This window comes from Sinohyriopsis cumingii, chromosome 3 (assembly GCF_028554795.1).
Source record: "Sinohyriopsis cumingii isolate HCF-2022 chromosome 3, ASM2855479v2, whole genome shotgun sequence".
NCBI classification, from domain to species: domain Eukaryota; kingdom Metazoa; phylum Mollusca; class Bivalvia; order Unionida; family Unionidae; genus Sinohyriopsis; species Sinohyriopsis cumingii.
Window position 1 is genome coordinate 75,725,614 of NC_142963.1, and position 141,361 is coordinate 75,866,974.

At 37.0% G+C, this 141,361-nt stretch overlaps 2 protein-coding genes across 5 annotated transcripts; both read left to right on the forward strand.

The window, feature by feature from the left end:
- The first annotated feature begins 58,996 nt into the window (after positions 1 to 58,996).
- Positions 58,997 to 87,653, forward strand: LOC149803134 (uncharacterized). Of its 3 annotated transcripts, none has more exons than XM_089952755.1 (6): positions 58,997 to 59,799; positions 66,787 to 66,901; positions 74,094 to 74,129; positions 75,116 to 75,142; positions 76,622 to 76,668; positions 84,925 to 87,653. In XM_089952755.1, exons 2-6 carry the CDS (start codon positions 66,871 to 66,873, stop codon positions 84,988 to 84,990), a joined length of 207 nt encoding a protein of 68 aa, XP_089808881.1. In that variant the 5' UTR covers positions 58,997 to 59,799; positions 66,787 to 66,870; the 3' UTR covers positions 84,991 to 87,653. The 3 variants fall into 3 exon arrangements, with proteins under 3 accessions (XP_089808881.1, XP_089808879.1, XP_089808878.1); XM_089952753.1 differs by lacking the exon at positions 58,997 to 59,799 and adding an exon at positions 73,528 to 73,781; XM_089952752.1 differs by lacking the exons at positions 58,997 to 59,799; positions 66,787 to 66,901 and adding exons at positions 68,238 to 68,345; positions 73,528 to 73,781.
- A 12,983-nt stretch (positions 87,654 to 100,636) lies between these two features.
- On the forward strand, positions 100,637 to 121,012 carry LOC149803135 (uncharacterized). 2 transcript variants are annotated; one of them, XM_089952757.1, is made up of 6 exons: positions 100,637 to 100,770; positions 112,753 to 113,006; positions 113,341 to 113,376; positions 114,398 to 114,424; positions 116,732 to 116,778; positions 117,537 to 121,012. In XM_089952757.1, exons 2-6 carry the CDS (start codon positions 112,778 to 112,780, stop codon positions 117,600 to 117,602), a joined length of 405 nt encoding a protein of 134 aa, XP_089808883.1. In that variant the 5' UTR covers positions 100,637 to 100,770; positions 112,753 to 112,777; the 3' UTR covers positions 117,603 to 121,012. The 2 variants fall into 2 exon arrangements, with proteins under 2 accessions (XP_089808883.1, XP_089808882.1); XM_089952756.1 differs by lacking the exon at positions 100,637 to 100,770 and adding an exon at positions 106,260 to 106,331.
- The last annotated feature ends 20,349 nt before the right edge of the window (positions 121,013 to 141,361 follow it).

Genomic DNA, 141,361 nt, shown 5'->3' on the forward strand with positions numbered 1-141,361 from the left:
CCTGGTTCATGGGGGAAGTGCATAATTCTGGAATGTATCGCTGTGGGAAGGGATATTGTCGCTGAAATGCACCAAAGAAGACTTATTAATAACTTCGTCCACTTGGTGCCCAGTCTCCTTTTCAGCGGTTGCCAAATAGCGTAGTATTTGTCACAAGTCATCGCTACCAGTAACAAGGATCTTTGGAGAACAATTACTAATTGGAGATACATAATTAAAGGACAAAATATCGGTCCAAAAGGCCAGTAGTAGAGTATAAGGTTTGTTATGACAGTGAACGGTACGCATATCGTAATCACGAGAATGTCACAGCATGACAAGTTAAAGATGTAAATATTCGTCACAATGCTAAGTCTTTTGCTTATTAGAAGAATACTGCAAATAATGAAATTGCCCCCTAAAGATGTTACAATGGTCAACGCGTACATACAGATTAAAGAAGCCTTCACTACCCCATTAAGCTCATAATTCGTATTATTGGATAATATCAATGAAATTTTGTCCAGACCCGTAGTGTTTGTTTGATCCATGTTAAACTTAGTTTCTCCAAACTTTCTCTAAAATCGAATGTCACAGGCTTGAGAACTTTGTTCCATTTTCTTTAGAAAATGTTTCGGCATACGCCATCAACATCAGTTACTCACACAGATGTTTAATTCCTAAGTCTTCAGCAGAGTTCTAACACCATATGATTGGCTCCAGCGTCTATGGCAGTAAGGAATTTCTTCAACTGGCAGACAGTCGATTCAGACGCGTCTTTTATTAGAACTCCACTCTGGAGCAGCAGCTTACGCTAATCAACAAAACACAGATAATGTTATTTTATAGGAAATCTAGGAGATGGCATAAAACATTACCTTCATTTCTTCCCATTTTACTTCCCTTACATTCATATCTGAATGCATGATCCTTAATACATACAGTCAAAATTAATTATGTAAACCGCACTCCCTCAAATAGTCCAAGAGTTTCTCTAGTAACAGATTATCATATCGTTTCTTCATAGAGCTCTCATCAAAATACTTAGGGTGGACACACTTGAAATGCACCCAAAAAAAGAGTGCCAAGTTCGTTTGGCCTGTTGGACTTTTAAGCATATGGAGTAAATGTAATCTACCAATTCTATAGTTTTATTACATTAAAATAAAAATTAAAAACCAAGTAAAATATAAATAACGGCTATCTGAGAAGATAACTCGTATTTACTCGATAATTCAGTAGATGCTTATAACTCCAAATAGAGACTCTTCTGCGTCTATGCGATGTCTGATGACACATGCCACTTCCGATTCCCAAACTCAACATATGTGGGTATTTGGATGCCTGGAAGTCACCAGACGCTGAACAACCAAACACAGCCAAGGGAAAAAAGAACCATTGCAAAGAAATACGTCTCTAACAAACGAAATTGATGTTGGGTTACAGAACTCGATTAAAATATGGAAACAGGATGCGTGCTAAGACCATGGACGTGCTGTAATTGTTCGCTCATCTCAGCATCGCGAATGATATCCATGACGACTTCATTGAATTTCACTTGAAGCTCTCATAATTTAACTAAAATTACAGGATTCGTTTCGCGCTTGAATGATTTCAACATCATTCGTATCAACATAGAAAACGACACCACTTTTTCGATAATCCAGAAGAAAGGTGGTATGTGTGCATGTAATTAGTCATGTTTGCCCTGGGGATATGACAGTGTTAATTTTGATGCAGAATTAAGCAGTTATGGGAGACGTAGCGTGCCATAGGTACACAAACATAGTCTACTCATTAGAAAAATTATGTCAGAATCATACATTAAGTTAAAATGCAAATTATTTTATTAAAAACTAGATGATGCAGATGATATTTAAATTATATAAATTTGTCTACAATTCATTAGCTATAAACACGGTAACATTCCCGATGCTGAGCTGAACGAACTATAACCGTTAAGCTGTATTTTGTTGGTGTGGATGTATTTGATCCAGTCCCATTTTCAGCATTCCACTGCTGAAATTCATTTTTCCGCAGATCTTATTACATGAACATAATGTACGCTGTAGACGACAGACTAACCGTTGGAGGATGGGCCTAGATCCAATATTATCATTGACGATGATTCAATCCTGATTCTTATTCTGACTGTAATTCAGACTGGTCAGTGCTTATATTATGCTGTCCAGCATCTCGAGCAACTATGTATGGATCTGGATCAGCTGCTGGACAGTAATCATCATTGCAATGGTCTGTAAATAGTTTCCATTTTAATTAATAAATATTCAAGTCAAGATAAACGGTTGTACGCAGTTTTTGTTGACATTACAAATGCATTTGATAATGTTTCTAGAAATGATTTGTAGTTGAAGGCTTTTAAATTTATTGTAAATGGTAAATATTAAATTTTCTTCCTTGGTGCAGAGAAACTGGACAAACTCACTCGTAGTATCTCTTTTAGTATGGATCAGGTTGATACAGAGGGAAATTCTGTCACCGATAATACATTCGTTATTTACTGAAGATCAGGAAATATCATTACAATCCACGGGATTTATTTTTAATTCACTTTGACTAGTTGCCATTATGGGTTCTTTTTACCGTTTGCTGTCGATTTGGTTTTGTTTTCAGAAAACACTGAGGTTTCAAAACAACTGAAACAAGAATTACATGATTATTGTTATCTAATGGAATCTGAATATTAACTATAATAAAACAAACGTTAGGGTCTTTATACAACTGGGAAACCATTGACTCAAGACGAAGTATGGAACATGGCCGGAAATAATACTGAAATGGTTTAAAATTGTAATTATCTTTGTCATTATCTCCAGAGTAAAAAAACAATTTCAAAAACTCAACAAATTACTAGCTGATGTGGCTCTAAATGCAATGCATAATACTTTCTTGGAGTTTGAAGAATAGTTTCTTAAATTACAATTACACATTTCTTAAATTACAATGAATGTTTGAAACTTTATGTGGATATGTTTTTTAAGTTTTGCATAATGTAGGGATGTATGGAGTCTTTACCAGGCTGAAGACATTGAACGTGTAAAATAAAAGTATTTAAAACATTTGTTAAATTCAAAATATACTGACGTAGCTGTATACCGTGAACGAAGAACGATTACTTTCTACATATTAATAGAACTGCAGTAGACACTAAAACGGCATATTCCTATTTTAACAGTTTCAAAGGGAAGATTCGAATTAATGAGCGAAATGTGATAACCAAACAAATAATAGAATTCACATGCCTAAACGTTTGAAGATTTTGTTTCCAGCCATGTAATATTTCAAATGTCCAACATAATATTCCCAAGAAAAACAGGATGCCGTTCTTGTAGAAATGATGATTGTAATTTCTATATTATTTACAATGCTTTTCTATCCTGATATTTACTATTAAGACATATATTCTTCCTTTAGACTGTTTTCAGATCTGCCAAAATAAAGTAAAGAGCAAAAAGAAGCAAAATTTGCACAGTCAAACCAATAGAAAAACATTTATGTTTAAATATAGCATTTTCCCCCAAAAAAGCGATTTCTTTAAAACAAATCAGGAAAGGTAATATGGCAGAAATTCTTCAACAGGAATATTTTATACTTTTTTATCAATGTATATATTTATTTTATGTATTTATTTTATTTAAGCCCTAAATCTTTTACTTTGTCCAATGAACGATTAGAAAAATAAAATAATTTTACAAATTAGTTCAAGAAGTAAAGCTAGGCATCTTAGAATTGTTTGAGACTGATAACGATGACTTATATTTGCAAAACATCATTTTATAGTTTGGCCCCGCAATACCTTTCCCATCTTGAGCTCTGAATAAACAAACATTCATGAAAGGCTTGATGCTTTGGTATATAAACAAACCTATTCGACCCTTCCTTGAAAGGCCTACTGCTTTCTATTGAGAACTAAATTATAAAAATTGACAGGAATGTTTTCTTTTTTACATAATTAGATACAAGAAATATGGCCTACTAAGGTAAGAAAAGGGATTAAGATAAAAAGAAACAAAAACACGGGATAAAAGCGTTTAAAAATTGATGTCGCGTCATGTATTGAAATTATCCAGTGTAGTAAGAGTGTGAGGTTATAATAAACATACAATTAAGATCTATAGATCCAATCACATTCACATAATTTCCTATTTCTTTTTTATGTGAATCATGTGTCTTGTGCGGTTTTCCTTGATCGAAACAGCAAATAAACATCTGACTGAAAACTTGCGTACTAGTGGATACAGAGAAGTGAATACTATTTGGAATCCTGTTTATACTGAATGAAAAGAATGCATAGCTAAGTATACTAACGTCTAGGCGTTTTACTAAAACTATCATCTACGATAGCGATGAAAACCTTAAAGAGAACAGAACAAACACAGACTTTATGTACCGTTAAATTGCAATAGCAACTTATACATTCAGACGTAACGATGCAAACGTGTATTAAAACAGATCATAGGTAACATAACTATCTTGCGTATGCAATATTACATGGATTCTAGTTAGTGAAAAAAATGCAATTAAATTTACATAAAATGTACAGACCCAAATAGAATTAATTCTACTAGTCTTAAAATGTTATATAATCATAATTACTTTTCCACAATTAGTTTTTTCTGATTTTTTCTCTTTCTCAAAAAAAAATCTACACAATTGAATTAAGACTTCTTTTTAATTTGAAGACATAATGGCGTTCAGTTTTTCTAATCAATCCATTTCTATATTCAGGTTATTTGATGTTGCTCTGGAACTACTTTGTTCAAATTTAACACAAGCTTGATTTATTATATCTAAGTACTACTCAAATGCTAAATATTATTTTTACAATACCAATATTATTGTTTGTTCGATACCCTCACAGAGGATATCCAGTTTTGCTTGTACTGACCTAAAACAAATTTGATCTGGCCATTGATCAACAAAGACGATAGCTTTAAGTTTCGTAAACTTCCAAATCACCTTTAGTACATGATAATTTAAGTACTCGTGTACCATCTAACATGTAAAGAAGGCACAACGATACCGAGTTGATAAATTGCGTTCTTAATTATTTAGTTAACTGATAGAACACAAAAGATATTATAAATATTGCATGTCTCAAGACATTTCATACGGGTTATGTTAAATGAACGAAAAAATTTGGTCTGGTTTTTGATATAAATAAAAACGATAGCTTTATGTTATTGATCACTTGCAGCATTTTCTCGTTCCAATAAAATCAGGAAAGTTTCATTTGTGTCTAGTAGATTATTAATCTAAAAATTGTTGATAAGACAGTTTATATTGTACAAAGTCAAATTGTCCAGAAGAGTTTCTTTCTGAGTCAATAAATTCTGTCTATAATTATTAAAAGATCCATGCATGGAGACTTGCATAGCACTCGAACAAGAATGTTTTGCTATAGGGATCTTAGTTCTTGCTAATACATAAATAGAAAATGAAGGTGATTTTATAATTGATGTCATTCGTGGTAAGAAAATATTAATGACGCTCGTCTGAGACGATGTATAATGATAAAGTAATTATCTGGTTTGGCGTAATATAATGGAAAGCAGATGTTGCATCAGCTTTGTCATTTATTCTTGTATAGATGTAATGGACAATGGAAACCTGCGAATATATGAATGTAACATAATATAGCTAAATGACAGTGACTTAAAAGAACTGTGCCACCGGCCAAAGGTTATGCTTGAAAAACCATGCTCAGTTAGCATACTCCAGGCTTGATGACAAGGCCGACTTTGATATATTTAACGTTTGTAATTATCTATTATAAATTACAATTATGAAGTGGTTTCGTCATTTTAAATATGGTCGTGAATATATGGAAGACGAACCACGTTCTGAAAGACTTTCTGAAGGAGCACATCATCCTAACTTTGCCACATCCTGTATATAACCCTGACTAAGGTCCAAGTTAGTTTTGGCTGAATGTCGATATCAGTGTTACGCAGAGAGGCAGACGATTTTGAAAGCAGTAATGTGGATGGAAGTGCGATTTCGCAGTGTATGAACAACATCTCAAAACTGAATTCGAAAGGTAATTTACTAATTGCATAATCAGACTAAGAAAGTATGTGTAGAGCTGCGTAAAGAGTAATTTGAGGTGATGCAATGACATTAAGGTTAACTAGCAAAGAATGTATTGTACACTGCAATGCTATTCAGAACTTATGAAATAACACTTGTATGTGTCTGTAACTTTTAAAACATTTCCTTTTTAAAGAAGCAAGCTATGTAAACACATATACAGCTTTAGCGTTCTGTTTTGCAGCAGTAAAATGTAAATTAAATTATGCATTACATGCACTCACATCGTTTCTACCAGTTGATTACCAGTAAACGAACGTATGACCATTTTATTTTCAATATCATATGCCGGTGCATTAACAAAAGATTATAAATTGGGTGTTCTTATGATCAGAAGTTGTCATCCACGATGTTTAAAGAGGAATTCATTTTTTGAATAACGTTACTGCTCATATGATTAGATTCTAATAAGATTACGGCTTTTCATGGTACCTCATATTCGCAAAAAATGTTCAAATATTATTAGGACGTCAAGAGACACTATGTTTTGCACAAAGTATCAATGAAGCGAACCTATCGATGTTTTGGCATTTTACGATTGACACATAAAATTATATTTCAAGTACTTAAGTAAAAACGGGAGAGACGTACATAAGCTATAACATCCGTTAGGACCAGTCGGGGTTGGCTACCCCAATGTGTCCTTGGATAGGTACTTATCCCCATTTTTCCTCAAACAAATATAGAAAACAATGCCAAGATATCAAACGTCACGTTAAGTTCATGTTAAACCCCCTTCCGAAAATAAATAAACAATACACACAACCATTAAAAACAGGGCAAACTCTTATATACGTCTCTCAAGCCCTGAAACGTCAACTGCACATCTACGTGTTAATTTAGGATAACAGTCTAAATTCTAATTATCAATCTAAATGATCTAATTTTTTTACTGACATCGTATCAATACGGGTCTCAGTTATAATATATGTAATAGTGAAACAATCCTGACTACCTGTCAACTTTTTATAAAGTGCATTTGCATATGTCATTAATGTTGGAGATAATTAATGATCTCCATTTATTGTTTACATTCCCTTCATGTTGGAAAGTCGTACCTCTGTTTCCAATGCAAATAATAGTAACTGTAGTAACACTTTTTGATATACGACGCTTGCACAAACGAAAAGTAATTTGATACAAAATATAAAAATGAATTGTTTAAATATTTTTCATATGGGTAAAGATTTTTGAAGCCCAGTGTGTACATGATACGATTGTAAACTGTTATCACTTACTCTCTATTCTGCGAGAGAAATAGGCAATTGCATTCATTTTTCTCCAGAATTAAGGTATTGATGTTCATCATCAATATGGAATCTTGGTAAAATTTATCGTGAATTAATTGCTATTTTTGTCGTTTGAAATCGGGCGCCATTTTTTCTATTGTGTGCATTGTGCACTAGGCTTTCCACTAGGAGGCGCTCAGGTTAATCTTTTTTTAATTCTTCCATATTTAGTCATATTCGTGAAAACTTTGTCATGAATTTCCCGAGTATGTTCCCAACAAGCAGCAGGGGGGGCGAATCGGACATTTTGTCCAATCGTTATTTTGCTTAATTATTACTTCTGCACTCAGCGGATCCGGTGTAGTCAGCGCTGGTAAAAAAAAAAACGACGTCGGTCCATCCTACACGATGGTGACGTCATTTGGTTTAATGCGCGCCGATCCCAGTTTTGTCAGCGTCCGGTAAACACAGCGACGACCGCGTCGATGTCATTCCCCCCCCCCCCCGCTGCTTACAATGATCTTACAAACAGAGTGATTACTAACTCCTCCTCTTGTAGATCAATTAGGTTATTTGACTGATCGGTAAGTCTAAAATTAATTCTCGTTAAAAACTGATTATGGCATCGCATATAGACCGGATTAATCGGGCTCTCAACGATTAAGAATCCGGGAGGGGCTGTTGGTGAAAATGAATAAAGGATATACCCTTGTTGAGCTTGATTTGATTGCTTGGTATCTACCTGGTAACTCCCTTCGATAACATCACACACTAGATTGATTGCTATCACCGATGCGATATTTACGTTGTATGGAGCAATATGCCTACCACCATCTCCGTTATCGTGTTTGAGGATAATTAATGGACCGAGAAAATCATTAAGAGACTCTCTTAGTTCTGGCGCGTTGTATCCTGGAAACTTGAAATCGGGTAAATCGGCTTCTGTGATATTATACTCGGTTAGGGATTTTTGTTTATTATCATCGTTGTTAGCAGATGTTGTCTTAACGATTCGTTCATTGATATATTCCATGTCTGATATAAGTTGATTTAACACCTCAACGTGTTTTCGTGCTTTTGTTTTCCGTAGCTGTTCTAGTTGTAATTGGTAATTACGATTAATCTCGGCAAACGCACCAGTGATATCATTTAAACGAACTGTGACCCTGGCGGACGATTCAGGAGTTTTCTTATACGGAAAAAACCATTGCATGGTATTCCTGTCTTGAAATATAAACCCGCTGGGTAATAACGTGTTTCTTATAATAGACAATTCATCTTGATAACTGGGATTAATCTCATGATACGATTGCACATTTGTGTGCAAATACGCGGGGATTTCATTAGGTGGATTCTCGGGCCAACCTAGTATGGTTCTTATTGAACTGTTATAAATATCAACCATATACCCCGGTGTGCTTATTTCAATCGTCGACGATAACGTCGGTTCATGAACCGTAATATCGATTTTTGATTCTTTTCCTGTGATCGATTTTATCCTGCGTTGAAATTCTTTATTGATTTGTTCTACTTGGTATGACCCAGTTGGTATTGTAACCTCATTCCAGTCTGGGGTCCCATCGGGTTTATTTGTCCATGCAAAAACCAGCGAGTTATTAGGTTGTTGTCCGTTAAATGCTTCCGCTCGGATATTAGGCCAACTGTGATATATTCGCAATTTTGCCAGCGCTATTTCCTTTACTGGAATCGGAGAAGGGAAGTTTACACTGAATTCTGGCTTCGTTGACGTTATCGATATCATACTTGTTTGTACCGGAGTGGTGTTCTCCGCGATCCGTTGAAGCAATTGAAACCCTTCGGGGTTCAGCGACATTATTATTATTCGTCGTTTCTAGTGTTTAATTTCAACACCGAATATTAACAACCTGCTTGTTTTAAGCCCATTGAAGTTGTTTCAGGAGTATGTTTTAAGCCCATTGAAGTTGTTTCAGCCACGTGGTTTCCAGCTTCCAGTTGAAAATCCTCGATTTTTGACATCGCGGAGTCATACAACTGGACCATCGTGGAGAATTCAGCATCGGATATAAACGAATTATCTATCGCCAACGAGATAAACCCGGATAATTTCGAGTACGCGTCGGATACTATTTGATGTTTTACTGTATACTCGTTGAGTTTTTTTTGAGAACACGATGATATCTTTCTAGTGATTGCGTTGGCGACTCCAGCAATTGTTGTCGCCGCGGAGATAGCGATTGGAACAGCGATCGGGGCCATCATGGTCACCGTGGATAAAATAACACCGGTACCGGCTACTATACCCGACACCGAGTACACGACCGCGTCGATGGTGGTTATTTTTCGGCGGTATTTTTTTATTTTTACACGGTATTGTTCGGAAAGCGTTTTCAAATTCGCGGAGAATTCTTTTACGGTATTGAATCGATATTGATGTGACGTCGGTGATGCCTCTGATTCAATTACCTTGGTGGTCATTTTTATTTTAAAAGAGCTAGTGTTTTTAATTACTTAGATCCGTTACAAATTCCGCATACCATGTAATGTTTGCCTCGGTTAAATGTCTATCGGCGGCATAAATTGTAAACTGTTCAGTTGCGCCCTTGTCTATAATTGTTGATATTATATTGTTAAACCCGGATGAACTCGACGATAATATATTAAAATGCATAATTGAAACCAGTGTCAATCGATAAATACCCTTAACAGTTGCGATGATTTTTACTGTATTCTGTGTAGGAGTCCAAACGAATGATCCATGATGAATCGTGTATACTGTGTTGATGGTGTTTTCATGAGGGATTTTTATTTTTGTCACCTCCGGTAGTCTGTCTTTAATCGCTGTAACATCAGTTTTGATTGTTCCTATTTCCTGTGTATGCGCGTCTACACTCCTTTTGTTCGCTGCAACATTAACGCTGAATGCTTTTATGAGAACTTCATGCGCGTTTACACTCTTTTTGATCGTTTCAACATCAGTTTTGATTGTTTCTATTTCCTGTGTATGCGCGTTTATATTATTTTTGTTCGCTGCAACATTAGTTTTGACTGTTCCTATTTCCTGTATATGAACGTGTAACCCCGCGTTGTTCGCTGCAACATCAGTTTTGATTGTTTCTATTTCCTGTCCATACGCAGTGATATCATTTATAGTTATTGTAATTTCTTCCGGTCTGGTATTTTTTTTACCAAAGAATTTATCAATGGTGTTATCAGCCCTGTTAAAATTTTTTCGTAACGTGTAAAATTGGCCCGACAGCGTTGTAAACTACGAACTAGTATTTTTTATCCCCACAAGATTCGGTTCGGTTACCGTCGGGGTTCCAAAAAAACTAGCAGTAGTGAGTTGTATACCGATGACGGACTTTTGTATCCCCTCGAACTGATTTGCTTGCGCGTTAAATTTATCATACAAATTTTTTAACGAATCCGACACGGATATATAATTGTTGCCAAGTGTACTTATTTTTCCATTTATCGTCAAGATGGATTCACCTGATTTAAGTCGTCCGTCATCGGTATACAACGCGATGGTGTTCTCGGCGGCATCATTATTTCGTGTTAAAACATCATTCAGCGACACATTACTGGATTTCAGTTTACCCTGGCGGTCTTGAAATACAACTATTTCGCCCGGGTCAACACTGGTTAAATTTAACGTATCAGCGATTTCATCCTCAATTAGTTTTTTTATGTCATCGGTGGCGAGCGTTTCCGTGGATTTTTTCAGCGCCGAAACCGGTAGTCCCCAGATATCAATCATTATTATTGTAAAAAAAAACAGTGTTTTTAATTAACCCGCCGGGCCTCTACGACCCCACTAGTGTATTCGTTTACAACCACATGAGGTGGTTTCCGCGATGATGAAATCGCCGCGAGTACGTTCAATACCTCACGGCCGCATATCGGTGGGTCACTTAATTGTTGTGTTGGCAGCGTGGAATAAAAAACCGGGGCTGAACACGCCCGGATATACCGCATGAACTCGTTTGGCGGGGCTAACCCGTATGAATCAAAATAGACGATCGCACGCGGATCAATTGCGTATGCAACCCAATGAGTTCCCGCTCCGGAGGATTTATCGAGGTTAATTATACCGGTTTCAATATTCCTTGGTTGTGTCGGTAATTGATCCCTCATGAAAACACCTCTGAAGTTTTTTATCGCTAACGCGTTTGCGGCATCTATTAAATCAAAATTAGACATTGGAGTCATTGACTCTTGCGTTAATAAACGGTTCCCGGTAGTCTTAGACCCTTCCCCGAGTACCATGAATACGGGGTTCCCGGTAGTCTTAGACCCTTTCCTGCTATGGGTCGTTTTTTTTTATAGCCTTTCCCGGTTGCTTTCTTCAATGCCATTCCCGCTGCGGTACCAACGGCTCCTAACGCCGCCGCCTTCGCCACTGCTGGGGCCGCCGCGGCAATCAACGCTGGAATCGCAGCTAACAACGGAAATATCCTACCGGTCTTTTCCATGTTTTTAATCGCTGCGGCTGAAAAATCTATTTGAACACCCTTTTTATTCTTCATCGCATCATTGAAATGTTTTATTTGACGCGCCGTCAACGATATCTTATGATTACCACCTGCCATCTGTGACGGCTTTAACGTTATTGTGGTTCCACATTGTTTAGCCGACTTTGATCGTAATTTCTTGACTTGACCATCGGTCAACTCTACACCGACAACATTATACGACATTTTTATTGTAAACGCGTTTATGTTTTCAATTACATGTTTTCCACTGGCGCATCAACGATTCTCATTCGTCCACCAGCGCCTTCTAGCAGCATTGATTTATCGCTGAGAATGACAGCAACCGCTCTATAATCGGCAATAACGCCGCGAGTTACATTAGCTCTGAAGTGTATATCAACGACGGATTGTCTTGTTAAATCAAGATGTTCCAGCGAAAAGTAATAGATCGGATATAGTTCTTTGAAATCATGTTGTGATATTTGCAAACCAGTGTCGACGTTTTGATCACGACTCATATACGACAGCAACCGATGGTACACGCGTGCAATATGGTTTTGACCGTAATTAAGTTGTATGTCCTCAGATGGTTCCTGCTGGCCGTTTATTCTCAGCGAGACGTCAGTAACGCCTAATCGATCAAATATCATATGGCTGGATAGTTGGTTATCAACTCTCGTCATATCCTGCAACGCAACAAATATATGACGCGGAGCCGAAATGCCTTGTTGTGATGCCAGGTTCCATGTGAATATACCATTGATATTTGATTGCTTAGTATCTGTTGTTGTTGTTAGCCAACTTAGTAATGATTTTCCTCCCTGCTCCATAAAGGATAGCAATCGTGCCTCTGTGGTAATGGATGGAGTCATTACTGGCATCCACAATAATATTTTAGTTAAAACGACTTTACCAGAGTCATTATTTGGATTCGCAAGATCCGCTGGAATTCTCCAAATTGCATTTCTATCATCACCTTTTCGCACAAGCACCACGGTATGCTTTGCTCCGTAGATAACTTTTCGCACGTTCCTACAAAATCCAAATATATGATGCAGTGGAATCGCGCATGAGAAAGATCTACGCGGCCCTGTTAACATTGATATGCGTGTTGCAGCTCCGATGTTAAAATTAGGATCGCTGTTTATAATCATATTCTCAACATCAGCGTTAGCGCTATCAGCATTATTTCTTGGTCGTCTTACCACAAATTGCGAGTTTCCAGCAGTGTTTCTAGTATCCTTTGCAAACATCATAGATGGACCCGCTGATCTTGTATAATCGTCGGAATATCTTGCTAGCCCGATTATTGTTGTAGCAACATCAACATCACGTTCTATTGATTCAATTTCTCGCCCGTCAATGAGATATTTTGCGCTCTCAAATAGCGCCATTACGCCGTTATTGACTAAGCCAACTTTGGTACCATCTGGATACGGTGCTGGTACAGCAGGAGTATCGGCCTCTGTTACAAGTTCTCCTTCGATTTCAATAAACGCTTCACACGGTAAAAAATATTTACTGGTATCATGGACTTGAAGTTCAATTCGCGATCGTATGTTGGGTTGTACTGCATGATAGGAATAAAATTGATAATTACGGACAGAATCATCCTTGTGCACTGGTGCGTCCATATCAAACGCCGGGTCGGCTGTTCGTTTAAACATTTTATTTAATAATACGCTGATGCATCTAAATCATCGTCGTCGTTTTAAACCACTTCCCGCTATTATGTTTGCGATGTCATCTTGATTATTGTTTACCAACGACGCTAGTTTTTCTTCCACGGCGTTATTTATTACTTTACTGACATTTGCAGGCATCACTGTCGTTGATGGCATCACCGGTGGTTTCTGTTTTCTTTTTCGTGAAAATCCTTTGGATTTTACCAACGACATTAGTTTGTCCTTTGCTGCAGAAACCACCCTTCCGGCAACATCTCCAATAGCACTAATACCCTTATCACGAATAACATCAATAGCCTTCATTCCTAATTGTTTGGCTAACGGCGCTACTTTTGGAGCCATTCTTGTAAATAACCCCGCAATGGTGCTACCGAGACCGTCTCCGTACCACGCGCGGTATACGGGCAATCTTGAGTTTACCACGTAGACGCTGACTGGTTTATCATGGTTATAGTGTATAATCATCTTTATTATAAAAAACACCAGTGTTTTCCAATTAGTGATTGATCACCAGTGGTTGGTCACCAGTGATTGATCACCAGTGGTTGGTCAATCGCTGTAATGACCGTGGTCCACGAGTTCGTCTATGAGCGTTCGATATGCATTAATGTCCATGATACCACCGGCAAATAACCGCCTGCAAATATCGGCGGCCTCATTGATTATTTCCGGAGAGTTATTTCCGGCTCGTTTTCCTCCGATTAGTATTTCTAGCCGTGATATATCACTGAGAACACTACCAGGACAAGTAACGTCTTTACCAATAGAGTATCCTTTTCCGTGTTTCGGTCTTTCACTTTTTACTTTATTGTGGAATATTATATAATTATTATCACGCGGTGGTAATTCATTTTTATGTTTATTTGCCAAATACACTATTCTTGTCCAGTCCTTTAACGACCTTATATTTTTCTCGTAGCCGCTATTGATATGCTCATCTCGTGTGTCCTTATCAAAATTTGTAACAGTAAAATCGACTAATTCTTCGTAGCCGAGATTTCTAATTGTGTCTATTGTGCTCTTTTTAAGAACATTACGGGGTATATTCCCCTCTTTCCGTATTTCTTCCGGTATTTCTTCCGGTATTTCCTCCGGTATTTCTTCTTCTGGTTCTCTTGCGGTGGCGCCTAGTTCTTCCTCGTCGGCCATTGTAACATATGGTTCTTGTGGGTCCGTTATAGCGAGTGGTGGCGGCCTCCGTGTTGTAGCGAATGCTATTTTCGCAGGGAGTGTTTCCAGAGACTTTTTTGTTTGCTCGGTCTGAGCCGCTATCTTTTCAAGCGCACCGAGGACGGGCACAGTTGCCGCCGTAACATCTTTGGTCGCTTTAGTTACCGGAGCAAAGAGTTGTTCGCTTCCAACAGCAAAATCAGTTTGTAGTTGTTGCCGCGTTTGAAGTTGTTTTCGAACCCTGTCTCGTAACGGTATGAACTTTTTAAGCGCTACTAGCCGCTCTCTGGCTAGCCGAGTAGTAAGTGATTCGCCTACCATTATTGCAATTGCTCCGTAATTTCTAATTTCCCGCCGAGTGTGGCGGGGATATGTCCCAGGGGCTCCAGGGAGTTTTCGTCTATAATCCTTCTAATGTTTTTAATTTTATTAGAGATTTCTCGACGTCGTTCAAAAGCCTGTCCGAGTTTTTTTCGTACTGTCTCAACGGCAGTAAATAGTCCAATAAATGCATTTACGTCATTGCCATACAAGTTTTCATTGATCGTATATTGTAATCGCTTTATAAAAGAATACTCGCGTGGCAAGGTATATCGACCTTTCTTTGATTGCTCATTAATAATTTCATAATCGGACAATATTTTTTGGTTATCAAGCTTATCAGATAATTCAATTCCTTGATTTTTTAATTTTAAAATCTCGGTTAATATATTATTGATGTCTTCGATATTCATATTCTTATAAAACATCTTATTTTTAAATAAAAAAAAAATTATTTTACAAAATGAACCCCGCGTATCAATCCCGAGGTGTGTTAACATTCGATGAAACCGTAGGATAATTCGTTTTCTTCCGGAAGAGACAATTTATTGTAGCGTTCGCACTGTCATGGTGACTTCGTCACGGTGACCTTGTCACTCGCTGATTTCTGTTATATATGAAAATCGAATTCTGTGACCCGTCTTTTTTGAGATCGCTGTTTGATATACTCGCTCTGCAACAAATCGTATTGAGGCGATACAAATATCGAAATATCTACTGGCTTCATTCATCGACTGAAATATTTTTTCTTCGTGCGTTGTTGTATCAAATGACTTTACGGGTTTTGCTTTCTTTGAGTATTTACCGGTTCCGCCTTTTTTGATATTCTGACTTTGCGAGATAGCTTGCAAGTTTATAAGAGAATTATCAGTCTTATTATTATTAATATGATCAATCACAAGCCCATTTTCGATTAATCCGTTGAATGCTTCAAATACAATCCTGTGAACATAATACTTCGTCTTTCCGGCACCAAACACCAAATACCCGTGATTATTTACGGTGCCAACTGGTTTCTTCAGTCTACAATTTCTAACAACGCCATCGCGAGATGCCTCGTAATTAACGAGCACAGGATGCGGCTGAAATTCTTGGTTCATTTGTATAATAATACTACTTGTCTAATTCATTATTTGGTTTAATTATAAACCTTGCAATGTAGTCCTGAGGAGTTTTGATGACGAAGTCTGCGGTGGGGTCAATGACGGCATTTTTTATTCGTTTATCATAATAGCGTTTTAACTCTCTGTATCGCTTTCCGCCACAATTGATACACAACTGTGATTTTCCTCTTACACCAACGTGACAAACCAAACACGGTAGGGGGCCAAGAGAACCATTACGAACGCTTTGTAAATGATACCCGCAGAATTCACCTCTACATGATTTATTGCACGGGGTTATCGACCCAATCATCAACCATTTGCAGTGATTCATTATACTATATTCTTTCATTTAAATACTTGTTTTAATTATATGGAGGAGTTCGAGAGATTAGCAGCAATTAAGCCCTGGAAAAATATTAAGTTCAATCTCGATAGAGTCCTCAAGGACGCACCAAAAGCGTTAATAAACGATAGAACCCTGTTGAATAAAATACGCGATTGTATCAATGAATTCAAGCGTGATGGTGCATCTCATAGTTGGTCAACATTTCGAATTGATGGTGTTGTTGATGCTACCATGAACGACAAACGCGCGGCAACGATAATATCACAACTTGACGGTAAAAGGTATTTCTTCAGAGTAAAATTCATTGTCCGGGTGGAATCAGGTAATTGGATCATACGTGATAAATTTGAACCGGTTCTCAGCGATAAGAAAACAGTCATTGTTAGCCGCGACTCCAAGCCGGGGCTGTTAACCGGAGTTGACAGACCATACTATGAACGAGCGTATCCTGAAACAGCAGTTGTCTATGGAATATACCCGTTAAATAAGAAACCTGATATCCGAAAACTAGCGCCGATGAAACAGTCAACGGGGATAAATTGTGTAGCAGAACGAGTAATAGAGCATTTTACAAATGCGTGTCGAGGAAACAAATTGACTGATTTACGACGTAGCAAAATAAACCAATGGGAGGAGACAGTGCGTGAGCGAGGAGCAACCATCAGCGACATAGCGAGATTAGAAACGTCGTTGAGATTTCCAATAACCGTTACAACAATAACCGGTGAAGTATTATATGAATCAAAGTATAAATCAAAGGGAGCCCCAATCAAAATTATTGATCATAACGAACACGCGTGGACGCCCGCGGTCACAATATTTCCACGGGATAGAACAGTAAAGTATATCCCGGGGGAATTCCTGGAAGATGGCGGTTTTCTCGCGGAGAGGAAACTATTTGATGCTATTGCCTGCTTGTGTAAAAACGACCCTGTATCAGTGTGGTTACTTCGCAGTGCTGAAAACGATGTGGATACCTTTGATCAGTTTGTAAGACCAAACGGTGAATTATATCGCACTGAAGCGTTTCACAACAAGATGAAAAAAACCGCCATGGAATTTGAAGAGCATGATGAACAACTGCTAACAAATTGTTTTACGATTCCATCGGTTGCGGCTCATGTTTCAGCAAGGAAAAATGCGTGGAGACCAACGCGCAAGGAATTTCTACCGGATGTACAATCCAGTTGTTTGGAATATTATCACGGTGGACTATGGAACACTGAATACAACCGCGACGCTATGATTTCCGTTGATATGGTTGCCTGTTATCCAGCGAGTTTTCTCGGGTATGGATCCGCCGCTGAGTATTTCAAACGATTTGGACACCCCAGACATGAAATGACTCGTGTTGCTATTAATGGACCACTGCCTGATTTTGATTTAACCGGATTCGCTCGCATAGTATCATTTGAATTCGCGGCAGGACTTCATCGCTGTTGTTATATTTGGATCGGTAGACACATGGCTGAAAAGAAGTGGTTGCCAATAGCGCTGCTACGGTATATGATTGATTGTAGCATGCTTGTATCGTTGATTGTCAGTGACGCGATTATATCATATCGGGCGCAGACTGAAGTCTGGTTACCAGAACCAGAGCGTCTAGATAGCATAATTGACGAATCCAGAAAACACATTGATGCCGACGAGGAATATATCATCGAATGGTCCAAAAAGATATTCACCCAAGGAAACCGCGAGGCAAAAGATCTCGGTAGAAGAATAATCGGTAAGTTCACACAAGGTGGAAAAAACTATGACTACAAACGATATTGCTCACGGCTGATTATAGATGACGCAGAATATGATTTCGTAATCAAGGACGCAGTGGCAAAAAATAGATACGTGAACTGCAAAACAGCTTTCTTGTCCAATGGAACAAAGTTGGGTACAGTTGTTTCCTACAGCGATGGAGACAGCCCGGCATATCCGCATTTGAGGGCGTCTATGCTGGGTTACGCCGCTATCAATTTATTCTCGATGATAAATAGATTTCCCGACACCGCGGTTAGAGTAGCCGTTGATTCATTTTATATAGACGTAAAGTACAAGGGAAACTTAGCCGAGTTTACTAGTCCGGACGAGAGTTGGGGTATATGGAGAATTAAAAATGAAATACGACGCGATTATTCCCCGTCAGCAAATGTCACCGTTGAAAATAATTACTTACGCGGTGATAAATTGTCAGAATGGTCTAATGCACCACCGTGTTCTGATCCAATTTGTAGACACAAAACAGTTTATTTAAGCGGCTGTGGCGGGTCAGGAAAGACGACTCGGGCAATTGAATTATTTCGAACGCGGGCAAGTATAATCGTGCTTACACCGACCCATAGACTAGCGCGAGAGATAAAACAACGAAATGTTGACGCCGTTACTTATCATAGCTTTTTTCGATACAGCGGCGGTGAGTGGACTCCTGATCGAATGGGGGAAAAATTTATTCCTGAGGTTATCATCTGGGATGAGATATGTACTGTTTCGTTAGATACTTTACAAATGTTTCTTGAGTGGTTGCTGCGCGCGAATACAGCGGTAATCATGTGTGGCGACCATGGCCAACCACCACCATTTGTCGGCGAGGGTCCACATGATTGGTTAAAGGGTTTTGTGGACTATTATGAAGAAACCGATACTGATTACCGGGCACTTGATGAACAACTGCGCGAGGTTAAAAAATTAATCAGATTACAGCCGGATAGAGTTCAATGTGAAATAATCCGCGAGGTGATTCCGGAAACGCCGTTAAATGAATTCTGGGAAACATGGAGACCAAACGATTTGATTGTAGCGAGTAGAAAGATAGTCAGAGACACACTTCAGCGGAAGTTGTTTGCGTTGCATAAGGAAAAGTTTCCAACGCGCCCAGTGCCGTTATGTTATAGACCCGCGGACACACGGCGGCAGAACATTGAAGTTGAAATCCCGGGCCCGACAGCGTCAAGGACAAAAAAACAAATTCTCGTGCTGAATGATATCGTGCTCGTTGATATCAGCGTCGTCGAGGACGCGCTACGTGCTGATAAATCCCCGTGGACGCTAGGATACGCAACGACAATACATTCCTCGCAGAGATTGACTATCACGGATACAATTGTTTGGATGGTTGATAATCGCATCGAATGGTCGAATCTAGTCTATCTCGCAGTGTCCCGAGTACGGAGAATGAATCAGCTTCGAAGAATTGTTATTGACGAAGCCACCGACGAAGCCGGCGACAACGATGACATTATTGATGCTAGCGTCATTGATAGAAAACTCTCGGGTTACCGCCAACAGGATAAAAAAAAACAGCGGCGTTTTGATATTGATGCCGAATTAATAATTGCGTTACGACAACAACAGAATAATCACTGCGCGAGTTGCAATTGTGTAATGCGCTGGCGTTATTCGGATAAAGACGCTCGCCAATTTACCGTGGACAGGATCGATAACAGTCTCGGTCATGTCAAAAACAATGTAAGGTTGACCTGTCTTGAGTGCAATAGACGCAACGGCGCTAGTTAAGACCACGCGGGGGCAATTGAGTATCGTCAGGTATCACTTGTAGTTGCTCGCGTGTAAACCCCCGCTGTGGGGCAGTTGAATCCAGTCTATAGATCGGTGGTCTACCAGTTGATCGTGTTATCGTTGATATGTTATGTGTGGTAACACTCCAAATAGGATCAGTAGCTCTTTTTTTACCGCCTTCAAGCTCTCCTGGTTCATACAGATATCTAACAGTGACATCGCCGAGAATCGGCTTGGAAACGCTATCTATTTTTGATCTTCCGGGTATGTACTCGTATTTAATCGCGTCGCTGGGCTTCATGTTGATTGCTCGGGTAATCTCGTTATTTAACGCTGCAATTACGCCTGGCAACCTTTTGACCCATTCACGAGATCGTTTTTCTTGGATGAATTCCTTCGCGTATTGATACCCAAATAACCGTTCAGCAAGAGTCCGATTGAATCGTTCAACAATTGCTTGATCACGATGTAGCGCAGTATGACCTCGTCGTATCGCGACGCTATGATGTTTCAGCGTTGATAAAACAGCGCCGCGAAATTCATTGCCAGGATCAACTTGTAATAGATTTGGCCAGCGCAGAGGACCCCTTCGGTAAATCCGCTCAAACGCATCGGCTACTTCAGTTGCTGACTTTGTTTTTAACGGCTCCGCTTGTTTGTATCGACTCGCAACATCAACTACGGTTAGCGCGTATTTGTAACCGTTGTCATGCAGCAGAAATAATATGTCAGCTTGATGAACTTCATTGGGTACGGTAACATCAAAGCGCGAAAAGTTGATTTGTTTAGGCGGTGGTAGATAAATTTGCCATATAGCCTGTTTGGATAACCAATTAGCCGCAACGGCCTTTGTTACCTTTGCAGCGCTTGCGAGTTTACCAATTGCGGCCTTCCCCTTCCAGTATCCTCTCGGAGAATAATAGATGGATTCCATGTTGTTATTATAAACGCTAGCGTTTTCAATTACCAGCGCGAGAAGCTCCGCTTCCAATCATTAATTTACCTTTCATAGCCGATTTTACCAACCATGAAGCCAATTTTTCTTTGAATGATTTATCAGGAATAGCATTTAACGCGTGAATTAATTTTACATCCGCGATATGACGCTGTTGCAGATCACCGCTACGATAAGCTATATCATGTATTCGACATGCTTCGTCGATAGCGTTTATTGGATACTCACCGGGTTTGGGCTGATTTTGATCATCGAGTCTGATATCTAATCGTGTTCCGGGGCCACAGTAGCTATATCCTGGGAGGTGCTTTTCTCCTGGATACTTTGCCCACGGGGTTCCGGGGAGTTTTGATAACTTGGCTGCAATATCACCTCCTCGCTTTTTTTTAAAGCATCCCCGAGTCTAGCAGAAATAAATCTAAATTTCTTTGTACCGCATTGTACACACTTACCAGTAAGCGCCGATCTGTTATTTCTCGTTGTAACGTTTGTCATATCATTTGTGCCAGTACGCACTCTACACTTCACACAATATAGATCCATAATTTATGTATAGAGATATGAATATAATTGATTTTTCGGCGACTAAAACGAGAGAACCAGTTAAGCATGTTGCAGCGTTACCAAACTCGATCCGGATGATTATCATCGGACCATCTGGATCCGGCAAGACGCAATTATTACTTAATTTAATAATGAGATGGATGAAGTGGGATAAGTTGTATTTAATCGCCCCTAGCGTAGATGATCAACGATGCTACGAGGTGTTGAAAGATTTTAACGAGAATGCATCAGCGATCGCTGAAAAAAATGTTATTGAGTTTATTACAGATATCAATGATGCACCAGGTATTGATGATATTGATGGCGACGTTAACAATCTAGTCGTGTACGATGACGTTATGTTAGACAATCAAAAAAACCCAGCTAGGATATTTTCCAGAGGCAGGCATAAAAACACCGACGTGATATATGTCACTCAACGATACACTCAGATTCCAAAAGTAATCAGAGACAACTGTAATATTCTTGCTGTATTCAACGGCGTTGATACACACACGCTACGAAATATTTGGCAGACATGGTGCGGCGGTGACATGGACTTTAATGGTTTTCGAAACTTTTTTAGTCATGCTCAGTCGACCCCACATGGATCTGTAACGATAAATTTACATGATCCTCGGACACGATATCGTATCGGACTTGACCAAATATTCGGTTAAATTGTAAATAGCCCTTTAGCAGCGGGGGGGGGGGGGGGGAAATGACATCGACGCGGTCGTCGCTGTGTTTACCGGACGCTGACAAAACTGGGATCGGCGCGCATTAAACCAAATGACGTCACCATCGTGTAGGATGGACCGACGTCGTTTTTTTTTTACCAGCGCTGACTACACCGGATCCGCTGAGTGCAGAAGTAATAATTAAGCAAAATAACGATTGGACAAAATGTCCGATTCGCCCCCCCTGCTGCTCAACACCTATAAATAAGGGCAAGATCCGCCGTTTTGGCAGTTGTAGTTCTACTGGACTCCACATTAAATTTAGTACTCATAATAACTACTATAATGTTTCTCTGAAAATGTTTCAACGTTTATTTCCTCGTGATATCAGATAAAAACTCCCTTAGAGAGATTGAGCTGACGACACTGTCACCGTGTCGTCATCAACACAGCCGTCTGATATCCATTGTAAATTTAGTATTCCGATTGGCATTATCGAATTTCCTACTCAGTTTCATGTATCATTTTGAAATTACAAATTTCCATCCATTTTGTAGTGGTTGTGTCATTTAGCTGTCGAAATAATATACCCGACACAACGACACACTCTGTTGCTACAAAACGACACACATTGTCGCATTCAACTCAAGCGACACACTATCGACATCCGGTTTCAGACTGTGTCGCTCAAAACGACACACTGTGTCTCAGCCAACAAACGCGACACACTATTAACATCCGGTTCCAGATTGTGCCTCTAACATATTTATCATTGAACTCTAAAACACAAACCTGGGCCTGGTTCCGAACCTTGATTGGGTGCACAAAATCATTACCACTTCGGTACGTTATATGAACAAATTTTGAGAACTATTAACTTCTTTTTCTGTATAAGATTAGTTTGGGAATTGAGATTATCTGAGTTAGAGATCATGTGAATTAGGACAAATGGAACATTTATGCTGATTTTTACATGCAATTTAACACTGAAATTATTGTTGTTATTTCAACATGATTTATGAAATATCTGTTCTGAAAATTGGCAAATATTATAATTCACTATTCTGAGCTCTAGATTTTGTGAGAAAACACATTGAACCCTGGAAGACATATACTAAACTGTGTTGACTATTTATATTTGTTTTGTTTTGTGCTGTTATGATCTATATAAGAACTTTTGTAGTGAACACATTTCTTGACACTACAATACACTGGAAAGGTCTAGTAACTGAAAAGGCGTGAGTTGTCCGTCTATTTCATTTTATTTGACCATGACCCTTGACACGTTACAAATATTGTATGATATTACACTTATTCGTTAAAAAAATTGCCACAATCGCCTAGTTTGCATCGGTTTTCTTTTTATCGCAGGAGAAGTTCAGGTGTAGTCCGGGGCCGGAGAATGTAACGAAATAGAGTCGCCGCAAGATTAAGGGTGCTAGATAGCGCGTCGAGCGAGTAGACGGAAGAATGGCTCGTATTATTACTGAAGACTCGTGTACTGAAGTGGTGAAAATATTTAATAATATATTTTTCAGAGAAAAAATGTCATGGCATTTTATTTGTAGATTTTATTTATAGAGATGTGAATACGCTGACATCATGAATTTGATATTTTAATATTTTCATGACTCTAACTTTTGGCTAGGTCATAACAATTAAATTTGTCGATATTGATTAAAGTCAATTTGTTGTTAGATATTTAATCGAGAGGCTTTCTGACTGCAACAAACTGGCATTGCGTACAACAATATAATGTTTCATTCTGCAGGGAAGCTACTTGCAAACTTTGTCACAAACCCAAGTCGTGACACGAACTCACGCTCACAAAACGGGAAATGTTTGAGATCTACAAAGACATGTACCTTAGACCACTCGGCCCTTTATCTGAATAAAGCTTTCTTGGGTTGGTTGGCGTATTACTGTGTGCATAAATAGTCATGATCACTAATATCGTTCATATCACACTAGGTTAACTAATATTTCGTAAGTGAAAGAATGTACATGGCCCGGTGGTTTGGTAGAAAGTATAAATGGACGTAGATATATAAGTAGTGTAGTGGGACGATATAGGGACAATGGGAAAATACATTACAGACCCCCCTAGGATGATATAGGGACAAGATTTATAGGGACAATGGGAAACTACGTTACAGACCACCCATGCAGGAACGATATAGGGACAATGGGGAATTTAACATGGGAAATTTTAACATGAGTGGGACTATACAGGGACAAAAAGTATTGGACCTGTATAAGGACAAGGGAAAGATAGCGTCTGACGTCACGGTATAGGGGATTGGTAACAATGTGGCAACTAGGGGAGGTGACGTCACAGGACTGAGCAAAGCGCGGGGTATGCATTGAGAACACAGACAAGAGACAAACACTTATACAACATTTTAAAGAAAAGTTTGTGGGGAGGCAAGAAAGCAATCTTTTTTCGAGGCCTATGAGTGGCCCTGAAAAGGGCCTTTGGCTTCTTCTGCTTATTCTTCTTCTACTTTCTCCATTTCTTCATCCATCTCCTAAATTTTTTCCAATATTCCTTCCTTCTTCCCTTCCGACTCTGGAATCCAGTCTTGATGACCTATTGCTCTACATTTCCCCTGGACTTTCTTCCAGTTGTTGTTCAGTCTCTCAAATGCTTCTTTTTTCTTTCTGTTCTCTTGTTCTTTCATATCTTTTGATCATGTGTCTTTAATATTCTTGACTTCTTTTTGCAAGAACTTTTTCATAATTTCTTCGGCTTTATTGAGTTGGTCCCGTCCCTTTTTGACAAATGCCCACTCTGCCAAATTGAAGATATCATCCAAAAAACACATCACAATGTTCCGACTCTGACATATTCAGGATTCATGAAACCTCTCAACTTCTTTACCTCTTCTTCTATCATCCCTTCTATGTTCTCCGTGGCTATTTTCAGGTTGTTTGCAAAGTTCAAGCTGCCTGGGAACTTCCATTCTCTTTCAAGTCTTTCAACTACATACTCCGCATCTATCATCCAATACCAACTCTCCTTCAAGTTGTTAAACAAGTCTGAGACTGCTACCATCTTCCTTTCGCTTATTCCGTAGAATGGCGCGAATGATTGAATTATTAGATGGAGTATAGTGGTGTGCGCACATTGTGCATGTACCACTGTTAATGATCCCACAGTGACCTGATAATTGATCCTGGGGGAAGGAAAAAGAGCATCATCCCCCAGGCGTTTGTGTGTAAAAGGTACACTGGTAATTATAGCCTTCAGCCGCGGGTCCTTTTGGTTCCCATTGTGGTCTGATTGGAGGGCTGTTTCATGAGTGGGAATAGACCCACGCACTACCAATCACTGTGGTGTAAACCAGTGTAGTTGTAACTTCAGTCGCGATTGGTTGGTGATAATGACGTCACACTGGGACACCAATTTTAGGCGGGTGGAAATCGTTCCACATCTCCACCCTTTGCACAAATGTCCGGACGTGGGAAGTGGAGGGGAGTTCCGGCATCAGACAACCAGCCCGTACTTAGCCAAATTATGTCCAGTTGTTTGTAAATGGACCCTAACAACCAATACTGTGTGAGCCACCTGTGCAATTGAGTCAAATTCAAATGAGTCTGATAATGTTCCTAACTCATAACAATTGAAAAAGTACTAGTACATAGTGTACATAGTGAGATGCCCTAACAAGTTTGCTTTTCTAATTGTCTAAGCGACAATTAAAAGTTTAGTCACTGTTATGTAATTGGGTTTAAATTTTGATGCAGGCAACCGGAACTATCAAGTCAGTTTTGTGTGGTTTTATCGAATTGGGAAACCAAGCCAAACTGGTCCCCTTAAATGTCAATTTGTAGCCCTAAGAAGGGCTGTTATTTCTTCCTAGGCGGGAAGGTGCCTCTGCTAACTTCTTCCTCGCATATTGCTTCCGCTGTCCGTGTTTCCCTTCGCTTTCTGGCTGGAAAACCTTCGAATCCATGGAACCCGCTTAAAACTTCGGCTGCTTCTATCAGTGTATTCACGGGATGTTGAGTGTAGGCAACGTTGAACCTTTTCTTGAGGATGTGACGTCCTGTGTGTCACTGCTACAACGTGTGTTTTCTGTCCTTAATTGAACTCCAGGCTATAAATATAGTTGCTTTCATAAAATCGTGCGCTAACATGATGTCAGCTGGAGCCATTTGAAGTCCCAGTGCGTTTAGTCGCTTTATGTTTGGGTCGCTTTCATCCTGTGTTGTTGCTACCTCTGCTTATTGTACGGTGACTTTGAAGGTTTTGTCCGGTGTTGGGTCTAGTGACACCTGTGGTGATAGCATGATTTTTCTGATATCAGCTAGAATTTGTTCTGGTAGCACCTGTTGTATTCTAGAAACTGCAATTATTGGAGTGCTTGTTCTAGGAGTGGTCCTGCTCTTCACTGGCAGAGGTGATTGTGGTGGTGGTAGTGGAGGTTTAGAGACAATCTTGGCAAATGTCTCTTTACCTTTTTTTTGCTGGGCTGGAGCGTGGTCCGTTTTCTCCTGGGCATTCTTAGATTTAGTCCTATCCCTTGTTGCTGGTAGTTGCTGGTAGTGGTGGTCTATGCGTCTGTTGTAGTTTATTCACTTTAGTGAGTGTAGTGGGTTGGGTGCTAACTGGCTGGGTCTGCATATATGTATTACGCTCCCTCTGCTGCTGAGTTCTTCCACGGCGACCTGGAAATTGTTCCTGGCAGAAGGAATGAGAGCCTCATCCCCCAGGCGTTTATGTGCACACGGTGCACTGATAATTTTAGCCTTCAGCCGCGGAACCTTTTTTTTTTTTTGACCCATTGCAGTCTGACTGGAGGGTTGATTCATGAGAGGGAATGGACCCACGCACTCATGATATTACTAAAATATTTCCGCTTACCTGTTTGGTTGAGTGGGAATTTACCTGCACTCACTCAGTTTTAGGTTAATATATCGGAAATTTATTTTTGGTGTCCGGACGTGGCAAGGGAGGAAAAGCGCAGGGAGGCTATCATCTGCTATCCTTGGCGGTGTCCACTGGATCCAGGTTGATGATTGCGTCGAATTTTGAATTTAGATAATTATTGTTGCCAGAGATGGAAAGGATAATATCCTGTGCTGTTTTTTATTAATGATTAGGAGAGATATATAATTGGGTTAAGAGAGTGTGAATTATAGAATTTTTTTATTATTATTTTTATAAATAAATTTTTAACTTATTTATTATTATTTATTTATTTTTATTTATTTATTTACTTATTTATTTGTTTAGTTTCTTCTTCCTAAATTTGAATTTTATTTTTAGCGGTTTGTTTTAATTGATTGTTTTGAGTGGGCGATTTCAATGAACCCATGTGAAGTGGAGTGCTCTTCAATGAACTCTTGTGAAGAGCAGTGTCCGTGTGATGTGAACGGCTGAATCACTCTGTAAACCCAAGAGACCTAGTCGGCCGTCATAATTATTTACCTGAGTTTGATATTGGGTTTGAATGATTATTTAATTAAGCTGTTGATTATTGATTATATCTTATCTTTGAGTCCTGTCATTCCTAGAAATCTTAATATATTTTGAGTAAAGTGCTTATTTGGATTAGATGTATGTAGGAAGTCTGTGTCTTTATAGGGTGATGTGATTTCCTTTTGAACTTTCTAAAAGTTGTTCCTTGCTTTCCTGTATTTTGGGCAATCATTGAATATATATGGTTTAGGTTTTCTACAGTGTGACAGTTATAACAGTTTATGTTAGCTGGTTTGGGTCCTATAAATCTGCCAAAGCTCCCTGCTAACCTAGTTTTTCCTGTGATTATTCTGTTAATGAGTTTTTGGTCTACTATGGAGTCCTTAGGTGGTCTGATGGAACGGTCAACTTCTGATAGGAGAGTGTATAGTTTCCTACCTTTGGTGGAGGTATTCCAATGCTCCTGCCATTTTTGGTTTATATAGTTTATAGCGAAGCTCTGTGCTTCGGTTGTGCTACATTTTAATGGGATAGGGTTGGGGTCTCCTAATTTGGTTTTTGCGATTTTGTCGGCTTGTTCGTTTCCAGGGATTCCTAATTTCTTGTGGATAGTTCTTGAGCATACAGAAGGCCCTGTCAAGGAAATGCTCTCTGGTCCTAGTGTGGCGATTTTCGATTGATGTGATTACACTAAGAGAATCGTTTATTATGACCGTATTTGGTATGTTATCTTTTATCCATTTGAGTGTTTCAATGATTACCCATAATTCAGTGGTGAAGATTGAGCAATAATCTGGCAATCGGGATCCCATTTGAATGTTGTATTCTTGGATAACTATTGCAGCAGCCGTTCTTGGTGGTTCAGCTGTTTTGGATCCTTCTGTATAAACTTTAGTGAATCCTTCATATGACTGTCGGATGTCATTTGCTGTTATTGTTTTAATGCGCGAATGACGTACGCTTTGAGTTTTTATTTCTAAAACACGGACGTGAATGAAAATATCCCCTACTTTTCTCTTCTCATATTATCTACTATCCACACACGGAAATGTGCCATAACTAACCCCATTATCTACTATCCACACACGCGAAGAAGCAAAATCTAACCCATAATATACTATCAACACACGAGAAGGAGCAGAAACTAACCACAAATATACTATCCACATACGGGCAGGAGCAAAAGCATAACCAAAATCTACTATCCATACAAGTGAAGAAGCAAAATCTAACCCAAAATATACTATCCACACATGCGAAGAAGCAAAATTATAAACATAATTTACTATCCACACATGCCAAGAAGCAAAAATCAAAACCCAAAACTCGAGCCACAATACAACGGACATTGTAATATGTTTGTAACAGATACGTCTTTGGTCCCAGAAACGTTATATGTGCACTTATTATGAAATCTTAACAAATTTGGGAAAATATCCATCATATGGAATTAAATACAATTTTTGTTGCTCTGGGTGACTTTTAATGGATAAAAGCCAGTGAAGATTGTGCTGAGACAGATCCGCATTTCTGATAACAGATGAATGAGGAACATTTCAATCACATGGATTCGTGGGACATTAAAGAAAATTTTTTTCTGGTTCTTGCAACATGCGTGAAAGGAAACGTTTCTCTAACGCGTGCATCTAGTTATTATCTCTCTTAAATAGAACACAAATAGTCCAGTAACTTAACATAACATTCTTTAGACTCTTCATTTCCACTTCGGTAAAATTCCTAGGCTACTGTAGAAACTTAATTGATTTCTTATATGATATATAATCAAATGTCTAAACAGCACGGACATACATCAAAATTAATTTTGCAGGATGCCTACTCATCATTATTGATTGATATGCAGAACACGAATCCAAAAGCCATAATACGTTTTTCTGAGATCGGTCACCAACGCTTTTTTCTATAAGGCGTTTTGACCTACTCTTATTTTCTTGCTGAATTGCTGATGAGTAATAATGGATGCACATGTATAAATTCCTCGTCATGAAACCTACTTCCGAGATCTTAACTAGCAAACTTATAAAAACCAATCAAAGATGGAATTGATAGATGCAAATCTTTCCGAAGTAGCTTGATTATAAAGGTGCAACTGCAATGCATGTACAATTAGAAGGTGTAATGTAACTTTTGCTATTGTGTTACACTATGGAATAGGCGAAAAACGTTAGCATTATGGTTCTTAAGATGAATAATGTGTTTTACGTGATTATCGTTCATATTGTGTACTTAGAAACAATCATACTAGAAAATGCCACTGGAAAGGAACTGATTTCTTTTCTATCTGTTGTAAATCTTGCATCACGAAACTAACTTTTATTGGTAAGCTTTTAATATCTGGAAACAGTTTATGTAACAAGAAAGCTATTATACAATTAATGATTGAATATTTATCAGTTTCAGAATTTTTGTTGTGAGTGATTAGGTAAAACTTTACATTTCGATCAATACCCAACTCCGTTAACAAATGATTTGATTTTAGTGTGCACGTAGTTCCTTTCATTAGCCTCTTCGCACTGCCAGGGAATACATAGTCTCATTTTAGCTAGCAAGGTCGTCTACTCTTAAATGTCATTATACATAAGGTAATTTAAAATGTCTGAATAATCATGATTAAACTTATATTTATCAGTACAGGCACATTCTTGAAGACAGCTTCTGTGCAGAGAAAATCATATGACCTGCAGAATTTTCTGGATCGTCATGTGTTTGAAACATGTGCTCTCAATTCCACACCAAAGAGTCAGGTGCCATTTTCATTAAAGTGTCTGTGTTTATAATGTGGCATGTTGTTTATATATTTGTATTGTAGATTGCTTATTATTCCCATTTTAGAATTTAATTAATGTACATGAAGAACAGGGACTGCCCTAATAATCTGTCATGATAATTTGGTTATGTACATGAATAAATCGGTGGAGAGGAGCTTATTAAAAGTGTTGAGTTTGAACATAATTGCTATTTCGTGAGTTTGTTTAGTCTCTCTCTCTCTCTCTCTCTCTCTCTCTCTCATAAGATGTTTTTAGTTCGTTCGGGATACTGGTCATACATCGTGTGTCTGAAAACGTTGCATAAACAATGACAATGTGTAAATTCCAATCATCTACATAATTAAAATCTTGTCTCAACTCATAGATGCCCCACCCCAAATATAATTAGACAATTATCAAAATATTACTCTCTGGATGTGCCAGTTCATTTACTTATCATCAGATTCTTCCTGGCATACAGGGAATGTGGGATAATTATATGCCAATGACAAATTGTAGAAGATCAATGATCAAGAAAGGCTAATTTTCCAGTAATGATGCTCGTTGATGTTAGTAGATATGTGTTTTAGCGAAATATTGATGTTTGATGCATTATATATATATATATATATATATATATATATATATATATATATATATATATATATATATATATATATATATATATATATATATGTTATTCAGCATTTCATGCGTCATTTTGTCAAAATCTAGATAGGATGCAGTATGAACAGATATATATTGAAGTTTCGTGAATTTCTAAGAAAAATTGTTACCTATAGGTTGCATAGTTAAGATAAATATGTGTCGCTATGATTTGGCACGTATTCTTTATAACTGATTTAATGCATTTTAAGACAGGGATTTTCCACTAGAATGTGTAAATATGTTCTTTTCAAGCAAATAAAATGTGTATGACATCTGATCTCAGTCAGCGCAATGTATGTAACGTCTTCAACAACTGGTTTTATTAGCGCAAATGAAGTTCATTTTCAGAGTCGTAAATATTAGGACAAAACCGCATCTACGGGCGCATATGTCGGACGCAAGCTGCAAACACAACATATAATCTGATCTGTGGTCGCATTATGCGTCATTGCTATTTGCAGTTGGATTCGATATTTACTGAAATCTGTTCAGTGTTTAGATCAAACTGGTTTGAGTATCGAGTACGGTAAATATGGGTTGCCTATTAGGTTTTTCAATAATAAACAAGGTTATATTATACGTTATCTTGGACAGACCTTGATAGTAGTGAATGGGATACTATACGGACAAAGGGACTTGAATCTTACAAAAGTGAGTTTGTACTATACGGACAAAGGGACTTTAATCTTACAAAAGTGAGTTTGTACTATACGGACAAAGGGACTTTAATCTTACAAAAGTGAGTTTGTACTATACGGACAAAGGGACTTTAATCTTACAAAAGTGAGTTTGTACTGTATGGACAAAGGGACTTTAATCTTACAAAAGTGAGTTTGTACTATACGGACAAAGGGACTTTAACATGGGTGAGATACTATATAGTCTAGCGAAATATATCATAGGGAAGGTATAATAACTCGGTAATGGGTATGTCTAGGGACAATAGGAATTTAACATGGGTTGGATACTCCACGGACAAGGGAAATTTAACATATGGCATGTATAGTGACAATGTATTGGGACTGTCTAGGGAATTTAACATGGGTAACGTCACGGTACTGGACACTGGGGAAACAATGCCAACAATGTTGCAAGGGGATGACTTCAATCGGGAATAAGAGCGTTACAATGGGGCTGACCTGATTACGCGCTACTGTAGAGACAAACACAATACAGATATAGATACAGAGACATGGTTAGAGACATATCATTTTTACACATACAAACATAGATTTATCTGCATAAATCTATCGCACAAACAACGATACAATCGAATATTATAAAAAATTGCCAAGAGAGAAGAGATATCTTTTCCAGACAGATGAGTGGCCCTGAAAAGGGACTTTGGGTTTCTATTATCTCCCTTCCCATATTATTCTCAACCTACACCTAATATGTAGAGGACATTTTTCGTCTTCTTCTCCTTTTTGTCTTTTTTGTCCTCCTCCTCCTTCTCCTTAATCATTTCCATCAATTATTCATTGGCCTTCCGTAAATTATTTATTTCCATGTTTAATATGTGGGGGCTGTAACATCCATACTGCATCATTACTAGCCTTTCCTTCATCAATTCAAGACCATCCACCACCTCCTGCAACTTAAACATCTTGTCCATATTGTTACTCGTCACTTTGGTTTATTTAATGTTGAATGGCGCTAATGACGTACGCTCAGCTTATATATACTTCAAACACGGACGTGAAGGAAAACATATCCTTTCACTAACTACCCATATCACTTACCAAACAATCAACAGAGATAGTAGTGTTGCCCTAAAATATCAACACATAGTGGAGAAGAAAAGTTTGTATTTAAAAAACACACCACCACCTACAATGACAATAGTCAATTGAGTTAGTGTTTATAGTTACACTACTTCACTTTCATACAAATCAAACACTCATTAGAGTAGGTACAAATGTCTTGTTATTTGGGAAAACACACACACAATTACATCAGCATGAAAGTTAGTGTTCATGGTTACACTTCTTCACTTTCATAAAAACACTCATTAGAATAGGGGCAATGGTTTTCTTAGGGAAAAAAGACACAAACATGCACACACACTATTACATTAGCAAAAGAGTCAGTGTTTATAGTCACACTACTCTATATTCACATATAACATTCTTTTGAGTAGGGACAAGGGTTTTATTAGGGGGGAAAAGACACACACACACACACACTATCATATCAGCAAAGGAGTCAATGTTTATGGTCACACTACTCTACATTCACACATAACAAACATTCTTTAGTGTAGTGTAGGGACAAGGGTTTTGTTAAGGGAAAGACGCACACACACACACACACACACACACACACACACACACACACACAATACCATCAAACACTAAAATACGTTTGGCAAATTGATCCGCCTCTCTTTTTTAGAGATCTGGTTAGCCCTTAGCAGGGCTGTTTTTTTTTTAAACTCAAGTAGCAAATGGTTAATAGTGGCACCACTAAGGCCGAGCACCACACACGCAACGGTGGCTCCAGTCATTATTCCAATCTACCCTTATAGTTGGGAGCGCAGAAGGTGTTTGAGTTGCTTTACTCTCGCAATTTTTGGTGTGAACGATTGTGAAGAATGCATCCAATACCTGTACTGCTGTTACTGCTGATGTAGTCGCAGCGGTTCACACTCTTAGTGTTGTAGCTCCAGCTCCAAGTCCCAATCTTCGCTAGGAGCCACCGTGAACGCATGTTGTGGTTTCTGTAATAGTGTCCTCACCACAGGCTTTACATGGCAAATTTGGCGCATCAGAAGGAGCATGCCCTTTTCTTTCTTCTCCTCCTCATCTAAGGCAAATTCTTCTTCTCCTTTCAAAGTGTCCATAGCTAGTTCGTCTAGGAGGCTATGAACATTTTCCAGGAGCATCTGGACTTCTAACAGTTTGCCTAATCTTCTCATGTTTCTTCTTGATCAGTGAACGCTGGGTAGCCGGCACCCATGATCATCGTCATAGAGTCTGCAGCCACTGCTCCGCTTATTAAGGAATTATACCCCATTTATAGTGGTATCCCGGTACCCTGCTGACACACTCATCGGAGTAGTAGGATTAGTGTGTGCATAGCACACATTTTCATTTAATGTCCGGACGAGGGTAGGTGGTAAAGATACAGTTATGAATGGACTCGCTTGTAACATCCAGAGATAATTTAGATCCCAGTTTCCAAACCATAAATAGCGTCTGGCAAAATTTGAAATGGTTTTATATGTGCTGTTGAGAGTAGGAAAGAAAAAAAATAAGAATTTTGTTATTTGTTATTTTTTTGTGTTTGCGTGAAGTATGTAATAAGTCCTATTTTATTTTTGTTTGATTCTTTCTATTTTCATATAACGTTTGATAATTTGTGATTCTATCTAAGTAGGTAAAGTTATTTCCCGCCTTGTTGGTGGGGGGGGGCTGATGACTTGGGAGTTTAGACACTGTATATATTTAATTTGAGGCCTTTATTCCTCAATATAATTTGGGCACCGCATTGTGCGGCAGGGCCTGTTGGCCATTGAATTTTTTGACTACCTTATAATTCTATTTTGGAGAATCCTGCAAAAAGTAATTAAACTTTTCATTTCTCAATCATTGCCACTTTGTGCGGCTGGACCTGATGGCTTGGATGAAGCCACCTTATCGTTCCGAATATTTATGGTCCAAGTAAATGTAATGAATATTTGGTATTTATTACTCCAATTCACTTAGTGCTGAAAGATGCGAGAAAGATAACGTGAGACAGAAGTTGTTAGTACTGAAATAAATTAAATCTCTATAATAATTGGAAATTAGGATAATTTGCCTATTAATCAATTGCATTGCCGGAGTTGGTATGGTATTATTGTATATTGCTAGTAATGATATGTATATAGATAGTATATAAGAGCTATTACTAAGTGCATTGCTTAGTGTTTTTTAGTTAGGCACTGTCATTACCTCCATTGCTTGGTCGAATGAATGCCGTTACTGCATGGCGCAGGGGAGCAGGTCTGTCTCATTTATTATGGATTGCACCGTATGCGCACCAGCATTACCCACCGTAAGCAGTAGGTCTACAGCTTTACCCATACCTTTTGATACATTTGTCCTCTTACAAGGCCTCTGTGCTGCCACTACTCGCCTATTTGAAGTGTGCCTAATGGATATTTTGTTACAACTGCATTGATTGGTAAATGGAAAGATAGATGGTTATATGGGGTAGAGTGATAAAGATCCTTTATCACTGTATAGATGTTAGGGTAATTAATACTCGTCTTGTCACTACTGCCATTGCATATCTAGCCTCAGATAAATATATATGTCTGAATCTACATAGGGTCTGGAACTCTTATAATTTACCACTACATTGCTTGATGGTTGTCTAAATGAAATAAATTGGGATTAAATATTTTCTTGTTTTCCAATTTCTTTCAGAAAATATGTTATTATCTGTCGAACTGATGTTAGGATTACTAGGCGACACGAATTTTGGGTAGGTCGTTTGAGATCCCATCTTTTCCTGTTTTGTCCAAAACAATTTCGCTTGGGCACGATATTTGTTGCAAATGTTAAATACATGATATTTTCCAAAACTGCTGGCTGATGATATGTTTCCAGTTTTGATTCTATTTTAGATTTTCTGGTCATGTTTATTAGCCATGGTAGGTGCTTGTATAATCCTGGATACTGCCTTGTTGCCATTTCCCTATAATTTTATTTCTTATTATGCTATGGAGTTCTTTAGTGCTGTACCAGAGTGTGATAGGTAGGGCTTGTGTCTTGGAGTTTATGTTTTGCTGCTTGGTCCGCTTTTTCGTTTCCTGGGATACAGATGTAGGATGGTACCCACATATATTCGATTTTCCTATTATTGTTTTCAATTTGTCTCAGTAACAGGTAGGTCTCTTTTACGAAGTTTTCAAGACAGTTAGAGATGCCCTATTTCAGTGACTTGAAGACACTAAGTGAGTCACTGATAATTATTGATTTGCGGACATTTTTGTATTGCACCCAATTAAATGCTTCAATTATGGCCCAAAAATATGCTATGTAGATAAACCAATTATCTGGGAGTCTGGCTCCAAGTTGTTTTTTTTCCTTCTGTATTACTATAGCTGCTGCAGTTCTACTAGGGATGTTTGATTTTGATCCATCAGTATAGATCTCAGTATAATCGTGATATATGTTTTCAATGGTAGAGAGTATTGTGGATCTTGTCTCAAAAGATTTTCATTTTTGGGTCCAAGAATAGTTACCGTGAAATTGATATGCGGTATATTACAGGTCCATGGGATGGGATCCGGATATTCAATTTGTTAAGCTTCTGTGTTTGGAATTGCCAGGTTTTTCATTAAGTCACGGTTGAAGGGGATGATACATCTTGCTATACAAATCTTAGTTGGATGTGAATCTTCATGGATCGATTTTCTTGCCGCATATTTTAATAATAGTTCCTCCCTTAGTAATTGAAGGGGGTTTCCTGTTATGATCTGTATTTCCTGTATTGATGAATTCTTGTGTGCTCCTGTACATATGCGTAAGGCATTTGATTGAATATTATCTAGTTTATTCAAGAGGTATGTCTCAACGAAGCATACACCTGGCACCCATAGGCTATCTTATCTTAGATCGTATTAGTGATCTATATAGAGTAAGGAGGGTGTCCTGGTCCTCTCCGCAATTTAGTCCTTTAATGTTTTTAAGGAGATTTAAATACAGGTTGCATCTTCGAAGAAGCTCCTGGATATGATGTTTCCAGGTGGAATGTTCGTCAAAACACATACCCAAAAATTTGGTGACGTTCAAATTTGATTTAAATATCTTGAATGTACAGGATCGGGTATTCTATTTGGATATTGTTACTGGGGATGAATAATAATCCTACCGATTTCCCTTTTGAGAATTTAAAATCACATTTATCAGCCCATTTTCCAATCCGATTTAAGCTCGATTGGATTTTGCTGATAATTTTGTTGCTGGTGGGGTTGACTGTCTTCCATATTTTGCTGTCGTCTGCATATTGAACTAAATCCATTTTTGTTCGATCGAGAGCGTGCCCTGGTCATTAATCATGATGTTAAAAGGGATGGGACTTAGGACACTGCCTTGGTGATTGCTATTTTTAAGGACATAGGTGTCCGAATATTGGTCCCGATTTCTTGTCCTAATCTGTCGCCCAGTGGGAAATGACGATATCCACTGGTGCAAGTGGACTTTGATACCATAGTGGTTTCGTTTCGCAAGAAGACCCTTTTTCCACAGTAGATCGAAAGCTTTCTCTAAGTCAAGGAAGAACGCTATGCGATCACATTGTCTTTTAGCGTTAAATGCTAATTTAATGCTCGATTTTAGCCATAATAGTTGATCTAATGTGGACCTTTTATTGCGGAAGCCGCTTTGGCTTTTAAAGATTAGGTTATTGCGATCCAGGTGGTGTTTAAGCCTGTTGCTGATCATAGTTTTCCTCACTTTGCAGATATAGTAGGTGAGGGAGATTGGCCCATAGGAATTTATTTCTGTTTGGGTTTTTTCTCCCGCTTTTGGTATTGGAACAACTATTGCTTGCTTCCACTTGTTGGGGATTTTTCCGTTTTCCAGGACGTGTTGATTAGATCCAGCATGATGGTCTCCATGTTATCAGCTTGGTTCTTGTAAATCTCGTGTCCTAGATTGTTTTCTTCTGGTGAGGTTTCTTTTTCTTTCTCAGGGCAGTTCTCCACTCGTGTATAGTAAAATCCATGTTTAGTGGACTTTAGTCGATTCCCAAATCGGTGAAAAGTTCGGAGTATTTCTTTTATACAAGTTTCTGATGGGTTTGGAACCTGGTAGTATGGCGTTTGTTACTGATCATCCCAGCAAAATGCTCAGCTAGCAGATTGGCTTTATCCTTGTTTTATATTGCTCTGGTTATATTAGGCGTAGGATGAGTAGCTTTTCCTTTCCTTGCCTTTAATTTGGTCCATACCTGTTTTGCATTGCTTCTATCGCCAAGGTCGAGCAGTAATCTTGACAGGGGTTCGTCTTCGCGGTGCGGATAGCAATTTTAGCTGATTGTTCCTTATATATGTAATTTATGAAATCCGAGTAATGTCCGGCGTATTTGAACATATTCATTGCCTTTTTTATTAAGGGCTTGTTTACATTCTTCGTTCCAACATGGTACAAGATTTTTTTAATATGTAACTATCGCCTCCTCCCGTTTTGGGGATGCTTAAGGCAGCCGCTGATGAGAGCGCGTCTATTACGTTCTGGTTATATTTGTTGATATCCCCATCTTGACGTTGTTCTAATTTTATGTCTTCAAGTGGTGACCTGAATTTTAACCAGTCTGTCTTATCTAATTTCCATGTAACTAGCTGCGTAATCTGTGATTTTTGGTGAGAAACTAGTACTAGATAATTGTGTCTCTTGCAGGCATATGATGTCGGGTTTATTTATTCCTTATTTGATTCGATTATTAATTCCGCATTATTCTTAATTAATCCGGGGAAATTCCATTAGAGATAATTAATGATTGTTTGTTGTCCTTACTACCTTTTAAGCCTAAATATTTATAACTAGTTTTGGGAGACTGGGATACAATATGTAAGGTACATGGAGATGATAGTTTATTTTAATTACATTTACTGATATATTTTTCAAGTAATTTAGATAAGAGTCTAAAAGAAGGTTGGGTTGGAGTTAGATTATTATGGGTTATGTTTATGATACCTACTACAAATTCTCCGATATACTTCAGCATATCGCTTAGCGGTAAATGGTATATTAATCTGATATCAACATTGTCGTTGACCTTGTTACCGTCAACGTTGTTTGCCGTGCGATTTGGTGCAATAGTTACTTTAGGTAACAAGGGGATGGGTCCCTGTACTATATTGGCATTGCTAGCGCTTGTTATTGGTTCTTGGCTAGGGGCAGGTATTAAAACCTGTTTTCTACTTTCATCACCTGTTCTGTTGATTGCATTCTTATGTTTGTTTGCCTGCTATTTATCCATATCATTGTATTACGGGGTGGGGCGATGGTGTTCTTTTCTGGGTCGCGTTGATATCGGCGTGAATGCTACTGCAGTTTTTTTGTTATTGTCCTGCCTTACGTCATTCGAAGGTTTAGTGGCCTTGGTTATTTTTCTTTGGTTGAGTTTCCTAAATGTGGATTGATCCTTTTGTTTTGGTACATGTTCCGTGTCCATGAGGTGGAGGATTTTTTCCCCTCGTGATATAGATGCACGCATCTGAATCAAGGCGGGGAGGTTCTCGGCAGTTTTCGCAAAGTATTCCTTGATAGTAACACATGTTTGCCGCCACAGGTGTTACACCATGTTTTGTAAGAGCATGTTTGGTGTGGTGTCCCCATGCCTTACAGTTACTACAAAAGTTTGGCTTATTAATGTTATCCTACAGCATGTAATATTGCCCATTATTGCTTGCCAAATCTAACAAGGAACGGTGGGGTCGATAGGAATTCTACGAGTATTGTTGACGTTTCTTGTCCATACTTGTTCTTTAACCTAATTGAATTTTTGATGTTTTCTCTTTGCTGTATCAGTTTTTCCGTGATTTCAGCATTAGTATTCTGAAGGTATTTTCTTCTTAAATACCTTTTCATAGGTGTAAGTTGGTGTACATTCCTTCAGGGACGTCGCTGGAGCTCTTCAGGTTGTTTTAGGATTGTTCTTATTGCTCTGGCTGTTGATGAGTGGCCTGGTGTTGCAAGCGGTGTCCGAGAAAGACAAGAAATATCCATGATGGTCAAAAAACCATCTATCCACTTTATGATCGTTTCTAGAGGAGTGTCGATAAAAATAAGCCACTAAATGTTATAAAGAATAACAAGACTGCGTTGATGAATAAATACACACAATATTGTCATATTATTCAATGGTGTCGTCTGGGCATTTCTTCTCATACAGTCTTCCAAAGGTGATAATCCATACGAATCAAGATACTCCAAATGGTCATCGTGGGGAAAGTAGACGGCTACGCAATGGGTTCCTGGTACTTGACTGTCGTCCGTGCTAATGACACAAGCTTGATGGTATTTGGGTTTGCGATGAGGCAGTTCATCTTTAGCGACAGGATTCCAAGAAGCGGTGTACGAACCGTTTCTCAAAAGATAATAAAATTCCCAGGTATCCATTCTTTCTTATTTCACAGTAATGGTAAGTCATCAATTCAATCCTGACTTTTTCCTGAAAACCTGTCTCCTTACTCTGAACCAAGAGATTCGATGAGACGAATCTCTAAAGAACTCAATGCATGGGATGAATGATCAAGCAAGACTATTCCATTATTGCAACATTGCTTCTTCCGAGATGAAACCCCAAGTTTCATCCAGATACTCGTCCAACTTTTCTTGGCTCATCTTCAGACATTTATTGTGTTAAATTTGACTAAGATGATCGTTTTGACATCTATAGCAATCTTTCTTAGTTAACACTGTAATATTTTCTGCCAGGTGTTTTGTAAAGCAGGAGAATAAATGTTCTTTTTATTCAAGCCATCGTGACATTATGATGTTCTCTTAGTCTTTGTCTTGTCTGGTGGGTGGTTCTGCTTCCAAGAATTCATTGGTCCCCATTTCCAAAGAGTCACCACCCTTCAAAGTGGGATAAAGTCTTCCATACCTTCTAATAGTCTAGAATTACTTATCTCAAACTGTTGATTTATAGAGTATTGTCGAATCCGGCATACAAAATGACGTTCACCGTCTCGGTTAGAGATTCTTCAAACTGAAGTTCCACTCTCAGGTGACCGGATATTATAGGGTGGAATTGTCCCTTGACGCTACCTTGGTCTGGAGCAAAATTAAAGGCACGCAAAACGTAGCCTCCTGCATAATCGTCGTACGAAATGCAGTGACGCGTGTTGGTCCCTAACTGTCCCGTGGCTTCGTACAAAGAAAAGTACGATCTCAAGTGAGTCTTCTCGGTAAAATGGTACACAACATCTTGTCATCGCGACTGACTTCGATATTTGACACTCTGTAGTGTTTAAACTCGAAAGACTTGACAGTGATGGCTCCGTTGAGGGCTTCGTTGCAGACGATACCAACGATTAAACGTTTGGGTAACTATTCTTGGAACAGATGATCTTTGATATTGGATCGGAGTCCATCAGCAATAGTAAAGGTTTTCACTTCCACGCGTCGTATCGGATACTTGGCGATCGTTCGGCTCAAAGTGTGGCTGATGTTGTTTCCTACTTTAGGTAAAACTTCCATGCGTCGCACGTAGAGTCTGGCTTCTTTGGTTGATGGTTTTATACTCGTTGGCATTGGCCATAGAATGAAAAACGGTTTCAGTTTCAGTCGGATATCCACTCCGTTCAGCAAATACTGTTCTTCCAACCATATGTCCAAATGTAAAAGATCCATCCCTTCTAAACTACGATCTTGCAGGATTTTCTTTGTGAGGATCGTCAGCTGTAGTCAGGACTATGTCGTTGAACTTTTCGTCGCCCGCTATGTCAGGTTTCCATACTACGCAAGCATCCATACGCGTGTTCTTTGCGTCTTTCCTGTGCGTTCGAGGTACACTCGGTAAGGGTAAGTATCCATGCTGCTGCTGGCTAGTTTGTTATTTAAGTACAAATCCACTTCGCGGAAGAAGTAATGCATGAAATTGTTGACGGATGCTACTCTGGCATCAGCTCCCGGAGCGGTGTCGTCCGTTTTGTCACCTTGACTTTAAGGTACAAGTAACTGCTATTCACATCGATATAATCTTCGGGCTGTCCTTTGATTTAAATTAAGATGGGGGGGATGAGGTTGTCAAAAAGGAGATGGGATAAAATTCTGCCCATTGGGATTGTTGCATCGTCATCATGATAGGAGTCATGGCAAACGGATACAGTTCCGATTTCAGCATATCTCCTAAATCATGTCATCGTTGTTGAGAGACTCCTCGGTACATATGCTACATGGCTTACAAGAGGTTAGATAATCTTTTTCTAAAATGGAGTTTCACCATGACTTTTTCCTTGGAGATCACATTATTTTGTCCCAGATCTCCTTTTATAGCAATGTTGACACTGTCTAAATATGACTTCTTGACAGGCAAATAATGAGGATGTACAAATTTGCAGTGAACTTGATAGGTGTTTTTTCACCTTCATCGTCATTAGTACGGATGTGTGTCTCACCAAGTTGTACTGCACCACATCAAAGTACACAAAGATCAAATTTAATCCTTGGTTCAGGTCTACAGGATGACGATGGGTGGTATGGGACCACCCAAAATGTCAAACAATTCAGGACAAAATGTAATGGACAACGTTTTAGCATCCAAACCTTTCATCCGCAGGCTACGAATCATTTTATGGTACTCGATCATGACACTTCCTTTCGTTTTTTCCAAGGCTTTGCCAAATAACGCATTGAATTTGGAAGCAAACGTGTTCACTAGATGTTGACCACTAAAATAATAGCCTGCAGGAATTTTTAGCATATAGATATACCGTGGTGTATTGGGTGACACTGATCGCTTCATAGAAGGATCTACAATTTCGTTTTCATTTAAATATTCTTGAACATGGTTATTCAGAACATCGACATCGAAAGTGTTTTGATTTTCAGTGATATTTTTGGGTGAATCATTTTGGCCAAAGCCACACCCCAATGGGTTTCGTGATCCAGTAGGATGGCCTGAGGCAATTTGGTCATGAAACGGCCAAAATATTGGGTTGAAACAATTAAATTAGTTATTCATAGTTCAGAGTTCTGCTGTCCGAGTGGTCAGTGAAAGTCAGAGAAGTGTCTAAAAGAGGGTTGTTGTTGTGGTGGTGTTGTTGGGGGACTGGCTGCGATTGGCCGCAACGCTCTTCTTTATACCGTTAGAATAAAATATTCCACAATTGTTTGGTTTTGCCAATTCGCACCCAATCTCCCGTCGTCAACGCTCCACCTTTCTTGGGAATAGCAGTAGCCAGGCACGCACGAAACAGACGCTCAAAGACAGGCACTTCGTTGTCGGGAGTCACTTCTTAGGGATTGCGTACGATACGTCGATGGTAAGATTGACTGTACGCTTTGACCAGGTGCGGTAAGACGTCAATGTACTTGAGAGTGTGTTAATGCGTACAATATTTCCACATGCGTTCTTTTGAGGTACGTTGGAAATGTTCCACGTTGTTGGCTTTGGTTTCGGGATTCTCAGTGGCAAAATATTGAATGTTTCGTTTCTTAAATTCTTTTTGGAAAGCTTGGTTTAGAAATGTGGTGCCTTTGCCGGTTTGCCTTCGAAGAGGGTGACGACCACGTTGTTTCAACACCAGTGTTAAGGCTCGCACTAACTCAGTGCTCGATTTGGAAGTCAATGGTACGACCCAAGCACATTTGGAAAAGACGATGACACAAAACAGATATTTGTATCCACGATTATAGGTGGCCAAATGAAAGACATCGGGTAAATCGGCCTGCTATTGATGATCGATGCCTTCCACTCAGGTGCGACTTCTGGAAAGGTTTCGTTGAATAGGCTTATGTAAGGTGTACGTGGACTATTCTTGTAACCATCTTTGCAGTTGAGGTAACAGGAGACTTTTCAGGCGGGTGTTAGCAGCCCGAATTTCTAAACTCCTGCGAATCTCGCAGGATGGGATGGATCATAGTAAATGCTGCCTAACAAATTCTCCATTAGGACTCTTTCTCTCTTCAATAAGTAACTCACTCTTCACTGATACTACTAAAGCTTGATTGAGGTAGTGGTTTGGAAACGGCTTTAAGTGTCCGACGTGTTACGGGAGTAGCGAGCAGTTGTGGTAGTAATGGGATGGCTTTGATCTTCCTTTCTTTTTTCACTTCTGTCAAAGCAGGAGTGGGCGTCATCTTTTTGGTGATGAGTTGGGGAAGGGGTCAACAAGGCCGCTGAAATCTTACTAAGAATGGCAGGCTGACGGCGTTTGAAAGACTTCTCGCACTTCTTCTTTCTGTAGCCTCCGTGGGATTGAGGCTGTGATGGCCACTAAGGGTGGTGGCGGTGATGGTCTTTTCATCAGAGCCTTTAAATAGTTCAGAGTAGCTGCAGCTGTTTTGTCAAAAGCTTTCTGGTGAAAGAGTTGAAATCATTAAAACACTTGACCGTATCGTTAAGATTGTTTCTGACAAGTCGTCCTGATCCATCAACGATTGCAATTTGTGATGTGACCGTGAGATCTCGGTCAACTCAGGATTGGGAGGTAAATGCGGGGTGCGTTGTTCTTGCCAACGATAGAATTCCGTCCATCGTTTGTGAGGGACTAAAATCAGCTTTTCTCCTTCCATTAGATTCCAAAGTACACGTCTGAGATCTTTTCAACCCAGAGGTCCCATTTATCATTTTTGTCCTTTTTATCTGGGACTCCAGGGTAAAACACCTCCTAGGAGTCCTCCCAACATTTCTCCCTCTATTCATTTAACCAAGGGTCCTAGAAAAAACAATAATCCTCCACTGATAACACTGATAAATACTTATAACCTTCATTCTGGCACAGGTCTTTTTTATAGTGGAATGCGTAAGCACGGATTGTCGGGACGTCGTATCAACTTTATGACAGGCATCACGCGACGTGGAGGGGTTCGCAATGGACTAAATCGGGACAGGTCTTGCTTAGATAAATCCAGTAAACTCTGTTACATGCCCGATCTCTCTTGGACTTTGATTTTCGGGGCAGCTACTTTGTTCTCAGCTTCAGCTACAACTAAAGAGGAGGAGGGTGTCACCGTCGGAGGAGAAGTTTCTGGAGACACGGGTTTTATTTTTTCATCAAACAAGAAAGAGAGGTGTCAAATTGGGTTTGGCTGGCATCATTAGCAACGCTGAAGTGAAAGAACCTGAGGCTACTTAAGACATGGTCACCGCCACAGTACCTCTTGTGTGAGTAGAAGCTGTTTTCTTTGGTCTTTTCTGGGGATTTTCTTTTACTGGGGGGGGGGGCTTTTCTTCTTCTGGAGCTGTGACCTGGTCTTGACACCAGTACTCTTTTTCTTCTGGGTAAGTTAGGATTTGGAGAGGGTTTTTTCTTGGGACGACCTTTTGGGCATTTGGATCCCATTTTAAGTGGGAGCTAATGATGGCAACTCCTAGAGAACCACTACCTTCCTGCGTCAAAATTATTTTCTTTTCGGTTTGAGTATCGATGCGGGTTGCGTCTAGGCTACTTTGTGTCTGTCAAAAAAGCGTTTGATTTGATAAAGAATGTGAAGGATGCCTTGAAGTAATTTACGTGCTGTCACCGTAAACCATCGTAAGACTTCTCTGAAACTGGTTTCTAAGACACGAGCGCGTATTTGTGGATTTTTATCGCGACTGATGCCGTACAAGGCACGAATCAATTTGATGTGAAGTACAGACTGAAGGAATTTTACGTTGACAATGTGTGAGACAGACCAAAAGTGTCTGACTTTTTTTTAAGAGATTCTTTTAAGCCGACAGGGACGTGTACTCAACAGGCCATTCGTCTTGGCACCAGGGGTGAAACAGATCATTACGAAATCACAGATAATCGGGAATAGTGGGTTTTAAATCGACGAGTACATAGCCGTGAGGGGTTTGACTGTCATCGTCGTACGCATGAGTCAGCCAAGGAGATTCTAACTGTTTGGCTAACACTTGCACGTGTGATTTATCACTAGGACTTTTAAACAAGACCACGTAATGATCATTGAGACTTATGGTACGATGGACTTTACTTTGTTGCAACAAAGTTTGTGTGATGTAAATGACAGTAACATTATGGTGATGCCACAGTTTAATTTCTTCTTCGTCTTCTCTTAATATATCGTCGAATATGACCTGATGGGTTTGACTGTGCTCAGACACGATCGCTTCCTCTTCGGGAAAAATGAAAATTCGGTTTTGACTGAACCGCTGAATCTAGCAATTAACATGTTAAAGGGATGACGAAGATACAAGGCCTCCCAACTAGTACGATCTAAGTTTTGAAAGTCGAGAAAGAAGTAGTCATAATGTAGCTTTTTAGAATTTTGAAAAGAACAGAAAGAAGAAGAGTTTTATACTTTATCAGGACACGTTTATTCACAAGGTTTTAACATTGAACACGAAAGGCAAAAATACATAAAAGCCAAACGGTTAGGTACATCGATAAAATAAATATCAAAACGTTCAAAGAGGAATATAAACAAGTGACTGTACAACATTTTTGTGACAAAGGTGTGGTATCCAATGGACACGGGGTAATATTCTTAGTCTCTACACTACTTGGCACAGTCAACATGTGTCCTCCCAGAATGACTTTTCGGGGACGTCCATGTCAATGACAGTCCTGTCCTGAATGGGGAAGATTTCCTTGGTGTCTGGTTCTTCTGACACTGTGGTTAACACGGGTTTAAAAGTTACCTATTTCACTGGATACTTTAAGTTCACTTTTTTCTTTGAATGCATAACACAAATCTTTGTCAATGTAAGCCACTTCTTTCCTCCAAGGTTCGAAACCAAAACCTTTCTAGTCACGTACATCTTTCCATTGAGAGTGTAACCAACAAGCTATGCACACATCTTCGTAAACATCTGGATTGGTTAAAATTTCACAAAGAAACTTTTCTTCAAACATTGGTCAATAAGTTTGGAGATGAAAGCGCAAGGTTTTTAACAGACTGAAATTCCCGTGCGCATTTAAAGGAAACACCATCATGATTCGGCGGTAAGTGCTGTTTATAAAGTGTCCACAATGAATTGGCTGATAAACCAAATAACTGAAAGTTAGTCACCAAAACGCACACCACACGTCGTCCCCAATTCGAAGGACTCATTTCTCGTAACAAGTGTTGGTAATCCTCCACAATCTGAATAGTGTCATTGATTTCCTTCCATGAAATCTGTTGTATCACGACTGATGAAGGTGGTGTCATGGTATCAGGTTTTTAATCCCTCTTTTGTTCACAGAAATTAATGTACTTTGTTTCAAATGCTGATCGTACTCCAGTGGCGAATCTAAATTGCTTAGTCACTGACTTGCACACCACACACTGTACAGAAGTTCCCTCTTGAACCAAGATGAAATTGTGTAAAAGATTTTTGTAACCCTCTAACTTTCCTCTGAAATCCGTTGCAGTCAGTCTATCTTGTAGTAAATATAATCAGTAGCAAACCAATCATTCTGGTCCTTGGGTAGCTGATCAATGTCTGACCAATGGAACACTTTCATCAAAATCAGTGCTTGTAACATTGGTGACGTAAAGGAATCAATTGTTCTTTGCGTTTCACTTGCATTTTGACGAATTCTAGGTAAATGCGTTCTCTCAACTCCATATGTAAACTACAAATATCCTCTTGTAAAGTATCCATAAAGAGATTAATGAGGTCGTCCTCCTAACGGTAGGCAATGACAGTGCGGAGACCATCGATCATGTTCCAGGTAAGCTGAATCATTTTGCGCCCACTCATGAAGTGTCACGCCGAAACTGAAAAACTTGACTTATCACCTTCGCGCAAGTATACAAATACAGCACTGGCTAATTCTTCGGGGGTAGGTCCTCCCAAATATTTAGGCCACTTTCCTTGGAAGGTTTGGAATCGACTTTCAAAGTCGCAGTATTGAGATAAACGCACAGGAAACGAATATTCTTTTTTCACAGGTTCGTTTCGATGAGTGTTCGGTGAAACCCAAAGTAGTTGGCTCAGGCATGGATGCCATCCGTAGGGTGGTAACAACATGGTTTCACGTTGAGGATAAAAACCGGTAATAATTCCAGGATAATGAGTGGCATAGCTTTTGCATCCGTAAGGTTTGACACAAACAGCATCACTTTCCATGGGTGGTGTTGTAGTAGTAGTCATAGCGAAGTTCCCATGATGTCCTGCTGAATTCCTGAAGTCATAGCATTGCACTCGACTTGGGAAAGAATGGACTTGAATTTTGACATCTTTCTCGCTTGACGTTTGTAATCACAATGAACTATTGGTCTTGTGCATTTTCTCTTTTTATATGATGACCAATATCGACGTGTCAGTACAGTTAAGTGAAGTGATTGGGAAGTCGCACCCACTTAAAAAGAGAAAACGCACGATTTGATTGAGTTTTTCCAAGAGTTGACTGACAATTTGATGTGTGCGTAAACATACAGTCTTGTGAAATTGGAAAGTGGTCACGTTAAAGTATTGATCCTCTCCAGCTTGCATGGCTTCTTTCAATATGCCAAAGTTTACCACTTGACTGGTGCGATAATTTAGATCCAATCCTTTCACTTTACACTTGTTCTGCACTTCTCCTTGGTCCCGATATTCGTTACCGTTATTTTTATGGACGCGGCTAGCAAAACGTAGAATATTATCCGTCGGGCTGCTCATCCGTCCAGGCTCCTAAACGGTCTCCTTCGATGTCAGGGTGACGGTGACCAAGGCGATCGATGTAGATGCAACTGTCCGTATCAAAACACAGCACACGATCTCCTAACTGATTTAAAACTTCTTACAAGTTTAAGCGAGCAAGGACTGTAACATAGGCCGCAATGATGACATTTCCAAATTCGTCAGCCTGTACAAACTCCTGTTCTTCTTCGTAATCGAAAAGGATCAAGTCTCCAGGAATAAAGTTCCAGTGTTTCGTGTATTTGGTTTTGTCGTGAATCATCTGGGAGTAGCGGGAGGGTTCTGTAAAATACTCATTCTTGACTCATTCTTGGGTAAACACGGTCGTTGTGCCGTTTTTGCCCACAAACAATTTAACATAACTCTCGCATTCGATCGCCTTTCTTCATTTTTCTCGATGTGGTCTAAAGTGATGCCATCCTGCTCAAAGTATTTCTCTTTCAATTTCTTTTGGTCTTCGGAAGTTTGGCACCAGGAAGGATAGCCACTGGCTTATTGTTTCAGTTTCAAAAAGGCATCCACGTAGTCTGCGAAAATGTCTTTGTGAGTCTTCTCACCCTTAATGTGCTGTTCTTTCTTGGGAAAGTGATAAATTTCGTATACTTCTAACAATTGGTATTCGAGATCCAGAGCTTTAAACAATTCCACGCTGACCCACGTTCCCGTCAAGGCGCGTTCTTCCAGGGTGTCCTGACAATCTTGTTCTTGTTTGCACGTTTCGGCACAAGGACGTCACAACGAAAACATCAGTTTTCCTTGGCAATGATAAGATAAAACGGTATGGTACTAGTACGTGGGAAGCAAGACTTTGCACTTGATTAATCCTTCTTATTGTCGAATGTTTTTCAGTTAATGTGTTCCGTCAGCACTTGTGCGTGCCATGCGGGAAACGACAATATTTGCACACGTAAGGATAGAGCGAACACTTCTAGGTATTTGATTTCTTCTCTTTTCTCCCCATCAGCACGGTACAGCAAACATGTGGCATTCGTCCGTCCTCCATACAAACTGTTACGCGAGTTCAGAGGGTCCACCAGCTTGTAACGTTCCACGATACGTTTAAGCTCGGATCGGTTTTCAAACGGTTTTCGTAGTCGTGTTCCCACATTTCCACGGCTTGGTATCCTTATTGTTCAAACAACTTTAAGCGGCGCTGATCAGTGGTCTCGTACAAGTCTTGCATGGTACGCTGTAAAAACTGATTTGGGGTGTACCGTTAATTGTAGCACATCGGACTTCCGTGAAATAGCAAACCGTTACGATCGTACACAATATTAAAGTTTTCTAAGTCCCAACATGCACGAGATACGTTCCGATGGTTATTTCATCTCATCCATTTCGGGTGAGTTGCATCCATTTGTCTTCCATGTCGCACAAGTAATGTAGCCAGCTTAGAGCTTTGACCGAGTATTTACGTTTGACGAAATCAGTCGTTTGTTAGCGGATGACAGCCAGGATCGTCTCGGGTATGAATAGTTTTCGGTACACTAAGGAACACGCTTTGGCAATGGTGCATGCTTTTTTCAAAGGTCTGATCATTCCGTGCTCCATGAACAATCTCGAAATTTTCCTCAGTATTGCCGTAAAGTTGCCACGACCGAACGACAATACTTTAACATTTCTTCCTGAAAGTCACAGGGGTCCAAGACGTGAGTTTGATATCAAGCGTATAAAGCTTCTCGTTATTCGGTGCGCATGCTGTCCGGGTTGTAGTAGTCATCATCAGGCAAACTGGGACAGAACGACGAGTTGATTGGCTTCATTATTGAAAAGGTGCTGCAAAATTTATTTTGGTCATTTCTGTCATTCCAAAATGTTTGAGGCATTTAACTCTAAGGCCACTAACTCATCGAATCTTTTAACTGCACTTGTCCCACTTGCATCGAAATGAGTCTGGCTCCGTTCAGTGTGACTTTAGGACGTTCGATGCTCTTTATTCTATATAGTATTTGAGAAGAAACTGTCTTTCGTATCCCGAGAAATTGTGAGCCATCACCGTGGCATGGCGATGACAATCTCCGTAACGTTCAATGTCCTCTTGACTCCATGTTTCGTCAATAGGGTCTAAGATTCATTGGGGGAAAATTGGTAACGTTAGGACCCTGAAATATTTTTTCACGTCCTCCAGGAATCCTGCTACAGTAGGTCAATAACAAAAGATAGACTCTTGGGTGCACTGCTTGCACGCCCGACGAGCACAGCAGAAATTTGGAATGTGACTGGCGGATTCTTGCTTGCATTCAAAATCTAAAAAGATGATATTCCCTTTCTTCTGGTCATCTTCCTTGTCTTGTTTGGAATGGAGTTTTTGAATTTAGCATTCTTGTTCTATGTCCACGATTTGTTGAAAAATGTGACATTGTTTATTTCCTGAACATACATGAGCCTCGGTACTATTGGTACGTATGCCTTGTCCACAAGTAGGACACAATGTCAGGAGTTGACAAGCACGTTTCCGCTGTGAACCTTGTGTCTTCAGGTGATGTTGGTAACAAGTAGGGCTGACAAATGTTCGCTGACAGGTTGGGCAATGCACTAGTTTTTGTCCTTCACCAAGACAGAGCTTAGAGGCCAAACATCCCTCACATTTCGATCCACAATGATTGTGTTGTTCTCGATTGTTATAGCCATAGACATATTTCTCGCAATAATAACCGTATCTCAGGAATCCGGTGATACTGGTAATCGCATCAGAATGTTCACCATGATGATAGACGTTAATGTAATTTCCATCTTTGAAATTTTTGCCTCGAAACAACAGAGGTCCCCGTAGTTCTTGAGGGTGTGCTTTCCAGGTGTAGCGTGGAGCCAAGGCGTCTGCAGTTTTTGCATTTCAGGAATGCCACAAGTGGTGTCTTTGGATAAGCCAGCTTGCTGCAACAGGAGTTCTGCTTCTTTTCGTTATTTCGCTCGGTGCTATTTTTTAATAGTTTGCCAGTTTCGTTTCCAGTCTACCGTGTCATTCTTGTCGGCATTCGTTCGTCCCACAACGATTGCACGGGCTAAGCACATCTTGTCTTGAGGGTTGTTAATTTGTATTGGCTGCACTTGATACTACGAAGGTTGTCCACAAATAACAACTTTTTGCGTCCAGTCCCATTAGGAAGAGAAAAGTGGGTCATGTACAGTATCGCTTTTCTATTGGTGATGTGAAATTGGTCATTTGATTTCTGCACGTGTTGAATCTTGTCGATGACATTGGAAGTTGTCAGTTCTGCCGGGCTGCTAAACTCGATCCAAACAGAGAACTTCAAACTGTCGTGATAAACATAAACAAAGAGTCTAAAGCAATCGTCTTCTTTGGCTTGACATTATCGTTTCAGTTTGGTTAACAAAGTATCACACACATCGATGATGAACCCCTCTGTTTTCTACAGCGGTACGTCTGACTTGAAATCTTTAAATATCACCGTGTACGTGTAGGCCGTAGTTCTAAATTTATAAAGGAGCGTTTATCCGTCTCTCGAATATGATAATATTTTGCAGGCGTTACTGTTGGTGTACTTTGCTTTGACATAGATTATCTAGGTCTGGATTCGGGTTCAATCATGTCATCTTCAAAATCGCTAGGATGGATGTGAACGAAAACTTCAACGAATGTGTGAGGCAATAGGTCACGTTTCTGGCTCTCACTTTCTTCTCCTTTCTCCGCGAAATCGTGCGATCGTTTGATCTTGATGACTACATTATAAACGCCATGGTTCCTTATATATCAATGTAAGGTCAGTTTCTTACCTCAAAGTATTCATTTCACTCTCAATCCTACCAGAAAGATAGAAGAGCCAACACAGATCGAACTTTGATCAAAGCCTGGTGAGGTGTGATACGAAGGTTTTCTTTGGAGAAGCTGATGGACTACTCCCCTTTTTTGAGTTAAAAGTCGATACACTTGCTATATCTGTCAGAAGAAATGTATTGGTCTTCAGAATATCCACAACGTCAAAGCATGACATGCTTTAAGAGATACAAAGGTCAAGATTCTTGTTATCTTTGTCAAGAGAAAAGACATTGGTATTCAGACTGCCCTAAGAAAAAAGAGAACCAAGCCAAGAAACAAGAGGACCAGGAGGAGATGGCTTCCGAACACGAAGAAGAATCTTGCGATAAGGAAGAAGAATCCAGATCCACCCAGAAAGAAAAGAAGACGAGAAGAAAGTGAGGAAGAAGAAGAGAAAAAAAACCAGTAAAAGTGAAGAATTTTTTTTAGAAAGGAGAGTGGAAGGAAAAGAAGAAGCTAATAAACTTTGTAAAGTGATGCGTAAGTGTATCTTGGTTTTCATTTTTATAATCATAAGGACCTGCACTCACGCACTCACACAAGTACATCATGGGAAAAAGGGATTTGAGTTTTATTTGACTTTGGCAAACATTGAGTAGTCTCTTTTCGAGATAGATGAGTGACCTCAAAAGGACCGTTGGGTGATTGTTTCTTTAAACAAACTCAGGAACGGGGGTGGGGTGGGGTGGGGTGGAATGCGCTTTAACTGCTTTATTCCTTTGCCGCTGCCAAGGCGTACTTCATTACTTGCTACTGTCGATGATTGGGTAGAGATCGCCCCTTTTTTATCTCAGGCGTATTGATAGTGTTGACTGGATTGGAGTGTTTGGCCCTGGAAGGTCTTTTTATCTTGTGTCGCATTAAAGAAGAATGATACATTTATTTCAGGCCAAAATGTCTAAGAATACCGTCACCGTATGACTTTCACTGTCCTCTTTTTTTCCTAGCCCTTGTTTCAACTCTGCTTATTCTTCTTCCTGTCGTTTTCTTCTTGCCTCTTCTTATTTTCGTTGTTGGTATTGAATGAGAAAGGCTTCTTCTGCTTCTTCCTGCTGTTGAAAAAATGTCTCCAATTCTTTCTTCCTGTTTAAGATCATCGAAGTACGGTAAGGAAGGTGAAAGCAGAGAAGGAGCCGGTACCGAAACAAATTCTTTAGATGAGAGAAAATTCGCTAAATCCCAGTGAAAATCGTTCTTTTTCTGGAAGTATGACTGTGGTTGTTTTAGTAGCCGCTGCTATGCCATCACTCCTAGTCTCCACGGCCGGTGCACCCCAATTCATCGTCTTCGTAATTTCCGTCATGTTCTAACAATGTCACATCGATTCACTGCGCACAGACGCTAGAGCACCTATATAGGAATGAGACGTCACAGGCAGCTCTCTTCGGATTGGAAGACAGACTCTGCACTGTTACTGAATTTTGTAACGCGTGTTAGGAGTGGTGTAAGACGTCAATCCATTTCGATCCACTCTGCCATATAAATAACCGCGGTTCACCTCATTCCATTCACCTGTTCTCCTCATTAGTTGCGGACTAACGTAGAATCGTCTACCATCCTATCATCGATGCTGTTCTACCCAGACTATCCCATGTATGTCAAATCATCAAAGGTTATTACCAAGATTACAGAGAAGACCCTTTCTAAACGAAGAATCTATGGGGAGAGAGACGGCCGTCTGCAGCGAGTCTTAATCTAAAGTCCAGATGTTAGACGAAGTTTGATTAAGAGAAGAAAGACATGTGAGATATTCCATATGTTAATTGAACTGTGTGACAAAAAGAAAGAAAAAAAGCCGTTTTCAGGACCACTCATCTGTCTGGAAGAGATATCTGTTTCTTTTACCATAATTTTTTTAGTCGATTGTATAGTTGTTTGTGTGATAGATTTAAGTAGATAAATCAATTTTTGTATATGTGAACAAATGTATGTCCCTAACCATGTCTTTATATTTGTCTCTATTGTGTTTGTCTCTACAGTGGCGAGTATTCCGGTCAGCCCTTTGCAACACTGTTCCTCCCGATTGAGGTCAGTCCCTTGCAATATTGTTGTCATTGTTTCCAGAGTGTCCAGTACCGCGACGTCACCCCTGTTAAATTCCTATTTTCCCTAGACAGTCTTAATACATTATCACTATACATTCCCTACGTTAAATTTCCCTTGTCCTTACAACTTTTAATTTTGACACCTGGTATCTAATGTGATAGACAATATTAACACAGATTACATTTTCCATGTACAGTTTCCCGCAAAAGGCTTTATTAATACAGATTTAATTATCCACGTATACTGCATATGTGATGTTTGTTGTTTTTTTGTTTTTTTGTTTTTTTTTGTTTTGTTTTGTTTTTTTTGTTTTTTTTTTTAATATAGCAAAGCTAGGTATTGGGCGACCTTAGAGCTGCCGTCTGAATTAATGATTTGCCAGTTTTATTTCATTTAAGTAATGACTGCTTTAGTTCAACCTTTTATTTTTGTCTTTTCTTTTTGTTATCCATTTTGTTTAGTTTTGTTTGTTTGTTTGTCATTTGCTTTTTATATCCTGCTTCAGTTATTTTAACTAAATTTCCCCCTTAGCTAAGAGTAATTTTGTCCTTTGTACATAGTCTCATTGGCTAATAACGTATACTTTGATAGAAGTAGAAGGAATATTCCCAATAGATCTACCGTTTTGTACTCACCTTTAAGACGAGTCTAACTGCAAAATGTACAAACCCAGATTTGCCGGCGCAGTATGCAGGAAGTCAGCAAAACAAACTATGAAGACCCTGATCTGCATTACTCTACAGCAGACCAGGATCTGTGTTGTTTGCAGTTTAACTAGTCTTATAAGCGAGTACAGACTGGGGTTTCATTTTTTTTTAAACACTATAAACTACGTATTTCTAGTGTGGTGCCTTTCATGGCTATTGCCTACCCCACTCTTTGTAAATATGTCTATGTTGTTTCGTGTCTATGTGCAGGTGTGACTTTGCTGGTCTCGCAATGTGTTATTGTATGTCTAGTTCATATTAGACATGTGCTTTACTATTTTCAGAGATTCTTTCACATCTCATGTATCGTTATAATTCGAGACACTAAATAGCCTTTATGTGCTGATATGTAATTAAATGCTAGTCAGTCAACCAATACAAATCACGATGTCTTATTTCCGTTAGATATGACGGGTTCCTGGCTTAATACATTTTCCTACATTTCATTAAAAGAATTCTAGAGGGTCTATAACAAGAAATGTCTTGACTTAAAAACCGTCAGTACTAATTAAAATAAATTTAAGAATATTGACTTCAATATCTTAGAATAATTTTGCGATTTCAGGGAATATCATGGATAGTTTCTTTCCATAAATGGCAGGCACATTGTAACTTATTATTTTCATGTCGTGTAATCAAAGCGGCTTAATTTTTTTTCCTTCTACGTATAGCCTTCAAGTGATCATAGTATTGTTCGTGTATTTAGGTTTCACGAAGAAGTCGGTTTCATGGGTAAATGTTTAATAAGAAGAATTTTATATATATATATATATATATATATATATATATATATATATATATATATATATATATATATATATATATATATATATGTATGTATATATATATATATATATATATATATATATATATATATATATATATATATATATATATATATATATATATATATATAGATATATATATATATATATATAGATATAGATAGATATAGATATATATATATATATATATATATATATATATATATATATATATATATATATATATATATATATATATATATATATATATAGGAAAATGACAAGCTTTTCTCATGTGCTATTTAATCATGGAAATTATGCCAGTATCATTTGTTCATGTTGGAATTATAATACCTGTAACTCTATCACGGATGGACTTCGCTTCCCGACTTATTTCCCCTACCAAGCCTTGGAGAAAAAAAATCATTCTGAAACATCATGATATATATATATATATATATATATATATATATATATATATATATATATATATATATATATATAGTCATAGACTCAGTATTAACCAGCTGTGTACCATAATGGTGTTGGGGTGGACATTTACTACTGCATGTGAAATATCCATATGTTATCAGAGATGTTTCTGTTAAGATATATGTTACATGTTTCACTCATTGGACATTGGACAGCGCAAGAGCATGTAGTTGTGGCGAATCCGTTGCTCTGGCGTTACATGCATTTCACAGTTTCTGACGTTTTATCAATAACGTGCGATGAAATCTGACAACACGAAATCACCTTATCGGTACTATAAATGGGCACAATGAGTGCAAGCTTTACCCCAATCATCCACTCGATTCGACTTTGTTCGCACGTATTTTGTCGCTTCAAAATTGCAAGAGGACTGAAAAACTACACATATTCATTCAAAAGATAATAACGTACCAACGCATAACTCTCGGACGACCATGGCATTTTCACATTTACGGTCACAAACCCTTTATAGCAAAATCCATCAGACGAAAGGAATTTGTTCACTGGAAATACAAAGTGCTCATAAATAATATTCTTGGACAGAAACGTTATCTTGAAATTATGGTGGATTCAGACAAGGACATCTTGAATTATAGTATTGTGATTTATAAAAAGAATGTTGTCATATCCACGTCACATCAACACCTTCTTTTTTCGAACACCACTGAAATGTAATATCCTGTCTACATAACGTGCACGAAGCTATTCAGTCCATATAAGATTAGAGAAGTTTTCCTGCCCCCATAACAGTGTGGAGTTATCCTTGTCTACATAAAATGTTTAAGTAAATGTCATATTTCATTCTAGTATGATTTGAATACATAGACTGAATATAAACACGACATACATTCGTGTGTTTTGAAGAAATGTGTACAATATGGCTATCCCTTAGGCAACGGTTATTCCTAGTCATACAACCCAGGTTATCTGAAATACAACTGAATCATGTAATGTATCAATAATTATATTCACTTTTAACAAAATTTGTCTATGTGATACTCTCCCATCTAACAATGAAGTTATCATAAAGCTTTCAGAATGCAACAAAAGATACACTTTAATTAATAGTATTCTGTTCGTCTCCAGAAACTTCAAAAACTTTAAAACACAGCTGCTCGGATCATCCTTAGAGTACCACGACCAGAGCACACCTACCCCCTGCTCTGTACCCTACACTGGCTATCCATTCAATCCAGAATCAAATAAAAAATTTGTTCTCTGTGCTACGTTTCAATCACAAATTCCAGTCCAACATATCTATCCAACCTCACCTATGGGAGCCCCGAGTGGCCGAGTAGTCTAAAGCGCTCTCCCTTACGGATCACTGCCATCTCACCTCTGTCTGCGTGGGTTCGAGTCTAGGATTCGGCCAATGTGGGTATGTGTGAAAGCTTGCTAGTAGCTTCTCGTCGGTCGGTGGTTCTTCTCGGGGTTTTCCCGGGTTCATCCTCCACCATAAAATACTGGCCGCCATGAATAGCCTATCATCTGCTGAAAAATGGCGTTAAACCCCACAACAACAACAACAACAACCTCACCCATGTGCACACACCAGCAAGATAATTGCGTTCCTCTTCTGACAATCGTATGCTCATTATTCACACTATGAAAACAAAGTGATATGGACAACGTTCCTTTGCATACCAGGGCCCAGCAACGTGGAAATAATTGCCCTCTGAACTTAGACACAAAGACAGTGATCACATTCAAGAGTGCCCTTAAAACTCACCTATTTCGACTTAAAGAACAAAATTAAAGATCTAAAAATGTTTCCTACCTTAAATATTTTCAGCATATTTTATGTTCTCTAATTTTATGGTGTTTGTTTTTTGTAATCATATCATTATATATGCTTGTATATGTTTTAGATGTCAAATGCTGTAAATCGCTTAGAGCTTCTAAAGATTAGGCGATATACAAAGTCCTCATTATTATTATTATTATTATTATTATTATTATTAGTAGTAGTAGTAGTAGTAGTGACGTAGCGTCGATTTTTTCAGTTGTAAACAAGAGTTGTAGCCACGATTATCTAACTGTGCCAAAATACCATATTCATATTCCGTAAGCTACGCCTTGTGCTCTGTAGTGCTGGTCATTATTCAGGGTTTTAAATTCTCATATTCTCACACATGAACAGCCATCTCCTTCAGGAACATTCGCTTAAAATATCTCCAAACGAAATCAAATTCAGACTTAAAGAAAACATCTCAAGTAGCTACTCATACGCGTCGAACATGGAAATATGTTTCGATCCCAATCGTCCGAACAATATTTCTCCTGCTGTTTTTGTTCTTCTTGATACGAAACTATTCTTGCATTCTTAAAGTTATTACCAATAAAATGAGCATATATAGGTATCTAATGTGTAAAGTTGAAAATCCAGCCGATTTTCAACCATACAAAACTGTAGATAAAAGAAAGGTTAATCTCTCTCTCTCTTTTTACACACACACACACACACACACAATCTAATCTCTCTCTCTCACTCTCTCTCTCTCTTCTCTCTCTCTCTCTTTACACACACACTATCTATATATCTATCTATCTCTCTCTCTCTTTTTACACACACACACACACACACACACACACACACACACACACACATATGTTGATTTTTTAAATTATTCTGACGTGTGAGATAAAAGGAAAGATGAGCTTAGTTATTAATCTTTCCATCTGACAGAAACATGACATTCTACACCTTGTGCAACGGCCCCCACCCACGTCATAAATTACGAGGTGAAAAAGGGTGTCTTTATAATGATATACTTAGAAGCTCATACCATATAACTGCAAAGTTCAGAGTATTCATTTATCTGTCAGAGCATTATATTTGCATCTTCTATAAGGAGAACGTGATGTGGCTTAATAGATCCCATGTTATCAAACCAGGAAGACAGTGTTTACCTGCAACAGAGGGGAGACATGTCTTATCTAGATTAGTGTTTTTCTGCATTTGAAAACGCAACATAAGCCAACTTCCTGTTAGAATATATATAAAAAAATATATAAAAACGGCTCTCAATTTAGATATTATTATTTGAACATCAATGCAGTGCTTTAATTTCCCAAAACTGCGGTTTTTTTAGATAGTATTACTCGTTTATATTTATATAGATTTGTGGTCCATTCACCCTAAGGCAGTAGTCCAATATTGGCTGTTATAATGCTTTGCAATAGCGAAGACAGTTTTTAATAAGATTTCGACTTTTCACTGTATTCCGAGATTCTACATTGTTTTGAAATATTTGGAATATGTTTTCTTGAATACAATATTGCTCAGATTGAAATCCAACTATCCATACGGATCTATAAATGTACACCACCTATGGAAAATGTTGTCATAACCGTGTCAGTACATGATTTCATGTCGACTCGGCGGAATGATCTAGTGGATAGAAATCATTTGCGAGAGGTAATGTGATTTGGATTTTAAACGTAGCTTTAACACTTTTTCAGTCATTTCGCTACGAGGTAATGTGATGTGATTTGGATTTTTAACGTAGCTTTAACAATTTTTCAGTCATTTTGCTACGATGTCTGCAATGTGGCAGCTTATAGTGATGTCTAGCACTAAGGCACCAGTCCTAACACTAACCTCTTAATGCTGAACGTCAAGCGAGGCAGCTGTTATAACCATTTTTATAAGTCTTTGGTATGACTCGGCCGGTGATCGAACCCATGACCTCCTGCATCCGAGATGGACGCATTAACCACTAGACCGCCGGAGCGGTATCTTGCGCGAGGCTGGGAAAGTCTTATAATAAAAAATAAGGTAAGTCGAATCACGATTAACAATATAATAGTTGACATATAAAAAAATAAACCAAATATTTCGATGATCTCAAAAAATGTCGATTCAGTATCAAAAGAAGCTCGTCAACCGGGACGAATTTTCAACTCAAACGTTACATGACATTAAGTCACATGAAACATAACTGACATACCGCCCACGTTTCACAATTTCAACCTGTAAATAATATCATATAATATTACATATCTCGCTAAATAGTTTATTTTTAAAGAAAAGATTAATATTCAGTCCATAGTCAAACTGTATTAAGTCAGCATAGAAAGTTTCTTTTTAATGGAATACGCTATATATTTTTAATTTTTCTGTCTTCATTAATCTCTACCACTATGGTTACGCATACATATTTGTTCATCGATTTGAAAAATACAATACTTACCTCAGTGGTTTATTTTCCATTAATGTGTAATTTTTGTTTTCTCTATCAAATCATTTCTTTAATCAATTACACTTTCGTGAATCAACTAGCGGTGTATGCTTCGGCAACTGCCATTACCAAAGAGTACACGATATATACCATCAGCCCCGGTAGTAATATGTCGCACTGAGAGCCGTACATGAATTATTATCACGCTGTAGATTTATATTATGTTGCACTTGTGACCCGTACGAAAATTTAACATATTAATGTTGTGACCAATACATACCTATATATACCCACTTTCCGAATACTATCCAACACTCTCATTTTTAGTGCGTCGTTCGTCGTTTGCTGTCCGTCTCTCCTAGTCAAAATTTGCTATTGTCAACCTTTTTTTTATAAAACAAATATAGAAGAGCACAATTAAAGAACCCTAATAGGACTCACTGTACTAATTCAGTTCCCATAGTAAACCTATGTAAACACCATGATATTAAAAATTCAATAACTTAAAGTGTTTGAGTGCTATTGATCAAACCTATATTTATCAGCATAGATAAAACCTGGATGTCAGCGTCTGTGCAGAGGAAAGGATATTAGCCGCGGCATTTTCTGGAGCTGCATATGTTTAAAACATCTTCTTTCAATTCCGCACCAAAAAGTCAGGTACTAATTTTAGTAATGAGATTTACAAACTCAAGACTGTTAAAGGACTAAAATTACATCAATAAAACAATGCCTCTACTTTTTTCACTTACATCTAGGATAAGCTCTCAAAAGATTCTTTTTCCTAAAACATAACTTACATTATTAACTCATCCTGATCAGCCAAACCCATATATACTCTATTTTATGTTCACCAATTTCCAGGCTGGTTCCCATTATTCCATATCATTAGTAACGTTTGTCCTATATCCACCCTTGATTTTCTTAACAGCCTTATGGATAAGTAGTTCAATAAATAAGTAAGCAATGTGCATGGTCCTGTTTGTCAAAGATTACATTAGTGAATATTAAATTACATTGCAAGTTCATGTTCACCTAAAGAGCAATGGTGCATTTCAGGCAACATTTAAATATTTGAGCTTTATTTAAGAAAATCAGGAAAAAAATATTAAAATAAAGCTGTCTAACAAGAATCATCTTTTTTAACATCACCATTTATCGCTCTTCAATTTAATACTGAAATATATTACCAGCCTTGTCATATTATGTAATCAATGAGTAAAAGGTCAAGGTGACCATCTATATGTACATGTATTATTACAGAAAAAAAGAGATTTAAACGACAAAAACTACCTAACATTCCTCCCAGAAGACACATAATTTAAAACTAAAGTAAGGTAGACATAAACCCATTAAAATGAAAAATATCAACTTTCAAAACATTCACTGAAAGAAATTAGTGGGATGCAAAGTCATGAGAGGTCATCATCATTCAGCATGGTGGAAAAGAGCTCAGTGGTCATATCTGAATCATTAAGTTTCAAAACACGTTAGGAAATATCATCTTGAATACTGTTATTACTCTATAAATGGTAAAGTGTATAAAAATTATATATGTATTGCTTCGATATAAGCCAAAGTGTAAAACATTCCACCTAACATAGTCAAATATACACAGTGCCCCCCCCCCCCCGTCCCTTTCGGCAATAGTTGATATATCTGAATATGTGTTTAATCTCCGACGAAAGTCACTCTGTGTTTTAGAAAAGGCCTTAATTTTACTTGTTATCCACAAACAGAACCATATAATTGCATTTATAGTAACGTTAATTGCACTTGCATATGTGGAGTCATTGAATCGCTGTGGTTGTCTATAGGACTCACGGTAGTAATTCAGTTCCCATAGTAAACCTATGCAAACACAATGATATTAAAAATTCAATAACTTAAAATTTCTGAGTGCTCATGATCAAACCTATATTTATCAGTATAGATGAAACCTGGATGTCAGCTTCTGTGTAGAGGAAAGGATATAAGACGCGGCATTTTCTGGACCTGCATGTGTTTAACTCATTTGACCTTGAACAGCGCAAGAGCATGTAGTTGTGGCGAATCGGTTCCTTTGTGGTTACATGCATTTCACAGGAGTCTGACGTTTTATCAATAAAGTACGATGAAATCTCTAACAACACGAAATCACCTTATCGGTACTATAAATGGGCACAAGGAGTGTAAGCGTGGCCCCAATTATCCGTTCGATTCGACTTTTATCGCACGTCTTTTATCGCTTCAACATCGCAAAAGGACTGACAAACTACACATATTCATTCAAAAGATAGTAACGTACCAACCCATAACTCTCGGACGACCATGGCATGAATTCAATACGGCGAATTAACCTTTATTTTCACCATTACGGTCACAGACCCTTTCTGGCAAAATCCATCAGATGAAAGTAGAAAGTAAATTGTTCACTGGAAATACAAAGTGCTCATTAATAATATTCTTGGACAGAAACGTTATCTTGAAATAATGGTGGATTCAGACAAGGACATCTTGCATTATATTATTGTGATTCATCAAAAGACTGTTGTCACATCACCACGTCACAGGCCATTATATGCACCTCAACACATTCAGCGCTGGATCTTTTTTCGAACACCACTGAAATATAATATCCTGTCTACATAACGTGCACGAAGCTATCCAGTCCATATAAGATTAGAGACATTTTCCTGCCCCCATAACAGTGTGAAGGTATCCTTGTCTATATAAAATGTTTAAGTAAATGTCATATTTCATTCTAGTATGATTTGAATGCATAGCCTGAATATAAACACGACATTAATTTGTGTGTGCCGAAGAAATGGGTACAATATGGCTTTCCCTTAGGCAACGATTATTCCTAGTCATAAAACCCCATGTTAACGGAAATGCAACTGAATCATGCAATGTATCAATAATTATATTCACTTTTAACAAAATTTGTCTTTGCGAAACTCTCGATCTAACAATGAGGTTAGCATAAAGCTTTCAGAATGCAACAAAGGATACACTGTAATTAATATTATTCGGTTCGTCTCAATATCTACTCCAGAAACTTCAAAAAGTTTAAAACACAGCTGCTCGGATCATACTTGGATTACCACGACCAGAGCACACCTCCCTCCCCCTGTTATGTACCCTACACTGGCTATCCATTCGATCCAGAATCAAACACGAAATTTGTTCTCTGTGCTACGTTTCACTGTCGGACTCCAGTCCAACATGCCTATCCAGCCTCACCCATGTGTACACACCAGCAAGATAACTGCGTTCCTCTTCTGACAATCGTATACTCATTATTCCCACTATGAAAACAACGTCATATGGACAGCGTTCTTTTGCATACCAGGGCCCAGCAACGTGGATTGAATTACCCACTGAACTTAGACACAAAGACACAGTGATCACATTCAAGATTGCTCTAAAAAAATTCACTTATTTCTACTGCAAGAACAAACTTAAAGACATAATAATGTTTCCTACCTTAAATATTTTCAGGTTGGTTTTATGTTTTCTAATTTCATGGTGTTTGTTTTTGTAATCATATCATCATAAATGTTTTTTATGTTTTAGGTGATATCTAATGCTATAAATCGCTTAGAGCTTCTGAAGGTTAGGCTCTATACAAAGTCCTCATTATTATTATTATTATTATTATTATTATCAGAGTGATAAAAGGATAGTAATTGATCGTTTAGCGCCTCGTTCAGTATTAAGCTCTGGTTGGATGATATTCAAGCACATTAATGTCAATAAACCAGAAGAGAGAAGAGAAGGCTTTAATTAAATAAATGTATACTGCTCTGTAATCGATGGTATTTTAACTTTGACAATAATTGTAGCAACTATTATTTTTATAGAGGTGTTTGTTTTGTAGCAAAGTGGTTGACCAAAAAGAAGAAGAAATCATCTATGGAAGGTTCATTTTTCTCATTACTACCGACGTAGCGTCGATTTGGCCAGTTGTAGTATCTATCTGTGCCAAAATACCATATTCATATTCTGTAAGCTACAGCTTGTGCTCTGTAGTGCTGGTCGGGATTCAGGGTTTTACATTCTCATATTCTCACACATGAACAGTCGTCTCCTTCAGGAACATTCGCTTAAAATATCTCCAAACGAATACAAATTCAGACTTAAAGAAAACATATCAAGGGCTGTTTTATTTTTTATATCGATTCGAACGGGAAGTTGGCTTAAGCTGCATTTTCAAATGCAGAAAAACACTAATCTAGATAAGACATGTCGCCCCTCTGTTGCAGGTAAACACTGTCTTCCTGGTTTGATAACATGGGATCTATTAAGCCACATCACGTTCTCCTTACAGTAGATGCCAATATAATGCGTCGACAGATAAAAGAATACTCTGACCTTTGAAGTTATATGATATGCGCTTCTATGTATATAATTATACAGACACCCTATTTCACTTCCTAACTTATGACGGGGGTGGGCCGTTGCACTAGTTGTAGAATGTCGTGTTTCTGTCAGATGGAAAGATTAATAATTAAGCTCATCATTCTTTTTATCTCACACATCAGAATAATTTAAAAATCAACATATGTGTGTGTGTGTGTGTGTGTGTATGTGTGTAAAGAGAGATAGATGGATAAACAGAGAGATAGATGAATATATAGTGTGTGTGTAGAGAGAGAGAGAGAGAGAGAGAGAGAGATTAGATAGATAGTGTGTGTGTGAAGAGAGAGAGAGATTAATCTTTTTTATCAGCGTCCGGTTTGAACTATAAACAACTGTCTTCGTTTCTTATATATATATATATATATATATATATATATATATATATATATATATGATATCGATTACACGTTAGATGTAAACATTGTTAACGTTGGGTGCGTGATCTTCTTTGCTTCCTTGTAACTTGTATTATTTTTCTTACATCCTAGTAGATTAAATTGATTAGAATCAATAAATGGTAGGTGTAAATCGGCCGACCTTCACAGTTATCACTATATAATAGGAGCGCAAGACTAGACTTTCAGTGAGTATTGAAACAGCACGTTTTTTAACCAGTGTGTTTAGTCATCAATTATACCCCACCCGAAACCCCTTTTCATAGTGTTTAATTACGTTTCTACCTTGCATGTCCGGTAGGTAGCAGACGATATTGTTGGCTGGTATCAAGTTCAAATGAGAGCAATTTATGGCGGCAATCTACAGTTTCGTATGGTTGAAAATCGGCTGGATTTTCAACTTTACACATTAGATACCTATATATGCTCATTTTATTGGTAATAACTTTAAGAATGCAAGAACAGTTTCGTATCAAGAAGAACAAAATCAGCAGGAGAAATATTGTTCGGACGATTGGGATCGAAACACATTTCCATGTTCGACGTGTAAGAGTAGCTACTTGAGATGTTTTCTTTAAGTCTGAATTTGTTTTCGTTTGGAGATATTTTAAGCGAATGTTCCTGAAGGAGACGGCTGTTCATGTGTGAGAATATAAAACCCTGAATCCCGACCAGCACTACAGAGCACAAGGTGTAGCTTACGGAATATTTTATGTTCACCCATTTCCTGGCTGGTTCCCATTTTTCAATATCATTAGTACCATGTGTCCTATATCCACCCTTGATTTTCTTAACAACCCTTGGAATAAGTAGTTCCATACATAAGTAAGCAATGTGCATAGTTCTGCTTGTCAAAGATTACATTAGTGAATATTAAATTATATTGCAAGTTCATGTTCACCTAAAGAGTAATGGTACAATTCAGGATACATTTAAATATCTGAGCTTTATTTAAGAAAATCAGAAAAAAATATTGAAATAAAGCTGTCTAACAAGAATCATCTTTTTTTAATATCACTATTTATCGCTCTTCAGTTTCATGCTGAAATATATTACCAGCCTTGTCATATTATGTAATCAATGAGTAAAAGGTCAAGGTGACCATCTATATGTACATGTATTATTACAGAAAATAGAGATTTAAATGACAACAAATACCTAAAATTCCTCCCAGAAGACACATAATTTAAAACTAAAGTAAGGTGGACATAAGCCCATTAAAATGAAAAATATGAACTTTCAAAACATTCACTGCAAGAAATTAGTGGGATGCAAAGTCATGAGAGGTCATCATCATTAAGCATGGTGGAAGAGACGTAAGTGATCATATCTGAAGCATTATGTTTCAAAACACATTAGAAAATATCATATCGCTTACTTTAATTAATCTATAAATGCTACATTGTGTAAATTTTATATTTGATTGCTTCGATATACACCAAAGTGCAAAACATTCCACCAAACAGTCAAATCTACACACTGTTCCCCATCCCCCTTTTTGGCAACAGTTGATATATCTGAATATGTGCTTAATTTCCCACTGAAAGTCACTCTGTGGTTTACAAAAGGCAATTATTTTGCTTGTAATCCACAAAAAGAACCATATGATTACATTTATAGTAAAGTTAATTGCACTTGTATGTGGGATCACCGTATTGCTGTGGCTGTCTATAGGACTCACGGTACTAATTCAGTTCCCATAGTAAACCTATGCAAACACCATGATATTAAACATTCAGTAACTTAAAAATGTTGAGTGCTCATGATCAAACCTATATTTATCAGTATAGATGAAACCTGGATGTCAGCTTCTGTGTAGAGGAAAGGAGATGAGCCGCGGCATTTTCTGGAACTGCATGTGCTTGAAACATGTGCTTTCAACTCCGCACCAAAGAGTCAGGTACTAATTTTAGTAATGAGTGTTCCTAACCCAAGACAGTAAAAGGACTGAAATTCTATCAATAAAACAATGTCTCTAAAACAATTTCAATTACAACTAGGATAAGCTCTCAAAAGATTCTTTTTCCTAAAACATTACTTACGTTATTAACCAATCCTGGTCAACCAATACATATTTATTTTATGTTCACCCATTTCCAGGCTGGCTGACATTTTTCCATATCATTAGTACCGTGTACCTTATTGAGACAATTCTGACATAAATACTTTTAGGTTTGTACTAATGATGCCGACCCGATACCAAATACTGCCAATGTTTTCAAAGTAATAAAGATCATGTAAAAAAATTCCTCTTGAAAACCGCTAGATTGCTTTGACCAAATATAACGTATCTTATTCCGTCACAAATGTTTTCCAAATTGTCCCAAATTACATCATGGATTCTTTATAAAATAATAATAATAATAATAATAATAATAATAATATACATATATATATACACACACATATATATATATATATATATATATATATATATATATATATATATATATATATATATATATATATATATATATATATATATAGAGAGAGAGAGAGAGAGAGAGAGAGAGAGAGAGAGAGAGAGAGATCTTAACAGCCGCTCCAGGAGACAATACTGCCAAATCTGAAGGACAACATATTCTGGTTTTAAATTCTAAACAAATTATGCTGACCTGCTTTCAAATCTGGTTGAAGACGCTCAGAATGAAACAACTTTCAACAGCTCTTGTATAACTCATCAACAAATCTTGAAGAAAGTTGGATAGAAAGCATCATATTGTCCCTAATTTCTCGGCGATTTGTTCTTACGATTAGCAAATCAGTCCAATGATGTATTACAATCCTTCTTGTGGCTCTTGTTATTGTTATTATTTTTAGTATTATTATTATTATTTGAAATACCAGAAAACGTACATCGAGTTCACCGACTAACCCGAGTTTTATCTTAATTCGAATATCAAGAGACCCTTTACAGAGTTTATATTAAATCGAACATCAGAGACCCATTACAGACACCCCTACAACTCAATAGGAGCAGAGTATTAGGCAAAAGTTTCTTGTGCTGTTCAAGCCATTGGAATACTCATCCACAATATACAATAATTAGAATATCAAATTATATTGAAACATTTTGTATCGAATAGGATGCTCCCCTGTCGGACATAACAATTTTTCCAAGTGCAACATAACAATGTATATCAATACCGGAGACATACATTTTAAAAATAAAACGTTCTAAATATAAACATTACAAAGTTCTAAATGAAGCAATCTAGGAAGTTCGTTAAAAACCCATTACGTAAGTACTAATATATGAGCTAAACTATAGTTTGTTTTTCTCTGAGCTGAGTGGACTTACTACCTATTTCCATGCCTTGGTATTTGTTGAAGATGAATTTCAGGTACATTTTAGGGTTTGTTTGTAGGTTTATATACTTAATACAGCTGTCAAGCCTTTCTTCCTTTTCTTTTCCTGGTGTTTGTTAATTGTTGATCTTATCACACTAGCTTTATGGCCATAATAATCTGTATTTAATTAGTGTGACGAGTGGGTGGGTGGGTGGATATATCCATCAGTAATACGTTTTTACGGTATGCCTCTCTCTCTCTCTCGAACGAACGAACGAACGAATGCCCGGGAACCGTGTGATCTAAAGCGCTCATCGTTACCGATCACTGCCATCTCACCTCTGTCCTAGTGAACTCGAGTCTCAGGATCGCCCAATATGATTATGTGAGAAAGCTTGCCAGTAACTTCCCGTGGGTCGTTGGTTCTTATCAGCCTTTTCCCGGCTCTTCCTCTCCAATTTGTACAGGGCACCATGCTCTGGTAAAAGGGCTTTAAACCCAGCAAGTCACTCGATCGATCGATTTGATATATAATTGTGAAAATGTGACTATTCCTAAAGGACATAGGTCTAGTAAACCTATTTAAGCTGGTTGATTACTTGCATTCGGTTTGGAAGAGAATGTTATTGATTTTGCTGAGTTAACAAATTTGGTGTCTCTTTCTAAGATTGTAAAAAAGAAACTCATAAAGACATTTTTATTTCGTTTCAATCCATCTTTTCAGGATTTTACTATGCTGTCCTAGAAATTCGATTTGTTTACGCACCAACTGTCCTGAGTTTTAATGCCAGATGAGGAAAGAAAATATGGGAGTAGGATAACGCTGTCTCTGTTTTGTTAATAACTTTTCAAACCTTTCGAAAGATATTTAGTCGCAAATGTACATTTATACATCAAGTGGAGATCACGCGGAGATCTAATTTAGGTATATAATTCAAAATTAATCACAAATATTATTCTAAAACTGGCAACTTTTGGACCCTAAATAGGTATCAAGAGATTACCATCACGTTCTAAATAACACGTCAAAAAATTGTTAAACTAAGCTACGAAAATTGGGTTTTAATAATCACGGCAACTTCCATATAATGTGTGACTTCTGATTCAGTTGTTTTACATAATCTGGCATAATCAGTACTGTGAAAGAGTTGTTCTCTTCAAGATTTCGCTATAAATATATATTTCGTCTATCTTTCTAAAATGAACGTATCGCTTTGCTTCAGAAATTTTAAGTCTATTTAATTTTGTACCCATCATAGTCATAAAGCATGATTAAAGTTACCTTTTTCCGAGGGTGACCAGGAACCTTGTATCATATGTCCATCTGACACAGATTTAAATTATTCTTCGTTAAGGATGACGTCACCTAAGAATGGTCACTTGAAGGGACTACTACAGTTACGCCCAATTTAAGGTGGCACTCTACTGTTTCGTGTTTTCCACAGGATTAGATTTATACAGAAAAATAATTTCCAAGGTTTTCCTCACTACTTATACTGGCTATTTAAAAAGGATATTTTATATCTTAACTATTTCCTTCATTTTAATATAGAATTGGTGAGTGTAATTAACGGTTATAGAGTAGACAGCTTGACCTTAATTCAGATGTGCATCTATCATAAACCTGATAGCTCTTCTTGGTCATTATTGCGTCCTGGACTTCAGAGGTAAATTCTGAATGTTTTTTGAATATTTCTTTACATTTTGTGATTAGTTCATTCTATTTCCGGAGCATCCTTGTTCAACGCAATGTTCAATATCAGTATATTTATGGAATCAAAGTAGCAAAACGAAAATAACATTTTAAAGATTGTATCTTTATTATTAAATACATGTTTGTGGTATATTAGTAGATAATCAACACATCATCATACGTTGACTTGATTTAAATGAATGAATCCTGCCTTGTTTGATAGCGGCAGGACATCGGATCAATCACCCCTTTCCAGTCTCGCGAGATCCTATGCCCTTCAGTTATTAAGGTGGCGCTCTACACTGCCCTATTTTGCATAGGGTTAGAATTTTAAAGAAAAGAAATTTCTTAGGTTTTCCTCACCGGTTATACTAGCTATTTAAAAAGACCACGTATGTCTTAAGCATTGTTAAAAGAACTTTTAATTCCCATGTACCTATTATAAAACTTATAACCCGTATTGTCAATTTCACTTTCTGGACTTAACAGGTAAATTGTAAAAATAGAGCAGATAACAATTTGGATATTTTATTTATTTAGTAATTCATTCATTGCACTTTCAGAAACGGGTATTGTCCAGTCTGGCAAAATCCCTTATCCCTATTTCAATAACTGTTAAAGATAGTGTACTAAAAACTAATTCAGGCCGCTTTATGAGGACATGTTAGTGGTCATTTTTGGTAACTTTGCGCTTAGATCACGTACAGTTTCCACAAGTGCAAAATCCAAATAAATTTAAAACACAATACTTTATATGTGGTCCCCTCGCAAACCCCCAGCTTTGTTATCTGGTAACCTTTAAGGTGTCCTCCCCCCATGTGCCCGAACATTTTTAAAGGATTTTATGTTTACGTAGCTCCCGTAGGTCTGTTGTGTTGTTTCTTCTTACAAATCAAAATTAAAAATTTGGATATAAAAATTTATTTAGATAACGTTCAGAATTTAGGGTTGACCTTTTCTCTAACGTTATTTTGGTACTTATCGGTGTATTCGGTCTCGTTCCTCAACGTTCCTGAGGTACAGAAGTTGAGATTATGGGGATTGTACATCCTGCGAGAGACAGATGTCGAAGGCTGGTTTCCTTCCCCCCTTTTAACATTGAGAGACATTTCATGTGTGCTTAGCACAAACGTAAAACATAAAAGTAAAATAAAACATTCTTTATGATTCTATGTAGTGTCATCTGTACGCTATATTTTAAGTCTCTCCTAGTTATCGACCTAGTCTTACAAAGGGTTGGATTTGTCATCTTCATTTCCCTATCCTCGACTTAAAGTTTTTTGTTTTCATTGCTATTGTCTCAAACAACGTTATTGAAAATGGCCGAAACAGAAAACAATTAGTAAAAACACTATGTGATAATGTTTGTGGTGTGTGTGTGTGTCTGCTGATATGTAAAACTTTTGTATTATTCGTATTCGTGTTTCCACATAGTCTGTGTGTTTGTTTGTTTGTCTATATTCTGTTAGCTTGTTTCTCTGGCTCCTCCATAGGCATGTCCACTTCGCGTGAGGCCATGTGGCATATCCCTATGGATCTGCACCCGGAACTTCTTACGTTTTGCAAATCCCTGTCCCCGTCTGTATTGCTTTTCGTGCGTACGTAGCTTAAGTTTTTGAGTCTATGTTAGCCTGTGAGTTTTCCATTTCGTGTGTGGTGTTTGTTAGTTAATAATTTTGTTAATTTTGAAAGGAACAAACTAGTTCATATATAAGAAGGATATCACGTCTTCTTTTGTAGCACTTAACTCCAATTTGAGATAGTAAGCGAGGGGCATCCACTACCCGTACCGGCGATGCCACCCGCTATGTGGGGTGAATACCTGGAACCCATCCCCGACAGAGGTCTTTGCTCTGCGCAGGAGCCGTTATAATATTTATTTGCTGATTATTATATGTGGACGTTTCTAACTGTTATTTTCCAATATGATGACATGGCCACAATTTATCGTAGTTTTGTGATAAAATATATCACCTTAGATATTTTTCTTTGTTAGATATCCAGTCCATATATAGTAAATTGTTGTCGTGATATCCATCTATTTGCCTTAATAAGTTCATTAAGGTGTCTCGTTCTGTTTTATTAGCCATGTATTGTACTATTACATGTTTTGTCCTGAAAGTTCCCTTTTATACAAAGGGGGCACTTGGGCAGGATTTTAATCACGTACCTCCTTAATGCTACTTCAGTGGTCAACCAAACATCGTGCAGATATTTTAGTAGCATATTTGGGATTTTTAATAATTTTACCCGAGCTCATTTCTTCCTTATCTCCGTCCATTTGACCTGGCTGTTTCTCTATTGGATGTTTATGAGAGTACCCTTGGTATGTTCCTCTTTCAAGATATGATATATTTTTCTATCATCTTTTGCATCCCATTTGTGCATTCTCTATACATTTCATAATTATTTATTTAATGTACATATATTTTCTTGGTGTTTCTATTAGTCTTGTTAATTTGTTAAAAAAGATCAATCCCATCCTATAAATATATAAGGCATTTGAGTTTTCTGAATCTGTTGATTATATGTGTAATCTTCCTATTCTTTAGATTTGGTAAGTTTATTCCTCGCTTTCTTTTTTTCCGGTGTAAATATTCTTTTGGTAGGAAATGACGTTTACCATTCCACATGTAATTGATTATGGACATAACTAATTTTTCCAACAGTTTATCTTCCAAGTCCAATGAAAGCGTAATGTAGTTGGTAGCACTACATATGTCGGTTTCATGACCTGGGTTCTTTCCATTATGCTTAGCAGTGTTAGTGCCCAGGTTGCTAGGTTGTTACTATTGTCTCTAATTTTGGAGCAATGGACTTCTATCGCTATTACGTACATTATTATTATTATTATTATTATTATTATTATTATTATTATTATTTCAAAGGTTTTGGCAAATGCGCATGGATTACTCAAGGCAAAAATAAAGACACGGTGTATTTGGTTCCATTTCATATTTAAAGAAATGCTCGCCAAATATCATGCTTGTCAAGCTATAAGCATGTTATGATGATTGTAAGTTGATAGGAAAGCTGAATCATGCACATCTGCTCTTTGCTGGAATTTTAACGATTATGTAAATCATTTAATTAAGAGAAGGGTGCCTTTTGATCCATAAATATTACAGTGTTACTTTATTAATCTGGTCGTTCTTAAATCTGATCCATAATATTAATTAGAAAATAGACAATTCACCAACTCTAATTCCATCGTATATTATGTTGTTTTTGTTGAGTTTTTTTTAAAAACCTCTATACAGTTATCCATCTGCCCAGAACAAAAGTTATCATCTGTTACTATTACTGGACAAGGAAGTTGTTATTATATAGCGGCAATTATAACGTTTTCTCTGGTAACCGTGGAATTCGACTGTCTTTCAAGCGGCTATATATCGATAACAGTCTACAATGACAGGTCTTTGCTGGCCAAGATACATACCGCATTATCCTATCTACATGTGACACTGAAAACATTAAATGAAAGTCCATTATCCTTGATTTATTATTTTCTAAACAACGTCCATTCTTATTCATGTTTTCAGCTCACGTTGAACACCGATTCTAAACATGGCCACAGGAGATTCCCAAACGATATGCGAAAACTTAGTCGAGGATCTTATCAATATATTGCAGGCACTCAATACTACATGCGCCACTCTCGAAAATGCGGAAGTTAAGAAAACTGGAGGGAGCGATTTACTAAAGACAATAAAGTCTGCGGCTACGCTTTTTAACAAAATTTCAACAAAGGCAGAAAAATGTGAAGTTCTTTGTGGAAAAATACAGAACCAGCAAGGTTTGAGAAAAGAACATTCACGTTAAATTCTGTTAAAGATTCTGTGTATTTTCACTAATATAGTTTAACTTTTTTTTCCCCAAATTAGTAAATTAATTGTCCTGAAAGAAAATCTGGACCTTTTTTTAGTGATACCTGTAAAAATTGACTGATTGAAAATATTGATTTTGTATCAGTTCATTTCACAATTCTGAAGTATTTCAAGAGACATGAATAGAGAAGAAAATTAATAATAATAATAATAATAATAATAATAATAACAACAACAAAAGTAATAATAATAATGATAATAATAATAATTCATATTTTCAGAGTCAGTGATCAAAAGAAAAGCTGTCTTGATGGAAGGTATGACTTTTCATAATGCATAATGCCCGCTCATTTGTCTAAAGGTCTGAATCTTTTTTTCCTGTCGATAAGCTGATATGACGCATGAATTCTTAGACTTTGACTTTGAGACCAAGGGAGCTCTGTCTTTTTTATTTAAAATGTAAACTGACAGTGTCAAAACCCGATTTCGAAATATCAAACACAAACTAGAGAATTTAAGTTGTAAAACTGTTTAGGACTTAGCGTAAGAGAGGTGCTTTTCCATTCATTTTGATTAGGTTATTCAAATTTTTTAAAAAAAAGAAAATAATGATAACACAGCATGTGCAGTAACAATCTGTACACAAAGAATATTTACATACCTATTTAATTGTCATGCATGAATTTCCAGATATGATCAAACCAGATATTAGGCTAGAAATCCATTCTGCATGGCATACAGCCCCAACATTGTATGAAAGATTTTTTTTTTCCCCTCAAGCAATTATTAATAAAGTAAGTTAACAGCAGGCCCTAGGACAAAACTTGAAACAAAGTAACAAATAATTGGGATGAGCGAGTTTTGAATAAAGTTTGAATAGAAACATTTTAAAAAGTAAATAAAATATTTGGAATACCCCTGCAAGTTTCGAATTTGGGACCTCTAGTTGGGCAGCCGGGACACATATACAAATGTGGGTGTTCATATATACGATCAGGACTGTTTTGGGGGATTTTCCAGTAATAATTAGTTTATATAATTCCACATCATTTGTCTATTTCCAATGACATCCTATGGAAAGGATACATAAGTCCATGCATTGGAGGAATTTGCTTTTCAACTTTAGAACACATCCAACGCAAAGTCTGTACCAAAGCTTTATGTACTGCTTTATTCAATCATTTCGTTCGTAATAATTGCATATGCATTTCATGAACTGTAGTTTTCAAAGTAAAATATCCGATATTAAGTTTGAATATCTTAATTCTCTGAGAAAATAGCGATTTTCACATATATCTTACAGGTAGAGACAGCGGCTTCACCGGTTCAGGTTCGTATAGGACCTTCTTGCAACATATGTGCTTCCTTTATGTGATGCTGTTATGTTGTGTTATGTTATATATATATATATATATATATATATATATATATATATATATATATATATATATATATATAGAGAGAGAGAGAGAGAGAGAGAGAGAGAGAGAGAGAGAGAGAGATTAATTAATCCTTCTGATTAATTTATCATGAAATATTCCAACATATTGCACTATTTTGCACGTTTCTTTAACATTTATTCCTTGACCATTCTCGTACATTTTTGCATAATGCCCACCTCGCTGTATATAGACTGTGTCCCTGGGTGTAGTTACATATATATCAAATGCAACGCGGTGGGGGGGGGAGATCAATGTCTAACATCAGATCTTTGTCTACACTCAGCATTGGACTTGGTACTTATTAATATTTTAAATTCTAATTGTTTGGGGTCCTTTTGGTGTTATCTTGTCACGTGGTTCTTTGTGTGGAAACGCTATATGAGGAAATCTTCATTGAGTCGTTTTTACTTCATGTGAGTTCACATGATACCTTTAGTTCACTTTAACAGACGTTTTTGTCGTTGTGTCACGTGTCCACACGTCATTCGCGCATGAACCCATACTCCACCCTGGAGTATCTTTAACTTTATAGGGAGCTACTTAGTTCACATAGCAGCTTTATTATATGCCTGTTGGTTTGGCATGTCGTGTATTTTGCCCATATTTTATACCCTTTCCTGATCGTGATATAAAATATTGATTTTTGTTTGAGAGTAGCTCTGCTGTAAGAACGTAAACGTCTATATACGTCGAGGTGGTTTTCAGTTATTAAAGATGATAAATTGTTTATATACTGTTTTCTTGTAAACGTTGATGTCTCAATTCCATGCGGTTTATTTACTTACTTTCGATGTGCTAAATATCCTTTTTTTTAAAAAAAAAGCAGATGAATCCATTTTAATGCTATTTTTAAATAAGGGAAACACAGCTGAATACATTATTTTCACTGTTTTTACTTGTAACACTCTCTTATACGTTGTTTAAATGCCATGAAAAATCGTACAAGCATAAAAGCACAATAGTGTATTTTTTCATTTGGTCGTTTCGCTTGCAATATTGTGTCATTATTTACGTTTCCCACGACACAAAAATTTAAAAGTTCAAACTCAAAGTTCGTTGCACTGGTACTCCCGTAGTTTTCTATTTATTTTTAGTATTATGGTTTCTCTACACAATATATATAAACACTAAAATATCGACAGATTCCTTATGTATTTATCAATGTGTTTAAATGACTGTTCTCTTATCCCATGCACAAGACGGAAACAAAACTCTCGACAACCACCACCCATATATGACGTTTTCTTGGTTATCTGATTGTAGCACTCATGACATTTTACCAGACATTTTGCATCCTTTTCTTCACCTTACCACACTTTTTAACGTGGAAACTACCTACAGCTGGATGCTTTGTATTTATTTTGCAGGGTTCTACGCACAGGAAACTGGGGAAGATGGCAATATTATCGAGCCGGTAAGAAATAGTTATCGCAGTAGAAAGTACCTGTGACATAACAACTGTCAAAGTAGCTACCGAAACTGCTGAGTTGCTGAGTTGGGGGCTAATATTTCTATAAAAAAACAACTTTTTATTTTGGGAGGGGGCCCCAGAAAAGAGTTTGCGGGGGGGGGGGTCAAAATTTCTCTCTAAGCCACTGGAATGTGAGAACTGTAAAAGGACCAAACAAAATAAAAAGGTAGTGTTAAGAGAAGTTTACTTTGCGTAGGTGAAATTGAGACACTTTATGTGTGCACATTGATCACGTAACCAGAGTCAAACTATATAACATCACACGGAATTTCCACTGGGCATTCCGTGTTGAAAAATGATAATATCTACATAATATCACACGGAATTTCCATTAGACATTCCGTGTTGAAAAATGATAATATCTACATAATATCACACGGAATTTCCATTGGACATTCCGTGTTGAAAAATGATAATATCTACATAATATCACACGGAATTTCCATTGGACATTCCGTGTTGAAAAAAGATAATATCTATATAACATCACACGGAATTTCCATTGGACATTTTGTATTAAAAAATGATAATATCTACATAATATCACACGGAATTTCCATTGGACATTCCGTGTTGAAAAATGATAATATCTACATAACATCACACGGAATTTCCACTGGACATTTTGTGTTGAAAAATGATAATATCTGAGTCAAATGTTCTTCATATTCTTTGATTTATTATTTGTACCAAGAAAATCTATTTTTAAATTGTAATGGTTATAGAAGTGCGCCTGGGGCTATTACGCACAATGTGGCAATATATGGTATTAACATTCTCTTCATTCTCTTGCTACAAATTGTCTGACAGTTAAGGTCACCTAAGGTCAGCTCCAGGCTCTCACTCAGTTGTAACCCTACATACCTTGTGCTAGTGTGCGTATGTTTTCACTGTTTTAGTCAGTAGTAATCTAGCCATTTAAGTAGTTAGACCAAACCATTTTTTGTGTTATTTAGCAAAACGTAAGATGGTGTCAGAAGTGAAAATTTTGGAATAATTTAGAGTTATACCATTAAGAAGTATATCTCCATAACAATACTGAAATGTGGATGCACAACTGTATGCGTTAATTGTGACATCATGGAAAGACTCAATCAGCCACCTGGAATGGACTTTAATTCCCACCATCTAGCAGAAACTCGGAGGAGGTGGCAGCAGACATTACAGTTTTACTTACATGTTGCGCTTGCAGATAAAGAAGACAAAGAAACATTCTGTGTTTTCCTATATATTATTGATCAGGATAGTAGAGACATACAACACATTTACATTTGAGGCCAATTAAACTGAAAAAATGACCCACTGATCAAAACGTTTGAGGATTATTGCAGTTCGAAGCAGAACATTACAGTAGAAAGGCACATATTCAATACAAGAATCCAACAAAAGAATGAAACCATTGACCAATATGTAACTGAACTTAAAATAATTGCAAAGAATGGCAAATTTGAAAATCGACAGGATGAAATGAATAGAGATAGGATTGTCTGTGGGACTAATTTTGATAAAGTAAGAGAAAGACTTTTACGAGAAGATCGAGAACTAACATTACAAAAAGCACTGACTATCTGCAGAGCAGATGAATAATCCAAAAGGTAGATTCAAAGTACGTATAATGATGAATCAGCTGCATCAGACGTTCATGGTGTGAAAATGAAGAAGAAATAAAGAAAAAAAAAGAAAATGGCACAGCCAAAGAAAGCAGAAATGTTATATGCGAAACCAGCCTCCATGTTATTCAACTGTGGTAAATATGGCAAATTAATTACATGCAAATGGTAGGTGTCCAGCCTATGGAAAAACTTGCTACAGGTGTCGAAAACAGCGTCATTGTTTGAAATGCTGCAAGAGAAAACAGGTGCACAGTATGTAAGAATACTCTAGTGAAAAGGAAGAAACATCTTTTGTAGGAACAGTGACAAAGACAAACACTGAAATTAGTGACAAAGATAGATACGTCCCGGTGACGCTGCATGGTACTGATGTCAAATTTAAAATTGATACTGGCTCGCAAGTAAATATCATTCCAAATCACATTTTTGAAACAATGAACATTAACAACACTGAAGTAAAACAAACCAAGACCTGTCTGAGAAGCTACTCGGTCACAAATTAATTGTCATAGGCAAATGCAAATTAAATTGCATGAATCAAACTCTTGATTTTTATATCACAAAAACAAACAAAGCACCTATTCTTGGGTTCAAAGCGTCTCAAGATTTGCACTTAATACAAATAGTTTGCAATGTTCACAGGAATAAGGACATTCACATCGTAAAAGAGATTCCCAGTGTGTTCAAAGGTCTAAGATGCCTGGAACAAAAATACCATATTGCAATTGAACAAAAATGTGAAACCTGTCGTTAATCCACCAAGAACTGTTCCTACAGTTTTACTAGAACCACTTAAATCAACTTTGGAAGAGATGGAATGGAAAAATGTAATACGGAAAGTAGATGAACCAACATAATGAATCAGTTTATTAGTAGTCGTTGAAAAACCCAAGTCAGCAAAACTACGAATTTGCCTAGATCCGAGAAATTTTAATCTAGCTATCATGCGAGAGCATTATCAACTTCCTACCATTGAAGGTATAACCACAAGGATGGCTGGAGCTAAGTTTTCATCAAACTAGATTCCAATCATGGTTACTGTCAAATACCCCTGGAAGAGGAAAGCTAGCTATTGACAACATTTAACCCATCATTTGGTTGATATTGCTACTTTAGACTACCTTTTGGTATTAAATCCGCTCAAGGGGTGTTTCAAAAACGCATGGCACAGTGTTTTGAAGACCTGCCTAGGGTGGAGACTGATGTAGATGACATAATTGTTTGGGGAACTTCAAAGGAAGATCGTGATAAAAAACTGAAAAATGTTTTAAAGATATGTCAGGAAATAAATCTGACACTGAATTTGTAAAAATGCCAATTTGTACTAACAGACGTTTGCTACGTGGGACACATGTTGATATCATCATGTATTAAACATGACCCAGAAAAAAAGTAATAGCAACCACAGAAATGCCCGCTCCGACGGGCAAGAAAGGAATTGAAAGATTACTTGGTACAGTCAACTACCTAGCGAAATTTATCCCAAATATGTCTACAGTGACAGAGCCACTCAGAGAACTTTTGAAAAGTGACACTAAATTTGTTTGGGAAACTGCACAGAAAAACATGCATTTAAAGAGATCAAACAGATTCTAAGCAAAGAACCTGTGTTAATATACTTCGATGTTAAGAAGCCTGTTGTTGTTAGTTGTGATGTATCAAAATCAGGACTTGGAGCAGTGCTAATGCAGTCAGGCAAACTCATAGCATCTGCATCAAGGTCTTTGACAGATGCAGAAACAAGGTATGCACAGATCGAGAAAGAACTGCTTGCTGTATTATTTGGTCTTGAAAGATTCAATGAATATACTTATGGTCGTCAAGTACAAGTCGAATCTGATCATAAACCTCTGGAATCAATCCTCAAGAAACCTCTATCTGCCGCACCGGCTAGACTTCAGAGAATGCCTTTAAGACTGCAGAAGTACAGTATTGACTAAACGTATTGTCTAGCAAAAGAGTTAATTGTAGTAGATACATTGTCGAGAACATACAGACAGACGAACACATATGATATGAATATGGATAGTGAAACTGAGTACGATGTTCATGTCAGATATACAGATTGAAGATACACAGATAGAAGCAATAAAGAATGGAAGTAAACGTGATAATAAAATGACCAAATTATGAGAAATGATACAGAAGGGGTGGCCAAATGATATACATCTCGTACCTTTTGAAATCAGAAATTTCTGGAACTGCTGAGACTAGTTTTCAGAAATGGACGGATTAGCTTCTTAAAGGAGAGAAGATTGTAATACCAGATGTTCTTCAGAAAGAAATTCTGCAAGAGTTGCACAAACGTCCCATGGGCATTGAGAAGACAAAGCAAAGAACAAGAGACATTATGTATGGGCCTGGCATGAATGCACAAATTGCAGACACGGTATCAAATTGTTCTACTTGCAAGGAATACAAAAAGTCAAATAAAAAACCAATGTTGTCTACACAGCCTACTGCACCATGGGAAATGGTCGGAACAGATTTATTCATGTGGAATAATTACAACTATGCCTTGAGAGAAGACTATTGCTTCAGACATTTTGAAGTTGTCAAGTTAGAAAATACACGAGCAAGCACAGTAATCACACACACACACACACACACACACACACACACACACAAAGTCAGTTTTTGAAAGACATGAATACCACGAGAAGTAAGGAGTGATAATGTACCACATTTCTCCTCAAAATAATGTGGTCAGTTTGCAAAACCCTGGGGATTCAAACACACTACGTCAAGTTCCAAGTATCCACAGTCTAATGGTTTAGCAGAAAGTACCATTCAAACTGTCAAAGGAATTCTCAATAAGGCAAGGAGAAATGGAAAAGATCCATATTTATCGATATTGGATTATCGAGATACACCAACTGATGATACAGGATGATATAGGGTCTCCGGCACAAATACTGAGGAGTCGAAGACTTCGATCGACTTTACCTACTACCGACATACAGCTACATCCACAAGTTATAAAAGAAAGAAACATAAAGTCGAACTGCATGAAAAGAAAAATCAGCACAAAAGATAAAGTATGACAGAACAGCTAAAGCGCTTCCCAATCTGACTTCTGGAGACAAAGTAAGAATCAGAAGACAAGATCTTTGGGAACCAGCTGTAGTCGTCCGAAAAAGTAACACTCCAAGGTCGTATGATGTGAACACTCAGGGTGGTGCTGTATACAGGAGAAACCGAAGACATCTGTTACAAACAAAAGAGACATTACCAGAGATATATGATACATACAAAGAAGCTAACAAGAAGGTCATTGAACTGAATGACAAGATGGCATTAGTCATCAATGAGTCAAACCAAACAGGAGAGATTCTAACAAGGAGTGAACGTCTAAGAAATAATCCTGCAAGATACAGAGATTTTGTTATGTGAACTTGATATTATTTTCTTAATTATATTATGTCTTTTGAATATTAAAAACTGGAAGTGGTTAACGGCATAATAATACGTTTGTTATATCACATCAGTTTATATGCAGTGATAACAACTGGACTGAATAACAAAATATTAGGACAATAGATTTTAGTGGCAATACCAATGTAACACCATGTATTTGTATAAGTGTAAGAATTATTATGAATGTCATAGGGCTAGAACTTAATTTTAACTACAATTAGTAGAAAGTTTACAAGTCTCCAGAAACTATTTTAAATATATATTCATGTCCAAAATAGAACTATGTCAAGTTTGGCAAGTTTGAATATTTTTACAAATTTATTAAAAAGAAAAGGAGAAATGAATGTGTGAATTTAAAAGACAAGCACAAAACTCATCTTTAAGGGGAGATGTGGTAATATATGGTATATACATTCTGCTGCTACAACTGGTCTGACAGTAACAGGTCACCTAAGGTCAGCTCCAGGTTCTCACTCAGTTGTAACCCTCTATGCCTTGTGATAACATCAACGTGAGAAATTAGTGTGCGTGTACTTTCACTGTTTTAGTCAGTAGTAATCTAGCCAAAAAGTTAGACCAAACCATGTTTTGTGTTATTTAGCAAAACATAACACACAATAAACAAAACGTGCAGTATTTGAGTCAGAATTTGCGAAATTATTTGTTCTTATTTCTGTATACAATATGTAAAATAAAAATTATGGAACGAAAAGATGGGTAATGACTGAATATTACATTTATGAAACTCTTTGAATAATGTCCATCTTTTTTTTCTAATATTTTGTGCCACACTATAGCGTATAATTCATCGGGTAAACAAATATTATAAACATAATGGTGTTTTCTTAGCTGTTTTTGTACCTTGTTATGTATATTTGATTTAATTATATTTGATTTAATATATATATATATATATATATATATATATATATATATATATATATATATATATATATATATATATATATATATATATATATATTTTCAATTTAATTGTTTGTCAGTTTTAATTTTTTCTTTTTCATTACATGCTACTGTAATGTAAATTTATTCACTAGAGATGATACTTTTTTCAGAAAATAGTTTGACCTTGACTGTTTGTTTTATAAACGGATATTTTACTTTGAAAACTACAGTTCCTGACCTTGATTGAAAATTAGTAACAACCACGTAAACAAGTTCTATTTTATTTTAAAATGATTGGCTGTTGTCGAGGTCATGATGGGAATTCGTATTTAAGATGTAAACAATTTTTTTTTTATTTCTTAGAGTAAAATGATTAATTTTCGTCATGGTCACACTGGGTGTACGTGACCTTTAACAAGTACATAATTCTATGAGCTTCCAGAACATGATCACGTGACCCCCTTGTTTACGTTTTTGAAGACCATTTAACCTCTGTTTTGGAGCATTATTCTCAGGAGAAGCTGGGCTGTTAAACTGGAAGTTGTATGTTGTGCTGTTTGGTGTTATTTCAAATGACTTTGATTCAAAAGGATTATTTTTCTGGAAAATACATGTGCTCATGTGAGATTCTTAATCAGAGTCAGTTCTTATAAGAAATTTATTTTGATTTCCAACACCGAAGTGATAATTCTTGTTTCTACAAGGAACTATAGACTTCAGCACTACAGAATGTACCATACGTCGTCGTCTTCCATCTTGGATTCTTCGTCGGGATTCGAACTTGAAATCAGTAGAACATTGTGTTATTAGGACTACTAAAACTCTGTTCTTGGAGTATTCTTGGATTATATTTGGATTTGATTCTTAAAACCGTAAGTTCATATTTTTCATTTTTCCAGAATTTTTTTCAGGAATATAAATTATTGCATTTTTTTCAAGGCTTGTTGTTTTCACTCTTTCTTGTGTTACTGTTTATTCGAGCCTAAACACATGGCATGAGAACCTCTACTTTGAATCACTCATGTTTTCCGTCGATGAGAAATGTGAACCCAAGAATAGGACTCAGGAGCGCGTTTAACTTTCATTAGTGTTGTAATATGATCACTATCTATACGGGATCTGTAAATATTTTATGAGGCAAAAAAAAGATCTTCCGCCATTACAATTAGAATTAACCAGGAAGTATTTATAATAAACACATACTACTTGTCATTAATACGACACGTTTAGAATAGACAGAAGTTGTTTTGGAGGGTTGTCTTCAAAGGACTCAGATACATATAAGGAGAGGAATTATTCTATGCCCTATGCGAAAATTTGAAATATCACAAATGTAGTGAAATGGAAGTCTTCAGTGCTGTTCTGTGGTCTTCAGCTAAGTAACATAAAAATTGAAAAACCTCAAGTTATGCAAAATTCAACAAATTATTTTTTCCCTAGAATACAAAGTGAAAAATTAAACATAACTTACAGTAAGGTGAATGAAGTCCTAAACAGTCCTAAAGGTTCTATCACAGAATTGAAAGTATCGAGTATTCCAACAGAATTCCAGTGATGTTCCGAATGAAGTTCATTCTATTGTGCCGATATGCCAATAGTTTGGAATAGTTTGATGTGCTAACAGTCTTGATGTATTACGATGATATACTCAAAATGTCTTTGAATAAATACAAAGTAATTCCAAAATTGTTACGTATTCCTAAAGTGTATGAGAACCCTAAAATTCCAAAGAATAATTTAAATAAATAAATCATCTGCACACAAATAAAGTTAATACTATTCAGACTGATGTTTAAGATAGGAATAACGAAATATCAGGTAAAGATCCATTACATAAAAATTTCTAACACGCAATTTCAGAACCGGAATGAGGGTCAGATATTCATTTCCAGACCATTCAAACTTTTCAACAAAGTCAGGTCCTTTAGCAGCTAGCCGAGCTGAAATTATATTAGAAAAATTCCCTTGGATAAAACCACTGACTTGAACTCAAACCTCATGAAATTCGTCAATAATAACACTTCTACACTTTCCATCATCACACGTGTATTCATGTTTGTCACATATAGACCCATCTCTCTCTCTCTCTCTCTCTCTCTCTCTCTCTCTCTCTCTCTCTATATATATATATATATATATATATATATATATATATATATATATATATATATATATATATATATATACTATAAAAATTATCCATTCCATGAAATAACTCATATATAACTTACAAATATTATGGCGTTTTAATTTATTTCCGCAGACAGAAGATGAGGAGTTTCACTCGGCGGAAGAACCCACAAGCAGTAATTCCGAAGGAGACTCGTAAAAGCTCGCCAAGTAAAACAGCCAAGAAAGATATGATTCGACCATATTTCTTGCTATGGTGCTACGGCTAAAAAGTTATATACCCCAGTTTCCGTGTTCAAGAACATTCCTTCTGTGAGCATTCTTCTCTGATGACATATTGTTATTACTAACCGTGACCTATCATTGTCAAATTCATCTTCGACTAGAACATCACATGTAGGCAAGTACCTCAGAGTCAAAAGTCCAAATGAAGTGACAATACGTATTTCACTTTTATTTTCTAGAACATTTTCTATTCGATGCATACGTCTGTTTTTTACGCATTTCCATTGAAATTTTCGAACTCATGGTTAACAAGATGTGTCACGAAGCAGGTTACTTGATGTAAAACTAAGTTCACAGCAAAGTAAAACAGGATCTCTCTATCTCTCTCTCTCTCTCTCTCTCTCTCTCTCTCTCTCTCTCTCATACACGGTAATATTACATTTTATACTAATATCATATGTAATAAATATGCATAGGTTTTGTAATTGTATGTTTTACTGTGTATGTGTAAATATTTAGATAAATATTAACTTTTGTATACGTTTCATATTTCTAAAACCAGAAAATAGGGGAACAATAACAATGTTATTAAGATAATTGAATTTAAAACTTAACACCTATTATAGATTAATATGGATTATCCATAAACTAATGGCAACATGGTGCGATGGATGGTCATTTTATGTATGGTATTGTAACCACAAGTGTCAAACAAAGGTAAACTTGGCTGCCATAGATGCTTTTCACACCTGTGCCGGTTGTTGAATAACTTGCATCACCCAGAACGTCACCACTGGTATTTGAACATAAGTTATTTTACGTAGGTTTCGTAGTGAGTCATCGATCTAGGTTCAATAGCGTGAACTTGCCATAGTCACTCTCTCTCTCTCTCTCTCTCTCTCTCTCTCCACATTGTTTATTTGCACTTACTGTTATTTGGTTCTATGTTACCACCTCAATCAGCGAATTAGTTACAGATACAGTTACATCGTAATAAGTACAAATAATCTGGATATTTGACATCCAGATAATCAAACTTTACTGTACATATAAAGATCTTGCCTTGTACAATATTAGAATTTTACGGTTACCCTTGAAACAATTCAAAAGTTGCACAATGTTATAATTGTCGTCCAGATTAATTGTAAGAACTTTTATTTCTTTTATTTTCAAAATCGTTCAAACTATTTTTATAAAGTAACATTCTTCATTTTAATACGCCTGTTCCAAAGTGTCCTTCTAAACAAACAGGATATTTTACACATACAGATTCATTTTTCAACACAGAATGTCCAGTAAGTGTAATCTGCGTCTAATGTCACGTTGTTTGATATAGTACAGTTTAGAACACTGTAGGTACTCCATGTTTACCCTAATTGTTGCTTTCCTTACTGAAGGTTACTTTGTTTCGATATACTTGTGAAAGCAGGATTAATGGATGCAGAAATTCCCATATTTACTGTAATGTATTTGTGCCAGGATATTTGCAGTATTTGATTTGGAACAGAAGACTACAGAAGATATAAACAAATTTCATTTTTAATCGAAATCGCATCACATATTTACTGCATAAATATGCTGTTTTGGATAAAGTTCTGTCATTAGGAAGACCGGTTTATATCCACATTGTTTCTGTGAAAGTGAGTTCATGTACTTATATAACATAGATAGGATGGATATACCGCCCCCTCCACCCCAAACCCCATACGCCGGCTATTAACTGAGCATTACCCTTAGTTTTACTTGTTGTTATCAATCACTCACCCGTGATGATGTGATTGGCCATTTAGGGGTTGATATTGCCGATTCATTAAAACCCGCAAAAATCTGGAGAGAATCTTGGCTGAATGTTTTATACACTTACATTTATTTCTCGCGGCTGTGGAGCTACCGTTAGCTGGAGGGTTCTTTTGGTGACATTTACATTATATTTCCGGAGCAAATGCTATGTAGAATATCACAACCCTCTGTCTTGTGGCCATTTTGAATTTCGCGCTAAATACGGTTGTTACCAATTACGGGTATGTGTCAAAGATGTACCCAGGTCTGTTCCGGAAAGATTTGCTTGCAGCAAAATTGCATATTTTAATGAACAAGTGACATCAAACCCACATATCGTCCATCATTATCAACATTGATTTGGTAAGGGGCTAATTTATCGGACTATTGTTGGTGTTGTTCTTGTCTTGGTGTTTTACGCCAGTTATCATATGATGATATGTTATACATGACATAAGAAGTCCCTGAGGGGATAAACTGGTCATATTCAGATATTCAGTACCCTTTTTGTCCAGTTCCTCTTTGTGATTCGAGTCAAAAATGGCCGCCAAAATGTTAATTCAAAACAAAAAATTTCAGAAGGCGATGTTAAAACAGTTTTTGCATGATCGCAGACAATCAGTAAAGAGAATACTGCACAATAATGTCATGGGCTATTTGGACCAATCAGAATCAGATAAAGTGATATGTAACACGTTGTGATAATAAAAATATGAAACTATACTTTAGGAAAACTTTACCGTTCATTTGTGAAGTATTTTGTATGTTACAATGATTTAATGGCACTATGACTGTATTAAATTGTGAAATGCCTTATGGATAAAGGCACATAAAACATATTAAAATATAAAACATAAATTATTATTTATTTATTTGCCATAGCATGAAGAAAATATATTACTTCTTTCTTCTTTGTGATCTCTTTCGTCTTTCAAGCCATTATTATTCGTCCTTTCATCTGCGACAAACTTTGTTACACCATGCGAACGGGGGGAATGATACACTTAGTGTTAGTAACACCTTTGCAATATACATTGAGTTTTGTAAAGGAAATTGTCTACTTATGTTAAACGCCATAATTTAATTTGTGTCCTTCATTGTGCACGCTGTATTTACTCGCATTGCATCTTGAAACAAATACTGGTCGTCTATATTACTGAATAAAGCATTCTATACAGAAATATCAGCAACAACACAACTGACATATTTCTATACGCTTTTCATCTGAATTCAGTACCAGGTGAACATATAATATGTTATGACTGGGAGAACCCTGAGAAAGAGTTATAACAAATGGCATTAGAAATTTGATCATGAAAAACAAGATAGTTTTGTAAAGGAAATATGAAAGATTGAACTAAATTATCTCAGTTTTGTATATTTAATTTTGTATTGGTGATGGGTGCTAAATAGACTGAAATAAGAAAAGAAATGAGAATGAAGACTCTAAAATGAGTACTCCTTTATTTTACTTGGAGGAAAAGAGATACATAGATTTGAATCAGTTTGCACGTGATATAAAAGATATAAATTGAGCACACAATTTGATAACGTCAAAACTGATATGAATTGCAGTAGAGGATTTAAAAAGTTGCAAGTAAACATTCTATTTAAGAAAACTCATAAGTTGTATAACGAATAAAGTTCCAGGTATACGCTCATTACGGAAGATAACTTTAATTAAAAAAGAAGAATTTTGAAAAACAAAATGACGATGAACATAGCTCAGGGCAAACAGAACAAGTGATTAAATCAGCAACACTCTCGCTAGCGGAAATCAAGAGTGATTGCGGTCATCTACAACAAACTGTTGTTTCGCTCAGAGATTTTATCTCTGAAGGCAACCCAAATCACACTGGTGACTATGAATGACCTTAATGCATTCCGTGCTGATGTAAACAATAAGGTACAGGCACAATCTCAAACAGTAGAACTGCTCCATAATGAGATTAAGTCACTGAAAACTACTCAAAGCGTGTTGATGAAAGAAAATGAAACTCTCCACACCATCACCGAGCAACTTAGAGTTAAGCTGATGAAATCTTTGAGTAAACCGATGTCTTATGCGGATGTCGTTCGCACGAATAGTCCAGCTGTAAGTAACCTATCATGTAGTCCCAATGGATGTGGTGATCAACGCTCTCCATCAATTGCTGCTCAGAACAAGATTCATGTGTCTAACTGTTCATCTCCCGTCTTGATCGACTCTAACAAAACTGGTTGTGATACACACTGCTGCCTATCAAGTGAATCTCAGAACAGAACTGCAGTGTCCAACTGTTTGTCTCCCGTGTCGGTTGAGGCTGACGACTCTACACCAGGTACAATGGCAGTGGAGTCACGAACCGGCGTAACGGCCCAACCAACTTTGGAAAAGAGTGGGGTCAGTGCTCTGCAAACTCTGGTTTCAAAAAGTTCGGATATAATTTCACAGACTTTAGATAGAAGACATATCGCCCCCTTCGATGGAAATATCCAACAGATTTATAAAGCCAATGTTCATCCTGATGTGACAAATGTTGTACGCACACCCATTCGGAATCAAAATAAACTGTTAACCCACACCGAACGGCTTTCTGAACAGGGGACTTCGACTTCGACCAGGATAGAGAACGTTAGGCATCCGATTACTAGCAACAGTAATGTGAAAGGTATTGACTTGAAAACCCCTCCAAGCAAGATACCTACCGTTACTGGGGGTCAGGTAGAAAGACCTAGATCATTTGGTAAATCAGGTTTAGAAATAGGTTCAGAGAGTATTGTTGGACATGAGGATGTTGATGACAATAATGAGAATGTTGTATTTGAAGGTGTAGTTAGACGTAGAACAAGGCGCTTTTATGTGAGTGGCATTGGCGTCAAATCTACTGCTGAAGGAATCGGTAAATTCTTGAAAGAATACGATATAGATCCGTTATCCATAAAGTTTATCCACAGTAGACGTAATTGTCTATCGGCCAAGCTGACTGTATATAATTCAGACTGCAACACTGTTGAAAATGATGTAACATGGCCAAAAGGTGTTTATGTAAGAAGGTGGTATGGGAATCAATCTTGGCGAGACAGGTTTAGCAATCGCGATCAGGAGGCAAATGAAGGTGCAGGATGCGATATTCCGTGACTAGGGTGACAGTTAATTGTTCATAAATTTGCCATTATATTCTGTCGTAAGTTAATGTGTTTTGTCATCTTTGTCATTTTAGTCCTGCTTTCACGATGCATAAGTATTAATATGCCTATATTGCAAGTTAATATGAATCTTAATATACTGACCTGGAATGTTAGAGGAATTATGTCCTCTGCTCTTAGCTTTAGTGCAATGCTGGATAAATATAATGTTGACGTAGCTTGCGTAACTGAACATAAACTATTACAGCACATACTTCCATTTTGCGATACTATTCGTTCTGATTATAAATGCACTGCTAAGGCAGAGGATATTTCCTCTAATAGCACGTTAATAAAATGTGGTAAAGGAGGAGTTGCAATCTTCTGCAAAACTTCTCTCATGAGATATGCTAACTTTATAGATGAAGTTAATAGTGACAGAGTTGTTGGCATAGAATTCAAATTTCCCGATATACAAAATATATATATTTTTTGTGTATATATGTCGACCCTATTATATGGCATAGATTGTTACAAAGCGCAAATTGAGTTGATTCAAAATCTCTATGATCAGTACTCACAGCTGGGGGACGTGTATTTTACTGGTGATTTCAATGCGGTAGCTGAACCAGACACTTTCAGAGATTACAAAGATAGAGTATTTCATGAGTTCTTGCGATATAATAATCTAGTGAGTGCTGGACATTTAATAATATGCACTGGTTCCCGTTATACGTTCACCCCAGCAAGAACGATGACTGATCATTTTGTACTGTCGGATCAATGCATAGGTAGATTACGAAGTGTGCACATTGTTTCAGATCACGAAGAGCACGTGATATCTGACCACCTCCCTATCCTTACCTCCCTTCGTACAGTGACCTGTGGGTGAGACTTCAGGCAGTCTATGAAGAGAAACAACATAGCTTGGAATAAATTAAACGCTGATATCTTGAAAAACTATCAATCTGAGCTGGACCTTCGCCTGAAAACTTTAGATATAGATACTATTTCGGACAATGTTGATAGCTTTTACCGGCACATTGTTAATGCAATACAGCAGTCAAGCGACATCGCGCTTCCAAAGTCTAAATTCAATTATCATGCCAAACCATACTGGTCAAATGAACTCAAAGAAGCACATAAACTTCAAAGACAAGCTAGGTATACTTGGATAAATGAGGGAAGACCGAGGGGTAGTCAATTTAATTCTTACAGAGAATATAAAGATAAGAAGAGAGACTTTAGAAACGTTCAAAAACTGGCTGTGGAAAAATATATGGGGGAGGTGTATGAAGAAATTGAAAAAGCACATGAATGCGATGTAAGACACTTTTGGAAAATGATCAACATTAAGAGAGGGAACAATATAACTTTTTGTCAGGAACTATCAACTGATGGAGTTTGTGTTTGTGATGATGATTCCATCGCAAACGGCTTTGCCAGATACTATGAGGACTTTCACACGCCGAATTTAAACCATAGTTTTGACGGAAACTTTTATGAATTTATAGAGAGAGAATTAAATCGGGGTCTACAGGACGAAGTAAGCCATATCGAGGCCTTACAGACCAGTATCAGTTTAAACGAAGTAAGAGAAATCATTAAAGGTCTAAAGAAATCAAAAGCATCGGGCCATGATCAAATTTGCAATGAACATTTGATCTATGGCAGCGACTACCTCATCGAGTGTATGACAATTTTATTTACTCGGATGATTGATCAATCTTACATACCTGTAGATTGCAAAAAAAGGGTTAGTAATACCACTGTACAAAGGTAACAGAAAATCAAAGAACTCCCTCGAAAGTTACAGGCCTGTTACTTTACTGCCTGTTATCTACAAAACCTTTGAGAAAATTATTCATGAACGTTTGGTAACTTGGCTCAAAGATACTAATTCTAGTATACCCAGTTCACAACAACATGGTTACCAAAAAGGTTTAGGCTGCACAACAGCGAGTTTTGTGCTGTTGCAATCAGTACAATATAATGTAAACATGGGTTCACGGGTTTTTTCTGCTTTTCTTGATACAAAAAAAGGCATTTGATACCGTGTGGCACGAAGGACTGCTTTTTAAATTATTCACGTTGGGAATTACGGGTAAATCCCTTTTGATATTTTTTAACATGTATACAAATTTACAGAGTAAGTTCTTGTAAATGGGCAATTTTCAGATTGGTTCTCAATTGGCCAAGGAGTGAGACAAGGGGATGTTTTCTCAACCTTGATGTACACAATATTTATAAATGACTTGCTGCTACAGTTAGAAAATAGTGGATTTGGAGCAAAGATTGGATCCTTAGCTGTGGGAAATCCAACCCTAGCTGATGATATTTCACTTTTGGCTATATATCCTAGCAATCTACAAAAGCTGTTAGATATAGCATACGACTACAGTAATAAGTGGCGATTCGAGCTTAGTGTCACAAAGTCATACATTATCATTTTCGGACCCCAATACAAGAATTATATCAATATGAAATGGTATCTTGGCCCGTCATGTTTGCCGGTTACCGATTCGGCAACACACCTGGGTCACCGGATTAACTCAAAGCTGACGTCGCATGACGCAATACTCGATGCATGCAAGAAAGGGAAAAAAATCTTTTCACGGTTTGTTTGGTATTGGCATTAAACCGAATGGTTTAAATCCTTTGGTTGCTGCAAATGTAATTAAAAAGGTAATTTTCCCTTCAGTGTTTTATGGAAGTGAATTATGGTGTAACATTTCAAAAAGTGACCTCGCTTTATTGGATAAAACTCTGAGGTATTTTGCCAAACATTTACAAGGTTTTCCAATACATACAAGATAAGACATTGCCCTGGGAATGCAAGGATGGATATCAGCGCAGTCCGAAATTGATAGAAGAAAATTGATGTTTTTACACAGATTGTGTTTGATGCCTAACAATGTACATACTAAACGTGTGTTTAACGTTGCGTTATTTCACTTCATTTTGAGCGGATGCATGTCAAGATGCGGGTTAATTTCAAATTTATATTATACCTCAAAGAAGTTTGACTTGCTCGGGTATCTAACTGATTATTTACATCATTCTGAAATTCCAGATAAACATAATTGGAAAGAAATTGTAAGGTCAAAAATTGTTGGTCTTGAAAATAGCCTCTGGAGAGTTCGTATGTCTAATCAAGCAGATTTTGATAGATTCTCTTCGATGCACGAATACTTACGACCTGCCTCAGTGTGACAGTCGGCTAAAACCAGACAACACACTAAGGTATTTACATATGTAGCTAAACTATGGGCTGCTGTTCCACAAACACAGCTAAATATGTGTATTAGATGTGGGAATGTTTATACAGACTTGATACTTCATTGTTGTGTTAGTTGTCCTTATATGTCGAACTTTCGAAATTCTTTCTGGGATTTCCTTACTGATAAATTTCCCCTGAGCCTGCACATTACGTTATTTAATGCAGAAGATGAGCTGCAACTACAATATCTTTTAGGTAAAAGGTTACCATCAGGAGTAATCGACAAAGAAAACTCCAAGCTATTCGTCCTGTATGCAGCATACTTTGTCATGCAGTGTGCAGCTATCTTCTGTAAATAAGGTACTGAAACTTGCAACTTATGAGTTGACGAACACTTTGTTGATTGATATTGTGTAAGAATTTGTATTCTAATATAGATTTTTTTTTATAAATATTCATTGATTGTATTCAGATGATTTATTCTTATATCATGTAATCTTCCATGGAAGGAAATAAAGATGATGATGATGATGACGTGATATCAAAGATATAAATTGAGCACACAATTTGATAACGTCAAAACTGATATGAATTGCAGTAGAGGATTTAAAACGTTGCAAATAAACATTCTATTTAAGAAAACTCGTAAGTTGTATAACGAATAAAGTCCCAGGTATACGCTCATTACGGAAGATAACTTTAATAAAAAAGAGGAATTTTGAAAAACAAAATGAAATGACTTAAGGTTAAAAGCAAAAATACAGCTATAACTGTAGATTGATTAAAAACGTCAGTTGAAACAAGTGGGTGTATTACTGGACAGTGTTTATTGTTGTTGCAGTTATGGTGTTGATATATACAAAGAATAATGTTTGTTAAACTCGTAAGCCTGAATAAATACCTCGTGAACAACCAGTTAGGATATTTACCATAATAAAAGAGTATACATTTCCTATTTCAAGATTGTTGTAACACTTAAATCTACTCTTAATGTCACCTAATGTATGATTGTGAAGAAACTGTTTAAAAGGTTCACAACTGGTTACCACTTAAGCATATAGAACACAATAACCATTAAACACAAAACTCTGAAAGCGTGCATGATATGTGGGGCTGAAATAATCCACTCAAATGAAGAAGGGAGTTAAAATATAGAACATCTCAAGTCAATAATAAATTAATCCTACTTAAATATGCAATATGACGACTACAAAAAGGTATTTTACTGATATGCCTCTACTTCATGTATCTTCTGATCAGCTGAGTTTAGCTACAAAATGTTGTTGTAGTCGAGCCTTATTGGATTAATTACATAGTCGTCCGAGAGTTATGCGTTGGTACGTCACTGTCTTTTGAATGTATACGTGTAGTTTTCAGTCACCTTGCGATTCTGAAGCGACAAAAGACGTCTTGTATTACAATTAGGCTTTTACTGCATTGAAACGTTGCTATAACTAAGGAAGATATAGAAAATTTAGTTTTGCTTTCTCCAGACCACTTGGACCAAAACTTGCACCCTGTGAAACACCAACACTACACTCTTTCTGACAGGTGTCGCATATCTTGTTTGCAAGGAAATTCAAAGGGACTTCATGTATAAAGTTGAAATAGGTGTGGCATGCAAATATAAAAGTTTGACTAAAATTGGCTAAAAAAATTTGGGCCTCTCAGGAATCAGGTCACAATTAATAGTTCCGGTTCAATAGCCACGAATGCAGTTCTAGTCTATTTCTTTAACATTTTTCCTCTCTCATTTTGGTGGTGATAGAAGAGTTAGATTTATGCAATTTTTGGTAGGGATTTAAAAATAATTGTTTATTCTTGAGAATATGAGCGCAGGGTGTGGTTCTTCATGTGTATTTCGGCGACAGAGCACAGTGAGTAATAAGGCCTTGGTGATGATCCGGAAGTGAAATCTGTGTTCAGTTTACATGCTGCTCTGTTTCCAGTGCAGCCTCTCCCAAAATATGCAGTTCATCCTTTGACAGGAACTTCACCGTGAAGTCATCTTTGAAGGTATTTATGATTAACATATGACTTTTATTGATTGTGACACAGTGGAAAGGTCAGTACTGAGAAACAAATGTAGAGAATATGTAGTAAAATTAATTGTGTTCTATGTCCGGTTGCTGCTGCAAACAAGCGCTCGCAGAATTTTCCCTGCGTTTGTTACCCGGCGAATGGCAGAATTTTCCTTGCCTAGCGCAGAATTCTGCAGAATTTTGAGGGAGGTTTAAACGGCTTGTCAGCGTCTCTACTATGACCTATTCGTGTTTCTGAGGGTCACGTTAGGAGATCCGTACGTTTAGACAGAACGTGGGGAAATCTTTTTCTATTTTTTTTACTACGAATACCATATAAAAAAGTGCGCTAAGAAAAGGTTACTCTTTTGTTTATTATTTTCAGAGAATTAGATTCATAGGTATTTCACGATATCTACATAAATAAATGCAATGAAATAATGTTCCATTTATAGCAAATTTTGGATAGGTAAAAAACTAAGTTTGGAAATCTACGTATGTGCACTAAAACCTTTATGGATATTTATTTAGTCATTGTCGTGTTTTAAATCAGCAACTTCAGTTTAAATATCTGCTTGTTCAGTTAAATAGTATTCCGACAGTATTTTCATGATCCTGTGAGGTCACGTCAAGTGTTTCTTGCAGACCTTGTTCAAATAATAATGTTTAATACAATTCAATAATAATAATAATAATAATAAGTGCCGGTTTGAACATAGATCAAATGAGTGTTTCTCTAAGCTCTTTCCGATAGATTTTTTTATAGTGTACAGCTGTTGAGTGTTTCTCAAGACTTCGTACAGTTGCTGTTAGTTATTTTTGTTGCAGTCACTGAGTGTTTCTCAAGGCTCTGTTTGAAAATAACGTATATGAATTTAATGACAAGTTTGCCATTGTTTCAAAGACTATAAGTAAATAATAATTTTAATATAACATCTGAATAAATAAACTTTGACATTGATAAAAGTTAATATCAACTTCTACCATAAAAGTTGTTACTTACATTGCTCATGTTTATCCAAATGCACACAAACACTGTGATATAAAATCAATGAATTGTTATTTGGAAGTGATGTACCTGATATTTGAGTCTTGAAATTTTAATACCATAAAAGTCTGTGATTTAATAAACCTCATGAAACTTAAATCTGAGTCTTCGTGTCATCACTAGTCTCTTTCTTATTCTAAGGATTCATCAGAGAATCAGAGACCTCTTGGAGTTACGGTCTAAGTTTAACTGGGCCTTTAATCTAATGAGAGTTTATCAGCCATAGAGAACATAGTGAGACATTGAATGCTCACCGGAAGTTTAACGGCCAACTCTACTTCGTAACAATACGAACAAAAGAAGCAGGATCAAAGAGCCCATTATAGGCAAGTTAAACAAGTTAAGAAAAGCGTCAAGAAAGACAAAGCAGAACTCGTATGATCTGGTCACAGAAGCCGAGAGAGCAGCAGGCAGGGAAGAATGATACAAAATGGCAACAGGTTATCACACAACTTTCAAGAAAATACAATGAACCCTTTGCATCTGTTCAGAGACAAAAAAGTGGATTACTCAGCAAAGAGGAGGAACCACGAAATAAATCTTCAACACGCCGCCACCAACAGAAACATCTGAAATACAAACATCTGAGGAACTGATCCGAATCAATACGAACGCCACAATCCAAGACAAATCTCTCAGGCTTGAAAGTATTAAAAAATAACAAGGCAACAAGTCAAGACGGCATCCCACCAGAGTCTTTTAAAGCTGACACAAGTAAATAACTTGTACAATTGATTTTGTTGGTGTTAGTGATTGCTTTTTAAAACTCTGTTTACTTCGTTATGTTTTTGTTGTATAGGGATAACTTTGGTTCGTTAAATATAACCTCTGCATCCCTTCTTAAAGTCTTACATTTTATGACATATTTCCTCCGGAACATTCAGAACATATTCCTTCAAAACTTATTTTGTATTTTGAAAGTATAATTGGTTTACCTATGTTGATTTTGGGTGTTATAAATATATTAATTGTCAGGTAAGGACATAAATCATACCGCTCAGGTGGCCTAGCGATCATATCAAAACCTTATAAACATGGTACTAACAGCTGCCTCGCTAGGCGCTCAGCATTAAGAGGTTGTATTACGACTGGTCAGCCTGGTGAATGATAATATGACGTGGGTGGAACATCATGCTACATGTCTGCGGCATCATGTCCTAGTTCGAGACATCATTATAAACTGCCACACTGCAGACATCGTAGCAATCTGACTGAAAAATTGGTACAGCTACGTAAAAAAAATCCAAATCACACACACACGACATATATCAATCCAGTTCTTGGATCTTTTTTCTTGCTTGCATCAACAAGAGACATCTATAACTGATCTGTAATTATTATGATTGTTCAGTGCACTCATTTGTTTATTATTGTCATGTTTAATGTGTACTCTTACTTAATTTGTTGTCCTGTTTAATTTGTACTCTTATTTAATTAATAATTATGTAAGAATCGTGACGCGATGTTAAATACTATTATTTGTAATTTCTTTATAACGCATTAACAACGTCCATGCAACTTACGTGCACTGTTCTTTAAATGTCATCAGCAAGACTCTATAACCTTTATCAGAATGGAAAGCTTGTTTTCAAAGCAAACTTTAATCTCTTTTAAAACTCATTTCAAACTTAAGAATAACTTCATTTCTGTGTCACAATTTTGTCATTCCCATGGATAACGTTGTAGACTCTAACACAAAAAAACAACAGAACTATAATACAATTAGTTCATATACTACGTCACAATGTGTTATTATTAATCTTTTGTTCTCGAGAAATTCAAAATCTTGTTTTGTTTACTGATTGTAAATTGTAAATTGACGTGTACACCTTACGCTACAAGATCCTAAAGTTGTATTGCAAATTTAGCCTGGTTTTATTTTGCATATTTACACACACCAAATACAGTCGTGATATTGTCCTCATATCGCGTGTTTTAGCCATCTTGCTATCAGGGTAGGTTCTGTTTATTTGAATTTTACTATAATTAAAAGGAACCCTATATTTGTATCTTTTCTTAAACATCTGAGTAAATCTTTTTAATGCTAGACATTGTCACGTTATAAGTAAGGAACAATAGCCAGATTGCAACATGTATATGCTAGACTTTGAGGCTAATTATTCCCTTCATAAATGTTGCGAGTGTAAGCCGACATCAAAAAGACGGGTGGAAAGCCAGTTGTATATAACATGGCCATAGGAACCTGTTACTGGCGCCTTATTCTACTGCGTACGATTCACAAGTAAGTGGCATGAATTGCCGGTGTTGGCTCAAAAGAATATCAAGTGGGGGTCGTAAATCCACCCTTGACAGACCGTCGGGGAGGAGGCAATGTCTGCTAATTATATAGACCATGGGTGAATCGACATCCACTCGGAATTGAGCAAGGTGTGGCCACCATTTGAATCGCAAGTTTAAATCTAGTGTCTTGAAACTAAACATCAGTAGTCGCTAAACCATCTTGCGGGAATTACATAAGGAAGTTATAAGCTACTCCGACGTCATTCGAAATTGGCGGGAAACATTCTTATTCGGGGAATTATAAAGGAGCTTCGGAAAGGAAGCTTTTAGGGACCGGAGGAGCTGTAGGAGACAGAGAAGGGAAATACCATGGTACAGTTGGTCCCGAGTCTCTGGGAGACAAGAAAAGGAGACAATGGAAGTGGAGGAAGTGGAAGGGTGAAGGACGCGGTTTTTGGACTGAAGGGGTACTGGGTACCAGTCAAGAAATACTACAGATGAGTAGAAACACAGGACAGGAGGTAAATCTATCACACTAAGTCAGATGATGAAATAGGCCGTCACTTGGTCGAGTGAAAGACGAGTGATAGGGTTTCAAATATTGAATTTCATTTGAGGAAGGATTATCTGTAATTGAATGGCATTAAATTTGTTGTTTATTTGAATTTCACCTTTTTAGTATTCAATAATTTAATTGTCGGCATCACTGACTGGGGGTTCGGAGCTTTGCATCTCTATCACTACTTCAATTTCTAACAAAAAAGAGCCAGGGTGGGTCTTCTGTAATAATTATAAATAATACTGGGAGCACCCTACCCAAACCTAAGGTAGTATATGACAGCCCTTTACAGACATGAATATATTTCTGCCATTATTTTCTTGAATGTTATTCTTTATCACACCCAGCTTTGAGTATATCGTATCTCTTTCGAATTTGTAAAAAAAAATAGGCATTATCTTTAGATACAGAAATTGTTGCCTCCATGTTATACTCGTGAGATACTTCCATCACCTTGCCAAAAGCTCTTGAATTCGTAACAATGCATCATTGTGTCAATATTTGTGATGTGTCAATAATTTCACATTCTATTGAAATGGTTAATTGTTTTCACAGTCTGACTGGTCTAATAAGTTTTAAACTTTTGCAAAATAAAACAAACTAGTCAAGTAATTTTAAGTTAGTTGCAAAAAAGAGAGAATTTGAATTTGGTTCTTTCTAAATCGCTTGGCGTATTCATTCAAGATCTTACTCCTTTTTACTTCACCATGATCTAGCCATTCTTTAATTTTAATTTATGTTTCCTTATCTCTAAATTAGATGATAATAATCTTTTGAGAGGTCTGTTTATGCGTGAAGACTTTCGAAACACCTCTAATTCTTGCTGTACTTATATGGTGTTAATTTTATCATTTAAAGTTCTCGTATCACTCTCCCCTTCCAAACCCATGAGTGAGATAGAAAGCACAACTTTATGAAGGTCTATTATTTTTGCTTTCAATATTTGTACACTAACATAGCGTGTTGATATTTGTCAGTGGCATCAAACAACGAGTTCTCTCCAGATTATGCAAATGTGCCAAAAATCGAGAATATCATATTCCGTAAGTTACGCTTAACACTCTGTAGTGTTCGATAATGCTCAGGGTTTATGTTCTCGCGTTCTCACACATAAGCTAACCTACAGTCTGCTATCCCGAAGTGAAGAAAGAATAAGAAATCATAAAGAAAATATAGCAAGTAGCTACTCATACTAAAATGTGTTTATAACCCAGTCGTCCCAATTCTATTCTCCTGTTTATATTTTTCTTCTTCTTGATATGATACTATTCTTCAATTCTTTCCTTTATTTCCTTCTTAAAGGTATTGAGAATAAAAGGCAGAGTCATAGTCATTCAACCGATTGTTAACGTTACGAAACGTTTGAGTGCCGCTGTACAAAGCTCGCATTTTGAACTCGAGACAAGTCAACACCATCATCAGATACCTAGAAGATATTCCAGGAGAAATTTAATTAAGTATTAATAGAATAAAGGGATGAGGGTGATCTCTGCAAGTCCTGGTTAACAAACTCCTATTTCATTGCTCACCCAAAGCCTAGTCTCGCATTGCTATCATATAATATGAACACATTCGGGCATTTACGATAAACCCTATATGTGTACTAAACAATTTAGTCAAATGGTGCGTGGGAAATTATACATGTAATACACTTCAGAAACCGTTACAAGGAAGCAAAAATAAGAAAGGAATATATTTGTATCTAAGGTGTGAAACCAGAAACCAAGTTATGTGATTGTAGTTCAAAGTGGATATTTATCGCAACACGGACAAATAAGGTAAATCTCTCTTTCTCTTCCAGCGCGGGCGGGCACACGCACATACACGCACGCACGTACGCACGCACACACACGCACACACAAAGACTAAAACGAAGAAAGATATTTAGATTGACCCTACATATGTGTATGTGAGATAACGTGATAACGCCAAACATAAAATTGACAAAACACTTACATGAATAACTTGGTTAGATTGATCTTTAATTTATAGGGATGTGGGAGATAAAAGTAACCATGATAGTTGTTAGTGATCCTTTCATCTGACAGAAACATGTCATTCTACAAATAGTGGACACGTTCCTCTGTCTTATGTCTCGGAGTGAGAAAAAAAAAAACGAATTCGTTTGACTGTATAAATGTATACTTAGAAACTCGTACTGTATGTAACCATGCAATAGACTCATCCAATGGAAAATCTGGACGATCATGTGGGCCAACCCCTTAGAGTATAGACTGTTCAGCGGTAACTAGAAAGTTCAAAGTATTCAATTTTCTGTTGGTGCGTTATGCACATCCAAGTCAACAATACTGGAAACTATACGAGTTTTATATTTACATCATCATCATTTAAATTATAGATGTTTTCGCCCATATGGGCATGTACGTCTGTTTATAATTACACGAGGAACGGTAGCTTCAATTTTATCAAACCAGGAAGAAAAAATACTGTTTATCTGCAGGGTAATAAGTCATATATATCGTGGTGTTCTTTCTGCATATAAAAATGACAATAAATTTTACGATCCAACTTACTATTCGAACGCCAAAATTGAATAGCTCTAAGTAATAGTGAGTTTTTTTTACACGCAACCAAATGGACTTTCATATATATACGTTATTAGTTGGCAAACCCCTGTACAAAACGGATCCATGACATCTACTTTTGGGCAGTGATCTATGTTCATAAAGCTATTTAAAATGGTTTCAGTCTAATTATGTAACAGCACCACAATAATATGTACGATTATATTGTTGTATGTGCTATTTACCTATACTAAATCTTATTAAGCGTATATATATATATATATATATATATATATATATATATATATATATATATATATATATATATATATATATATATATATATATATATATATATACACATACATACATACATACACATACATACATATATATATATATATATATATATATATATATATATATATATATATATATATATATATATATATATATATATATATATATATATATATATATATATATATATGTATGTATGTGTATGTATGTATGTATGTGTGTATATATATATATATATATATATATATATATATATATATATATATATATATATATATATATATATATATATATATATATATATATTTATATATATATGTTAGAAGTCAATCCACAGTAAAGCAGTAGTCAAATATTGGATGCTAGAATTTCTTTGAGATAGTGGAGACAGTATTTAGTAAGGTTTAAGCCTTTTACTTTATTCTCAAATATTGCCTTGGTTTAAGTTATTTCTGAATTGAAATTTTGAATAGAAGATTGTTTAAAGATCCAACTATATGTACAGATCTATTAATAAACAACACATATGGAAAATAATGTCATCACCCTGAGAGCACATGATTCCATGTCGTCTCTGCAGAATAATCGTGTTAATAAAAATCTTTAAAGCGACGTAAAAAAAAAGTCTTCCATCAACACAAGAGAGAAAATATGAAGGGTGATTAATGGTATAATAGTTCACGTAGAGTAAATTATAAAATATTTCCGTAATTTCAAAAGGGATCCAATCAATACTCAAATAAAACAAAGAAGTCTTCAGCATTGGCGATTTCTCAATTCAAATATTGAAAAGTGATTGATGTACTTGCATTACTGAAATCATGATCTGACATTAGATTATTAGCAAACATGGGAATGACATAAAATGATAAAACGAAGATAAAGTCGAGATAACCACAACCAAATCTTTAAAGTGCCATTGTCATAGTTACTATGACAGTCGCCATGACATGCTTGACTTTCAATCCTTTAAAAACTACTCTACAAATTTTGTCGTAAATTGGTAAGTGTATTTTATGTTAGATGTTATGTTATTATGTGATTTATGACACGCGGCATAGGAACCGCGAACTTGACATTGTAAATGGAGTCAAAATTTTGTCTCATGTTGGATTTGCAATACTTTTTTTCTGGACTACTTTGGAACTACCTTCCTGAATGTCATTCCGTGAGGAGTGTTAAGGAGGTTTTTCCCTCTTTTATTTTCTGCAATTTTCTTACTACAGTGACATAAAAAAAATTTGAACTGACTAAACCACACAAATCCGAAACAGCGTAACTGAAGACTATGATATCAATCGCATATGGAAAAGTAACACAAATCAATACTCAGCTATTGGTCATCATTTAAAATGCGTTTGAAAAATAGGAAGAAAATAGGCCGATAAAGTGTGACTTTGGCAGACATGTTTTCAAAAGAAAAGGCAGCTTATAATATCACACGACTAGAACAAAACATTCGTATCTTGATGTGAACTTGACTGTAAAACGTAAACGGTTTTTATCAAAAACAAACAGTAAGAACAGGGTTCTTATCTCTGAAAAGTAGGACACTTGTTGCATTGCTGTTCACAGTTGATTTAGGATGAACCTTTAAATTTAAGTGTTGTTTAAAAAAAATGTATTATATTATAAAATTAATTTTTTTTTATAATTATGTTAATGAGAAGAACGTGTCAATGATAAAACAGTTCTGTTAGTCTGACAAAGATTGTGATGATACTATTTTTTTATACGGCCATTAATTTCGTTAGAGTACAGCATTAAGTAATTACACTCATCAGAAAATGAGTTAATTTTATCACTTACATTATTCAGGCAGAGATAAACGATTATTTATTTCCCTTGAAGCCGAATAAATCAAAAGTAATTAATAAAGATATGAATATTCTGCTCCTTTGATTTTTTTTTAAAATTAATACAATCATGACATTGAATGGCATGTGAAATGCAGAGTATGGAATCATTAACTTAGTTGATGGTGGAATCAAACTTTAGGCCATGATGGACTCGTGACAATATTTTGCCTCACAAATTGAATGTATGTGTGCGTGTGTGTGTGTGTGTGTGTGTGTGTGTGTGTGTGTGATTTGGACTTTCTAACGTACCTTTAACAGTTTTTCCGTCATTTCGCTACGATATCGGCAGTTTGGCAATTTTAGTGATGTCTAACATTGGGGCATCATACATGTAGCATCATGTACCACCCAATCACATTATCCTGACACCAGACCGACCAGGCCAAACACTAACGTCTTAATGCTGAACGCCAAGCTAGGCAACTGCTAGTACCACTTTTTTATAAGTCTTTGGTATGACTCGGTCGGGGCTCGAACTCATGACTTATCGTATCCGAGATGGACGTTCTAATCACTTAGGTTGAAAATATGCGTAAAGAAACATCACATGGTTTGCGCTTCTGCCTCACACCTTTTCTTCTAGGTATGTCAAATTCGTGGTCTCTGACAAAATAAGAAATTAAGAGTGAAATGGTAGCATAGGATTACCAATACAAGTTAAAAGATGGAATTTACAACTCACATTTTATTGTTGCCTGATAAGGAGAGTGTACTGTACGTTTTACCGGATTTGTCGATACTAACTTTACAATCAATACATAATTATCACTTACACAACCGTGTGTGTTGCTGGAGCCGTTCTGAGTCCTGAGCAAATGCATATAAAATACACGAACCAAATACAGTGCAATTGAAATCTAGATAAAGTTGTATCTACTTTATTAATGTGCATAGCATGATATCAGGGGAGACAAACAACACATACGTGGACACTTTGCGACCACTTTCTTCATCGTGCTGATAATGAAATAGACGAAACAAACACTGCAGTGTCCCTACACTACTGCCTATTGACCTTGACATTTGGTTTTTAGCGTTTCATACATACGAACAGTGTACTTCCGATCTTGCGCTATCATGTAGTGCCAAAGGCGGAAGCAAGTGCATACCATCTGTTATTGGTTATTATTATTATTATTATTATTATTATTATTATTATTATTATTATTATTATTATTATTTTACCTCACCTGGCCGTAAAGCCATGTGGTCTTTTGATAGGTTCTGTATCCACCGTGCGTCGTTTGTTATCTGTTTTCCTTCTTGCGTTGACAATCAATATTTGATTTTCTCAACTCCTTCAAAATTACCAGGCCATCTCAAACAACCGTGGTAAAGATCCTTCTGTTGTGAAGGCTTTCGGGTCTTTAAAAGTAATGAATACCAGCAATCAAATATTGCCAACGTTTCAAAAACTATGAAAGTCATTTAATATTTTCTGTTTAAAAAACGCCCAATAAAAAGAAATAATACAAATACGCTAAATAAAATTGTACCAAATTCACAAGTGTTATCTGGCATAAAGGCCTTTTATTTATATATTTCATAATGATACCGATATGCCGACAAATCTTACCACTGTTAATACAAATTAAAGAGATTTTTCAAACATCTTCTCAAAGCCGCTAAATAGCATTTGACTTGATTTCAAAGAAAATATCTTAGTATGAAGGTCCTTCAAATGTGTTAGGATGCAGATCCATCATGTACAGTATGTGGGCTTCAGTGAAAATAGAAAAACCTTGACAGAGCTTCTAATAAATAACAGAGTCTAACTGAATTGAACAGAAAGCACGGAAGCATAAAAGACGAACACACTTGTAGAAAGGTCATGATCTAATATGGCCTGCCATCAAATATGGTTTAAGGCTCAAACAAATAAAGAAACTTTCAACGACATTTTTCGTAATCAATCGCAGAGATCTTGAAGAAATGTGACAGAAAGCGTCATATTAGCCATAATGTATTGGCGTTTGACAGATGTTAGTCACGTGAGATGTGACATACCCACTCGGGTCTCTTGCTTATTATTATTATTATTATTATTATTATTATTATTATTATTATTCATACGTTGTTTGGTTTGTCGGTAAAAAAAAGATTTCATTTCTTTTCTTTTGTTTTCAAGAATGCTGACTGACTTTTGTTTTTAAATTTACGTTGAATATCAACTATTATGTCGCGTGGGGTTATTACAAACACCCCTTCAGCTCGGTGCATAATTTATAATCTAACGAAATAGTCCGTGAAAACGTGTCATATGGAATGCTTTGCAATAACGAGTAGGTGCAAAATTAAACTTATTATTAGCAGTGGAAGGTTAGCTGATTTCGTCAAGACCCAATTTTACGTACTTTTCATGTACCATTATAGCTTTTTGAATACCAAAATATGCAACAGTGCACTTTTATTAAATAGTATGACTCAGTGTCGAACATAAAATATTTCCCCGCGTTTACTATTTTCGTGGTAGATATTTTTAAATCAGGGTATTACGTATAAACTTCCTGTATGTAAGAATAACAAAATATCATGGGATTCCCAATATTCGGATATTGGCCTAGATTCACCAATGAACTGTACTTCCGCTTTACTGAGCTGAGTGACCGTAAGACTCATTTCCAGGCCTTGAAATTTGTTGAAGATACATTTCAGGTAAATTTTAGGGCTTGTTTGTAGGTTTTATCTTATTACAGTTCTTGAATCCTTCTTTCTTTTAATTATGGTGTTTGTTTTAAGGTTACACGTTCACCTTATCACACAGCGCGTACAGAATAAGTAGTTTCGGTGGTGTGGGTGTGTGAACATATTTGCAATTAGAAAATGACATTTTGCCAGCCAAACCTTTTGGGTAAATTAGCTTTTTCTGGTGAGGTTATTTACGATTTAATGTCTTTGATTAGGATCGCTATGACAAAACGAAGCCATAAGGAACAAACAAATAGGATTATCTGCCTGTATTATCACATATGTTTGTTAAAAATGTCTGGCAATGCAAAGTATATTCCATCTCTCAAACTCTTAACAACATTGCGTTTCTGCATATCTTTGCAAGCTTTTTTTTAAAATCTCCTTTCTAACGATCCTTTTAAGGTTTGTCTCGTGAGGACTCTGTAGTCTCATCGCTGTATGAGGACTGTCATGTTCAGTTTGATTTTTCTGCACATAGCTTTTTGAAGGTTTAATGCTAGACAAAGAAGGAAGTATGTGGGTAGAGGAAATTTTTCTTACTTTCGTTAATAACTGGATTTAATTTTGAAACAGTTCGATAAAATTGCTGTCGTAAATTTCAATTTATACATCTTGGATCACGTGGCGTTTGATTTTCAGGTATTTATTGCAAAGTTAAAAGAAATCTCAATACGTAGTCACATACTTTATTGATTTTTCGTCCCAAATATTACACTAAACTTGGCAACTTATGACACAGAAAATAGATGCAAAGAATACCATCAAGATTAAGAGTTCTGAATGACACGTAAAACACGTTACACTATGCTACGAAATTGCAGTTTTAACAATCACTGGACTGTCTATGCAATGTACGTGTTCTGATTCAATTTCTGTAAATAAACTGTCATTATCAGTACATAAAAATTGTTGATCTCTCCAAGATTTCCCTATAAATATCTACACTTTCTTTTTAGGATTGACAAATCTATTTTATTATATAATGCAAATCATGATAACGGCTTACTTTTCCCGAAGATGAGCTAAATTTAGATTCCTCGCTGTCATGGATGACATCACTTTAACAACGTAGCGTAAAGGGACTACTACAGTTATGTCATGACACAATTTACAATGTGAATTGATGGATTGAATCAGAGTGACAGAACGACGATAACCACTCTGTGGTTTCGTATTACATAACTAAAATTTTCCGTACCGCGCACCGAGCCTGGAACTACTTTTCCAACATGAAATATTCAATAATAGTCCACTTATAAACTACCGGGAATGATTCATTACTATACTTTATAATTTTTAAAAAAATAGAAAGTTTATAATTGTAAGAGATGCAGCCATGCAGGGCGAAAATGATCGCTTTTGACACTGGGGATAATGGGAGAGTACCGTAAGTAGCTACAAGCAGTTTATGTACATTTCATGGTATCTAGGCAGACAAATTAGAGTTAGTTGAGGTAGACAACAATATGGACCGAATGTTTGACAATGAGTTCTCAGACGAAGCTGGTGTGCAAAGTGACATATAAGAAAAACATGAGAGAGAGAGGGGGGGGGGAGGGAGAGAGTACTTTGCCGCCGAATTCATGAACTGAAATTTTAAAAATTCCAGACATAGTAAGAACAGTGAGTCATGTCAAGATTCAAAGTATTGCTAGAAATGCCGCGAGAAAACTTTCCTTTTCCCATTTTTGTTTTAATTCCCAAGAGACATTCCACAGGATATATCATCTAAAATATAAAACTTAGCAAAAATCCATTTCAGTTTCAGAGTTTAAAAAATATGTTTAAGGAGCAAGTTTAAACGGAGGGGCTTGTCTATGAAAATCGAATTCGTTTAGTAAATCGGAGGATAAAACCGACAAATAATTTGCAACATAAAGGTAGACGTGTCACAGATAAAGTAGCTTATTTGACTGGGGACGCAGTTGCAACATAAAGGTAGACGTGTCACAGATAAAGTAGCTTATTTGACTGGGGACGCAGTTGCAACATAAAGGTAGACGTGTCACAGATAAAGTAGCTTATTTGACTGGGGACGCAATTTTCAACATAAAGGTAGACGTGTCACAGATAAAGTAGCTTATTTGACTGGGGACGCAATTTGCAACATAAAGGTAGACGTGTCACAAATAAGATAAAGTAGCTTATTTGACTGGGGACGCAATTTGCAACATAAAGGTAGACGTGTCACAAATAAGATAAAGTAGCTTATTTGACTGGGGACGCAATTGCAACATAAAGGTAGACATGCCACAGATAAAGTAGCTTATTTGACTGGGGACGCAATTGCAACATAAAGGTAGACGTGTCACAGATAAAGTAGCTTATTTGACTGGGGACGCAGTTGCAACATAAAGGTAGACGTGTCACAGATAAAGTAGCTTATTTGACTGGGGACGCAATTGCAACATAAAGGTAGACGTGTCACAGATAAAGTAGCTTATTTGACTGGGGACGCAATTGCAACATAAAGGTAGACGTGTCACAGATAAAGTAGCTTATTTGACTGGGGACGCAGTTGCAACATAAAGGTAGACGTGTCACAGATAAAGTAGCTTATTTGACTGGGGACGCAATTGCAACATAAAGGTAGACGTGTCACAGATAAAGTAGCTTATTTGACTGGGGACGCAATTGCAACATAAAGGTAGACATGCCACAGATAAAGTAGCTTATTTGACTGGGGACGCAATTGCAACATAAAGGTAGACATGCCACAGATAAAGTAGCTTATTTGACTGGGGACGCAATTGCAACATAAAGGTAGACGTGTCACAGATAAAGTAGCTTATTTGACTGGGGACGCAATTGCAACATAAAGGTAGACGTGTCACAGATAAAGTAGCTTATTTGACTGGGGACGCAATTTTCAACATAAAGGTAGACGTGTCACAGATAAAGTAGCTTATTTGACTGGGGACGCAATTGCAACATAAAGGTAGACATGCCACAGATAAAGTAGCTTATTTGACTGGGGACGCAGTTGCAACATAAAGGTAGACGTGTCACAGATAAAGTAGCTTATTTGACTGGGGACGCAAATTCGGAATAATGACTACTTGTTATAATAATGGTGACATTTTTTAACACTAGGGCACATGAAGGGAACTGTATCTATACGTTTTAATTTCTTGCGACTGTTCAAGCAGACAATAACGAGAAGAAAACAGAAGAATACTGCAATATTGTTTAGAATTTTATTGATAAAACTTTTTCAAATGAATATTAAGAATCAAGTCCGCATGTCAGAAAGAGACTAAATCTTTGATTTCATAAAAATATGCTTAAATTGCCACTTTAAGTTTGAAGCATTAATAATTAATTGTATGAATAAAAACATAAAAATAGAGTTTGAAGTATTGTAAATTAATGAGCTTTCTGTATAAAATTTAATTACTGTTAGTCTGTGAAACTTGCTCTGAAAATTTCTTGGAAGTAGAGTGTCTATTCAATAGGTATAGTATAAGAAAAAGGGTCCAAAACCAGTCTAAAACAATATTCCATTTGAGTAAAATAAAAAATCCACTTGCCTGTGACTGCAGATTAAATCCATTCATATGTCCCATACAATATATTTTCAAATTCAAAGCTGAAGTTTAAATCCTTATCTGCGACGCACACAGGCCGACGACGCCAATGCACGGTATATGTAGGCTTAACTCCGGTTAGGTACATGTTAGGAGTTGTACACTTTCCTTCATAAAACTCCAAATGCCAAATTCATTTTTTTAAGTACACATTAAACTTTTGTAAAAGATCGTGTGAATAAAATGAGGATATGAAATAAATACAAAACCACATAGATGTTATGTTCCGTTCGATGCGGTAGGAACACAGTCTCGGCCTAGCGACCTCAATATTCCTACGTCGTATCATACTCGTTCTTTCCGCCCGGTCGGAACAAAATACGTATGTAGTTTGTACATTTATGGTATATTAGTATAGAATCAACACATTTTTTGTTCATTACCTTGACTTGGATGGATGGATGATAGCTGCAGGACATCGGATTATGATCAACACCTCCAGTCTCGCGAGACCCGACGTGCTACCACTATTAAATGAGAAACATGCCTGATTATTACTGTTCCGAATACCTTTTTCAAAGCCTGAGACGAGTTTCCCCGTATCGTCGGCGTATACTTCTAAGTGATAAAATTGTCCCTTTTTCATTTTCACAATTTTGTTATTTTGCATTATTGATGCCCCACACCCTTTATATAATAATAATAATAATAATAATAATAATAATAATAAGAAGAAGAAGAAGAAGAAGAAGAAGAAGAAGAAGAATAGCAGTAATAATAATAATAATGATGATGATGATGATAATAATAATAATTATTATTATTATCATCATTATGTATGTATGTATGTATGTATGTATGTATGTATGTATGTATGTATGTATGTATGTATTTCAAAGAATAGGCAAAGCAAAAATAATAATAAATATATGTTATACATTGTTCCATTTAATATTAAACAGCACGCCTACGGCACAACATCCTTGTCAACCTATATGAATGTTATGAGAATTTGATGTTAATCGGAAAAGTTGAAAATTAGTACGAAGAAACTGGGCACATCTGCTCTTTGCATGGATTCTAATGGTCATATGAATCCTTTGACTAAAAGAAAGGTGTCTTCCGATTGATACAGTAGTACATCATTAAACTCATCCTTCCTAAATTACATAAAATCGTTTTAGCTAGAAAATAAATAAATCACCCCACTTAAATCTGCTCATTTCTATTATTTTTTCTTCTTTTTAAACCCGAAATAGTTGATGTAGATAATTGATCTGCTCCTAACAAAATCCTTATAACTTATACCTTACTCATGATATTCATGGTGTTGAACTAGGAAGTTGCTTGTCATACACCTGTAATTATATATCTAGTAACCGTGGAATTAGGGTGTCCTACAAGCGGCTGAAGATCGCTAACAGTCTACAATGACAGGGCTTTGCTTGGACAGATATGTACAGCATCATTCTATTTATATTTGACAATCAAAACCTTAAAAAGAAAGTGCTTTTTCCCAGATTTATATAATGATAATAATAATAATAATAATAATAATAATAATAATAATAATAATGATAATAATAATAATAATAATGATAATAATAATAATAATATTAATGAGGACTTTGTATAGCGCCTAATCTTTAGAAGCTCTAAGCGCTTTTCATCATTAGACAACACCTATCACATAAATAACATATATAATGATATGATTACAAATAACAAACACCATGAAATTAAAAAACATTAAAAAACATGCTGAAAATATTTAAGGTAGGAAACATTATTAGGTCTTAAAATTTTTTCTTGCAGTGAGTTTTAAGAGCACTCTTGAATGGGATCACTGTGTCTTTGTGTCTAAATTCAGTGGGCAATTCATTCTATGTTGTTGGGCCCTGGTATGCAAAAGAACGTTGTCCATATGACTTTGTTGTCATAGTGGGAATAATGAGTATACGATTGTCAGAAGAGAAGCGTAAGTATCTTGCTGGTGTATACACATGGGTGAGGTCGGATAGGTATGTTGGACTAGAGTCCGACAGTGAAATGTAGCACAGAGAACAAATTTTGTGTTTTATTCTGGATCGAATGGATAGCCAGTGTGGGGTACAGATCAGCGGGGAGGTGTGCTCTGATCGTGGCAAGATATTTGCGAATGGAGCTGATGCGTCTCAGCTCAAGATATGCAGCCTTGCATATGTTCATGACATGTTGGTGCAATGAGAGAGTACTGTCCAGAGTAATACCTAGGTTTCGTACTGACTGTGTGAATTTAATGTCGGTGTTGCTGATATTTATTGTGTGAGGTAAAGGATGTGAATGGGAAAGTCTTTGTGTCAGAATGGCCTCAGTTTTATCATCATTCATCTGCAGCTTGTTACATGCCATCCATGAGTTCACATCAGAAATGCACCTCTCTATACCTTGGATGGTAGCATCAATTTCAGTTGGGTCTCTAGATTTGATTTGATTTGATGTAAATTTGATTTGATACTATGTATCCCTTCCCGGGCTACAGACATTTCGGTGGATAAATAGGAAATACATATTTTGTTTTATGACGTATTTGGCACCCGGAGCGGATCCTTCCTTTGTCACCCTCACAAATAATTTGAAAATGTAAACACAGAAAAATATGTAAAGTTTGCAAGTTGATTATTAAACAGTACAGTGCTGTTATAAGCAAATTGGAAATAACCTTTACTTTGGCGAATTTTTCATTTGGTTTGAAAACTGGTATTTAAACTCTCCCATGACAACACCCACTTCTGGCAGTCATCCGGGGCGGACCGCCCCCTTCGCACCCCACCTTAGTACGCCACTGTTTATAACAAATGTCCTTTTATTTTCTTCAGCTCCCAGGAAATTCAGATTCTTAATATGGCCTCAGGCGATTCCCAAGCGATCTGCGATAACACAGTCGAGGATCTTGCTGACATTTTGCAGAAACTTAATACGACATGCGCCGCTCTCGAAAATGCGGAAGTTAAGAAAACAGGACGACTCGATTTACTAAAGATCACAAAGTCTGCAGCTCCACTTTTTGAAAAAATTTCAGCCAAGGCAGAAAAATGTGCCGTTCTTTGTGGAAAAATACAGTTACAGCAAGGTTTGAATTAATAACCTTCAGATGAATTTATGTTGAAGATTTTCAGCGTATATAGCAGTTGTTTATTTCCCGTTAATCCCTGGTGTATTTTCTCAAGTACAGTTGAACATATTACTCCAGATTAATAAATTAACTTCTCAGAAAAAGTCTGTATTTTCTCTTTGTGGTACCGTTAAAACTTGACATTAAAATATTTATTTTGTTTCGTTTGTTATAATAATTATTATTTATTTAAATAGAGCTTAATAATAATAATAATAATAATAATAATAATAATAATAATAATAATAATAATAATAATAATAATAATAATAATAATAATAATTGTTTTCAGAGCCAGAGATGAAAAGAAAAGCTGTCTTGATGGAAGGTAGGACTTTCACAAGATACAAAGCTGCCCGCTCATTCACCTAAATCTCTGAAGTTTTCTTCTGGTTAAACCAGTGGGACTTGTCATTTCTCGGACTACGGAAGCAAAGAATCTCTGCGATACCTATTCTGATATTTTATTTATTTAAAATGCAAACGAACAGAGTCAAAACCCGATTTTTATTTATTTAAAATGCAAACGAACAGAGTCAAAACCCGATTTTTATTTATTTAAAATGCAAACGAACAGAGTCAAAACCCGATTTTTATTTATTTAAAATGCAAACGAACAGAGTCAAAACCCGATTTTTATTTATTTAAAATGCAAACGAACAGAGTCAAAACCCGATTTTTATTTATTTAAAATGCAAACGAACAGAGTCAAAACCCGATTTTTAAGTACCAAACGGAAAATAGAGATCAATGTTAAAATTGTATTAGGGCTTAACGAAATAATGGTGTCTTTCAGTAATTTTAATAAAAGTCATTGTAATTTGAAAATGAAATTAATTATAAGACAGTATATGCGTGGTACCTATCTGGATATAAACACTATTTGCGTGCCTATTTAGTTATTATGCTAGAATCTGCAGATATCGTCAGCCTGGACCTTAGGTTTGAATTTATTTCTGCATGGCTAACAGCCCCAACATTAGATAAAAGAAAACATACGACATATTGTTCATTGATGACTCTGGTAACTATGAAATTATTCATTTGGCCATATTAATAAATTATACTGTTTGTTAGGTGTCGGTTATTAATTGAGTTTGCATAGTTCCATATTCTGTTTGCAATGGCAATTTTTGGAATCGACATAGAAATGCGTACATTGAAGGAATTTATATTTTATAATTTAAACCCATCCAATTCAAATTTTGCATTAAAAGCTTCTTTTCCTGCTTTATTCCATCATTTCACTGGTAATAATATTCTATGCATTTATGAATCGAAGTCTGACTATGTTAACTCTCAGAGACAACATTTGTCTTTTCATTTATATCTTAATTTATATCTTACAGGTAGAGACAGCGGATTCAGCAGTTCAGGTTCGTATGAGACATTCTTGATATTTATGTGTATGTTTTATCACAAGCACTCACGCACGCACACGCGCGCGCACACATACACAAATATATTCTTTAAAAATGAAAGGGCATTTTAAAATTGATTCTCAATATATTATGATTAATCATTTATAAAATAATTAATAATAAGTACTATGCACACCATAATTTTTATTATATAAATTGAGTTCTGATGAAGTATTGAACATTCGTCATTAATATATCAAGATATAACATATTATTATTATTATTATTATTATTATTATTATTATTATTATTATTATGTGCATTATACATAATAAAAGTACTAATAAACTGTTTATCTCTCTTTATTCATACAATTTTGAGATAGTTATCAGGATCCAGTTTTATGTATTTTTATGTATTAAAATATCATTAATCTGTGTTGTATATGCATATTCCCATGTCAATTATTCGTTAAAGAATAAGACGATTAGGTTAAAAATGTAAACTATAACGTCATCTTGTTTATGTCATACCGTTTATATCATTGATCAATTAGAAACAGAATATATTTAATGACGTAAGCAATGATACTGAATTCAGTTTGAATTTAATCTGACGAGGCATTAAAGCAAAATCGGTCACACATTCTATGTGTTTGTGTTGTTTATTTTATAATATATATAAATATTCTTTTCGTCACGGCCAAACAATCGACCCGTCCTTGGCAAACATTTTTCTGCTTAACAACTTGTTAATGATAATTTTAGTATATACTGCTCTTTTAACCGTTAATGTTTCAATGCAATGTAGTGTATTAAATACTTTCGTTACGCAAACTATCTTTATAAAAATATTTAAAAAATCAAATACACCCTTTATAATAGTTATTTTTTGTATAAAGGAAATACTGAATACCTTATTTTCTCACCTCTTACTTATAACATTTTCTCATTCGTTGTTTAAATGACATTGGAAAAAGAACCCCGCATGTCGAATGTTGCGTTAAAACCCCCAAATAAAAACAGAAAGATAGATTTGCAATGCTACCAACATAAGAAACTCTTACAAACATAAAAACACCATAATTATTTTCTCTTTTGGTTACTTCGCTCGAAACATTGTGCCATTATTTGTGTTTCGTCTAACAAAATTTTTCTTCACTGCGTTAGTACTGTAGTAAATTTAGAGTATGTGCACGTGGTTGTAGTGCCCCGTTTTAAGCAATTCTTAGATTTGTGTGATTACTTGTTTGATTATTGGAATTTGGCGCCATGGAAATATTCCTGGCCCGAACTAATGAGCTAATCAATAGGAGCAAACGTCACGGAGTGAAGTGTTAGTGTGTTTCCATGATGTCCTGGTTCACTAGTAGTGAATTCCGACCAGAACCGAATGACTGTCCCTGTCGTAAAATAGTACATATTAAAATCTAGTGGTATACATTGGTAGCGTGACTGCAAGGACAGCACTTACAGTATTAAACCGGTAAATTACACAAGGGCATAAATAAAAAGGGACTTGGCAGAGACCGTTTATGTCGCCATGCGGGCGAATATGGTGCAGTTATATCGGCGAAATGTGCCTGGAAAGCATACATTGACTGGCCTAAGGTGGCGGAGTTAAAATAGTTTCCATTGTTAGGGAGTACTCGTATATGTTCTAAGGCGTGAACGGTTGGTGGTACGGAAACATAATGAAGCCAAAACACGCAGATGTACGGTTGATGGATAGTTGACAGTTTGGTTTATCTGTGGTCTTGCATTAATTAGAGGAAAATTTAGGTATAGAATGGACACGTCGGGCTTTCTGATTTACAACTGAGGTTGTATGGAAGTCTTTGGAAAGTCGGGGAAACTTATGACTTCTAGCGAGAATCGCGCCAGGGTTTGACAACCGCTCGGTCAAGTAAATACCCGTGTGCGTGTAACAGTACTCTAGTAATTTTATAATTTCAATATTTTTTTTTAGTGTTCTCGTATCCCTTGGGATACAAAAACATCAATACGAATCGCCCGTTTCGGTGTGTATATACCTGATTTTTAAACATGTATATTTGTGTTTTTGTATCCCTGCACAATATTTATAACAACTAAAATATAGATCGGCCGATACCGAATGTATTGACCAGAACTATGGATTCCAGTTCTCGAGTCCCATGCACCAGACGAAAACAAAACATCCATATATGATGTTTTTTATAGTTACCAGTTTGTTGTATTCAAAACATTTTACTGGACACTCCGCATCCGTTTTTTTTTCACCTTACCAGATTTTCTAATGTGGAAACTTCCTACAGCTGGGTGCTTTGCTTTTATTTTCCAGGGTTCTACGCGCAGGAAACTGGAGAAGATGCCATAATTATCCAACCGGTAAGACACAGTTACCTATGCCGCATAAGCAATTACTGAAACTGCGGGGTGGGGGCAACAATTTCCATCAAACAACATTTTTCTTGGGAGGAGGCCCCAGAGTTAAGTTTTGCGGGGGCGGGGACATTATTTTTCCTTACGAAACCGGAAAGTTTCTACGTTTATCGCGCATTAACTTATTTTTAAATCTTAACCTAATACTGTTCCCTGCGAAAACTGACCTGCTATTTCAAGATTCATTAAATGGTTTATTCTGTAAGTCTTTAAATCTGTTCAAGAGTTTGTTAACGAAATCAGGAAATTTTATTGATTTCCTTGATATGTCTGTTAATGATTACTTAAATTATTTATTAATGCCCAAACAATTATTTGCATTACTTGCGTATTCATGTATTTCACTCCTGGCCCCATACCGCACACTTTCTCTCGCACGGGGCATGCATATTATGTTAAGTACTTTTTCTGTATGGGAGGCTGTACCTAAGTTGGATAATTTGTTGCCCATCCCCAATCGCTTCTTTAAAATGGCAGTTAAAATTTGGTTAAACTTTAAACTAATTAGCTACTGAAAGTGTTTGTTCTGGAGTCTCTGCTTTCTCTATGTCTATCTGTAGAATTCAATCTTCACTCTTGACAGTTGATATATTGTCATCGTTCATTTTCCTTGAATTTATATGTTGCTATAAAAGTTATTCATTACATAAAACACGTCACATATGAATTACAAATATTATGGACGTTTTACTTTATTTCCGCAGACAGAGGATGAGGAGTTTCACTCGGCGGAAGAACACACAAGCAGCAATGGTGAAGACAATTCGTAAAAACCTGCCAAATAAAACAGCAAGGAAACATATTATTGGACCAAGTTTCTCTTTATGGTGCTACAGCCAGACGTTGTATACCCCACTTTCAGTTTTCAGAATTTTTTCTTTGTACGCATACCACTCTGGTGAAGTATTCTAGTAACTAATCAGGACCTACCATTGACATGTTTAGTACTCTATTCAGTGTTGTGTAAATCTACTACTTAAATGTATTCATCTTTGAATAGAACATCACATGTAGACAGTTAGCTCAGAGTAAAAAGTCTAAATAAAGTGAACATAGGTATTTCACTATTTTCTAAACCTTTCTCTATTCAATGTACTAGTTTGTTTTCTGTTATGCATTTCCTTGAAATATTACCAACTCATTATTCGCAAGACGTGTTACATACCAGGTGACAAAACGCAAAGCTAAACGGGATTTCTCTTTATCGCTATCAGAAACACACACACACACACACACACACACACACATTTTATACGATCCGATAGTTATACATATATAAAAATTATTACTTTGTTTAATGGTCGGTTTATTGTTTTCTCATATCCTGGCCGCTTTCTTAAGTCACGTTTTTGGAAGTTTGCCAGAAAATGGAAATTTTCTATCCATGCGACCTACATTTTTAGTTTTCGGCTTTCGGTTGAAAAGTCTGACACTAGTTTTGAAACATTCTGTAAAATCAAATGCAGTTCTGCAGCACTAGCTTCAGCTCTAATAGTACCAACTGGATCCTAAACCTACTTAAACACCATACTACTCACAATTAATAACATTAAAAGTTTGAAATGCTATGCTTCAGTCTATATCTCTCAGCACAGACCTATCAATGATCTAAGTTTCTGTGTGGAGAAAACCATATGAGGCAACATAATTTTTTCATCTGAATGTGCATGAAACTTATATTTTATGGTGCTGATATTAGTAGTTATTGTTCTTAAAACATGTCTGTAACAAGATTGAAATTGTTTCAATAGAACACTGGCTGCATTTTCAATAACAAATAGATGTTCTCAGAAGATTATTTATTAGTAAAATGTTATATACATTGTTAACTAGCCATTGCCCTACAGACTTGTATATACTCTATTTTGTGTTCACTTACTTCAAGACTGGTTTAAATTTTTCTGTACAATTAGTAAAAGACGTCATTCAAGGGAGCAAATCATTTAACCTGTGCTGTGCTCTATTTTATAATATGAACAATTACAACTTCATTGATATGCGGTATGTAAACATTGTTCTGACTGGCAACTACGGCAAAAATTTGTACAAAACAGTTTCTTTAACAGCAGTCCATAATACTGTCAACCCTGTATATAAATCATGTCCTGAACCATATCAGTATTGTAAGGCTACCCTTGAATCAATTTCAAAGTTGTATTATGTTATAATTGCCGTCCATATTCATTCTGTTATAATATTTTATCTCTTTTCTTTTCAATATCTTCATACGATTGTTAGAAGCAATATTCATTCGAATAAACCTCTTTCACCCTCCTTTTTGTAGATCAATTCCATGCAGTTTTGGACACCCATAGCTGTCACATTTATATGGTATGATACCCTCAGATTGTGTCATTTTTTTCAACCGCATAATTTTCATTTATATATATATCTTTTTAGTACCTGTATCTGTTTTAAATATAAATATTTTTAATTTTTTCTTACCTCAATGCTTTATCATTGTATCTCACTTATGTTAGATTCTCTGCATATTTGAATTATACATATTATCAAGGATCTATCAACATAGATAAGATCTTCATATATATATATATATATATATATATATATATATATATATATATATATATATATATATATATATATATATATATATATATATATATATATATATATATATATATATAAAGAGGAGTGGATGTCAGTCTTGCAAATGTTTTAAATTGGGTGTAGGTATTTTATATTGGTGTACAGAACTCGTGGATGTAGTGTACATAGCAATGTCCTCAATTTGCTGATAAAGCTAATTTGAATTATCATTTATATACAACTTGCTATGCCAGTCTTATAGTTATATCATTTTTAATTATTAATGTTTACAATACTTATTCATGTACACTGTTTCATATCATCAAAATGTCTTCCGACTATCCCGCATCGAAAGCACGTGGATGCTTTGGACGATATTGATCGGCAATGATTTCATGAATTTTCTTTACCGCCATCACTACACTGCGATTAACTGTTAGACAGCTATTTCTTATAGAATGATGATGTTTTATAATGTCGTGTTTGTTTAATGTGCATTTATGTCTATTACGTGCTTAAAAAACAATATCAGATGTAAATAATTGCCATTTTGAATGCCATCAGACAACTGATTTCTTCAATTTGTTTTCATTACAAAGTTGCAGCAACAGAATTACATATTAAATATGCAGCTAGTTCATTGATTGATGAAACGTTGTCAAGTGTTATCTCCAAAACTTATCATTTTACAAGATTTAGTTTCACACGTCTAGCCGGATGTTATTCCGCCATAAATTTCCTAATATGTTTAGCAGCTTAGCTACGATTTCCTCCGAATCTCTTTCAGAAAGTCAGAGTTATTCCCCTCGCGTTAGAAAGAGTCGATGAATTATAAGAAGAGAATTGTTAAATAAAATTAATTCCTAGTTTTGTATTCTTGCTGCAACATCAAACCTGCAAGCTATGTTATGTTGTATTTAAATATTATTTGAAAGGAATGACATTTATTTGGATTATCAATGGAAATAGAATGTGCTCATTGGACTATAATATTTTTAACAATTGTGAATTATTCAAAGTAATTCAGGACAACTCAATTTTGACTCGTCAGGACTGATGGCGGACCAATATATTCTTGGATCTAAAGTTGATATGGAACCTTTCATAATTTTGCAGTTTAATTGAACTTTTTCAGGATTACTTTATATTCAGTTCATAATACTGTAAGTTCCTCTTACATGTTTATTCTATAACTTTGATGATTACATTATTTGTTGGTTCCACTTCTTTCTGTTACTTAGTTGATGACCACTGAGTTGTAACACTTTCTAGACCTTATTATTTTATTTGGTCTTTCGTCTGAGACAGCTTTGATAACTCAAACGAATGGTAAGTCTTGCACTTAGTGGTCATAACACTTGCCCAATGTCATAAATTTATTAATTATTGGACAATTTGGGTATGTATACGTATTTTGAACACTGCATTCATTTCTATGCACAATGACACACACTGTATTTACTTGTAATGTATCTTGTAATATGGACATATTCAGCAACAATACAACTTACGTATTTCTTCATTCTTTTCTCCTCAAGCCAGTAACAGATGAACCCAGACTTTGTATGACTGAAAAAAAGAGGAAAAAAATGTTTTAAGAAATTAATTCTGATTAAACTACATTATCTCAGTTTTATTTATTTTACTCTTTAATTTGGAAGTTCACATAATTAATTATCGGAACAGTTTTTAAGGAGCTACATATCACTGCAGTGAAATTGATTATCTAAATGAGCAAAGAAATGCGAAGAAAAACTCTAAAATGAGTACTCCATTGTTTTACTTAGAAGAAAAGATAGACATGCATCTATATCAGTTTGCAGATTATGTGGAAGATACAATTTTGCTTCTGAGTGCGACAATGAGTTCACAATTTGATAACGTTTCTTATAAGTTACAGGAAAAGAAGTAACGGATTTAAAAGTTGAAAGTAAGCATTCTAGTTAAGAAATCTAGAAAGAAATTCTGACTGGGAAACAAATCTCAAAGCAAACTTGCAAACTCTGACGAGCCAACCTTGGATAAAACCCGAACAGAAAAGTAAAATAGAAACAGATCATAAAGCAAAACCATAGTTATTTGATGGGAATGTAGATGTTGTAGTATATCTGACCCAATTTAATATAGTGTAGAAATCAATGGTTTGAGTAATCATGCTTAAAACTTTACCTAGGTAACAATCTGCCTCGCCAAGTTCTTTCACTGCTTGGCAAACTTGAGGGTGAACAGAGATCCATCTATGGTACTCTACGCATGGACATATCATGTACTATACACATATCAGACATATTTCTCTCAAAGTTTAGGTCTCAAATAAAGAGAGAACCGGGACACAATTCCTGAAGCAGCTGAGAATATCATAAAACTTATCAAATTTACATGCCCTGTCTCAAGTTGTGATGTGTGGTTAACATATTAGAAAAACATCAGGTCAATTAAGTCATCAATGATTCTGACATGTGACTGAGACTTAGGGAACAAGAGCCAAAGACTATGTCGGAGTTGAAACACTGCCTATATAACTGGAATTACACAGAATATCTGATAGGCAGAGAAATAGAACATTAGGTTCTGTTCAAGAGGACTTAGTTAAAGATTGCGAAGACCCCAAAATAAAGATTTGGGTGCGATGAACTCAAACAAAACGTGGAATAACTCACTGCAACAGTAAATTAAATTGTTCAACAGTGAATCTGATGTAGCTAAGCAATAATCAAAAAATTCCCAGAGTCCAAGAAATCAGAAGCATGAGGAAAACTCCACAACAATACCAAAGATAATATCAGGTGATTGTGACCATTATAAACCTATTGATATTAATTCAAGAAGCTAACAGAATGGTTGGAAACAAAACAGAGGTAACGGTCAAAGTCAAAGCCTGGAATACTGAAATGGTGTGAATGTAGGGACCTAGATTCCCCCCCCCCCTTCTTTATAGCAACTTCCTAATAATAAAACTTAACATCATGAGAAAGGATGAAGGATATTTTGTACTCAACAATAGACGACAATGAAAAAATAAATCCACACAAAAAACCATTGCATAGATTACTAACAGTAACTGGAATGACTGTACTAAGGAATAAAGCATTTAAGCACGTGTGACCTGATACTCAAATGATGTTTAATTGTTAATGGAGAAAAAGTTGTTGTTTAACAATGTACATGTACCAATCTGATATCAGGTAGTAACAGCTGAATTTGTTTAGGGTCATCCAAATTATAAAGTGAAAGTAAACAGTGGACCCATAGGGAGTGTGTGAGAAGGTTCCTGTGGAGTGATTTATCCTGCAATGAAATCGTTTAAGAACACTGGGTTGTTGGTAGCGAAAGCCCATTTTGACCGTAACAGAAATATACTATGCAAAAGAATAAAAAATTGAACTGAACCTTCCAAAATATTGAAAGATACAGTAGTATCTAGCTATCATCCTGCAATACGACTGCAATACTTCTAAAATAAAAATTTCTCAAAAATGATCAAGCTAGAACGTCTAATCGAGAAATGTTAATGACATAAGCTTCACTATAATACACACTAAAATTAACACAAAAGCTTATAAACCAATTACACTATATCCAGACAGGAATGTTGCAGAAGAAGAAATTAAACCAAGGTAGAAACAGACATCATTTAAAAATGTCCTAAAAGTTAATGCAATGCTCTTGTAGTAATGATAAGCGAGCCAAATGAATTTGGAGATTTTGTTTTGACTTTGGATGCTTGAATGATGTAAAACAAAAGGACTCACAACATTTACCTTGCATTGATGATTGTCTTGACATATTTCTAGCTCAACATGCTTGTATTGCATTGATATAAAATCTGGTTATTGTCAACGTAAAATTAAGAAAGAAGATATACCAGAAATTGCTTTCTTTTATTACGTGGTGCTGAGTAGTTAGTCAATGTGAAAAAATGGCTTTTGGACTTTGTAATGCACCTGCTAACTTTCATTAGACTGACACAGGTTATATTCTCGGGTCTAAGATAGAGACTTTTGATTCTATATCTATATGATCTGATTTGTTATCAAACGACCTTTTAGGACGAAACCAAATCATTAGGGTGCGAAATATTTATTGCAGAAGATGAAAGTTGAGAAGAAAATAAAGAGGAGAATAAGCCTATGACACCAGATGATAGTTATGATCGTCTGTACAATCTTTTGTTTTAATGGTAAGTGCCATTTTCGGGGGGTGCAGGTTTTCATGTGTTTTTTCTTCTTCATTTTTCAAACCAGAATCATTAGGGTGCGAAATGTATATTGCAGTAGTTGAAGGTGGAGAAGAAAATAAAGGATAATGCCTATGACACAAAATGAAAGTTATGATCGTCTGTACAATCCTTTCTGTTTTAATGGTAAGTGCCATTTTGATGGACATTCGTAAACAGACAGGAAATATTGACATGAATGATGAACAAATATATCAATAACTGCCACAAAACTCACTATTCTCGTAGAACCTATCAAGCATCGGACAATGTTCTGGCTAAATAATATAATCTTTCACTTTTGTTCGCTTGCTGTTGATGTTCGAGAATTCGCTCGAAGAACGTGTAAGCGCACTTAAACAGTCGCAAATTTGTCTGCTTCAAAGATCGTACGAAATACGTTGATAGCGGATCCGCGAAGTTGAATAGCCTCGTAATAGCTGAAAGTTTTGGTTCCACGAAACATTTAGTGGAGTAGATTCAAAGTAACCCTTCAGTTTTCTAATTTTCTCTGTATTAAATCTAGCATTGGTAATTTTTCTGAGTTGGAATAAACGTTGTTTATCACATCAAGATATGAATGATATCAATTCATCACAGATTATTTGCAAAGTATTAACCAATATGCTGTTTTAATCTAATAATTTTCGTGATTTATTCTCCATCAGAAGCTTTAGAACATCTTCCAGCTGATACAATATTATTTTGTTTATTCAGACCAAAGTTGTGGATTCACATCGACATTTTGGGGAGGAGACGGTCGAAAAGAAAGAGGGGATTTGCTCAAAACTTCTAAAATTCTTCTCCAATACTTACAAAGTATAATTAAACAAATAATGACTCATAAATATTACCTACTTTGAAGGTTGGACGAGACTAAAATATAAAAATTTGACCAAATTTTAAGTACAGAAAAAGACTTTGAAAAACACTATGGTGTCAACAAGTCTCATAAGATTATACGGAAGAAACATTCAAGATCAAACTAAGTGAGTAATTTTTATAACATAATTTATATCAACTATACATAACCATAGACTATTTCTTCCCCAGGCTGGCACAAACTTTGGACCTAGCAGATAATGGGTCAATAATGGACAAAGATGTAACAATAACGAAGCGTAAATATGTTCCAGTTTAGATATTTCTGTTTAGGTTATTTTAACGATAAACACAAAAAAATAATTATGAATAATGCACTTTGTTCAAATTACATCCAATGTACTTTGCAAGTTATTACCTTTTTTCATTATATCAGTCCTTTTAATCCGAGAGAAGACTAAATAGATGTGTAAATGCCGTGTCCATTAATGAACAAGCATAAATGACGGAATATCTGGAAATGGATATCAAACCAGGTGACGATATTAACATTTTCCTTTTCTTATTTTTCTTTTTGTTTCACGTTTTTTTAAACAAACGTTGACAAATCAGTTTGTCTTGATGAAGATCGCAAATTGGATATTTGAATTAGATTTTATTAAGTTTTAATATATAACTAGTCTAATATGAACGTATCTGAAAAACAATTAATTCCATCTCTTTCTCTCTCTCTCTCTCTCTCTCTCTAGATCGATCGATCAGTCGATCAATGGATCGATCGTAAGTTCTTGTATTCTTCATTTTTTGTATACCATTATTATATGCATCAAACAGTGAAATGAAAAATTAACATTGTATTTGAAACGTTTCTCTTCTAATGACATTGCATGGCCTGCGTTAAGAAAAAGAGCGACCGGGCAATTTGTCCACCCGTTGGTTCGTTGGTCCTTTATTATTCCTTCTTCTGTGACTTGAATCTACCAAATCAGATTATACATTTATCTGGATATTGTGAATTGGGCGTGCGTAAAATAATATTTACAAATTTATGTTCGTATTCTGTTTTAGCTCAGATATTGATATCGACGCTTGATAACTCTTCTTGAGCCCTGGTGGTTGCGTATGCGAAGAACAAAGAAAAAAAAAACAACGATTCCCTTTATGGTCTTTAATAATGTTAGAATCCTGGAAAGTCATCTTTCGGCCCTTCACCTCTAGATTATTTCTTACAATAATTTCCTCACGGTTATCTTCTTGATTTACCGTTTCTCTAGTCTTTTTTCTCTGAGTACGATAAACATAAGAATCCAAAATCAGCTCATCTACGGCCTTCATATGCACTGGTACCACGTAACCAATCACGTTCCCCGTCGAGTCTAATCGCAACTGTACCACCCCATTCACAAAACAGGGATACCTATAAAAACGGTCGACTTATTATGCAGGAAGAAATCGCTACTAGATGTATGTGCTTTTAATAGCATTTCCTTTAAAATGTATCAGATTAATTTAGGTGTTAATGTATGTCATAATAATTCCCCTTTCGTTGACAATTGGTAGTTTGGAATCTGCTCAGAGCCCTAAAATAACGTTTGATAAAATTGGATTAGGGAAATTATCATAATGTTAGGCAAGAATGATACACATAAGGGATGAATCGAAGAAACAGGAAGAAATAGGAGTGTAAAATGTTGGAGGAAATTGCGACTTTGGAACGTAATGAGACCCTAACAAGAAACTAAATGTATTATCGTACAATTAGATACGCCCATCCTGGTTTATTAAACAAATTTAGTAATGTAAAAGATAGAATTACACCAAACAAAATTACAACACCAATATTGGATTATCTTAAACTGTATAGTCAAATACCATGACGCAGAAGAAACTTTACACTTCCACACATTTTCTAATGAAATGAGAATTAAATCGAAACAATAAACAGAGTGTCAGGGATACCTCTTGATACAACGTCCAGGAAGCAGAGAATTTGTTTGAGTAAATATAAAAATGCGAATAGAATTATGACTAGTAGACTTAGAGATTTATTTAACCAAGCTTTATGGATAACTGATTTTCAGATGAAACTAACCATGCTAGGAATCATATAAGGACAAATTTGACATTTTTCAATCAGTTTTAAGTTACATTTTATCTAGCCGACGTAGGAAACAGACACCTCAAGTAAGTGAACCTGACACTTAAATGTGGTACAACAGAACGGGCTCCCTCAATTATAAACAACCTACATGAAATGAATAAGTTCAATGAACGTCTGTTCGACATTTGCATACCAAATATTGGCAGCAGGTAGTTAAAGCAAAATTAGGCTCTTCCAAAAAATAGATTTTTGAACAATACATTTGGATAAATACACACAATTATACAAATTTTCTATATTGATATAACTACATGGGTCAAAACAACACAAAATGTAGTCATATATAGAACAAAAACAAACAATTGATTTTTCTTTTAAATAGATTGTGTTGTGCATGCAAGGAAAGCATGGAAATAGACTGTGTAAATATAGTATTGATAAATGTGAAGAGCCGTTTCATAGATACACCATTGGCATATAGGACATTAGAAAACTTCAAGATGAATTTAATGTGCATTTCAGTGTTTATAAACTATAGAAAAATGCAGAGAATGACGAAAGTTCGAATGATTTCATTACCTAGTCCTAGTTACAAAACGGCATTTCAAAATGATGCAGACATAATGACTGTACTTTAATAGAAAAATCCTCCCGACTTTAAATACAGATCTTATCGTTACTGTGTAATAATCCAAATTGATGTCATGAGATTTAAGTATAAATGATAGACATAATTACCTTTTCAAACTTGTTCCTTTGTTTTTACACAGTTATAATTTTGATAGTATAAAAATATGTTATCAGATCTATAGTCCCTTTTATAAAATCAAAAAAATATCCTAATCAGTATATTATGATTTGAAATGTATAGCCCAACCTATATACAGTAAAAACAAACTCACGCACTTCATGGACATTGCATACAGAGAAACATACCTCCAGTACTTTTCTCGACACCCAAAACCATATTTAAAGAATTTTACTATATATTCCAAAGAGGAAATGCTGTATACAAATTGTCTTTGAAGACTTACAGAAAAATGACCGAAATAGTTTATGAAGAATTTAGATTATGATACTAACGTGCTCTTGAAGGGACAATAAAAGAGATTTATTGAAACAAAACTGTGTTAGAATTGAAAGAAGGAAATATCTAAAGTGAAGATAAGATATAACGATAATCAAACGGAAAACATAGACACAAGTGCAAGATAAAAGCCTTATAATTTAAACTATAGATATCAAACAGTTCTACCCTGGTTTGTTTAAAATCTGTCATGTTAAGATTCTCCTTTACTTATAAAACGTTAGTAGTGAATAGGGATAGTATAGCGTCAATGGGACTTATCATTAAAAACACCCTTGGGAACATATAGCGTCAAGGGAAATTTAACATGGAGAAAAATCGTGGGAACATATAGCGTCAAGGGAATTTAACATAGAGAAAAATCGTGGGACTGTTGAGCGTCAAGGGGAATTTAAACAGGGTGGGACTGTATAGCGTCAAGGGAAATGGAACATGGGATTTTTTTTAAAATTTTTTTTAAAAAGGGGTAGGCAATAGAAAGGCTATCTCTTTTCGAGAAATATGGCTGGCCCTGAAAAGGGCCTTTGGGTTTTCTTCTTCTTCTTCTTCTGCTTCTAATTTCTTCTTTTCCTCCACCAAGTTCTTATTTTATCTCCTACACTCTTCTTCCCTTTCTTTTTTTTCTTCTCCTCCTCTTCTTTCTTCTTCTCTTCCTCCTCTTCTTTCTTCCTCTTTTCATTTTCTTCTTCTTTTTCAATTTTTTCGTTCCATTTGCGTATTCTTATTCTTTCCTCTTCATCCTCCTTCTCCTCCTTTATCTCTTTCATGACACCACTAATCTTGTCCTTTGCTTTTCTTAAGTTATTAATTTCCATCTTTACACGATGGGGACTATAGGAATAATGGTCTTCAACGAGTCTTATTAGCATCTGTTCCATTATTCCTAAGTTGTCTAAAACGTCTTGCAAGGTTTGTATTTTGTCCATTTGGTTTGACGCCATCTTCTTTTTATTCTTTGCAGAATGGTTTGAACGACGAATACTGTGGGTTCTTATACTTAAAGCGCGTACGTGAAGGAAAACACCCCCCTAAAAACATAAAATGGATCTTACCTAGATCATGACCAAACAACGCGCGGACGTGAAGGAAAACATCCCCCTACTTTTTTCATTTCATATAATATAACCCAAACTATACTCTCCACATTTGCTAAGAAACAATAAAGAAACCCATAATCTACTATTCGCACAAACATACCTTTACTCTTACAAACACAAACACACTAACACATACCCTCACATTTTTTTAAAAAAGAGTTAGTGTTTATATACACACTACTCTACCTACACACATTGGCAAATCGATAGTTATTTCTTTTCTAGAGTATTGGGTAGCCCTGAAAAGGGCTGTTGGTTTTTTTTGAACTCCTGATGCACCTATCTAATGGTTGCACCTTCCTGGCCTGGCGCCACACACGCATCTTCTTCCCCAGTCTTCTTTCACCTTTCTTCTGGGGAGCGCAGAGGGAGGATGATTCGCTTCAACACCCCAATCCTCTGTCTCGGGAATATTGAACGACATCCTCTCTTCTCTTTTCTTTTCCTCTTCTTCCCTCTCTCTTCTCTCCTCCTCTTCTTTCTTTATTCTTTCTTCTTCTATTATAGCCTCCGCAGCCAGTTCATTGACCAGGCGCCTTACATATTCCAGATGCATCTGGAGTTCAAGAAGTTTGCTTATTCTGCTACTATTCATTCTTGTGTTGATCAATCAACAAGGGTAGCTAGACTGTCCAGCGAGTTTCAATTTATAGTGAAAGCGCGGACGTGAAGGAAAACATCCCCCTAAAAACATAAAATTGATCTTACCTAGATCATGACCAAAAACAACAACAACGCGCGGACCTAAAAGAAACACTCACTTTTTATGCTACCCATCACTATTTTAAAATTTTTTCATAAATCACTTCAATAGACTATTTACATACGCAAAGCAATCCAATTTAACCCCAAATACACACCTCAAACACCAAAAAAGACATCATTTTAATCTACTATCCATACCAACTTACTTGATCACTTACAAACACAAACACACAAACACACAAACACATACCCTCACATTTTTTAAAAAGAGTTAGTGTTTATTTTCACACTACTCTACCTACACACATTGGCAAATTGATCGTTATTTCTTTTCTAGAGTATTGGGTAGCCCTGAAAAGGGCTGTTTTTTGTTTGCTATGGCATTCTTTTTTTTTAGTTTCTAAGAATGCGATGTCCTCTGAGGATTGACTTTCTGGCGATAGGTCTGCTTCTTCGGAAAGAGAAGAAGAACTCTTTGGTGTCGATACGACAATCGACAAAGCCTCTGTCAGCTTCAGGTTGTTGCTGCTGCTGTTGCTGTTGTTGCTGCTGTTGCTGCTGTCTCTGAAGTCTGTACTTCTCTGTCCATTCTTCTTTCTCCCTGTTCATTTCTTCTCTGAAGAGCTCTTCTATCAGGTCTTCAGTGATTTTTAACATTCTCACATTCTCTATTTCTTCTGGCTTCGGTATCAGACTGTGTCTGACCCTATGCAAATTCACGTAGGCTTCGTTGAGCTTAGCTAGTTTGGAGCACATCTTCGTAGGAGGATGAGTCAACAATGGATGGTTAGACTGGAAACAACCCCGGTTCTTAAAGTCAAAGCGCGGACGTGAAGGAAAACATCCCACACGGTTTTCGAGCCGCAACGTTCATGAGAGGGATAGTAAGAAATGAAAGAGCATCAATCCAACATTCTTATAGCTAAACAAAAGACAAAGGCATTTTTTTCAAAACACAACATTTTTTATTCAAAAATCACTTAACACTAAACAACAACATTTCTAACATTTTTAACAATAATCCAACACTATAATATCAAACAATTTTTTTTCAAATCACAAACATTTTTTCTCAATGGACAATCTACTTTAAACAGGGCTGACAACGTTGTGAATGAAATTGTGATTTCCACTGTTGGAAATCATTAGGCCATTGATGGACACTACGTTTCCTAGCTTGAGACAAAAGATAAGCATAATGGTCACAAAACCATCGATCTACTTTCACATCATTTCTAGCAGAAGAACGAGGATCGAAATGAGTCACTAAATGTTCTAAGGAATAGCCTAGGCTGCGATGATGCAGAAAATACACACAATATTGTCCACACACCAAGGAATCTGTGCCTTGTAATTTCACATTATTGAATCGGGTGGTTTGAGCATTTCTTCTCATAAAGTCAATGATATCGTCTTCCAAAGGGGGCAATCCGTACGAGTCGAAATATTCCACACATCCTTCTTGAGGAAAGTAGACGGCTACCCAGTGGGTTCCTGGGAGATGACTGTCGTCCGTGTTGATCACGTAAGCTTGATGGTCTTGAGGTTTGCGATGAGGGAGTTCATCTTTAGCACAGACGACAGGATTCCAAGAAGCCGTATACGAACTGTGGTTCAAAAGGTAATAAAGTTCCCAGGTATCCATTTGTGTTGTTTTCTTCTTCACAGGTAATAATAAGTCGTCAATTCGATCCTGACTTTTTGCTTGAAAATGTCTGACGAATAAACGGTTATTCGTTCTGTTTCCTCACTCTGATTTAGGAGAGCTTCGATACGATGGATCTCTTGAGTGGTTAATGGTGGACAAGAATGTTCACGCAAGTCTTTATACCACTGGTGCAACACGTCTTTGTTCGAGATGAGACTCCAAGCTTCGTCCAGATACTCGTCCAATTTTTCTTCTTGACTCAACATCAGGCATTTATCGTGTTGAATTTGACTGGGATGATCGTTTTGACATCCATAACAATTTTTCTTGATCAATTCCGTCATTTTGTCGACCAAGTGTTTGGCAAAACAGGAGACTAAATGGGCTTCTTGTTCTGGCCATCTCGACTTCATCATGATCACTTCTTCTTTTTCCACACATTCCATCTTTAAAGTTTCTCCACTAGGTAAAGAGGGAGAACAGTCTTCCATGGTTTCTAATAATCTAGAATGACTACTCTCAAACTGTTGATTTCTATGGTATTATCGAATTCTGCATACAGGATGACGTTCACGGTTACATCAGGGTCTCGGTTTGCAAACTGAATTTCCACACGAATCTGGCCTGATTTTATAGGGTGGAAATGTCCCTCGTCGCTGCCTTGGTCTGGAGTGAAATCGAAAGCCCACAAAGCGTAGCCTCCTACATAATCGTCGTACGTAATACCGTGACTGGTGTTGGTTCCTAACTGGCCGGTGGCTTCGTACAGGGACAAGTACGATCTCAAGTAATTCTTCTTCTGAAAGTCAGGCTCAAAGGGTCGGGTACACAAGGTCTTGCCATCGCGACTGACTTCGATTTTGGACACGCCAAAGTGTTGAAAGTAGAAAGGATTTTTAGCCAAAGCTCCATTGAAGGCTTCATTTTCGACGATACCAACGATCAAACGTTTGGGTAGCTGTCCTTGGAACAGATGATCTTCGATCATGGATCGCTGTCCCTTGGGAATGGTGAAGGTTTTCACTTCCACGCGTCGGATCGGATACTTGGCGGTCGTTCTGCTCAACGTCTGACTGATGTCGTTACCCACTTTAGGTAACACTTCTACGCGTCGTACGTAGAGCCTGGCTTCCTCGATGACAGTTTTGCAAGCAGTATTACCTATCAAATGGAAAGCGGCACTGCTACGATTCAGTCTCAGGCGGACATTCACCCCGTTCAGCAAATATTTCTCTTGCAACCACATGTCCAAATGCAAACGATCCATTAGTTCTAAACTTTGTCCGTTTTTGATTTTGTCTCTTCGTTCTACGAATCCGTCATTGTTTGGTGTTTTGGTTGCATCAGTTTCGAATGTTTCAAACTGGCCTGCTTCGTCAGCTTCCCATACCACACAGGCATTGAGATGAGTGTTCTTGGCGTCTATTCCGTACGTCAAGAGATTTTCCAGGTACGCTCGATAAGGGTAAGTATCCATGCTGCTGCTGACCAGTTTGTTGTTCAAGTACAAGTCCACTCCGCTAAACAAGGAATGCATGAAATTGTTGACGGGAGCTATTACCTCATCGCCATGTAGGGTTGAATTGTCCTCATCGACAACTTTGACTTTCAAGTACAAGTAACTGCTATTCAGATCGATGTAATCTTCGGGCTGTCCTTTGATTTCAAACTCGATGGGAGCTGAGGCTGTCAATGAGGAGACGGGGTGAAATTCCACCCACTGGGATTCTTGCATCGTCATCATGGTGGGGGGGGCATGGCAAACAGATCCAGTTCCGTCTTGGAACAAGCGCAAGACTCTCGGTGCATCATTTTTTTGTCTCTTTTCTCAATAATCGAAAACGTCTAAGTCTCGAACGGTTCTTCTTTTCTTGGCCTTTCTTGCTTGAAGTCTGGTGAAAGGGTGTTTTCTTCGTCGTCTCTTTCTGCCTTGTCCTTGCTGAATGCCTGACTCGGTAGCGTGCAGGGCATTTATAGGTGTGTCTCGTCGGCCTAAAATGTCTTTGCCCGTTTGCAGCAAGACATTTTTGCCTGCCCTCATGAAGGCTTCTTTAGGGTTTTGTTTGTTGATGATGACATTTTGGAGAAATTCTTTGCCTTGCGTCAGTGCCGCATCTTTCAAGGCGTGCAATCCGCGTGTCACCATCGGTTTCAACACCGGAGCCACCGAACGAAAGGCTGATTTCAGCATATCTCCTAAACCTGTCGAGCAACCCCTCGGTACACTGGATACATGACTTACTTACGAGTCGTGAGAGAACCGTTTTCGAAAATGGAGTTTCACCGTGACTTTTCCTTTGGTGAATGGAATATTTTGTCCCAGATCTCCTTTTATAGCAATGTTGACCGTGTCCAAATAAGACTTGCTGACAGGCAAATAGTGAGGATGGACAAATTCGCGGTGGACGTGGTAAGTGTTTCCACCTTCCTCGTCAGCGTTCGTGGCAGAATCCACTTTGAAAGGAATGACACGCAGTAACGGTACGGAGGTGTGTCCCACCACGTTGTACTCCACCACATCGGAATACACGAACATCAAATTCAGTCCTTGATTCAGTTCTACTGGGGCACGAAATAACTTGCTAAAAGACTCGTTGTCGTAAACGATGGGTAATTCGTTTTTCTTCATCATGGTCATTCTCATGTCCATGTCTCCGCCCAACATGTCAAACAATTCAGGACAAAATAAAATGGACACGATTTTACTCCCGTCAAATTTCATCAAGAAGCGACGAGCTGCTTTGTGGTATTCCATGGTGACACTTTTTTTGGCATCCTCCAAAGCTTTCAGAAACACGACATTAAACCTGGAGGTTATGGTGCTGACCAAATGTTGACCACTAAAATAATACCCTGGGGGAATGAACAAGTGATAGGTGGTGTACTTTTGATTTTGTAAACGGGTTCTCTTGTCATATTTGCCATGGTTATCCAACCACTGTTGCACTCGCTCGTCATAAACTTCCACATCAAATTTATTTTGATTGGGAAGGACATTGAGGACTTGGGTCGGGTGAATCATTTCTACTAAAGCCACTTCCCAATGGGCTTCGTGATCTAAGGGGATGGCTTGAGGTAATTTGGCCGTGTAACAGCACAACGTGTTATGGGGAAACACCTCCATGGAACTGTCACTGGGTAAGGTTAAGTAAAACTGGTTTTGGTGACTCATAATTCCAGAGTTCTGTGGCTGTCCGAGGGGATATTACTGGACGTCAGAGGCGTGTCTCCTCCCAAAATGGGGTTCTGGTTGTGGTTGGAGTGGTGACTGGCACTGGCACTGGACACAAGGTTCCCGTGGTTCCCGTTCGAGGAGAATTTCAGGGAGGGATTGGGAAGCAGGTAACCGATGCAACTGCTCAATAAAATGGTCCACAATTGTTTGTCTCCTTGTTGCAAACTCAAATTGGCGATGGCTGCCCCGATGACACAATACACCACGAAGATTTGGCAGAAAAAGACGATTTGCGTTTTAGGCACACGTTCTCCACACCACACCCACAAGGGTTGTTTTTGTAAATCTTGCACAGAAGAACTAGGTGAAGGAGGAGTGGTCGACGTAGCTGCGTCTGCTGTGTGAAAGGGCATGATGGTCACTTCTTCTTTTTATAGTCGATGACTTGCGAAGCGTCGATCCAAGAATCGAAACTGGGTGGATATCCTTTCCAACGTACTTTGACTTCTTTGACACGTCGTTTGCCCACTTTACGGGTTCTGCGTTCGAGAATGCTTTCGATGTCGTACACGTCGTCTACTTTTTTGGTGACACGTTGTAACTCGGGCAAATAAAACGTTCCTTTGAGCACTTCTCCGTTCATGTCTTCCAATTTATAGACGGCAGGATGACGGCCATGCACTCGTCCAGTGACGCGAAACAATTCGGTCGTCCAGTTAGGTAAGTAACCTTTGTCGAAAGTGCGTTTGGTTTTGCCAATGCGCACCCAATCTCCTACCGTCAACTCTCCACTTTTCTTGGGGACAGCCCTCGTCGGGGACGTACCAAACAGGCGCTCAAACATCAACACTTCGTTCTCGGGAGTCACGTCTTGCGGGGCACGTCCGATGCTTCGATGGTAAGATTGGTTGTACGCTTGCACCAGGTGCGGTAAGATGTCGATGTACTTCAGAGTGTGGTGATGCGTAAAATATTTCCACATGCGTTCTTTCAAAGTGCGTTGAAAACGCTCCACGATGCTGGCTTTGGTTTCGGGATTCTCGGTGGTAAAAAAATGTATGTCACGTTTCTTTAATTCTTTTTGGAAAGCTTGGTTCAGAAATTCGGTGCCTTTGTCCGTTTGCCATCGAAGAGGGTGACGACCGCTTTGTTTCAACACCCGTTGCAGGGCTCGCACTAACTCGCTGCTGGATTTGGAAGTCAAGGGTACGACCCAGGCAAATTTGGAAAAGACGTCGATGACACAAAACAAATATTTGTAGCCACGATTGTAGCTGGCCAAATGAGAGACATCGGCTAAATCGGCTTGCCATTGATGATCGATGCCTTCCACTCGGGTGCGACTTCTGGCAAACTTGCGTCGAATGGGTTTGTGCAAAGTGTAGGTAGCTTGTTCTTGTAACCATCGTTGCACTTGAGGTAAACGGAGACTTTTCAGTCGCGTTTTGGCAGCACGATACAATTTTTGAACTCCTGCGTAACCTGCAGGATGCGAGGGATCGTAGTAAATGCTGGCTAAGACTTTTTCCATTTTTTGTGTTGATTGGTGTCTTAATAAGGCACCCACTCTTGGAAGAGGCTACTCTTTTTCTCTTGGGGTATTTTCTTGGATTGCAATGCTTTGCGTGTGCGACCGGCAATAGGTGTTGAAGAGGAGGATGTCTGAGCAGGGGATATCGGTTCTTGTTTCACTTCTGTCTTCACTTTCTTTTTCTCTTGTGATGAAGAAGGGGTGGCCATCATCTTTTTAATCCATCCAATTCTGGAGGTAGGTGGTGTTGTTAACTTGCGTACTTTTTCTGGTGGAGTTTGAAACCCTTCTTCTTCTTCTTCTTCTTTTCCTTTTTCTGTCTTGACCACTGGTACTGGTACTGGTACTGGTACTGGTACTGGTACTGGTGATGGTGCTGGACTTTTCATCAAGGTCTTAACATCTTTCAGAGTGGGTAGAGCTGTGTCGTCTAAAGCTTTCTGGTGAAAGAGTTGCAGTCGTTGCAAGAGTTGACCGTACTTTTGCGATTTTTCTGTTTCGGACAAATCTTGGCGATCCATCAAGGACTGCAATTCGTGTTGTAACTGGGACATCTCGCTCAAATTGGGATTGGGAGGTAAATGCGGGGTGTGTTGTTCTTGCCACCGATGGTATTCCATCCATCGTTTGTAAGGCACTAAAGCTAGTTTTCGTCCTTCCATGGGGTTGTCAGGGGTGAATTCTGAGATCTTGGGACTTTCGAGGGCCTTTTTATCTTGCTCCCACTAGTCCTCCCAACATGGTTCCCAAGACTCCTTTCAGTATGGGGCCTAACAAGAGGGGCAAAATGCCTCCACGTTGCACTAACATCTTCTTTTTTTGACGAATGGGAATTTTCTTTCGAACCATTTGGCGAAGAACGTGACGATGTTTGCTTAAGCATTGTTTCTGGTGTTTGGACAAAGGGATCGTGCCTTTCAAAACGTTCAAACAACATTCGCACACGGTATCGATGACCTCTTTGGAGGCTGTTTGAATGAGTTTTTTTCGTAGGGGTGGAGAAGCTTTGGACAGGACAGATAACATGTCCCCATGTTTGGCTAAACGTGGTGGCAGTCCTTTCCTTTTCTTTCCTTGGGGTTTTCTGGAGGGTGACATCTTTGAGTCTTTAGGAGCACCTAAAAACACTGATACCCTACTCGGTCACAGGCCTTTTTTCTACTGGAACACGTCGCCACTGATTGTCTTTACGACGTATTAGTTTGAGGACAGGCATGACACGTCGTGCAGGGGTACGTAACGGACTAAATCGAGCCAGTTCTTGCTTGGACAAATCCAGTAAACTTTCCAACATGCCCGATCTTTCATGGACTTTGATTTTGGGAGAAGGTACTTTGTGAGCAGCAGCCACTGCCGCTAAATTGGAAGGTCCTGCCACTGGGGAAGTTCTTTTGGGGGTCATCAACGGAGAAGTTCTTGGTGTGATCAACGTCTCCAAGTACTCTTCAGTTCCTGGTGACATCAACGGAGAAGTGGACAAACGTGAGGCTGCCGGAGACGCAGTCACCGCTGTGGCAGGTCGTGGTTTGCGAGTGTAAGGTTGCGTCCTGGCCGAAGTGCCTCTCTTGCGACTAGTTTTCTTCTGTGGACTTTTCTTTTTCTGAGGACTTTTTCTCTGTTTCTTTTTCTGGGGGCTTTTTTTCTTTTTCCGGGGTGGTGTTTGGTAAGAGGAGGGTCCTGCCACTGGAGAAGTTATTCTTCTTGGGGACCTGGTCTTTTTCTTTTTCTTCTTGGGGCTTCGTTGGACTTTTGTCTTGGGGATAACTTTGGGGGCATTAGGATCCCATCTTAAGAGTGAGCGAATGATGACCCCTCCTAGAGTACCGCTCCCTCCAGGTTTCAAAATGATTTGTGTTTTGGTTTGAGTGTCGATGCGGGGATCGGCCAGTTGGACCAAAGCGACTTTGTTTCGATCGAAAAAGCGTTGGGTTTGATGAGGAATCTGAATGATTCCTTGGAGTATTTGACGTGCCGTCACCGTGAACCATCGTAAGACTTCTTTGAGACTAGCTTCTAAGACACGAGCTCGTGTTTGTGGATTTTTTTCTCGACTGATGCCATACAAGGCACGAATCAATTTGACGGGAAGATGCGACTGAAGGGACGTCATGTTCACACTGTGTGACACAGACGAAAAAGGGTCTGAGGTTTTTATAGATTTTTTTCATGGGGAGTGAAATGAAGTCGAGGACGGAGACGTGTACAGGACAGGTCCTCCGTCTTGGCACCAGTGGTGAAACAAGTGGGTACGAAATCGCAAATCCTCGGGAGTCGTAGGTTTCAAATCGACGAGTAAATAGGCGTGTGGCGTTTGAGTGGCATCGTCGTACGCCTGAGTCAGCCAAGGCGTTCCTAACTGTTTGGCTAAGACTTGCACTTGCGATTTATCTCGAGGGCTTTTAAACAAGACCACGTAATGCGCATTGAGACTGATGGTACGATGGGCTTTACTTTGTTGAAACAAATTTTGGGTGATGTAAATGACACTGGCATTACGGTGATGCCCTTTGCGCGTGAACCACAATTTAATTTCTTCTTCGTCTTCTCCTAACATGTCGTCGAAAATGACCAAATGGGTTTGACGGGAGTCAGAGACGATGCCGTCGTCTTCTTTAGGAATGCCTTCCACAAACACGATGGAATCTGCTCGACTTTCTCGCAAGAGACTGTACGCCGATTGCCACTCTTTGTAACACCACACGATCCGTTGAGGGGGCCGATCGATCAAATGATGTTTATGTTCGATCAAACGTTTGACGAATTCGGTTTTGCCTGAACCGCTAGGTCCAGCAATGAGCATGTTAAAGGGATGGCGAAGATACAAAGCCTCCCAACTGGCACGATCTAAGTGTTCGTCGATGACTTTGACAGTAGAGGAAGAGGGAGCAGAGACAGTAGAGGTTGCCATGGTGTGAGAAATGTCACTTGTGACACGAAAACAAACAAGACAAGAGTTTATATACTTTTTCAGAACACGTTTATTGAATGTTTTTTTTATCAAACATGAATACGAAAGACAAAAATACATAAAAGCCAAAGGCTTAAGTACAAGGATAAAAGGCACATGATAACGATGAACGTGGAATAAAAACAAGTGTCTGTACAACATTGGGTAATGTTCTAACCAGTTCTATAGTAGGGGGTAAGGTCACACAAGTGTCCTCCCGAAAGGGTCTTTCAGGTCTGTCCACGACAGTCCTGTCCTGGGTGACGGGTTCTTCTGGCACCGTCACTAACACGGGTTGAAAAGTAACTTTTTTCCTTGAACAACTCTCGTGCATACTGGACCACTTCTTGGGTCCAAGCCTCAAAACCCCATTCTTTCCAGGCACGGACATCTGTCCAATGGGGATGTAAGTCACAAGCTACACACACATCGTCATACACGTCTTGGGTAGCTAAAAGTTGACGAATCTTTTTTTCCTGTTGAGGTCGAGAAGTATCCAGATGAAATCGCAAGGCTTTGAGCAAAAGGAGTTTTTCGTGACCATTTAAGGCCATGGAGGTGGTAAGTACTGATCGTAAAGAGTCCACAAAGAATCGGCTGGTAAACGAAATCCCAGAAAACAAGTCACTAAGACACACACCACTTGTCGTCCCAAATTGAATGGATACAATTCTTGTAATAATCGATGGTAATGATCCACGGTTTGAATATGGTCATTGAGTTCCTTCCACGGAATCTGTTGGATGACATACGACATAAGTCGTGGCATAGCAGCCTGTTTTTATAGTCTCTTTGTTTCGAAAAGAATACACGTACTTTCTAGCCAGTGATCTTCGTTCTCCAGTTGGGAATCTAAATCTTGCATACTGTAACCGAAACGTCAGAGTTCGATTAGAAGTTTCCTCTTCCGCTAAGTAGATTCCACGTAACAAATGTTGGTAATCCTTTACCTCGTCTTCCTCAATGGGTTGCTCTAGGTGAATCTCGAAGTAACCAAAATGATCAACACGTGAATCATCGGGGGCATGGAAGTATTGAACAAGGTCTGACCACTGAAACAATTTCTGACGAATCAGTTCTCTTATACCATTCAGGTACCAGTGGTTAAAGATCTGGTGACGTATCGGATGCAATTGTTCTTTACGTTTGACTTGTATTTTCACCAGCTCTCGGTAAATGCGTTCTCTCAACTCCACAGGCAAAGCACGAATGTTCTCTAGCAAAGTATCCATGAATAGGTCATACTAAATCCTCTTTGGTCTGACACAAGAAATGTACTGTTTGCACAAACATGGTTTTAATTCATTGTCGAATCTAAATCGTTTCACCACTAATTTACACATTACAATTCGTTCAGAAGTTTCCTCTTTCACCAAGTTGACATTGTGTTCAAGATGTTGGCAATTCGTTAACTCTTCCTCTGGAATTCGATGCAGTACGTTTACAATGTAGTAGATAGAATCGTCCATACCAAACCATTCCTTTTTATAACCAGGAGGTCGTTGATCAATGTCTGTCCAATGGAACACTTTCAACTCAATCAGTCCTTGTATAGCCTGAAGGTACCAGTGGTTCAAACACCGGTGACGTAACGGATGCAATTGTTCTTTACGTTTCACTTGTATTTTGACCAGTTCTCGATAAATGCGTTCTCTCAACTCCACAGGCAAAGCACGAATGTTCTCTTGTAAAGTATCCATGAACAGATTATTATGGTAAGAAGTTACTTCAATGTCTCGGTCCCACTAAGGGTAAGTAGTGACAATTCGGTGACCATCGAGCATGTTCTACGTAGGCCGAATCTTGCGGTTCCCAGTGGTGAAGTGACACACCGCAACTGAAGCACTTGACTTTATCTCCTTCGCCCAAGTAGAAAAATCCGGCTCTGGCTAATTCTTCGGGGGTCGGTCCTCCCAGATATTTAGGCCATTTTCCTTTGAACGATTGAAGACGATTTTCAAAGTCGCAGTATTCCGACAAACGCACAGGAAACGAATATTCGTTTTTCACAGGTTCGTTTCGATGAGGGTTGGGTGACAGGAACAGGAGTTTGCTCAGGGCTGGATGACATCCGTAGGGGGGTAGACGTGAAGGTGAACATTCCCCTTTAAACCCGGTAAAATGTCTAAGGGGACGAGCGGCATCGCTTTCGCATCCCTCAGGTTTGACACGCACAGCATCACTTTCCATGACAGGGGTAGTGAGAACAAAGTTCCCATGATGCTTTACGGCATCGCTCAGGTCACAACGTACAGCATCGTACCCATCGCAAGGCTCACAGTCGCACTCGTCTGCAAACTCCGTTACGCAATTACAATGGTAACCACATGGACAATCGCAGTTTCCTTCCGGACATTTTCCGTCGCAATGCATGGGTCTTATCCATCCAATATTAGTCACACTAGAGGAAGATACAACTTTTTTACAATCCCCAAACTGGAACGATGTCTTTTTCAAAGTATTCATCTTGTTCGCTCGGTCTTGGTAGTCACAATGAACTATCGATCTTGACCATAGCCCCCCTTTTTATACTAGTCGCAATGCAGTCTCCAGCTTGTACATCTTTCCTTTTTTACGTTTTTTATGTCTTGTTTCGGAAGGTACCGTCTCTAAGGTACCGTCAACATTGTACCGTAGTGTAATGGGTGGA

Coding starts and splice junctions, on each gene's coding strand:
- LOC149803135 (XM_089952757.1), top strand. CDS start 112,778: ATGGCCTCAGGCGATTCCCAAGCGATCTGCGATAACACAGTCGAGGAT. Junction 113,007..113,340: donor AAAAATACAGTTACAGCAAG/GTTTGAATTAAT, acceptor AATTGTTTTCAG/AGCCAGAGATGAAAAGAAAA. Junction 114,425..116,731: donor CAGCGGATTCAGCAGTTCAG/GTTCGTATGAGA, acceptor TTTATTTTCCAG/GGTTCTACGCGCAGGAAACT.
- LOC149803134 (XM_089952753.1), top strand. CDS start 73,553: ATGGCCACAGGAGATTCCCAAACGATATGCGAAAACTTAGTCGAGGAT. Junction 73,782..74,093: donor AAAAATACAGAACCAGCAAG/GTTTGAGAAAAG, acceptor TCATATTTTCAG/AGTCAGTGATCAAAAGAAAA. Junction 76,669..84,924: donor ATGGCAATATTATCGAGCCG/GTAAGAAATAGT, acceptor TTATTTCCGCAG/ACAGAAGATGAGGAGTTTCA.